The 144,179-nt window shown below is 44.7% G+C and overlaps 3 protein-coding genes and 4 long non-coding RNA genes across 21 annotated transcripts in view; 4 read left to right on the plus strand and 3 right to left on the minus strand.

The window, feature by feature from the left end:
- The window catches only part of slc9a7 (solute carrier family 9 member 7), a 176,962-nt gene extending 169,900 nt beyond the window's left edge, over positions 1 to 7,062 (minus strand). For all 5 annotated transcript variants that reach the window (XM_052475743.1, XM_052475746.1, XM_052475747.1 and 2 more), the window contains exon 1: positions 6,722 to 7,062. In XM_052475743.1, coding sequence (XP_052331703.1) covers positions 6,722 to 7,019 — 298 coding nt within the window. In that variant the 5' untranslated portion in view covers positions 7,020 to 7,062. The remainder of the gene's footprint in view (positions 1 to 6,721) is intronic.
- Positions 7,063 to 21,785: 14,723 nt separating this feature from the next.
- Positions 21,786 to 49,558, plus strand: LOC118383423 (protein XRP2). Its single transcript, XM_052475756.1, is given in 22 exon segments — positions 21,786 to 22,145; positions 38,217 to 38,229; positions 38,262 to 38,593; positions 38,596 to 38,848; positions 38,936 to 39,030; positions 42,965 to 43,079; positions 43,750 to 43,835; positions 44,571 to 44,725; positions 45,086 to 45,142; positions 45,183 to 45,986; positions 46,027 to 46,173; positions 46,377 to 46,433; positions 46,686 to 47,453; positions 47,494 to 47,693; positions 47,806 to 47,957; positions 48,026 to 48,088; positions 48,176 to 48,299; positions 48,437 to 48,463; positions 48,544 to 48,651; positions 48,682 to 48,843; positions 49,041 to 49,283; positions 49,324 to 49,558. Coding segments are annotated over 8 exon segments (1,146 nt in total). The 5' UTR covers positions 21,786 to 21,977; the 3' UTR covers positions 44,655 to 44,725; positions 45,086 to 45,142; positions 45,183 to 45,986; positions 46,027 to 46,173; positions 46,377 to 46,433; positions 46,686 to 47,453; positions 47,494 to 47,693; positions 47,806 to 47,957; positions 48,026 to 48,088; positions 48,176 to 48,299; positions 48,437 to 48,463; positions 48,544 to 48,651; positions 48,682 to 48,843; positions 49,041 to 49,283; positions 49,324 to 49,558.
- Positions 49,559 to 50,369: 811 nt separating this feature from the next.
- On the plus strand, positions 50,370 to 50,902 carry LOC127910789 (uncharacterized). The gene is made up of 2 exons (XR_008076202.1): positions 50,370 to 50,431; positions 50,472 to 50,902. It is a non-coding gene; the product is annotated as an uncharacterized LOC127910789 (long non-coding RNA).
- Positions 50,903 to 55,740: 4,838 nt separating this feature from the next.
- Positions 55,741 to 57,449, minus strand: LOC127910790 (uncharacterized). Of its 10 annotated transcripts, none has more exons than XR_008076206.1 (3): positions 56,636 to 57,449; positions 56,130 to 56,497; positions 55,741 to 56,037 (listed from the first exon to the last, which is right to left on the minus strand). It is a non-coding gene; the product is annotated as an uncharacterized LOC127910790 (long non-coding RNA). The 10 variants fall into 10 exon arrangements; XR_008076211.1 differs by having other exon boundaries at positions 56,314 to 56,497; positions 56,544 to 57,449; XR_008076208.1 differs by having other exon boundaries at positions 55,741 to 55,991; positions 56,268 to 56,497; positions 56,544 to 57,449.
- A 13,729-nt stretch (positions 57,450 to 71,178) lies between these two features.
- Positions 71,179 to 118,512, plus strand: LOC118400708 (protein Jade-3-like). The gene is made up of 12 exons (XM_052475757.1): positions 71,179 to 71,743; positions 92,287 to 92,346; positions 93,016 to 93,098; positions 93,275 to 93,432; positions 93,533 to 93,723; positions 94,558 to 94,769; positions 109,082 to 109,249; positions 111,652 to 111,768; positions 112,652 to 113,188; positions 115,530 to 115,647; positions 117,489 to 117,668; positions 117,734 to 118,512. Exons 2-12 carry the CDS (start codon positions 92,295 to 92,297, stop codon positions 118,510 to 118,512), a joined length of 2,595 nt encoding a protein of 864 aa, XP_052331717.1. The 5' UTR covers positions 71,179 to 71,743; positions 92,287 to 92,294.
- LOC127910792 (uncharacterized) lies at positions 99,404 to 103,424 on the plus strand. The gene is made up of 2 exons (XR_008076215.1): positions 99,404 to 101,500; positions 101,701 to 103,424. It is a non-coding gene; the product is annotated as an uncharacterized LOC127910792 (long non-coding RNA).
- Positions 118,513 to 121,607: 3,095 nt separating the features above from the next.
- LOC127910791 (uncharacterized) lies at positions 121,608 to 122,937 on the minus strand. 2 transcript variants are annotated; one of them, XR_008076213.1, is made up of 3 exons: positions 122,660 to 122,937; positions 122,483 to 122,549; positions 121,608 to 122,427 (listed from the first exon to the last, which is right to left on the minus strand). It is a non-coding gene; the product is annotated as an uncharacterized LOC127910791 (long non-coding RNA). The 2 variants fall into 2 exon arrangements; XR_008076214.1 differs by having other exon boundaries at positions 121,608 to 122,207; positions 122,318 to 122,360; positions 122,483 to 122,937.
- Between the last annotated feature and the right edge of the window lie 21,242 nt (positions 122,938 to 144,179).

The following is a 144,179-nucleotide window of genomic DNA, read 5'->3' on the forward strand; positions in this document are numbered from 1 at the left end:
ATTATTATTATTATTATTACTAGCTACATTATTATTATTATTATAATTGTATTTTTTATTATTACTAGCTACATTATTATTACTGCTTAAGTCAGTATTAGGACATTAGCATAGAGTCAGTCATGTCTCAGCAACACACGGCAGCTGCGTCTGTCTGTCCTCCCGCTAAGACCAGCCGGGACGGTGTGCAGAGCATCTCAAAGAGGGCCAGGCTCACACACAGACTACACAGAGAGATCGACGGACAGATTCTGGTCCTCTAGGCAACGCCAGCAGGCTGTGGCAACCTCCTACTCATGACACCGAAGAGGCATATGCCATGTGAAATGGTTTCTAACTGACAACATGTGTTATTATCCTGCAACATGGTGCTTGACAACGACTGAAATAGAATATTGGCTAAAATTACCACCAGCACCTATCAGGCACTCAAGCAGTAGAAAATTGGATGTCCCGAACTCCGTTAGTTCCTGACTAAATAAAGCACCAATATTGTTCCTATGTCCACATAAGGATGCTATCACAGAACAGACTACAATTCACCTACAAATAGGCTTAGCAATGAGAGATTAGATGGAATTTTAACATTCAAATGAAGGGTATAACAGGTGACTTTCATGAGGTTTGGGTGCCTTGTATTGAACACAGTAAGACAGAAGGTGTAACTCTTAGGATGCTATGGCCTGGCCCTGGGGCTCTACCATCCTGTGGATTGTCACTGGCCCTGGGGCTCTACCATCCTGTGGATTGTCACTGGCCCTGGGGCTCTACCGTCCGTCCTGTGGATTGTCCTGTGGATGGTCACTGGCCCTGAGGCTCTACCATCCTGTGGATGGTCACTGGCCCTGGGGCTCTACCGTCCGTCCTGTGGATTGTCACTGTCCCTGGGGCTCTACCGTCCGTCCTGTGGATTGTCACTGTCCCTGGGGCTCTACCGTCCGTCCTGTGGATTGTCACTGTCCCTGGGGCTCTACCGTCCATCCTGTGGATTGTCACTGTCCCTGGGGCTCTAGCGTCCGTCCTGTGGATCGTCACTGTCCCTGGGGCTCTACCGTCCGTCCTGTGGATCGTCACTGTCCCTGGGGCTCTACCGTCCGTCCTGTGGATCGTCACTGTCCCTGGGGCTCTACCGTCCGTCCTGTGGATCGTCACTGTCCCTGGGGCTCTACCGTCCCTCATGTGGATTGTCACTGTCCCTGGGGCTCTACCGTCCTGTGGATTGTCACTGTCCCTGGGGCTCTACCGTCCATGTGGATTGTCACTGTCCCTGGGGCTCTACCGTCCGTCCTGTGGATCGTCACTGTCCCTGGGGCTCTACCGTCCCTCATGTGGATTGTCACTGTCCCTGGGGCTCTACCGTCCTGTGGATTGTCACTGTCCCTGGGGCTCTACCGTCCATCATGTGGATTGTCACTGTCCCTGGGGCTCTACCATCCTGTGGATTGTCACTGTCACTAGGGCTCTACTGTCCTGTGGAAGAAAAAATATATATACTCTGGGCACACTGCCTGCCCATCAAGACATCTACAGCATCTTATGTCACAGAAAGGCCAGGAAGATCAAGGACCCCAACCACCCGAGCCACGGCGTGTTCACCCCGCTACCATCCATGAGGCGAGGTCAGTACAAGTGCATCAAAGCTGGGACCGAGAGACTGAAAAACAGCTTGTATCTCCTTCTCATCAGACTGTTATACAGCCACTATTAGCCTGCCTCTGCCCTGAACTAGCCGGCTACCACCCGGTACTCTACCCTGCACTTTAGAAACTGTTGCCCTATGTACACAGACATTGAACACTGGTCACTTTAATAATGTTTACATTCTGTTTAACCCACTGTATAATGTATATACTGTATTCGAGTCATGGTTCATCCTACACACAGTACATTCTGAAAGTATTCAGTCCACTTTACTTTTTCAACATTTTGTTACTTATTGTAAATTGATTTTTTAAATTCCCTCATTAATCTACACACAATACCCCATAATGACAAAGAAAAACTGGTTTAGACATTTTTGCACATTTATAAAAACATTAAAACAGAAATATCACATTGACATAAGTATTCAGACCCTTTAGTCAGTACTTTGTTGAAGATCCTTTGGCAGCGATCACAGCCTCCAGTCTTGTTGGGTATGACGCTACAAGCTTGGCACATCTGTATTTGGGGAGTTTCTCCCATTCTTCTCTGCAGATCCTCTCAAGCTCTGTCATTTTGAATGGAAAGCGTCGCTGCACAGCTATTTTCAGGTCTCTCCAGAGATGTTCAAATCGGGTTCAAGTCTGGTCTCTGGCTGGGCCACAAAGACATTCAGAGACTTGTCCCGAAGCCACTCCTGCATTGTCTTGGCTGTGTGCTTAGGGTCGTTGTCCTGTTGGAAGGTGAATCTTGTCCTGAGTGTTCTGGGGCAGGTTTTCATCAAGGACCTCTGTACTTTGCTCTGTTCCACTTTGCCTCGATCCTGACAATGGTATTGAGTATTCCACCACAGTCATCGGCTTCATCAATAAGTGCATTGACGTACATATTCCAACCAGAAGCCATGGATTACAGGCAACATCCGCACCGAGCTAAAGGCTACAGCTGCTGCTTTCAAGGAGCGGGACACTAATCTGGACGCTTAAAAGAAATCCCGCTATGCCCTCAGACGAACCTTCAAATAAGCAAAGCGTCAATACAGGATTAAGATTATTATTGATGAAGCCAGTGACTGTTCCTGTCCGGGGGTGACTGAGGGGTTATACTCCTCGATGCCATTGACATATTCCAGTCTGTGCTAGAAAAACAGCCCTGTAGCGTAGCATTCACATCATCTGACTACTTCCGTATTGAGCGAGTCACTGGTACTTCCTGCTTTAGTATGACAGCTATGAAAAATATCCCCCTCAGCACTGCGCCAAAATGCAAACTCCTTCCGTTTGACTTACGTTATAAAAAATGTTTTTTATAACATCTCTTGGTAGATAGTGTGGTCTACAGCCTATCACGAGGTACTCTACACACAAAATAGCACAATTGGTTAAAAACGGCAGCCATTCTCAAGTGACTGCATGTTCGCCAAAAGAACGGAGGGAAGAGAGTTTATCCGACGTAGTCTCGTCAGGTATCCCGCACACCAACCTCTATAACACCGCCTCTTCGATATTTCAGTGTTGGGGATTTGGGCCTGGTTGAAGTAGAAATCCTCATAATCAACTTCAGTGATCAGCTGTTCTGATTTCCAGATACTATTTTCAGTCCTAGGAAATGATGGTGGAACCGTTAGGTAAAAAAATTATAAATTTTTAAATATTATAAAATAACACAAAACTGCAGGTCAGAAGCTCGTAAAACAGCTGCAACAGGGCTTTGGGAAATTTAAATCCTCTTTTTTATTTTACCTTTATTTAACCAGGTAGGCCAGTTGAGAACACCTTTATTTAACCAGGTAGGCTAGTTGAGAACACCTTTATTTAACCAGGTAGGCTAGTTGAGAACACCTTTATTTAACCAGGTAGGCTAGTTGAGAACACCTTTATTTAACCAGGTAGGCTAGTTGAGAACACCTTTATTTAACCAGGTAGGCTAGTTGAGAACACCTTTATTTAACCAGGTAGGCTAGTTGAGAACACCTTTATTTAACCAGGTAGGCCAGTTGAGAACACCTTTATTTAACCAGGTAGGCCAGTTGAGAACAACAAGTTCTCATTTGCAACTGTAACCTGGCCAAGATAAAGTGTAGCAATTCGACACATACAGAGTTACACATGGAATAAACAAATCACAGTCAATAATACAGTAGAACAAAAGAAAACAAAAAGTCTATATACAGTTAGTGCAAATGAGGTAAGTTAAGGAAATAAATAGGCCATGGTGGCGAAGTAATTACAATATAGCAATTAAACACTGGAATGGTAGATCGGCAGAAGATGAATGTGCAGGTAGAGATACTGGGGTGCAAAGGAGCAAAATAAATAAATAAATACCAGTATGGGGATGAGGTAGGTAGATAGATGGGCTGTTTACAGATGGGCTATGTGCAGGTGCAGTGATCTGTAAGCTGCTCTGACAGCTGGTGCTTAAAGCTAGTGAGGGAGATGTGGGTCTCCAGCTTCAGAGATTTTTGCAATTCGTTCCAGTCATGGGCAGCAAAGAACTGTAAGGAAAGTTGGCCAAAGGAGGAATTGGCTTTGGGGGTGACCAGTGAGATATACCTGCTGGAGCGCATGCTACGAGTGGGTGCTGCTATGGTCACCAGTCAGCTGAGATAAGGCGGGGCTTTACCTAGCAGAGACTTGTAGATAACCTGTAGCCAGTGGGTTTGGCGACGAGTATGAAGCGAGGGCCAACCAACGAGAGCGTACAGGTCGCAATGGTGGGTAGTGTATGGGGCTTTGGTGACAAAACGGATGACACTGTGATAGACTGCATCCAGTTTGCATCCAGTTTGTTGAGTAGAGTGTTTGAAGCTATTTTATAGATGACATCACCGAAGTCGAGGATCGGTAGGATGGTCAGTTTTACGAGGGTATGTTTGGCAGCATGAGTGAAGGATGCTTTGTTGCGATAAAGGAAGCCGATTCTAGATTTAACTTTGGATTGGAGATGTTTGATATGGGTCTGGAAGGAGAGTTTACAGTCTAACCAGACACCTAAGTATTTGTAGTTGTCCACGTATTCTAAGTCAGAGCCGTCCAGAGTAGTGATGTTGGACAGGCGGGTAGGTGCAGGTAGCGATCGGTTGAAGAGCATGCATTTAGTTTTACTTGTATTTAAGAGCAATTGGAGGCCAGGGAAGGAGAGTTGTATGGCATTGAAGCTCATCTGGAGGTTAGTTAACACAGTGTCCAAGGAAGGGCCAGAAGTATACAGAATGGTGTCGTCTGCGTAGAGGGGGATCAGAGAATCACCAGCAGCAAGAGCGACATCATTGATGTATACAGAAAAGCGAGTCGGCCCGAGAATTGAACCCTGTGGCACCCCCATATAGACTGTCAGAGGTCCGGACAACAGGCCCTCCGATTTGACACATTGAATATCTGAGAAGTAGTTGGTGAACCAGGCGAGGCAGTCATTTGAGAAACCAAGGCTGTTGAGTCTGCCGATAAGAATGCAGTGATTGACAGAGTCGAAAGCCTTGGCCAGGTCGATGAATACAGTTGCACTGTAATGTCTCTTACCGATGGCGGTTATGATGTCGTTTAGGACCTTGAGCATGGCTGAGGTGCACCAATGACCAGCCCTGAAACCAGATTGCATAGCGGAGAATGTCTGGTGGGATTCGAAATGGTCAGTAATCTGTTTGTTAACTTGGGTTTCAAAGACCTTAGGAAAACAGGGTAGGATAGATAGATAGGTCTGTAGCAGTTTGGGTCTAGAGTGTCCCCCCCCTTTGAAGAGGGGGATGACCGCGGCAGCTTTCCAATCTTTGGGAATCTCAGACGATACGAAAGAGAGGTTTAACAGGCTAGTAATAGGGGTTGCAACAATTTTGGCAGATACTTTTAGAAAGAGAGGGTCCAGATTGACGAGCCCGGCTGATTTGTAGGGGTCCAGATTTTGCAGCTCTTTCAGAACATCAGCTATCTGGATTTGGGTGAAGGAGAAATGGTGGGGGCTTTGGCGGGTTGCTGTGGAGGGTGCCGGGCAGTTGACAGGGGTAGCCATGTGGAAAGCATGGCCAGCCGAAGAAAAATGCTTACTGAAATGATCGACTATCATAGATTTATCGGTGGAGACAGTGTTTCCTCAGTGCAGTGGGCAGCTGGGAGGAGGTGCTCTTATTCTCTAAGGGGGATATAGGCTCTTGAATCACATTACATTGACATGTTTCGACTCAGCAGAGTGAGAAGCACATTTCACAAACATCAGGCGACATTTGTATTGTAGTTGCGCCACACTGACTGCATCCCATTGCAGATATGCAGATGTAGAGATTGATAGCGAGAGAGAGAGAGAAAGAGAAAGAGAAAGAGAAAGAGAAAGAGAGAAAGAGAGAGAGAAAGAGAGAAAGAGAGAGAGAAAGAGAGAAAAGAGAGAAAAAGAGAGAGAGAAAAAGAGAGAAAGAGAAAGAGAAAGAGAAAGAGAAAGAGAAAGAAAGAGAAAGAGAAAGAGAAAGAGAAAGAGAGAGAAAGAGAGAGAGAGAGAGAAAGAGAGAGAAAGAGAGAGAAAGAGAGAAAGAGAGAAAGAGATTCCATCCATGATATGGAGCAGTTACTACAAGCTGCTATGGGTAATGAATGAGTCAACACAGTGGTTGTAAACCCAGGCCATGACGTTATACAATTTATCTGCTAATATGTAAAGTAAAAATCATGATTAGGCCTACTAGCCAATAGTGCAATGTGATTCAGGCTATACCAATCAAGTCAAAGCTATAATATATTGTTATTTGTTGGTGGCATAGGAACATGGTTCTGTGGGTATCTATGCAGGACTCTGATGCCCAATCTAAATACTGTGTAGCACATTCCAGAGACTGTCACTCCCATCTGAACCAATTAGGACTGGGAATGAGCGCTGAATGGCGCATCATGTACGTAACATTTTAACTGTCTACAATGTATCTACAATATTGATCAATTGTAACTAACTCGTCATGGTTCAATGTAGCAGTGACATAGAGCCGCACTAATAATCACCGACGTGAGTTGGCATCATTCATACGGGGATTAGGGGGTTGGGTTGGCAAAGTTACATGCGTTGCAAACGTCTGACAGATTAATGTGTCGATTCTTACCGTATATCATTGCCAACCCGGTCTCATGGAGAAAACGAACTCTTCTGTGTTTGAAAAGCCAAATGGTAAGAATTGTTAATGTCAGCAGTAAAATGAATGTCAATAAATTCACACTGTCCTGTCGATGACTTTCTTCCGCCTCCTTCTCAGATGCCAGTTCCTCCATAACGCCGTCCTCGGCGTTCATTTTAGAAGCCTGGTTTATCAGCAGAATTAAAATGGGAAATAACATCAATTGCTTTTCCAAAGGAAAGAAGAATCTGCATAGCTTTGGTTTTTTGGCAACAGCAGCATCCATGGTACAGTTTGATGAGCCAAGCCTATGAGACCTGTCAGACTTCTTCTTCTTGATTAAGATTGTGTTGACGGCTCGCATCCAATTGAATGTGCATACACCGCCCCCTACTGTACTGGAGTGTGAGGCCATTCACGGAATACCCACATTAATTAACAAGAAAATGAAAAAATTACCCTGAAAAGTATTAGCCCTCAGTAAAACACCACCCCATTCCACTATTTAACCTTCCCTAATCCTACTCCAGACCAACCGTCTGGGAGGACAGAGCACTACCACTCAACACCCCCTGCAAATGTTCAGCAGTAAACTCACAGGATTCCTCTCAGGATCCCCCACCCCGTACCCATCTTCCTCTACCACCCTCTTCTTCACTGCTTCGGCATACAACATTTTCTGTGCTGGGCCAGAATCATCCTTTACATCCTCGGACAGAGGCCCGATCTCGGCGGTCCTCACTGCAGGAATTTCATCCACACTATCGTCCGGTTCCATCTCTGAGCTACTTGAGAACGTATTCTGCTTTTTGCACTTGACGCCAACCTTCCTCGACAGACTGCTTCCCTCTACACTCATCTTCTTCTCAACAGTCATCACTGCACTCACCACCACATCTAATTCATTCTCACTCTCGTCACTCTCGGTTTCCTCAAGTTCTTCCAAACGGTTTGTGAAATCCCTCATTCCATATTCCCTCGTAAACATTTCCAGTTTATTTTTCTTGTCCATCATCTTGTTCTTCCAGAAGGCCTGTGTAATCACCCACTCCATGTTTATTCATAATATGCTACACTTATTTCCTTTTCCTGCTTCTTCTCCTCCATCGTTTAATGGCGGTTGGTGTAACAGTACAACTTTAGACCGTCCCCTCGCCCATACCCGGGCGCGAACCAGGGACCCTCTGCACACATCAACAACAGTCACCCACGAAGCATCGTTACCCATCGCTCCACAAAAGGCGTGGCCCTTGCAGAGCAAGGGGAACTACTACTTCAAGGTCTCAGAGCAAGTGAGGTCACTGATTGAAACGCTATTTAGCGCGCACCACCGCTAACTAAGCTAGCCGTTTCACATCCGTTACATCAGCACCACCGCTAACTAAGCTAGCCGTTTCACATCCGTTACATTGGCACCACCGCTAACTAAGCTAGCCGTTTCACATCCGTTACATTGGCACCACCGCTAACTAAGGTAGCCGTTTCACATCTGTTACATTGGCACCACCGCTAACTAAACTAGCCGTTTCACATCCGTTACATTGGCACCACCGCTAACTAAACTAGCCGTTTCACATCCGTTACATGGGCACCACCGCTAACTAAGCTAGCCGTTTCACATCCGTTACATTGGCACCACGCTAACTAAACTAGCCGTTTCACATCCGTTACATTGGCACCACCGCTAACTAAACTAGCCGTTTCACATCCGTTACATTGGCACCACCGCTAACTAAACTAGCCGTTTCACATCCGTTACATTGGCACCACCGCTAACTAAACTAGCCGTTTCACATCCGTTACATTGGCACCACCGCTAACTAAACTAGCCGTTTCACATCCGTTACATGGGCACCACCGCTAACTAAACTAGCCGTTTCACATCCGTTACATCGGCACCACCGCTAACTAAACTAGCCGTTTCACATCCGTTACATCAGCACCACCGCTAACTAAGCTAGTCGTTTCACATCGGTTACATCGGCACCACCGCTAACTAAGCTAGCCGTTTCACATCCGTTACATTGGCACCACCGCTAACTAAGCTAGCCGTTTCACATCCGTTACATTGGCACCACCGCTAACTAAGCTAGCCGTTTCACATCTGTTACATTGGCACCACCGCTAACTAAACTAGCCGTTTCACATCTGTTACATTGGCACCACCGCTAACTAAACTAGCCGTTTCACATCCGTTACATTGGCACCACCGCTAACTAAACTAGCCGTTTCACATCCGTTACATTGGCACCACCGCTAACTAAACTAGCCGTTTCACATCCGTTACATTGGCACCACCGCTAACTAAGCTAGCCGTTTCACATCCGTTACATTGGCACCACCGCTAACTAAACTAGCCGTTTCACATCCGTTACATTGGCACCACCGCTAACTAAGCTAGCCGTTTCACATCCGTTACATTGGCACCACCGCTAACTAAACTAGCCGTTTCACATCTGTTACATTGGCACCACCGCTAACTAAACTAGCCGTTTCACATCCGTTACATTGGCACCACCGCTAACTAAACTAGCCGTTTCACATCCGTTACATTGGCACCACCGCTAACTAAGCTAGCCGTTTCACATCCGTTACATTGGCACCACCGCTAACTAAACTAGCCGTTTCACATCCGTTACATTGGCACCACCGCTAACTAAGCTAGCCGTTTCACACCCGTTACATTGGCACCACCGCTAACTAAACTAGCCGTTTCACATCCGTTACATTGGCACCACCGCTAACTAAGCTAGCCGTTTCACATCCGTTACATTGGCACCACCGCTAATATGGGAAGGGGAAAAAACATACACCTAATATTCCATAAGCAACTAAATACATATACTAAAATTCCTTCAGTCAGATTAAAATGTCTATCTTCATCCAGCATTCCCTCCAACGTATCGGACGTGAACTCCTGGAGATACAAAAATATTTTCGGCACCTTCACAATGATATTGAGTTATTCTATTTGTTATAATTTTGTCAAGTGCAATTTATCACTTGCGCAATAAACGCAACTAAGTTCACCTTCTTCACTATTAGTATTTCAAGATCCCTCTGATGCATTACATGAACTACAGGCTGTGGGGAATCCACTACCATCTCATCACCACTCGCTCCTTCAGCATGTGTACTGCCTCCACATAGGAGACCTAATGGATAGCCTTGATCCTAGTTACTGCGACCTCTTTCACCCTTACAGGGCACTCTAGGAAGTCTGGAAAGTGGTTCCTACCACCGTGCTTCCTCAGACTCTTCACCCACGACACCCTTACAGGGCACTCTAGGAAGTCTGGAAAGTGGTTCCTACCACCGTGCTTCCTCAGACTCTTCACCCACGACACCCTTACAGGGCACTCTAGGAAGTCTGGAAAGTGGTTCCTACCACCGTGCTTCCTCAGACTCTTCACCCACGACACCCTTACAGGGCACTCTAGGAAGTCTGGAAAGTGTTTCCTACCAGCGTGCTTCCTCAGACTCTTCACCCACGACACCCTTACAGGGCACTCTAGGAAGTCTGGAAAGTGGTTCCTACCACCGTGCTTCCTCAGACCCTTTCAGCTCCACTCATCTTCATTCTCACAGAATCGAACAATGCTTCCTATTCTGCCATTGGTCCAAAAATCGAAGCTGCACCGTCTCTACTCCGTGGTTACTACGCATGTTTGATGACTAGATGACTAGCAAAACATGGTTGATGACTAGATGACTAGCAAAACATGGTTGATGACTAGATGACTCGTAAAACATGGTTGATGACTAGATGACTAGCAAAACATGGTTGATGACTAGATGACTAGTAAAACATGGTTGATGACTAGTAAAACATGGTTGATGACTAGTAAAACATGGTTGATGACTAGATGACTAGTAAAACATGGTTGATGACTAGATGACTAGTAAAACATGGTTGATGACTAGTAAAACATGGTTGATGACTAGATGACTAGTAAAACATGGTTGATGACTAGATGACTAGTAAAACATGGTTGATGACTAGATGACTAGTAAAACATGGTTGATGACTAGTAAAGCATGGTTGATGACTAGTAAAACATGGTTGATGACTAGATGACTAGTAAAACATGGTTGATGACTAGATGACTAGTAAAACATGGTTGATGACTAGTAAAACATGGTTGATGACAAGATGACTAGTAAAACATGGTTGATGACTAGATGACTAGTAAAACATGGTTGATGACTAGATGACTAGTAAAACATGGTTGATGACTAGATGACTAGTAAAACATGGTTCATGACTAGATGACTAGTAAAACATGGTTGATGACTAGATGACTAGCAAAACATGGTTGATGACTAGATGACTAGTAAAACATGGTTGATGACTAGATGACTAGTAAAACATGGTTGATGACTAGATGACTAGTAAAAAACATGGTTGATGACTAGATGACTAGTAAAACATGGTTGATGACTAGATGACTAGCAAAACATGGTTGATGACTAGTAAAACATGGTTGATGACTAGATAAAAAACATGGTTGATGACTAGATGACTAGTAAAACATGGTTGATGACTAGTAAAAAACATGGTTGATGACTAGATGACTAGTAAAACATGGTTGATGACTAGATGACAAAACATGGTTGATGACTAGATGACTAGTAAAACATGGTTGATGACTAGTAAAACATGGTTGATGACTAGTAAAACATGGTTGATGACTAGATGACTAGTAAAACATGGTTGATGACTAGATGACTAGTAAAACATGGTTGATGACTAGATGACTAGTAAAACATGGTTGATGACTAGATGACTAGTAAAACATGGTTGATGACTAGATGACTAGTAAAACATGGTTGATGACTAGATGACTTGTAAAACATGGTTGATGACTAGATGACTAGCAAAACATGGTTGATGACTAGATGACTAGTAAAACATGGTTGATGACTAGTAAAACATGGTTGATGACTAGATGGTTGATGACTAGATGACTAGTAAAACATGGTTGATGACTAGATGACTAGTAAAACATGGTTGATGACTAGATGACTAGTAAAACATGGTTGATGACTAGATGACTAGTAAAACATGGTTGATGACTAGATGACTAGTAAAACATGGTTGATGACTAGATGACTAGTAAAACATGGTTGATGACTAGATGACTAGTAAAACATGGTTGATGACTAGATGACTAGTAAAACATGGTTGATGACTAGTAAAACATGGTTGATGACTAGTAAAACATGGTTGATGACTAGATGACTTGTAAAACATGGTTGATGACTAGCAAAACATGGTTGATGACTAGATGACTAGTAAAACATGGTTGATGACTAGTAAAACATGGTTGATGACTAGATGACTAGTAAAACATGGTTGATGACTAGATGACTAGTAAAACATGGTTGATGACTAGATGACTAGTAAAACATGGTTGATGACTAGATGACTAGTAAAACATGGTTGATGACTAGATGACTAGTAAAACATGGTTGATGACTAGATGACTAGTAAAACATGGTTGATGACTAGTAAAACATGGTTGATGACTAGTAAAACATGGTTGATGACTAGATGACTTGTAAAAACATGGTTGATGACTAGCAAAACATGTTTGATGACTAGATGACTAGTAAAACATGGTTGATGACTAGATGACTAGTAAACATGGTTGATGACTAGCAAAACATGGTTGTTGACTAGATGACTAGTAAAACATGGTTGATGACTAGATGACTAGTAAAACATGGTTGATGACTAGCAAAACATGGTTGATGACTAGATGACTAGCAAAACATGGTTGATGACTCGTAAAACATGGTTGATGACTAGATGTAAAACATATGACTAGTAAAACATGGTTGATGACTAGATGACTAGTAAAACATGGTTGATGACTAAAACATGATGACTAGTAAAACATGGTTGATGACTAGTAAAACATGGTTGATGACTAGATGACTAGTAAAACATGGTTGATGACTAGTAAAACATGGTTGATGATGACTAGATGACTAGTAAAACATGGTTGATGACTAGTAAAACATGGTTGATGACTAGATGACTAGTAAAACATGGTTGATGACTAGATGACTAGTAAAACATGGTTGATGACTAGATGACTAGTAAAAAACATGGTTGATGACTAGATGACTAGTAAAACATGGTTGATGACTAGATGACTAGTAAAACATGGTTGATGACTAGATGACTAGTAAAACATGGTTGATGACTAGATGACTAGCAAAACATGGTTGATGACTAGATGACTAGTAAAACATGGTTGATGACTAGATGACTAGTAAAACATGGTTGATGACTAGTAAAACATGGTTGATGACTAGTAAAACATGGTTGATGACTAGATGACTAGATGACTAGTAAAACATGGTTGATGACTAGTAAAACATGGTTGATGACTAGATGACTAGTAAAACATGGTTGATGACTAGTAAAACATGGTTGATGACTAGATGACTAGTAAAACATGGTTGATGACTAGATGACTAGTAAAACATGGTTCATGACTAGATGACTAGTAAAACATGGTTGATGACTAGATGACTAGCAAAACATGGTTGATGACTAGATGACTAGTAAAACATGGTTGATGACTAGATGACTAGTAAAACATGGTTGATGACTAGATGACTAGTAAAACATGGTTGATGACTAGATGACTAGTAAAACATGGTTGATGACTAGATGACTAGCAAAACATGGTTGATGACTAGTAAAACATGGTTGATGACTAGTAAAACATGGTTGATGACTAGATGACTAGTAAAACATGGTTGATGACTAGTAAAACATGGTTGATGACTAGATGACTAGTAAAACATGGTTGATGACTAGCAAAACATGGTTGATGACTAGATGACTAGTAAAACATGGTTGATGACTAGTAAAACATGGTTGATGACTAGTAAAACATGGTTGATGACTAGATGACTAGTAAAACATGGTTGATGACTAGATGACTAGTAAAACATGGTTGATGACTAGATGACTAGTAAAACATGGTTGATGACTAGATGACTAGTAAAACATGGTTGATGACTAGTAAAACATGGTTGATGACTAGTAAAACATGGTTGATGACTAGATGACTAGTAAAACATGGTTGATGACTAGATGACTAGTAAAACATGGTTGATGACTAGATGACTAGTAAAACATGGTTGATGACTAGATGACTAGTAAAACATGGTTGATGACTAGATGACTAGTAAAACATGGTTGATGACTAGATGACTAGTAAAACATGGTTGATGACTAGATGACTAGTAAAACATGGTTGATGACTAGATGACTAGTAAAACATGGTTGATGACTAGATGACTAGTAAAACATGGTTGATGACTAGATGACTAGTAAAACATGGTTGATGACTAGTAAAAAACATGGTTGATGACTAGTAAAACATGGTTGATGACTAGATGACTTGTAAAACATGGTTGATGACTAGCAAAACATGGTTGATGACTAGATGACTAGTAAAACATGGTTGATGACTAGTAAAACATGGTTGATGACTAGTAAAAACATGGTTGATGACTAGATGACTAGTAAAACATGGTTGATGACTAGATGACTAGTAAAACATGGTTGATGACTAGATGACTAGTAAAACATGGTTGATGACTAGATGACTAGTAAAACATGGTTGATGACTAGATGACTAGTAAAACATGGTTGATGACTAGATGACTTGTAAAACATGGTTGATGACTAGATGACTAGCAAAACATGGTTGATGACTAGATGACTAGTAAAACATGGTTGATGACTAGTAAAACATGGTTGATGACTAGATGACTAGTAAAACATGGTTGATGACTAGATGACTAGTAAAACATGGTTGATGACTAGATGACTAGTAAAACATAAAACATGGTTGATGACTAGATGACTAGTAAAACATGGTTGATGACTAGATGACTAGTAAAACATGGTTGATGACTAGATGACTAGTAAAACATGGTTGATGACTAGATGACTAGTAAAACATGGTTGATGACTAGATGACTAGTAAAACATGGTTGATGACTAGTAAAACATGGTTGATGACTAGTAAAACATGGTTGATGACTAGATGACTTGTAAAACATGGTTGATGACTAGCAAAACATGGTTGATGACTAGATGACTAGTAAAACATGGTTGATGACTAGTAAAACATGGTTGATGACTAGATGACTAGTAAAACATGGTTGATGACTAGATGACTAGTAAAACATGGTTGATGACTAGATGACTAGTAAAACATGGTTGATGACTAGATGACTAGTAAAACATGGTTGATGACTAGATGACTAGTAAAACATGGTTGATGACTAGATGACTAGTAAAACATGGTTGATGACTAGTAAAACATGGTTGATGACTAGATCAAATCAAATCAAATCAAATCAAATTTATTTATATAGCCCTTCGTACATCAGCTGATATCTCAAAGTGCTGTACAGAAACCCAGCCTAAAACCCCAAACAGCAAACAATGCAGGTGTAAAAACACGGTGGCTAGGAAAAACTCCCTAGAAAGGCCAAAACCTAGGAAGAAACCTCGAGAGGAACCGGGCTATGTGGGGTGGCCAGTCCTCTTCTGGCTGTGCCGGGTAGAGATTCTAACAGAACATGACCAAGATGTTCAAATGTTCATAAATGACCAGCATGGTCGAATAATAATAAGGCAGAACAGTTGAAACTGGAGCAGCAGCACAGTCAGGTGGACTGGGGACAGCAAGGAGCCATCATGTCAGGTAGTCCTGGGGCACGGTCCTAGGGCTCAGGTCCTCCGAGAGAGAGAAAGAAAGAGAGAATTAGAGAGCATATGTGGGGTGGCCAGTCCTCTTCTGGCTGTGCCGGTGGAGATTATAACAGAACGTGGCCAAGATGTTCAAATGTTCATAAATGACCAGCATGGTTGAATAATAGTAAGGCAGAACAGTTGAAACTGGAGCAGGAGCATGGCCAGGTGGACTGGGGACAGCAAGGAGTCCTCATGTCAGGTAGTCCTGGGACATGGTCCTAGGGCCCAGGCCAGTTGAAACAGGAGCAGCAGCATGGCCAGGTGGACTGGGGACAGCAAGGAGTCATCATGTCAGGTAGTCCTGGGGCATGGTCCTAGGGCTCAGGTCCTCCGAGAGAGAGAAAGAGAGAAGGAGAGAATTAGAGAACGCACACTTAGATTCACACAGGACACCGAATAGGACAGGAGAAGTACTCCAGATATAACAAACTGACCCTAGCCCCCGACACATAAACTACTGCAGCATAAATACTGGAGGCTGAGACAGGAGGGGTCAGGAGACACTGTGGCCCCATCCGAGGACACCCCGACAGGGCCAAACAGGAAGGATATAACCCCACCCACTTTGCCAAAGCACAGCCCCCACACCACTAGAGGGATATCTTCAACCACCAACTTACCATCCTGAGACAAGGCCGAGAATAGCCCACAAAGATCTCCGCCACGGTACAACCCAAGGGGGGGCAACCCAGACAGGCCGACCACAACAGTGAATCAACCCACCCAGGTGACGCACCCCCCAGGGACGGCACGAGAGAGCCCCAGCAAGCCAGTGACTCAGCCCCGTAACAGGGTTAGAGGCAGAGAATCCCAGTGGAAAGAGGGGAACCGGCCAGGCAGAGACAGCAAGGGCGGTTCGTTGCTCCAGAGCCTTTCCGTTCACCTTCCCACTCCTGGGCCAGACTACACTCAATCATATGACCCACTGAAGAGATGAGTCTTCAGTAAAGACTTAAAGGTTGAGACCGAGTTTGCGTCTCTGACATGGGTAGGCAGACCGTTCCATAAAAATGGAGCTCTATAGGAGAAAGCCCTGCCTCCAGCTGTTTGCTTAGAAATTCTAGGGACAATTAGGAGGCCTGCGTCTTGTGACCGTAGCGTACGTGTAGGTATGTACGGCAGGACCAAATCAGAGAGGTAGGTAGGAGCAAGCCCATGTAATGCTTTGTAGGTTAGCAGTAAAACCTTGAAATCAGCCCTTGCTTTGACAGGAAGCCAGTGTAGAGAGGCTAGCACTGGAGTAATATGATCAAATTTTTTGGTTCTAGTCAGGATTTTAGCAGCCGTATTTAGCACTAACTGAAGTTTATTTAGTGCTTTATCCGGGTAGCCGGAAAATAGAGCATTGCAGTAGTCTAACCTAGAAGTGACAAAAGCATGGATTAATTTTTCTGCATAGATGACTAGCAAAACATGGTTGATGACTAGCAAAACATGGTTGATGACTAGATGACTAGCAAAACATGGTTGATGACTAGATGACTCGTAAAACATGGTTGATGACTAGATGACTAGCAAAACATGGTTGATGACTAGATGACTAGTAAAACATGGTTGATGACTAGTGGGGAACTCTTGCCTGGCTACCCATCCACATGTTTGCTTCCTCCTCGACAACTTCTCAAATGCGTTCAACCCGTTCTGATTGGTTCCAGAAACTGATGGGTTGGACCAGAGCTGGCCTACACGAATCATGAATCAGGTAATTTTGAAGTCAGCTAAAACTACTTCTAGGATGGTAGGTCCAGACTGGTGTGTGGCGCGATCGATAGAGCAGCATAATTAAATTCAGGATGAGTTGTCAGGAAACCTGTCAGACAAGGGAAGCTCTATTGGTTCTTTCACGACAACTAGGAACTCTGAATAAAACTGAGGTAAAATCATGAATTTACTGATCTTCAAGGCCGGTAAGTTGGAGCTCTAGGATGACACCGCCGAGTTTGCGACTTGGAATTCCTAGTAACTGTTACAGTTCAAAACCATTCTTCCCAGTCGGAGCTAGTTTTTCTTCGAGTTCCCAGTTGTCTCGAACGAGGCATATCATCCTGTGTTTCCTACTTGACTTGCACCTTTCTGACAAAAAACAGCAAGTATGGCGGCATCTTCAGCAGTTGTTGTTTATGGTTAAGAACAAAATACAAATTGATCAAAAATTGATTCTGTTCATCTTCCTTTTGATTTAGAAAGTGAAAGCAGCTCTATATATACTTTTATGGGCAAAAAGAGCAAAACATCCACAAGCCTTCTAATGACCTCCACGTTCGATGGTTTTTCCAAGTTCAAAATGGTAATGTGCTCAACTCATATTTACAACTTCACAACTGGTAATTACCACTTTCCCATTGAGTTATGAACATAGCTTAGAGCAGAGAAACCCTGAACTGTAGTTCAATGTTTTAAAGGAACACTGCACCTTTCTGAGGACACACTACAGCTAAAGAGTCCCCTTGGATGAAAATCAAAATCCCCACGGTTCATTTGGGTTTAATAGGGAGAAGAATAAATAAACTCATACGCATCAATTTAATCCAGACATATTTTCACGAGACTTCACTATTGTTTTATAGCGTATCAAACTTCCTAATCCTAGTGCTGCGGTTTGACAGTTACACCACGTCACAAAACAGGAAATGTAGATTTCCCTTTGTCATTTCTTCTTAAAGGATGTTTTCCTTTAGAAAATGACAACTCATCAGATTTAGGGCTGAATAAGCAGTTGGTAGCTGGAACAAAGGTTCCAGTCCAATGAGTGTATGCCTCAGTTAAGTTTACTGTTGTGTTAAGTTTACTGTAGTTAAGTTTACTGTAGTTCTGTGTGGTGTCATTGCTGTTTTGTATCTTGTTTTTTCACTTTCTGGTCTGGATGTTACCTAATATAATGTACCCATCAGTGGTGTCATCAGTTGTGTACAGTACTTAAGTAAAAGTACTACTTAAGTAGTTTTTGGGTATCTGTACTTTACTTTAATATTTATATTTTTGGCAACTTTTACTTTTACTTCACTTACATTCCTAAAGAAAATAATGTACATTTTACTCCATACATTTTCCCTGACACCCAAAAGTACTCGTTACATTTTGACAGGAAAATGGTCCAATTCACTTATCAAGAGAACTTCCCTGGTCACTAATCTGGTAGCCTCTGCCATGGTAAGGCCTCTGTTTACCACATGGCCAACGACAATGGCCTGGACTTCATTAGATAAAACAGTTCCCTGCAATCTGCCTCCCTCCCTCTGGTGTAGGGCAGCTGCCTCTAAGGTACAGGGTTGATTAACCGGGTAGAAGCCGCCTAGCGATGGCTATTTAACAGTCTGATGGCCTTGAGATAGAAGCTGTTTTTCAGTCTCTCGGTCCCAGCTTTGATGGACCTGTACTGACCTCGCCTTCTGGATGATAGCGGGGTGAACATGCCGTGGCTCGGGTGGTTGTTGTCCTTGATGATCTTTTTGGCCTTCCAGTGACATCGGGTGCTGTAGGTGTCCTGGAGGGAAGGCCCCCGGTGATGCGTTGGACAGTCCGCACCACCCTCTGGAGAGCCCTGCGATTGCAGGCGGTGCAGCCCGACAGGATGCTGTCAATGGTGCATCTGTAAAAGCTTGTCTTTGGGGCCAAGACACATTTCTTCAGCCTATTGAGGTTGAAGAGGCGCCATTGAGCCTTCTTCACCACACTGTGTGGGTGGACCATTTCAGACTGTCAGTGATGTGTACGCTGAGGAACTTCAACTTTCCACCTTCTCCACTGGGGTCCCGTCTGTGGATAAGGGGGGTGCTCCCTCTGCTGTTTCCTGAAGTCCACGATCAGCTCCTTTGTTTTGTTGATGTTGAGGGAGGTTTCTTTCCAGGCACCACTTCGCCAGGGCCATCACCCCCTCCCTGTAGGGTGTCTTGTCATTGTTGGTAGTCATGCCCATTACTGTGTCGTCTGCAAACTTAATGATTGAGTTGGAGGCGTACATGGCCACGCAGTCATGGGTGAACAGGGAGTACAGGAGGGGGCTGAGCACGCACCCTTGTGGGGCCCCAGTGTTGAGGATCAGCGAAGTGGAGGTGTTGTTTCCTTCCTTCACCACCTGGGGGGTGGCCCGTCAGGAAGTCCAGGACCCAGTTGCATAGGGCGGGGTTCAGACCCAGGGACTCAAGCTTAATGATGAGCTTGGAGGGTACTATGGTGTTGAATGCTGAGCTATAGTCAATGAACAGCACTCTTACATAGGTATTCCTCTTGTCCAGATGGGACAGAGCAGTGAGCAGGGTGTTGGCGATTGCATCGCCTGTGGATCTTTTGGGGCGGTAAGCAAATTGGAGTGGGTCTAGGATATCAGGTAAGGTGGAGGTGATATGAACCTTAAATAGCCTCTCTAAGCACTTCATGATGACAGAAGTGAGTCATTTAGTTCAGTTGCCTTCGCTTTTTTGGGAACAGGGACAATGGTGGACATTTTGAAGCAAGCGTGGACAACAGACTGGGAGAGATTGAATATATGGTGACCAATTGTGGTTCCCACCATGTGAAATCAATTATCAATAACGAGTAGTCATTATGTAATGCTATCATGTATCATACAGTACATGTAATTTAAATGTTTATACTTTACAAACACACACTTTATTTCTGTAGTTCTCAAAATCCATATATAGTAGAATGTTTTTCTTTCTTTCTATAGGTTTACCAAATGGTTAAGTGATTAACCATTAAGCACAGTTGGATTAAGTGATGGTCAAATGTATTCAAACAGATGAGAAGAGAATCATATGAAAAGTATTGTGAGCGTTGCACTGTGAAAGGCAATTACTTTATATGGGGTGGCCTAGTGGTTAGAGCGTTGGACTAGTAACCGGAAGGTTGCGAGTTCAAACCCCCGAGCTGACAAGGTACAAATCTGTCGTTCTGCCCCTGAACAGGCAGTTAACCCACTATTCCCAGGCCGTCATTGAAAATAAGAATGTGTTCTTAACTGACTTGCCTGGTTAAGTAAAATTACAAATTTAAAAAATATGAAAGGTATTGCTAGATGAAACACTCATTAGGTTTGGAAAGTGATTTTAGTGTGTTGTACATAGTCAATTGAAAATGTGCTTTCAGTTTTTGATGATCAGGTGAAATTTGACCACATACTTGTGAAGAATAGTGATAAAAGTGATAAAAAATAACTAAATGTGGTCATATTCGAACATGTGGTAGCCTATACAGACACAGTACAGCAGGAGGTGTCGGAAACATGCTGCAAACCTGTGTCAAACAGGCCTCCATACCAAATGATCATGTGAAATGTTCAGATTAGACAGAATAGCCTAGTTGTTTGTGACTGGAGCATGAATTAACGTTGTGTTACAGTGAGTGTGTATACATAGGCCGCAGCCTATAATTAGAATGGACAAGTAGCTTACGTTGTTAGCTAATAAGCGTGTTGTTTTGTTTGACGCATAAATACAATTATATCATAACTGATCCACCCATGGATAGTACGCGAGGAAAGAGTTTAACAGACTGCATTGCATGATGCATCATCACGTGTCAAAATCCGACATTACAACAAACAAACAGAAACGTAAAATTGTATTAAAAATGTTTTACTTTATAGAATGTACGATATCGGGACGAATGTTTATTTTTATTACCAATGATTTTTATACATCTGACGGAGTTCTGAGCCGCGGTGTTCGGGTCTATGGCCCGGTGACGTGAACAGAAAAAAAAACATTCTTCTCATGTCGAACAATAATCTGCGCCACTCAGTCATGTTGTCAACAGGGCAGCATGGTGCATCGTCCAGAAACATACACTTTATATTTTATATAACATATACATTCGAATGTTTTAACTAGTTTTAATTCGAGGCAGATTAAACGTAATTATCCAAAACAATCACTTTTGCATGTGAAAACACCATTTTAGTCATTACTCCACGTGCTTAATCTAGCCTAGACTACGAGACATTTGTTTTGAGATTATTTCGTTGTGGGGTTTGAACCGTCACCTTGCTCGTGCCCGGGAGGCAGCCGGTTCCAAAAGGAATGCAATCACCTTTCACCGATTTAACCGCTCTCACCGGCGGTAAACCGGGCCAGATAATCGAAACCCCTCACTGTTTACCACCCTGCATACTGAGCGCGGCTAAAACAACGCCAAGCTCCCAAAAAGCAGAACACTGATTTGATTGGCTGACATTGTTCACGTTGCCCCCTCCCAGACTGTTGTTGTACTGTGATTCGCTGTTACTAAGTAACGGATTGCAAAGTATTGATTGGCTGTTGAACTGTGTAAGGAAAAGGGAAGCTCAAACGAAAGACATGTTTACGAGTACGTGATAAGAAGCCAGAAACCGAGGAGGCAAGAAGACCGAAATACCTGTACATGTTATACAAAGTAGGCGATAAATCTTCCGGGGACAGACTCTTATCATATTTTCCTTTCCACGTTTGATTGGTTTATTGTTAAAAGGACAAAATGGGTTGCTGGTTCTCCAAAAAATCCAAGAGAAAATCACCCGAAAAGGAACCTACTCCGAAAACGGTGGAAGATAAGGCGAACAGCAGCAACGCCAACAACATTGACCTCTGCAGCAATACAACAGAGGACCCACCTAAACAATACAGCTGGGACAAACGCGAAAAGGTATGGAGATGATGCATGCATGGCCAGGGAGACTAGCGGCGAGGATGCATGTATGACCAGGGGGGATCGCTGAGGATACATGTATGACCAGGGGGGATCGCTGAGGATACATGTATGACCAGGGGGGATCGCTGAGGATACATGTATGACCAGGGGGATCGCTGAGGATGCATGTATATGACCAGGGGGATCGCTGAGGATGCATGTATATGACCAGGGGGGATCGCTGAGGATGTATGCATGACCATGGTTATGGTTAGGGATAGAACGAGTCAAAATTCACCCAAGGCTGAAAAACGGCCAAAAAACGTTGGTTGAGAACGAACACTAGCGCCAGGCAATATCAAATGAATTAAAACGAACCTTCGCTGTGTCTCTTCTGTCTGGAATGATCCTTAGAATTCCATTTCCCTAAATGGCACCAAACAAATTATACCTTTTTTATTTGACCACTACAGTCCGTTCATAGGAAGAAACTGGAAAATAACAACTCGTGTAGAAAGTAAACATCCGCACCTCGATGGTGCCAACTGTGCTTATGTCTGTATAAGAGGAAGTCGGAAACAAATTGTAACTTGACTATTTCTGGTCTAGCGATCGATGAAAGCAGAGTACGCTGTTAACTCAACCTTGTGTCATTAGAAAGAGATGATTTTCCTGATTATAATGGTTACTTAAAAATATATATATACACATTGCGAAATATACCAGCATGCCTCTCTATAAGAAAACAAGGGGGAGCTCAGCGTTCCAAGGGAAACAAGTATTTCGGGGCGAGCGTTTGATGACAACGGAGTACGCTGCCCAGCATTACACAATTAGAAAGAGGAGCTTCATGATTAAAATGGTGTCCGATTTGTAAAATTCAAATATACACACTGCGATATATTATGTAAAAACAAACATACCTATATTTCCCCTATTGGAAACAATGGGACGAACTCAGAGTTCCATAAGTTTTTTTTGTTTTGACGTTTTAGCTACCAGAAATTGGTAAACTCATTAGAAATATGTTTATCCTGATTTAAAATGGTGTAGAACTTAAAACCATTAATGTGCTGTCGTTCAGCAGATGATGATGATGATGATGATGTGCTGTCGTTCAGCAGCAGATGATGTGCTGTCGTTCAGCAGCAGATGATGATGTGCTGTCGTTCAGCAGCAGATGATGATGTGCTGTCGTTCAGCAGCAGATGATGTGCTGTCGTTCAGCAGCAGATGATGTGCTGTCGTTCAGCAGCAGATGATGATGTGCTGTCGTTCAGCAGCAGATGATGTGCTGTCGTTCAGCAGCAGATGATGATGTGCTGTCGTTCAGCAGCAGATGATGATGTGCTGTCGTTCAGCAGCAGATGATGTGCTGTCGTTCAGCTGCAGATGATGATGATGTGCTGTCGTTCAGCAGCAGATGATGATGATGTGCTGTCGTTCAGCTGATGATGATGATGTGCTGTCGTTCAGCAGCAGATGATGTGCTGTCGTTCAGCTGATGATGATGATGTGCTGTCGTTCAGCAGCAGATGATGATGTGCTGTCAGCCACTGACTTATCATTCCCACTCGCCATCACTCACCGCTGTCACCAACTGGACTCATGCTAGCTACAAGTTCTGACTGAGCTCAATTGTCATGAAACACAAATACAGTGATGAGTTTCTCTCTTTTTAATACAAACTTTGAGAAGTAAGAAGGAGCGCCCACAATGTGTTTTGTGTGGGGAAGTGCTTAACGTTAGTAATGAGTCTCTCAAAGCGAACAAATGAATAAAACGCCACGTCCTGACCAAACACCCACAGCATGATGGTAAACCCAGGGAGGTCTTTCAGAACAGGGCAGGATGCTTCCGACCGTGGAAAAGTAGGTCAACTAGCAAGACTTTTACAGATACAGGTATTCTGTGTGTGTTTCTTTTCTCTCCTTCTCCCCTCCTCACAGGTGGCAATCATCATTCGCTAATCAGAAGACACACCTCCTGTTTCCATTACCCTATCACATTCCCTTTCCCTTGGTTTAAAAACCCTGTCTGTTGTTTGCTCTAGAGCTCAATCTCTCTGTCAATGCCATCTGTCTGTAGATCTCTCTGTCAATGCCATCTGTCTGTAGATCTCTCTTGTCAATGCAATCTGTCTGTATATCTCTTGTCAATGCCATCTGTCTGTAGATCTCTCTTGTCAATGCCATCTGTCTGTAGAGCTCTCTGTCAATGCCATCTGTCTGTAGATCTCTTGTCAATGCCATCTGTCTGTAGTTATCTTGTCAATGCCATCTGTCTGTAGATCTCTTGTCAATGCCATCTGTCTGTAGTTATCTTGTCAATGCCATCTGTCTGTAGATCTCTCTGTCAATGCCATCTGTCTGTAGATATCTTGTCAATGCCACCTGTCTGTAGTTATCTTGTCAATGCCATCTGTCTGTAGATCTCTTGTCAATGCCATCTGTCTGTAGATCTCTCTGTCAATGCAATCTGTCTGTAGTTATCTTGTCAATGCCATCTGTCTGTAGATCTCTCTGTCAATGCAATCTGTCTGTAGATCTCTTGTCAATGCCACCTGTCTGTAGATCTCTCTGTCAATGCAATCTGTCTGTAGATCTCTTGTCAATGCCATCTGTCTGTAGTTATCTTGTCAATGCCATCTGTCTGTAGATCTCTCTGTCAATGCCATCTGTCTGTAGATCTCTTGTCAATGCCACCTGTCTGTAGTTATCTTGTCAATGCCATCTGTCTGTAGATCTCTCTGTCAATGCCATCTGTCTGTAGATATCTTGTCAATGCCATCTGTCTGTAGATATCTTGTCAATGCCATCTGTCTGTAGATCTCTCTTGTCAATGCAATCTGTCTGTATATCTCTTGTCAATGCCACCTGTCTGTAGATATCTTGTCAATGCCATCTGTCTGTAGATCTCTCTTGTCAATGCAATCTGTCTGTATATCTCTTGTCAATGCCATCTGTCTGTAGATCTCTCTTGTCAATGCCATCTGTCTGTAGAGCTCTCTGTCAATGCCATCTGTCTGTAGATCTCTTGTCAATGCCATCTGTCTGTAGATCTCTTGTCAATGCCATCTGTCTGTAGTTATCTTGTCAATGCCATCTGTCTGTAGATCTCTTGTCAATGCCATCTGTCTGTAGATATCTTGTCAATGCCATCTGTCTGTAGATCTCTCTGTCAATGCCATCTGTCTGTAGATATCTTGTCAATGCCATCTGTCTGTAGATCTCTTGTCAATGCCACCTGTCTGTAGTTATCTTGTCAATGCCATCTGTCTGCAGTTATCTTGTCAATGCCATCTGTCTGTAGATCTCTCTGTCAATGCCATCTGTCTGTAGATCTCTTGTCAATGCCACCTGTCTGTAGTTATCTTGTCAATGCCATCTGTCTGTAGATCTCTTGTCAATGCCATCTGTCTGTAGATCTCTCTGTCAATGCCATCTGTCTGTAGATCTCTTGTCAATGCCATCTGTCTGTAGATCTCTTGTCAATGCCATCTGTCTGTAGATCTCTTGTCAATGCCATCTGTCTGTAGATCTCTTGTCAATGCCATCTGTCTGTAGATCTCTTGTCAATGCCATCTGTCTGTAGTTATCTTGTCAATGCCATCTGTCTGTAGATCTCTTGTCAATGCCATCTGTCTGTAGATCTCTTGTCAATGCCATCTGTCTGTAGATCTCTCTGTCAATGCCATCTGTCTGTAGATCTCTTGTCAATGCCATCTGTCTGTAGATCTCTTGTCAATGCCATCTGTCTGTAGATCTCTTGTCAATGCCATCTGTCTGTAGATCTCTTGTCAATGCCATCTGTCTGTAGATCTCTTGTCAATGCCATCTGTCTGTAGATCTCTTGTCAATGCCATCTGTCTGTAGATCTCTTGTCAATGCCATCTGTCTGTAGATCTCTTGTCAATGCCATCTGTCTGTAGATCTCTTGTCAATGCCATCTGTCTGTAGATCTCTTGTCAATGCCATCTGTCTGTAGATCTCTTGACAATGCCATCTGTCTGTAGATCTCTCTTGTCAATGCCATCTGTCTGTAGTTATCTTGTCAATGCCATCTGTCTGTAGTTATCTTGTCAATGCCACCTGTCTGTAGTTATCTTGTCAATGCCATCTGTCTGTAGATCTCTCTGTCAATGCCATCTGTCTGTAGATCTCTCTGTCAATGCCATCTGTCTGTAGATCTCTCTGTCAATGCCATCTGTCTGTAGATCTCTTGTCAATGCCATCTGTCTGTAGAGCTCTCTTGTCAATGCCATCTGTCTGTAGAGCTCTCTGTCAATGCCATCTGTCTGTAGATCTCTTGTCAATGCCATCTGTCTGTAGCTCTCTTGACAATGCCATCTGTCTGTAGTTATCTTGTCAATGCCATCTGTCTGTAGATCTCTTGTCAATGCCATCTGTCTGTAGATCTCTCTGTCAATGCCATCTGTCTGTAGATCTCTTGTCAATGCCATCTGTCTGTAGATCTCTTGTCAATGCCATCTGTCTGTAGATCTCTTGTCAATGCCACCTGTCTGTAGATCTCTTGTCAATGTGATCTGTCTGTAGATATCTTGTCAATGCCATCTGTCTGTAGATCTCTTGTCAATGCCATCTGTCTGTAGATCTCTTGTCAATGCCATCTGTCTGTAGATCTCTTGTCAATGCCATCTGTCTGTAGATCTCTTGTCAATGCCATCTGTCTGTAGATATCTTATTTGTTTTTTGGCATCTACATGTCACTTTGTCCCCACCTGTGAGTATTGGTTTTGCTATGGTGTTTGTTTGACGGTGGGAAGAGGGTACCAAGATAAGTCTCCCATGGGCATACATTACCCGTAGGAATACTTCGTATAAAAACACTAGTTGGAACTGGGCGAACCACCCACTGTATTTTTGGTTAGTTAGTTAGCTGTTGTTAAAGTAGGCTAGTCTAATTTAGGGGTGTGTTTGGTTAGTTAGTTAGCTGTTGTTAAAGTAGGCTAGTCTAGCTTAGGGGTGTGTTTGGTTAGTTAGTTATCTGTTGGTGAAGTAGGCTAGTCTAGCTTAGGGGTGTGTTTGGTTAGTTAGTTATCTGTTGGTGAAGTAGGCTAGTCTAGCTTAGGGGTGTGTTTGGTTAGTTAGTTAGCTGTTGGTGAAGTAGGCTAGTCTAGCTTAGGGGTGTGTTTGGTTAGTTAGTTAGCTGTTGGTGAAGTAGGCTAGTCTAGCTTAGGGGTGTTTTGGTTAGTTAGTTAGCTGTTGTTAAAGTAGGCTAGTCTAGCTTAGGGGTATGTTTGGTTAGTTAGTTAGTTATCTGTTGTTAAAGTAGGCTAGTCTAGCTTAGGGGTGTGTTTGGTTAGTTAGTTATCTGTTGGTGAAGTAGGCTAGTCTAGCTTAGGGGTGTGTTTGGTTAGTTAGTTGTTTGTTAAAGTAGGCTAGTCTAGCTTAGGGGTGTGTTTGGTTAGTTAGTTAGCTGTTGTTAAAGTAGGCTAGTCTAGCTTAGGGTTGTGTTTGGTTAGTTAGTTAGCTGTTGGTGAAGTAGGCTAGTCTAGTTTAGGGGTGTGTTTGGTTAGTTAGTTATCTGTTGGTGAAGTAGGCTAGTCTAGCTTAGGGGTGTGTTTGGTTAGTTAGTTATCTGTTGGTGAAGTAGGCTAGTCTAGCTTAGGGGTGTGTTTGGTTAGTTAGTTAGCTGTTGGTGAAGTAGGCTAGTCTAGCTTAGGGGTGTTTTTGGTTAGTTAGTTAGCTGTTGTTAAAGTAGGCTAGTCTAGCTTAGGGGTGTGTTTGGTTAGTTAGTTAGCTGTTGGTGAAGTAGGCTAGTCTAGCTTAGGGGTGTTTTTGGTTAGTTAGTTAGCTGTTGTTAAAGTAGGCTAGTCTAGCTTAGGGGTGTGTTTGGTTAGTTAGTTATCTGTTGGTGAAGTAGGCTAGTCTAGTTTAGGGGTGTTTTTGGTTAGTTAGTTAGCTGTTGGTGAAGTAGGCTAGTCTAGCTTAGGGGTGTGTTTGTTAGTTAGTTATCTGTTGGTGAAGTAGGCTAGTCTAGCTTAGGGTGTGTTTGGTTAGTTAGTTATCTGTTGGTGAAGTAGGCTAGTCTAGCTTAGGGGTGTGTTTGGTTAGTTAGTTATCTGTTGGTGAAGTAGGCTAGTCTAGCTTAGGGGTGTGTTTGGTTAGTTAGTTATCTGTTGGTGAAGTAGGCTAGTCTAGCTTAGGGGTGTGTTTGGTTAGTTAGTTAGCTGTTGGTGAAGTAGGCTAGTCTAGCTTAGGGGTGTGTTTGGTTAGTTAGTTATCTGTTGGTGAAGTAGGCTAGTCTAGCTTAGGGGTGTGTTTGGTTAGTTAGTTAGCTGTTGGTGAAGTAGGCTAGTCTAGCTTAGGGGTGTGTTTGGTTAGTTAGTTAGCTGTTGGTGAAGTAGGCTAGTCTAGCTTAGGGGTGTGTTTGGTTAGTTAGTTATCTGTTGGTGAAGTAGGCTAGTCTAGCTTAGGGGTGTGTTTGGTTAGTTAGTTAGCTGTTGGTGAAGTAGGCTAGTCTAGCTTAGGGGTGTGTTTGGTTAGTTAGTTATCTGTTGGTGAAGTAGGCTAGTCTAGCTTAGGGTGTGTGTTTGGTTAGTTAGTTAGCTGTTGGTGAAGTAGGCTAGTCTAGCTTAGGGGTGTGTTTGGTTAGTTAGTTAGCTGTTGGTGAAGTAGGCTAGTCTAGCTTAGGGTTGTGTTTGGTTAGTTAGTTATCTGTTGGTGAAGTAGGCTAGTCTAGCTTAGGGTTGTGTTTGGTTAGTTAGTTATCTGTTGGTGAAGTAGGCTAGTCTAGCTTAGGGTTGTGTTTGGTTAGTTAGTTATCTGTTGGTGAAGTAGGCTAGTCTAACTTAGGGTTGTGTTTGGTTAGTTAGTTATCTGTTGGTGAAGTAGGCTAGTCTAGCTTAGGGGTGTGTTTGGTTAGTTAGTTAGCTGTTGGTGAAGTAGGCTAGTCTAGCTTAGGGGTGTGTTTGGTTAGTTAGTTATCTGTTGGTGAAGTAGGCTAGTCTAGCTTAGGGGTGTGTTTGGTTAGTTAGTTAGCTGTTGGTGAAGTAGGCTAGTCTAGCTTAGGGGTGTGTTTGGTTAGTTAGTTAGCTGTTGGTGAAGTAGGCTAGTCTAGCTTAGGGGTGTGTTTGGTTAGTTAGTTATCTGTTGGTGAAGTAGGCTAGTCTAGCTTAGGGGTGTGTTTGGTTAGTTAGTTAGCTGTTGGTGAAGTAGGCTAGTCTAGCTTAGGGGTGTGTTTGGTTAGTTAGTTATCTGTTGGTGAAGTAGGCTAGTCTAGCTTAGGGGTGTGTTTGGTTAGTTAGTTAGCTGTTGGTGAAGTAGGCTAGTCTAGCTTAGGGGTGTGTTTGGTTAGTTAGTTAGCTGTTGGTGAAGTAGGCTAGTCTAGCTTAGGGTTGTGTTTGGTTAGTTAGTTATCTGTTGGTGAAGTAGGCTAGTCTAGCTTAGGGTTGTGTTTGGTTAGTTAGTTATCTGTTGGTGAAGTAGGCTAGTCTAGCTTAGGGTTGTGTTTGGTTAGTTAGTTATCTGTTGGTGAAGTAGGCTAGTCTAACTTAGGGTTGTGTTTGGTTAGTTAGTTATCTGTTGGTGAAGTAGGCTAGTCTAGCTTAGGGGTGTGTTTGGTTAGTTAGTTATCTGTTGGTGAAGTAGGCTAGTCTAGCTTAGGGTTGTGTTTGGTTAGTTAGTTATCTGTTGGTGAAGTAGGCTAGTCTAAGTGTGTTTGGTTAGTTAGCTTATCTGTTGGTGAAGTAGGCTAGTCTTTAGGGGTGTGTTTGGTTAGTTAGTTAGCTGTTGGTGAAGTAGGCTAGTCTAGCTTAGGGGTGTGTTTGGTTAGTTAGTTATCTGTTGGTGAAGTAGGCTAGTCTAGCTTAGGGTTGTGTTTGGTTAGTTAGTTATCTGTTGGTGAAGTAGGCTAGTCTAGCTTAGGGGTGTGTTTGGTTAGTTAGTTATCTGTTGGTGAAGTAGGCTAGTCTAGCTTAGGGGTGTTTTTGGATACTTATTATTTCTTTCTTTGGGTCCAGCTCAGCCCCTTTTCCTGCTCCCCCATTACCGGGTGTTTATAAATAAATATAAGAGTATAATAAGAGTATTAATAAGAGTATTATTTTGGTTATGGTATTTGTTTGTTGCTGGTGGGAAAAGGGGAAGCCAAGACAAGTCGCCCATGGGCATACACTACCCGTAGGTGAACTTTGTTAAATACACTAGTTAGAACTGGGCTAGACCACCCACTGTATTTTTGGTTAGTTAGTTAGCTGTTGTTAAAGTAGGCTAGTCTAGCTTAGGGGTGTGTTTGGTTAGTTAGTTATCTGTTGGTGAAGTAGGCTAGTCTAGCTTAGGGGTGTTTTTGGTTAGTTAGTTAGCTGTTGTTAAAGTAGGCTAGTCTAGCTTAGGGGTGTGTTTGGTTAGTTAGTTATCTGTTGTTAAAGTAGGCTAGTCTAGCTTAGGGTGTGTTTGGTTAGTTAGTTAGCTGTTGGTAAAGTAGGCTAGTCTAGCTTAGGGTGTGTTTGGTTAGTTAGTTATCTGTTGGTGAAGTAGGCTAGTCTAGCTTAGGGGTGTGTTTGGTTAGTTAGTTATCTGTTGGTGAAGTAGGCTAGTCTAGCTTAGGGGTGTGTTTGGTTAGTTAGTTAGCTGTTGGTGAAGTAGGCTAGTCTAGCTTAGGGGTGTTTTTGGTTAGTTAGTTAGCTGTTGTTAAAGTAGGCTAGTCTAGCTTAGGGGTGTGTTTGGTTAGTTAGTTAGCTGTTGGTGAAGTAGGCTAGTCTAGCTTAGGGGTGTTTTTGGTTAGTTAGTTAGCTGTTGTTAAAGTAGGCTAGTCTAGCTTAGGGGTGTGTTTGGTTAGTTAGTTATCTGTTGGTGAAGTAGGCTAGTCTAGTTTAGGGGTGTTTTTGGTTAGTTAGTTAGCTGTTGGTGAAGTAGGCTAGTCTAGCTTAGGGGTGTGTTTGGTTAGTTAGTTATCTGTTGGTGAAGTAGGCTAGTCTAGCTTAGGGGTGTGTTTGGTTAAGTTAGTTATCTGTTGGTGAAGTAGGCTAGTCTAGCTTAGGGGTGTGTTTGGTTAGTTAGTTATCTGTTGGTGAAGTAGGCTAGTCTAGCTTAGGGGTGTGTTTGGTTAGTTAGTTATCTGTTGGTGAAGTAGGCTAGTCTAGCTTAGGGGTGTGTTTGGTTAGTTAGTTATCTGTTGGTGAAGTAGGCTAGTCTAGCTTAGGGGTGTGTTTGGTTAGTTAGTTAGCTGTTGGTGAAGTAGGCTAGTCTAGCTTAGGGGTGTGTTTGGTTAGTTAGTTATCTGTTGGTGAAGTAGGCTAGTCTAGCTTAGGGGTGTGTTTGGTTAGTTAGTTAGCTGTTGGTGAAGTAGGCTAGTCTAGCTTAGGGGTGTTTTTGGTTAGTTAGTTAGCTGTTGTTAAAGTAGGCTAGTCTAGCTTAGGGGTATGTTTGGTTAGTTAGCTGTTGTTAAAGTAGGCTAGTCTAGCTTAGGGGTGTGTTTGGTTAGTTAGTTATCTGTTGGTGAAGTAGGCTAGTCTAGCTTAGGGGTGTGTTTGGTTAGTTAGTTAGCTGTTGTTAAAGTAGGCTAGTCTAGCTTAGGGGTGTGTTTGGTTAGTTAGTTAGCTGTTGTTAAAGTAGGCTAGTCTAGCTTAGGGTTGTGTTTGGTTAGTTAGTTATCTGTTGGTGAAGTAGGCTAGTCTAGTTTAGGGGTGTGTTTGGTTAGTTAGTTATCTGTTGGTGAAGTAGGCTAGTCTAGCTTAGGGGTGTGTTTGGTTAGTTAGTTATCTGTTGGTGAAGTAGGCTAGTCTAGCTTAGGGGTGTGTTTGGTTAGTTAGTTAGCTGTTGGTGAAGTAGGCTAGTCTAGCTTAGGGGTGTGTTTGGTTAGTTAGTTAGCTGTTGGTGAAGTAGGCTAGTCTAGCTTAGGGGTGTGTTTGGTTAGTTAGTTAGCTGTTGGTGAAGTAGGCTAGTCTAGCTTAGGGGTGTTTTTGGTTAGTTAGTTAGCTGTTGTTGAAGTAGGCTAGTCTAGCTTAGGGTGTTTGTTTGGTTAGTTAGTTATCTGTTGGTGAAGTAGGCTAGTCTAGTTTAGGGGTGTGTTTTGGTTAGTTAGTTAGCTGTTGGTGAAGTAGGCTAGTCTAGCTTAGGGTGTGTTTGGTTAGTTAGTTATCTGTTGGTGAAGTAGGCTAGTCTAGCTTAGGGGTGTGTTTGGTTAGTTAGTTATCTGTTGGTGAAGTAGGCTAGTCTAGCTTAGGGGTGTGTTTGGTTAGTTAGTTATCTGTTGGTGAAGTAGGCTAGTCTAGCTTAGGGGTGTGTTTGGTTAGTTAGTTATCTGTTGGTGAAGTAGGCTAGTCTAGCTTAGGGGTGTGTTTGGTTAGTTAGTTAGCTGTTGTTAAAGTAGGCTAGTCTAGCTTAGGGTTGTGTTTGGTTAGTTAGTTAGCTGTTGGTGAAGTAGGCTAGTCTAGCTTAGGGGTATGTTTGGTTAGTTAGTTAGCTGTTGTTAAAGTAGGCTAGTCTAGCTTAGGGGTGTGTTTGGTTAGTTAGTTATCTGTTGGTGAAGTAGGCTAGTCTAGCTTAGGGGTATGTTTGGTTAGTTAGTTATCTGTTGTTAAAGTAGGCTAGTCTAGCTTAGGGTTGTGTTTGGTTAGTTAGTTAGCTGTTGGTGAAGTAGGCTAGTCTAGTTTAGGGGTGTGTTTGGTTAGTTAGTTATCTGTTGGTGAAGTAGGCTAGTCTAGCTTAGGGGTGTGTTTGGTTAGTTAGTTATCTGTTGGTGAAGTAGGCTAGTCTAGCTTAGGGGTGTGTTTGGTTAGTTAGTTATCTGTTGGTGAAGTAGGCTAGTCTAGCTTAGGGGTGTTTTTGGTTAGTTTTACTGTTTGAAGTACATTTTAAGTCATTTAGCAGTTAGCTGTTCTTATCCAGAGTTAGTTACTGTTGGTGCATACACCTTATGACAACCAGTGGAACAGCCACTCTGCATCTAGGGGTTGTTGGGTTGTTAGTTAAGGGGGGTTAGCTGTTGGTAGAAGGCTATTATTAGGGGTGTACTTACCCTATCCTAGGTATTCCTTGAAGAGGTGGGGTTTCAGGTGTCTTTGGAAGGTGGTGATTGACTAGCTGTCCTGGGGTGTGTTTGGTTAGTTTGTTACCATTGGGGGCCAGAGCAGCGAACAGTTTTGACTGGGCTGTGTTTGGAACTGTACTTCCTCAGTGGTAGGGAGGCGAGCAGGCCAGAGGTGGATGAACTGTTGGTGTGCCCTTGTTTGGGTGTAGTTATCTGTTCAGAGCCTGGAGGTGTGTTTGGTTAGGTTAGTTATTCTGTTGGCCCGTGGCTAGTCTAGCACCATGGTCTTGTAGTTAGGATGCGAGTTCTGGAAGCCAGTTAGGGGTGTGTTTGAGTTAGTTAAGGTTGGTGAACACCAGACTAGCGGGGTTCTGGTGAGTTGTTAGGGTTTAATGGCACAGGCAGGGGTGTGCCCAGCCAACAGCTGTTGTAATCAAGTTGCCTGGATTAGGACCTGCGCCGCTTCCTGTGTGAGTTTGGGTGTTTAGTTATGGTGTTGTAAGCATGAACCTAGCAGGAACGGGTTAGTTAGTTAGCTGTTGTTTGGTGAAAGTAGGCTAGTCTAGCTTAGGGGTGTGTTTGGTTAGTTAGTTAGCTGTTGGTGAAGTAGGCTAGTCTAGCTTAGGGGTGTTTTGGTTAGTTAGTTAGCTGTTGTTAAAGTAGGCTAGTCTAGCTTAGGGTTGTGTTTGGTTAGTTAGTTAGCTGTTGGTGAAGTAGGCTAGTCTAGTTTAGGGGTGTGTTTGGTTAGTTAGTTATCTGTTGGTGAAGTAGGCTAGTCTAGCTTAGGGGTGTGTTTGGTTAGTTAGTTATCTGTTGGTGAAGTAGGCTAGTCTAGCTTAGGGGTGTGTTTGGTTAGTTAGTTATCTGTTGGTGAAGTAGGCTAGTCTAGCTTAGGGGTGTGTTTGGTTAGTTAGTTATCTGTTGGTGAAGTAGGCTAGTCTAGCTTAGGGGTGTGTTTGGTTAGTTAGTTAGCTGTTGGTGAAGTAGGCTAGTCTAGCTTAGGGGTGTGTTTGGTTAGTTAGTTATCTGTTGGTGAAGTAGGCTAGTCTAGCTTAGGGTGTGTTTGGTTAGTTAGTTATCTGTTGGTGAAGTAGGCTAGTCTAGCTTAGGGGTGTGTTTGGTTAGTTAGTTAGCTGTTGGTGAAGTAGGCTAGTCTAGCTTAGGGGTGTGTTTGGTTAGTTAGTTATCTGTTGGTGAAGTAGGCTAGTCTAGCTTAGGGGTGTGTTTGGTTAGTTAGTTATCTGTTGGTGAAGTAGGCTAGTCTAGCTTAGGGGTGTGTTTGGTTAGTTAGTTATCTGTTGGTGAAGTAGGCTAGTCTAGCTTAGGGGTGTGTTTGGTTAGTTAGTTAGCTGTTGGTGAAGTAGGCTAGTCTAGCTTAGGGGTGTGTTTGGTTAGTTAGTTAGCTGTTGGTGAAGTAGGCTAGTCTAGCTTAGGGTTGTGTTTGGTTAGTTAGTTATCTGTTGGTGAAGTAGGCTAGTCTAGCTTAGGGTTGTGTTTGGTTAGTTAGTTATCTGTTGGTGAAGTAGGCTAGTCTAGCTTAGGGTTGTGTTTGGTTAGTTAGTTATCTGTTGGTGAAGTAGGCTAGTCTAGCTTAGGGGTGTGTTTGGTTAGTTAGTTATCTGTTGGTGAAGTAGGCTAGTCTAGCTTAGGGGTGTGTTTGGTTAGTTAGTTATCTGTTGGTGAAGTAGGCTAGTCTAGCTTAGGGTTGTGTTTGGTTAGTTAGTTATCTGTTGGTGAAGTAGGCTAGTCTAGCTTAGGGGTGTGTTTGGTTAGTTAGTTATCTGTTGGTGAAGTAGGCTAGTCTAGCTTAGGGGTGTGTTTGGTTAGTTAGTTAGCTGTTGGTGAAGTAGGCTAGTCTAGCTTAGGGGTGTGTTTGGTTAGTTAGTTATCTGTTGGTGAAGTAGGCTAGTCTAGCTTAGGGGTGTGTTTGGTTAGTTAGTTAGCTGTTGGTGAAGTAGGCTAGTCTAGCTTAGGGGTGTGTTTGGTTAGTTAGTTAGCTGTTGGTGAAGTAGGCTAGTCTAGCTTAGGGTTGTGTTTGGTTAGTTAGTTATCTGTTGGTGAAGTAGGCTAGTCTAGCTTAGGGTTGTGTTTGGTTAGTTAGTTATCTGTTGGTGAAGTAGGCTAGTCTAGCTTAGGGTTGTGTTTGGTTAGTTAGTTATCTGTTGGTGAAGTAGGCTAGTCTAACTTAGGGTTGTGTTTGGTTAGTTAGTTATCTGTTGGTGAAGTAGGCTAGTCTAGCTTAGGGGTGTGTTTGGTTAGTTAGTTATCTGTTGGTGAAGTAGGCTAGTCTAGCTTAGGGTTGTGTTTGGTTAGTTAGTTATCTGTTGGTGAAGTAGGCTAGTCTAGCTTAGGGGTGTGTTTGGTTAGTTAGTTATCTGTTGGTGAAGTAGGCTAGTCTAGCTTAGGGGTGTGTTTGGTTAGTTAGTTAGCTGTTGGTGAAGTAGGCTAGTCTAGCTTAGGGGTGTGTTTGGTTAGTTAGTTATCTGTTGGTGAAGTAGGCTAGTCTAGCTTAGGGTTGTGTTTGGTTAGTTAGTTATCTGTTGGTGAAGTAGGCTAGTCTAGCTTAGGGGTGTGTTTGGTTAGTTAGTTATCTGTTGGTGAAGTAGGCTAGTCTAGCTTAGGGGTGTTTTTGGATACTTATTATTTCTTTCTTTGGGTCCAGCTCAGCCCCTTTTCCTGCTCCCCCCATTACCGTGTGTTTATAAATAAATATAAGAGTATAATAAGAGTATTAATAAGAGTATTATTTTTGGTTATGGTATTTGTTTGTTGCTGGTGGGAAAAGGGGGAAGCCAAGACAAGTCGCCCATGGGCATACACTACCCGTAGGTGAACTTTGTTAAATACACTAGTTAGAACTGGGCGGACCACCCACTGTATTTTTGGTTAGTTAGTTAGCTGTTGTTAAAGTAGGCTAGTCTAGCTTAGGGGTGTGTTTGGTTAGTTAGTTATCTGTTGGTGAAGTAGGCTAGTCTAGCTTAGGGGTGTTTTTGGTTAGTTAGTTAGCTGTTGTTAAAGTAGGCTAGTCTAGCTTAGGGGTGTGTTTGGTTAGTTAGTTAGCTGTTGTTAAAGTAGGCTAGTCTAGCTTAGGGTTGTGTTTGGTTAGTTAGTTAGCTGTTGGTGAAGTAGGCTAGTCTAGTTTAGGGGTGTGTTTGGTTAGTTAGTTATCTGTTGGTGAAGTAGGCTAGTCTAGCTTAGGGGTGTGTTTGGTTAGTTAGTTATCTGTTGGTGAAGTAGGCTAGTCTAGCTTAGGGGTGTTTTTGGATACTTATTATTTCTTTCTTTGGGTCCAGCTCAGCCCCTTTTCCTGCTCCCCCATTACCGTGTGTTTATAAATAAATATAAGAGTATAATAAGAGTATTAATAAGAGTATTATTTTTGGTTATGGTATTTGTTTGTTGCTGGTGGGAAAATAGGGAAGCCAAGACAAGTCGCCCATGGGCATACACTACCCGTAGGTGAACTTTGTTAAATACACTAGTTAGAACTGGGCGGACCACCCACTGTATTTTTGGTTAGTTAGTTAGCTGTTGTTAAAGTAGGCTAGTCTAGCTTAGGGGTGTGTTTGGTTAGTTAGTTATCTGTTGGTGAAGTAGGCTAGTCTAGCTTAGGGGTGTTTTTGGTTAGTTAGTTAGCTGTTGTTAAAGTAGGCTAGTCTAGCTTAGGGGTGTGTTTGGTTAGTTAGTTAGCTGTTGTTAAAGTAGGCTAGTCTAGCTTAGGGTTGTGTTTGGTTAGTTAGTTAGCTGTTGGTGAAGTAGGCTAGTCTAGTTTAGGGGTGTGTTTGGTTAGTTAGTTATCTGTTGGTGAAGTAGGCTAGTCTAGCTTAGGGGTGTGTTTGGTTAGTTAGTTATCTGTTGGTGAAGTAGGCTAGTCTAGCTTAGGGGTGTGTTTTTGTATACTTATTATTTCTTTCCTTGGGTCCAGCTCAGCCCCTTTTCCTGCTCCCCCCATTACCGTGTGTTTTCAAATAAACCCTGCGTGTTTAACGGTGATTTAGTTGGGATACCCCCCCCCCCTAGACTGCCGGGCCAAAGGGACTCGTAACAACAGGTGATGATCAGCAGGCATAAGGGAGTACTAACTCTCATAGTAGTAGATGTGAGTTTCTCTTTTAAAAAAAAAACCTGGCCTTGTACACATGTAATAGCTAATGATAGCCAAAGCTAGCTAGCTGGCTACTGATAGTGCAACCCTAAGTAACAGTACAGATGAAACATGATCATGCCCACTTTACATCTTACTGTTGAAAACTAGTCTTGGTTGGAACTGTTTGTTAACTTGCAATTAATAATTATTATTCTGAACTAGAATAAACTGTCTCAAAAAGCATCTTGCTTCAAACACACTCGCACAGTTCAGGGTTCTACAGCAGGAAGTGGTCTCCTGCCTGACTGAGAAAGCAGTAGCTGTTCTGGTCCAGTTTTGGCACCACATACAGTCCCCGACGGCAGGATTCTCAAGTACAGAAACGGTGTCATTGCTGAGTATGACCTCAGTGTTAAACTGTCAAACTGAGCCCAGAATAGACCTGCTTGTTGAGAACTTGAACCAGCCACAGACCTCTCATTAGGTGTGTGTGTGTGATGTGATCAATCTGTTCAGTTCAGAATAAAACATATGTATTTTAACAGCAACATTTCAAACCTAGACTTTATTTTAACAATCATTTATACATTAGGGTGTGCAGGAGGCCTGATAATTTTTCATCTGTAATGTTACTTAATGTTGCACCATCATAAAGCCTTTGTTCTGTTATTCATCTGTGTGATGTGATCAATCTGTTTTTGCAGGTTCAGAATGAAACATGATTTATTGTATTTTAACAGCAACATTTCCAACCTAGACAGATATGTAATAGTGTTTTTAATGGGGGGGAAATGAACATGAATATATATTTATACGAATATTTAATGTTTTTGTCTATATTGCATTTGTTTTAGGCATAAGGGTAATGAAATGTACCAATATTTACGTATGGTCTCATCTTTTCCTAAGCTTGGGTCCCAGGAAAACACATTTCTCTTTTGGGTCCCGGGCTGAAAAAGTTTAAGAACCACTGCCCTAAGGAACTAATGTATGTCTCTATGCAGATTGACCCTAAGGAACTAATGTATGTCTCTATCTAGGTTGATCCTACTTCATGCTAACGGGGCTGAAGGATGCCACGGTGGGCCGTCTGCCAGGCAAGCTGAACGGACAGCAGTTTGTCATCCAGGACTGTGACAACTGTAAGATCTTCGTGTTGGACCACTCCGCCACCATCACCATCGACGACTGCACTAACTGCTGCATCGTTATGGGGCCAGTGAAGGGCAGTGTGTTCTTCAGGGACTGTAAGGACATCAAGTGTGTGGTGGCCTGCCAGCAGTTCAGGACCAGGGACTGTAAGAAGATGGAGGTGTTCCTGTGTTGCGCCACTCAGCCCATCATCGAGGCGTCCACGGGGATGAAGTTCGGCTGCTTCCATTGTTTACTAGTCTGTACTACTACCCCGAGCTGGCCTTCCACTTCAAGGACGCAGGCCTCAGCATCTTCAACAACAACTGGAGCAACGTCCATGACTTCACGCCCGTCTCAGGGGAGACCAACTGGAGCCTGCTGCCTGAGGACACTGTGGTGTTGGACCATGTTCCAGCCCCTGACCCGGAGTCAGAGTTTAAATCAGTCCGGATCTCAGCTGAGGCATCCCGCAGCATCGTACCCATGACCAAAGGAGGCAGACGTCTGTTGGGAGAGTGATGAGTCCTGTCTGTTTGTGTTCTTCTCTGGGGACTACACCACTGCTAACGCCCGGAAACTCATTGATGAGGTGAGGAGGAGGTAGAGGAGAGTGATGAGTCCTGTCTGTTTGTGTTCTTCTCTGGGGACTACACCACTGCTAACGCCCGGAAACTCATTGATGAGGTGAGGAGGAGGTAGAGGAGGGTGAGGAGGATAAGAGAGTGTGTTCAATGACTTAAAGTAATACAAAACATGAGGGAAGGTTAGACACTTTGTCATGCAGTTAAAGGTCTCCTTCCCTTGGTTCTATTTTTGGCCTTTCCATTAAGGTCCTTCTGATCTAAACTACTGGTCATCCTCCAGATGAGGAAGTGACTCAAGGTCCTTCTGATCTAAACTACTGGTCATCCTCCAGATGAGGAAGTGACTCAAGGTCCTTCTGATCTAAACTACTGGTCATCCTCCAGATGAGGAAGTGACTCAAGGTCCTTCTGGTGTTGGTGGGTCATTATTGTTTACTAGTCTGTTGGTGGGTCATCATTGTTTACTAGTCTGTTGGGGGGGTCATCATTGTTTACTAGTCTGTTGGTGGGTCATCATTGTTTACTAGTCTGTTGGGGGGCATCATTGTTTACTAGTCTGTTGGGGGGTCATCATTGTTTACTAGTCTGTTGGGGGTCATCATTGTTTACTAGTCTGTTGGGGGGTCATCATATTGTTTACTAGTCTGTTGGGGGTCATCATTGTTTACTAGTCTGTTGGGGGTCATCATTGTTTACTAGTCTGTTGGGGGTCATCATTGTTTACTAGTCTGTTGGGGGTCATCATTGTTTACTAGTCTGTTGGTGGGTCATCATTGTTTACTAGTCTGTTGGGGGGTCATCATTGTTTACTAGTCTGTTGGTGGGTCATCATTGTTTACTAGTCTGTTGGTGGGTCATTATTGTTTACTAGTCTGTTGGTGGGTCATTATTGTTTACTAGTCTGTTGGGGGTCATCATTGTTTACTAGTCTGTTGGGGGTCATCATTGTTTACTAGTCTGTTGGTGGGTCATTATTGTTTACTAGTCTGTTGGGGGGTGGGTCATCATTGTTTACTAGTCTGTTGGGGGTCATCATTGTTTACTAGTCTGTTGGTGGGTCATCATTGTTTACTAGTCTGTTGGTGGGTCATCGTTGTTTACTAGTCTGTTGGTGGGTCATCATTGTTTACTAGTCTGTTGGTGGGTCATCATTGTTTACTAGTCTGTTGGTGGGGTCATCATTGTTTACTAGTCTGTTGGTGTTGGTGGGTCATCATTGTTTACTAGTCTGTTGGGGGGTCATCATTGTTTACTAGTCTGTTGGGGGTCATCATTGTTTACTAGTCTGTTGGGGGTCATCATTGTTTACCAGTCTGTTGGGGGGTCATCATTGTTTACTAGTCTGTTGGTGGGTCATCATTGTTTACTAGTCTGTTGTGGGGTCATCATTGTTTACTAGTCTGTTGGTGGGTCATCATTGTTTACTAGTCTGTTGGTGGGTCATCATTGTTTACTAGTCTGTTGGGGGTCATCATTGTTTACTAGTCTGTTGGGGGTCATCATTGTTTACTAGTCTGTTGGTGGGTCATCATTGTTTACTAGTCTGTTGGTGGGTCATCATTGTTTACTAGTCTGTTGGGGGTCATCATTGTTTACTGGTCTGTTGGTGGGTCATCATTGTTTACTAGTCTGTTGGGGGTCATCATTGTTTACTAGTCTGTTGGGGGGTCATCATTGTTTACTAGTCTGTTGGGGGTCATCATTGTTTACTAGTCTGTTGGTGTGTCATCATTGTTTACTAGTCTGTTGGTGTGTCATCATTGTTTACTAGTCTGTTGGTGGGTCATCATTGTTTACTAGTCTGTTGGTGGGTCATCATTGTTTACTAGTCTGTTGGTGGGTCATCATTGTTTACTAGTCTGTTGGTGGGTCATCATTGTTTACTAGTCTGTTGGGGGTCATCATTGTTTACTAGTCTGTTGGGGGTCATCATTGTTTACTAGTCTGTTGGGGGTCATCATTGTTTACTAGTCTGTTGGGGGTCATCATTGTTTACTAGTCTGTTGGTGGGTCATCATTGTTTACTAGTCTGTTGGGGGTTTACTAGTCTGGGTCATCATTGTTTACTAGTCTGTTGGGGGTCATCATTGTTTACTAGTCTGTTGGGGGTCATCATTGTTTACTAGTCTGTTGGGGGTCATCATTGTTTACTAGTCTGTTGGGGGTCATCATTGTTTACTAGTCTGTTGGGGGTCATCATTGTTTACTAGTCTGTTGGGGGTCATCATTGTTTACTAGTCTGTTGGGGGTCATCATTGTTTACTAGTCTGTTGGTGGGTCATTATTGTTTACTAGTCTGTTGGGGGTCATCATTGTTTACTAGTCTGTTGGTGGGGGTCATCATTGTTTACTAGTCTGTTGGGGGTGTCATCATTGTTTACTAGTCTGTTGGTGGGTCATCATTGTTTACTAGTCTGTTGGGGGTTTACTAGTCTGTTGTCATTGTTTACTAGTCTGTTGGTGGGTCATTATTGTTTACTAGTCTGTTGGTGGGTCATCATTGTTTACTAGTCTGTTGGTGGGTCATTATTGTTTACTAGTCTGTTGGGGGTCATCATTGTTTACTAGTCTGTTGGTGGGTCATCATTGTTTACTAGTCTGTTGGTGGGTCATCATTGTTACTATGCAGCTGTGCTGCACCCAACTGGTTGATCTTATTAAGCTGTGGTAAGCTGTACCCCCTCTAGCACCAGGGTCAGCGCACTCTCAAATGTTGTTTTTGGCATCATTGTAAGCCTGCAGCACCCACACACTATACAACACATTTATTAAACATAAGAATGAGGGTTTTTGTCACTACCCGGCTGAAGGGAAGTGACGAGCTCTTATAGGACCAGGGCACAAATTATAATAATCAACAATTATGCTCTTCATTTAACCATCTTACATAAAACCTTGGTTTTTTTTCATAAAAAAATGTGAATAACTCACCACAGGTTAATGAGAAGGGTGTGCTTGAAAGGATGCACATAACTCTGCAATGTTGAGTTGTATTGGAGAGTCTCAGTCTTAAACCATTTTCAACACACAGTCTGTGTCTGTATTTAGTTTTCATGCTAGTGAGGGCCGAGAATCCACTCTCACATAGGTACGTGGTTGCAAAAGGCATCAATGTCTTAACAGAGCGATTTGCCAAGGCAGGATACTCTGAGCGCAGCCCTATCCAGAAATCTGGCAGTGGCTTCTGATGAGTGTTTCGATGAGGCTCTCTTGTTCAGATATCGGTAAGTGGACTGGAGGCAGGGCATGAAAGGGATAAGGAATCCTGTTGGCATCCGTTTCGGGGAAAGTACCTGCGTAATTGCGCACCCATCTCACTCAGGTGCTTCACTATATCACATTTGACATTGTCCGTTAAGCTTGAGTTCATTTGCACACAAAAAAATCATACAATGATGGACAGACCTGTGTGTTGTCCTTGTTAATGCAGACAAAGAAGAGCTCACACTTCTTAATCATAGCCTCAATTTTGTCCTCCACATTGAATGTAGTTGGCCTCTGGGAAAGGGTTTAACGGTGTCATTGCTTCCTGTCTGTATTAACTCCAGGCCTCTGGGAAAGGGTTTAACGGTGTCATTGCTTCCTGTCTGTATTAACTCCAGGCCTCTGGGAAAGGGTTTAACGGTGTCATTGCTTCCTGTCTGTATTAACTCCAGGCCTCTGGGAAAGGGTTTAACGGTGTCATTGCTTCCTGTCTGTATTAACTCCAGGCCTCTGGGAAAGGGTTTAACGGTGTCATTGCTTCCTGTCTGTATTAACTCCAGGCCTCTGGGAAAGGGTTTAACGGTGTCATTGCTTCCTGTCTGTATTAACTCCAGGCCTCTGGGAAAGGGTTTAACGTTGTCATTGCTTCCTGTCTGTATTAACTCCAGGCCTCTGGGAAAGGGTTTAACGTTGTCATTGCTTCCTGTCTGTATTAACTCCAGGCCTCTGGGAAAGGGTTTAACGGTGTCATTGCTTCCTGTCTGTATTAACTCCAGGCCTCTGGGAAAGGGTTTAACAGTGTCATTGCTTCCTGTCTGTATTAACTCCAGGCCTCTGGGAAAGGGTTTGTGCTGATCCAGACTAAGGAAGTGTCCATGCGCCCCGAGGACGTCAGCAGAGTGTTCCAGAACGATGCAGAGGTACTCCTCGAGTGGATCACCAACGGTAAGGAACACAGACTGTCCCTCCTTATTCTCTATACAGGGCACTACTTTTGACCAGGGCCTGCAGACAATCTGCATATCATCTGGGTTAATCATTCAATAGTTGGTTTGAGGCCAGGGCTGACATCGGTTTGAGGCCAGGGCTGACATCGGTTTGAGGCCAGGGCTGACATCGGTTTGAGTCTAGGGCTGACATCGGTTTGAGGCTAGGGCTGACATCGGTTTGAGGCTAGGGCTGACATCGGTTTGAGGCTAGGGCTGACATCGGTTTGAGGCTAGGGCTGACATCGGTTTGAGGCTAGGGCAGACATCGGTTTGAGGCTAGGGCTGACATCGGTTTGAGGCTAGGGCTGACATCGGTTTGAGGCTAGGGCTGACATCGGTTTGAGGCTAGGGCAGACATCGGTTTGAGGCTAGGGCAGACATCGGTTTGAGGCTAGGGCAGACATCGGTTTGAGGCTAGGGCAGACATCGGTTTGAGGCTAGGGCAGACATCGGTTTGAGGCTAGGGCAGACATCGGTTTGCTGTTTCTGGTTCTCTGATGCATGATGACCTTTGAACCAAGAGAAAGGGGGGATAAGATTCTCATAGTTGAAGGAAAGAATTGTGTTGGTTTAGTGCTTATGATGATTAGGCAAGCATTTCTGAACTGCATCTCTTTTTGCCACAGGCCCAGTGACAGCTCTGGAGTTGAATGGGGACGGGGTAGTGGAGGCCTGCAAGAGCATGGCCAGTGACATGTTCAGTGGAACCAAGGTAACAGCATTCCTGACATCTCTAGACAAAACATTTATTGTTGGGCCTACTGAGTGGCACAGTGGTCTAAGGCACTGCATCTCAGTGCTAGCTGTGTTACTGGTTCTAGTCCAGGCTCTGCCGCAGCCTGCCGCAACCGGGAGACGCATGGGGCGGCGCACAATTGACCCAGCGCCGTCCGGGTTAGGGGAGGGTTTGGTCCAGCGTCGTCCGGGTTAGGGGAGGGTTTGGCCCAGCGTCGCCCGGGTTAGGGGAGGGTTTGGTCGGCAGGGATGTCCTTGTCCCATCGTGCACTAGCGACTCCTGTGGCGGACCGGGCGCAGTGCACGCTAACATGGTCGCCAGGTGCACGGCGTTTCCTCCGACACATTGGTGCGGCTGGCTTCTAGGTTAAGCTGGCATTGTGTCAAGAAGCAGTGCGACTTGGTCGGGTCGTGTTTCGGAGGACGCACGGCTCTCGACCTTCGTCCTCTCCCGATTCCGTACGGGAGTTGCAGCGATGAGACAAGACTGTAACTACCAGTTGGATAATACGAAATTGGGGAGAAAAAAGGGGTTATCATTTATATATATTTTTTACATTTATTGTTTTAATGTCAGTGAAACTAACCTGGTAAAATACCATTTTAAAAAGATCTCAGGATTTTATCAATAGTACTGAAAGTGTTAGTCAGAACTGTACGAAGTAATAATATAGTACCTGTATGTGAAGTAACTCTGTCCTATTCCCTGCAGATGTTTGTTTCAGACAACAGAAATACTTCCTCTCGAGATGTGGACAACTTCTTCAACTTCGCTGACATGCAGATGGGCTTGTGATTGAGTCACTGTATGACAATCAACTTATTACACAACCAAGGATTTTTTTGTTATATTTTTTATACTAGTAGGTAGCGGAGAAGGACAGGTTAATCAACAGAATGATGGTAGGTAGCGGAGAAGGACAGGTTAATCATCAGAATGATGGTAGGTAGCGGAGAAGGACAGGTTAATCAACACAGTGATGGTAGGTAGCGGAGAAGGACAGGTTAATCATCAGAATGATGGTAGGTAGCGGAGAAGGACAGGTTAATCATCAGAATGATGGTAGGTAGCGGAGAAGGACAGGTTAATCATCAGAATGATGGTAGGTAGCGGAGAAGGACAGGTTAATCATCAGAATGATGGTAGGTAGCGGAGAAGGACAGGTTAATCATCAGAATGATGGTAGGTAGCGGAGAAGGACAGGTTAATCATCAGAATGATGGTAGGTAGTGGAGAAGGACAGGTTAATCATCAGAATGATGGTAGGTAGTGGAGAAGGACAGGTTAATCAACATAGTGATGGTAGGTAGCGAAGAAGGACAGGGTAATCAACATAGTGATGGGGAGAAGGACAGGGTAATCAACATAGTGATGGTAGGTAGCGGAGAAGGACAGGTTAATCATCAGAATGATGGTAGGTAGTGGAGAAGGACAGGTTAATCATCAGAATGATGGTAGGTAGTGGAGAAGGACAGGTTAATCAATATAGTGATGGTAGGTAGTGGAGAAGGACAGGTTACTCAACACAGTGATGGTAGGTAGCGGAGAAGGACAGGTTAATCATCAGAATGATGGTAGGTAGCAGAGAAGGACAGGTTACTCAACATAGTGATGGTAGGTAGTGGAGAAGGACAGGTTAATCAACATAGTGATGGTAGGTAGTGGAGAAGGACAGGTTACTCAACATAGTGATGGTAGGTAGTGGAGAAGGACAGGTTATTCAACATAGTGATGGTAGGTAGTGGAGAAGGACAGGTTATTCAACATAGTGGAGAAGGACAGGTTATTCAACATAGTGATGATAGGTAGCGTAGAGAAGGACAGGTTATTCAACATAGTGATGGTAGGTAGCGGAGAAGGACAGGTTAATCATCAGAATGATGGTAGGTGGCGGAGAAGGACAGGTTAATCAACATAGTGATGGTAGGTAGTGGAGAAGGACAGGTTAATCATCAGAATGATGGTAGGTAGTGGAGAAGGACAGGTTAATCATCAGAATGATGGTAGGTAGTGGAGAAGGACAGGTTAATCAACATAGTGATGGTAGGTAGTGGAGAAGGACAGGTTAATCATCAGAATGATGGTAGGTAGCGGAGAAGGACAGGTTAAACATCAGAATGATGGTAGGTAGTGGAGAAGGACAGGTTAATCAATATAGTGATGGTAGGTAGTGGAGAAGGACAGGTTAATCAACATAGTGATGGTAGGTAGTGGAGAAGGACAGGTTAATCAACATAGTGATGGTAGGTAGCGGAGAAGGACAGGTTAATCAACATAGTGGAGAAGGACAGGTTAATCAACATAGTGATGGTAGGTAGGGTCCTTCTGTAGCTCAGTGATGGTAGAGCATGGCGCTTGTTAATCAGGGTAGTGATGGTAGGTAGCGGGACCACCCACGTAGGTATGCACACATGACTGTAGGTAGCTTTGGAGAAACAGGTTAATCATCAAATGATGGTATATTTATTATATTTAGGTGAGGGGAGAAGGACAGGTTAATCATCATAGTGATGGTAGGTAGTGGAGAAGGACAGGTTAATCATCAGAATGATGGTAGGTAGCGGAGAAGGACAGGTTAATCATCAACATAGTGATGGTAGGTAGTGGAGAAGGACAGGTTAATCAACATAGTGATGGTAGGTAGTGGAGAAGGACAGGTTAATCAACATAGTGATGGTAGGTAGTGGAGAAGGACAGGTTAATCAACATAGATGATGGGGAGAAGGACAGGTTAATCATCAGAATGATGGTAGGTAGTGGAGAAGGACGGAGAAGGACAGGTTAATCATCAGAATGATTAATCAGGTAGGTAGTGGAGAAGGACAGGTTAATCATCAGAATGATGGTAGGTAGTGGAGAAGGACAGGTTAATCATCAGAATGATGGTAGGTAGTGGAGAATGACAGGTTAATCAACATAGTGATGGGGAGAAGGACAGGTTATTCAACATAGTGATGGTAGGTAGTGGAGAAGGACAGGTTAATCAACATAGTGATGGTAGGTAGCGAAGAAGGACAGGGTAATCAACATAGTGATGGGGAGAAGGACAGGTTATTCAACATAGTGATGGTAGGTAGTGGAGAAGGACAGGTTAATCATCAGAATGATGGTAGGTAGCGGAGAAGGACAGGTTAATCATCAGAATGATGGTAGGTAGCGGAGAAGGACAGGTTAATCATCAGAATGATGGTAGGTAGTGGAGAAGGACAGGTTAATCATCAGAATGATGGTAGGTAGTGGAGAAGGACAGGTTAATCAACATAGTGATGGGGAGAAGGACATGTTATTCAACATAGTGATGGTAGGTAGTGGAGAAGGACAGGTTAATCATCAGAATGATGGTAGGTAGTGGAGAAGGACAGGTTAATCATCAGAATGATGGTAGGTAGTGGAGAAGGACAGGTTAATCATCAGAATGATGGTAGGTAGTGGAGAAGGACAGGTTAATCATCAGAATGATGGTAGGTAGTGGAGAAGGACAGGTTAATCAACATAGTGATGGGGAGAAGGACAGGTTAATCATCAGAATGATGGTAGGTAGCGGAGAAGGACAGGTTAATCATCAGAATGATGGTAGGTAGTGGAGAAGGACAGGTTAATCAACATAGTGATGGTAGGTAGCGGAGAAGGATAGGTTAATCAACATAGTGATGGTAGGTAGTGGAGAAGGACAGGTTAATCATCATAGTTATGGTAGGTAGCGGAGAAGGACAGGTTAATCATCAGAATGATGGTAGGTAGCGGAGAAGGACAGGTTAATCAACATAGTGATGGTAGGTAATGGAGAAGGACAGGTTAATCATCAGAATGATGGTAGGTAGTGGAGAAGGACAGGTTATTCAACATAGTGATGGTAGGTAGCAGAGAAGGACAGGTTAATCAACATAGTGATGGTAGGTAGTGGAGAAGGACAGGTTATTCAACATAGTGATGGGGAGAAGGACAGGTTATTCAACATAGTGATGGTAGGTAGTGGAGAAGGACAGGTTAATCATCAGAATGATGGTAGGTAGTGGAGAAGGACAGGTTATTCAACATAGTGATGGGGAGAAGGACATGTTATTCAACATAGTGATGGTAGGTAGCAGAGAAGGACAGGTTAATCAACATAGTGGAGAAAGGACAGGTTATTCAACATAGTGATGGTAGGTAGCAGATAAGGACAGGTTAATCAACATAGTGATGGTAGGTAGCGAAGAAGGACAGGTTACTCAACATAGTGATGGTAGGTAGCAGAGAAGGACAGGTTCATCAACATAGTGATGGTAGGTAGTGAAGAAGGACAGGTTACATCAGAATCAACATAGTGATGGTAGGTAGTAGAGAAGGACAGGTTAATCAACATAGTGATGGTAGGTAGCGGAGAAGGACAGGTTAATCAACATAGTGATGATAGGTAGTGGAGAAGGACAGGTTAATCAACATAGTGGAGAAGGACAGGTTAATCAACATATGGTGGAGAAGGACAGGTTATTCAACATAGTGATGGTAGGTAGTGGAGAAGGACAGGTTAATCAACATAGTGGTGGTAGGTAGCAGAGAATGACAGGTTACTCAACATAGTGGAGAAAGGACAGGTTAATCAACATAGTGGAGAAGGACAGGTTATTCAACATAGTGATGGTAGGTAGTGGAGAAGGACAGGTTACTCAACATAGTGGTGGTAGGTAGCGGAGAATGACAGGTTACTCAACATAGTGGAGAAGGACAGGTTAATCAACATAGTGGAGAAGGACAGGTTAATCAACATAGTGGAGAAGGACAGGTTAATCAACATAGTGGAGAAGGACAGGTTAATCATCAACATAGTGGAGAAGGACAGGTTAATCAACATAGTGGAGAAGGACAGGTTAATCAACATAGTGGAGAAGGACAGGTTAATCAACATAGTGGAGAAGGACAGGTTAATCAACATAGTGGAGAAGGACAGGTTAATCAACATAGTGGAGAAGGACAGGTTAATCAACATAGTGGAGAAGGACAGGTTACTCAACATAGTGGGTAGAAGGACAGGTTAATCAACATAGTGGAGAAGGACAGGTTAATCAACATAGTGGAGAAGGACAGGTTAATCAACATAGTGATGGTAGAAGGACAGGTTAATCAACATAGTGGAGAAGGACAGGTTAATCAACATAGTGGAGAAGGACAGGTTAATCAACATAGTGGGTAGAAGGACAGGTTAATCAACATAGTGGAGAAGGACAGGTTAATCAACATAGTGGAGAAGGACAGGTTAATCAACATAGTGGAGAAGGACAGGTTAATCAACATAGTGGAGAAGGACAGGTTAATCAACATAGTGGAGAAGGACAGGTTAATCAACATAGTGGAGAAGGACAGGTTAATCAACATAGTGGAGAAGGACAGGTTAATCAACATAGTGGAGAAGGACAGGTTAATCAACATAGTGGAGAAGGACAGGTTACTCAACATAGTGATGGTAGGTAGCGGAGAAGGACAGGTTCAGTAGTTATAACGAGCAGTCAGGGGGGAAAACGCTGTATTAGTTATTTGGCTATTTTAATTTCTTGAATTTCAAGAAAGTATTCTCTTGTTTATATTGTGTATATTTTGGCTCTTCGCTGTTCTGTTAGGTAATTAGTGTGTTTGTGTGTGTGTGTGTGTGTGTGTGTGTGTGTGTGTGTGTGTGTGTGTGTGTGTGTGTGTGTGTGTGTGTGTGTGTGTGTGTGTGTGTGTGTGTGTGTGACACACATTGAAACCATTGTGGTGAATGATCGGTGTAGAGTGAAGTTGCCCCTAGATTCTGATCTGGAATCAGTTTTGCATTTCCCCCACTGTTTTATGTTAGGATTTGTGGAGGTGAAGAGCTGATCCAAAATCAGTTCCTAGGGGAAACTTTACCCTGTACATCATGTGTTTTCTCTTCGGTATTTGTTTGGGTCCTTGCTATTTGGGATGCTTGGGACGTCCAAAACAATGTCATCCCATTCAAGTTGAAATTTAAACTAGTCTCGGTAATGGTTAAGGTTCGGTTCGAACGTAATTTGTGAACCGAGTGCGCACAGATTTTACATGTAGAATCAGGTGAAATGTGTCTGTGGTCAGACGTCTCTAAAGGGTGGTCCCTAAAACACAGTGCGCTGAACGATCGACAGACGAACGCTAAATCCCCATTCGGTGCCATATGTCCCAACCATTCCCAATAGCACTAACCCATTAGTTTGTGTCTTTGGTTGAGCAGCAAGACGCCGGGACTTCCTTAGTGGTTACCTGAGTTACCTGTGTTGTTTCCAGACACGTTGCCAGGGTGATACTGGTGTAAATAGCTGATTAAACAATGCTGTGATTGAGTACAGGGGTGTATTCACTAGGAAGTAAACAGAGGCAAGCGGGACAAAATGGGGAGGAGACCTACCTAAAAAATGTTATGCTACAGTTGGTGTGCACAAATAGACACCTCAACACTTTGGTTACCAAATGGAGACTACACATATTATGTAAATAATTATTTCACATATTTTAGTTTGTGTTTTTTTTTTTTTTTTTGGGGGTGAATTAAATAAATGTTCTGAGAAAGCATTTAGAATGTATTGAAGACAGGAAGAGATGTGGTAATGTTGTTTTCTATGGGACCAGACAGGAAGAGAGGTGGTAATGTTGTTTTCTATGGGACCAGACAGGAAGAGAGGTGGTAATGTTGTTTTCTATGGGACCAGAAAGCAAGAGAGGTGGTAATGTTGTTTTCTATGGGACCAGAAAGCAAGAGAGGTGGTAATGTTGTTTTCTATGGGACCAGAAAGCAAGAGAGATGGTAATGTTGTTTTCTTTGGGACAGAACCTCATCCCTGTGATGAAATGCCTGCTTCTCAAATGGTGCCCTAGTCCTCTACTATTGACCAGGGTAGTGCACTATAAAAGGACTAGGGTACCGTTTGGGAAGCACGGTATACTTTAACATTTTGTATTTGTTGAAGGAATGATCTGATCTGGGACTTTGTATTGCTAAATATTTCCTATTCCTATCTCTGTAGAATCAAATGAACATGTCATTACTAATATATATTAAAGATCCATTTGTATGTGTTGCGTCTGAGATTTTACTGTGGGAGATGTTTCTGACTTACACTACCTTCTCAGTAGCTTGATTTCCATCCAATTGGCGATGTGATTTCTATGGGAATATTCTAGAATCCGCGTAATGAAAATGTCCACATTTTCCCACCAGTGGAACGTTTTCACCTGATGGACTTGTTGCAGATCAAGAACTGTTCATGACATCATCTGTTCATGACATCATCTGTTCATGTCCTGTTCATGACATCATCTGTTCATGTCCTGTTCATGACATCATCTGTTCATGTCCTGTTCATGACATCATCTGTTCATGTCCTGGTCATGACATCATCTGTTCATGACATCATCTGTTCATGTCCTGTTCATGACATCATCTGTTCATGTCCTGTTCATGACATCATCTGTTCATGTCCTGTTCATGACATCATCTGTTCATGACATCATCTGTTCATGTCCTGTTCATGACATCATCTGTTCATGTCCTGTTCATGACATCATCTGTTCATGACATCATCTGTTCATGACATCTGTTCATGACATCATCTGTTCATGACATCATCTGTTCATGTCCTGTTCATGACATCATCTGTTCATGACATCATCTGTTCATGTCCTGTTCATGACATCATCTGTTCATGACATCATCTGTTCATGACCTGTTCATGACATCATCTGTTCATGACATCATCTGTTCATGTCCTGTTCATGACATCATCTGTTCATGTCCTGTTCATGACATCATCTGTTCATGTCCTGTTCATGACATCATCTGTTCATGACATCATCTGTTCATGTCCTGTTCATGACATCATCTGTTCATGACATCATCTGTTCATGTCCTGTTCATGACATCATCTGTTCATGACATCATCTGTTCATGTCCTGTTCATGACATCATCTGTTCATGACATCATCTGTTCAAGTCCTGTTCATGACATCATCTGTTCATGACATCATCTGTTCATGTCCTGTTCATGACATCATCTGTTCATGTCCTGTTCATGACATCATCTGTTCATGACATCATCTGTTCATGTCCTGTTCATGACATCATCTGTTCATGACATCATCTGTTCATGTCCTGTTCATGACATCATCTGTTCATGACATCATCTGTTCATGTCCTGTTCATGACATCATCTGTTCATGACATCATCTGTTCATGTCCTGTTCATGACATCATCTGTTCATGTCCTGTTCATGACATCATCTGTTCATGTCCTGTTCATGACATCATCTGTTCATGTCCTGTTCATGACATCATCTGTTCATGACATCATCTGTTCATGTCCTGTTCATGACATCATCTGTTCATGACATCATCTGTTCATGTCCTGTTCATGACATCATCTGTTCATGACATCATCTGTTCATGTCCTGTTCATGACATCATCTGTTCATGACATCATCTGTTCAAGTCCTGTTCATGACATCATCTGTTCATGACATCATCTGTTCATGACATCATCTGTTCAAGTCCTGTTCATGACATCATCTGTTCATGACATCATCTGTTCACGTCCTGTTCAAGACATCATCTGTTCACGTCCTGTTCAAGACATATGTTCACACAGTTTTAAAGTTTATTACCTGCAATTCTACACATCTTGTCATTGTGATATAAAGAATAATTTGCTGTTTTAAAGCACATTTTCTTTGAATTCTATACATTTTTGCCCTGTCTCGTGTATTCATGGGATATTTGAGTGACAAGAAAAATACAACAATATCTATGTGCTAAAAAAACCCTAACTGATCTGTAGGCGGGTTGATCTGGACATTTCTGACAAGTTATAAATATCTCTCTAAGAGGAACTGGTGATTCTCAAGAGGAAGTTTACAGCCGGACTGAGTTCCTCGCGGTTTGGGAACCACTGGGCTAATCTGCATGATGAGATTATTATCGATTTTAATATTTTTATTTGTCAAACGGCAGTAAAGCATCGCTCATCATGTCACCACAATAAGACCCTCAATTTATTGGAGAAGAGTATCACTGTGCACTTCGTACCACCCTCTGAAGTTGATCATTGATTTCATCTGTAATAAACTGCATGGTTTCCTGAGTCGTGGTAGAACCCCATGTCATCGTGTGACTCCAACTTGACCTTGATATGCTGGTGATTATATCAATATTTCCCCATAAAGGCGTTTCCACCGCTATTTCTTGGGTAATACATTTTACCGACACTAAAAGGTCTCACCATGTCAAATGGACAAATTATCTGTCTGCATTTATAAAATTGTACCGAAACTTCCTGTTTCCAATATAGCTTATACGGTATGACTACACTCCTCAAATCTGTGGATGGAAATGTGGTTTATGTTAAAAACTCTTGGTGAATGTTTTTTGTGGTAATTTATCACATCTTATCCAGATCAATTAGGGCTAAGTGCCTTGCTCATGGGCACATTTACAGTTTTTATTTTATTTTACCTAGTTGGCTTAAGGATTCAAACCAGCAACCTTTTGGTTTCTGGCCCAATGATCTTAACCTCTAGGCTACCTGCTGCCCACAGGATGTGAGGACTTGGTGGACTGTAGGGTGCTTTATTTTACCAGGTAGGTTGACTGAGAACACATTCTCATTTACAGCAACCACCCGGGGAATAGTTACAGGGGAGAGGAAGGAGCCAATTGTAAGCTGGGGTTTATTAGGTGTCCATGATGGTATGAGGGCCAGATTGGGAATTGAACCAGGACACCCCCTACAATAAGTGCCGTGATATCTTTAGTGACCACAGAGAGTCAGGACACACAAAAGATGGCACCCTACACAGGGCAATGTCCCCAATCACTGCCCTGGGGCATTGTGATATTTTATTTAGACCAAAGGAAAGAGTGCCTTCTACTGGCCCTCCAGCAGCATCTGGTCTTCCATCCAGGAACTGACCAGTACAAACACGGTTTAGCTTCAGAAGCGAGCCAGCAGTGGGATGCAGGTGGTATGCTGCTGGCTAGTGCTCTGAGAGGTTGCTAGGGGGCCGGACATCTGGCCACTCTCTTGACTATACAGGCCACACTAAACTGTCAGTCTCCCTCAAGCAGTGGCAGAGAGCAACATCAAATCAAATGTATTTATATAGCCCTTCATACATCAGCTGATATCTCAAAGTGCTGTACAGAAACCCAGCCTAAAACCCCAAACAGCAAGCAATGCAGGTGTAGAAGCACGGTGGCTAGGAAAACTCCCTAGAAAGGCCAAAACCTAGGAAGAAACCTAGAGAGGAACCAGGCTATGTGGGGTGGCCAGTCCTCTTCTGGCTGTGCCGGGTGGAGATTATAACAGAACATGGCCAAGATGTTCAAATGTTCATAAATGACCAGCATGGTCGAATAATAATAAGGCAGAACAGTTGAAACTGGAGCAGCAGCACGGCCAGGTGGACTGGGGACAGCAAGGAGTCATCATGTCAGGTAGTCCTGGGGCATGGTCCTAGGGCTCAGGTCCTCCAAGAGAGAGAAAGAAAGAGAGAAGGAGAGAATTAGAGAACGCACACTTAGATTCACACAGGACACCGAATAGGACAGGAGAAGTACTCCAGATATAACAAACTGACCCTAGCCCCCCGACACATAAACTACTGCAGTATAAATACTGGAGGCTGAGACAGGAGGGGTCAGGAGACACTGTGGCCCCATCCGAGGACACCCCCGGACAGGGCCAAACAGGAAGGATATAACTCCACCCACTTTGCCAAAGCACAGCCCCCACACCACTAGAGGGATATCGTCAACCACCAACTTACCATCCTGAGACAAGGCTGAGTATAGCCCACAAAGATCTCCGCCATGGCACAACCCAAGGTGGGGCGCCAACCCAGACAGGATGACCACAACAGTGAATCAACCCACTCAGGTGACGCACCCCTTCCAGGGACGGCATGAGAGTGCCCCAGTAAGCCATTGACTCAGCCCCTGTAATAGGGTTAGAGGCAGAGAATCCCAGTGGAAAGAGGGGAACCGGCCAGGCAGAGACAGCAAGGGCGGTTCGTTGCTCCAGAGCCTTTCCGTTCACCTTCCCACTCCTGGGCCAGACTACACTCAATCATATGACCCACTGAAGAGATGAGTCTTCAGTAAAGACTTAAAGGTTGAGACCGAGTTTGCGTCTCAGACATGGGTAGGCAGACCGTTCCATAAAAATGGAGCTCTATAGGAGAAAGCCCTGCCTCCAGCTGTTTGCTTAGAAATTCTAGGGACAATTAGGAGGCCTGCGTCTTGTGACCATAGCGTACGTGTAGGTATGTACGGCAGGACCAAATCAGAGAGATAGGTAGGAGCAAGCCCATGTAATGCTTTGTAGGTTAGCAGTAAAACCTTGAAATGAGCCCTCGCTTTGACAGGAAGCCAGTGTAGAGAGGCTAGCACTGGAGTAATATGATCACATTTTTTGGTTCTAGTCAGGATTCTAGCAGCCGTATTTAGCACAAACTGAAGTTTATTTAGTGCTTTATCCGGGTAGCCGGAAAGTAGAGCATTGCAGTAGTCTAACCTAGAAGTGACAAAAGCATGGATTAATTTTTCTGCATCATTTTTGGACAGAAAGTTTCTGATTTTTGCAATGTTACCTAGATGGAAAAAAGCTGTCCTTGAAATGGTCTTGATATGTTCTTCAAAAGAGAGATCAGGGTCCAGAGTAACGCCGAGGTCCTTCACAGTTTTATTTGAGACGACTGTACAACCATTAAGATTCACATGTCTCTGCCCATCAACAACTGGACTCACTCATATCTCTGGACTTGTGGGATGGTGTGCATATTGTTCTCAATACTGAGTTATTGCTTTATTTATGCTTCCTCTGTATAGCTTGTAACCTGTAAACATGTTCAGGGATGATATGTCCTCTGTATAGCTTGTAACCTATAAACATGTTCAGGGATGATATGTCCTCTGTATAGCTTGTAACCTATAAACATGTTCAGGGATGATATGTCCTCTGTATAGCTTGTAACCTATAAACATGTTCAGGGATGATATGTCCTCTGTATAGCTTGTAACCTATAAACATGTTCAGGGATGATATGTCCTCTGTATAGCTTGTAACCTATAAACATGTTCAGGGATGATATGTCCTCTGTATAGCTTGTAACCTATAAACATGTTCAGGGATGATATGTCCTCTGTATAGCTTGTAACCTATAAACATGTTCAGGGATGATATGTCCTCTGTATAGCTTGTAACCCATAAACATGTTCAGGGATGATATGTCCTCTGTATAGCTTGTAACCCATAAACATGTTCAGGGATGATATGTCCTCTGTATAGCTTGTAACCTGTAAACATGTTCAGGGATGATATGTCCTCTGTATAGCTTGTAACCTGTAAACATGTTCAGGGATGATATGTCCTCTGTATAGCTTGTAACCTGTAAACATGTTCAGGGATGATATGTCCTCTGTATAGCTTGTAACCTATAAACATGTTCAGGGATGATATGTCCTCTGTATAGCTTGTAACCTATAAACATGTTCAGGGATGATATGTCCTCTGTATAGCTTGTAACCTATAAACATGTTCAGGGATGATATGTCCTCTGTATAGCTTGTAACCTATAAACATGTTCAGGGATGATATGTCCTCTGTATAGCTTGTAACCTGTAAACATGTTCAGGGATGATATGTCCTCTGTATAGCTTGTAACCTATAAACATGTTCAGGGATGATATGTCCTCTGTATAGCTTGTAACCTGTAAACATGTTCAGGGATGATATGTCCTCTGTATAGCTTGTAACCTATAAACATGTTCAGGGATGATATGTCCTCTGTATAGCTTGTAACCCATAAACATGTTCAGGGATGATATGTCCTCTGTATAGCTTGTAACCCGTAAACATGTTCAGGGATGATATGTCCTTTATACAGTCCTTTATTACTGTTGGTACAGCTCTTGTCATATCGTATGTACAGTATATTCATATACAGTATGGTTCCTGTGTGTTAATTCTTGGGCTGCTTTATTCCCCTCTAACCGGGGGTGGAGTCAGTGGGTCAAAACAAGTTTAATATATTTAGAGCCGGGTCTCTCTTTCACTCATAATGCCCAAGGTAACTTCTGGATTATAAACTGGGGTTCACCTGGTTGGAAGATATTGTAATGAAACAGGCGGGCACACAAACCCTTAACCTTTCATCCTTGACATCTTGATTAAACCTAGTCTGTTGACATTTCTCTACAATTATATTTTTTTTGTGTCAGAAGCAAATGTTTACTTGTTGACTGAAACAGATACTTTGCAGTTTCCATAACATGCAGTACATATTTCCACAGTGTTGTATGATGTGCCATATCCAGTGGTGTAAAGTACTGAAGTAGAATTACTTTAAAGTACTACAAAAATCGTTTTTGGGGTATCTGTACTTTACTATTAATATTTCTGTCAATTTTTACTTCACTACATTCCTAAAGAAAATAATGTACTTTCTTACTTACATGTTCCCTGACACCCAAAGGTACTCGTTACATTTTGAATGCTTAGCAGGACAGAAAATGGTCCAATTCACACACTTATCAACAGCGGCAGCGTAGCCTAGTGGTTAGAGCGTTGGACCAGTAACCGGAAGGTTGCGAGTTCAAACCCCGAGCTGACAAGGTACAAATCTGTCTTTCTGCCCCTGAACAGGCAGTTAACCCACTGTTCCCAGGCCGTCATTGAAAATAAGATTTTTTTTCTTAACTGACTTGCCTGGTTAAATAAAGGTAAAAAAAAAAAAAAAACTCTCTGGTCAGTGTGATGCCCTTCCCACTCTGTCTGCCGAATTCTTTGCTCTTGTTTTCCTTAATAGGCTGTCAGTGGGCGGAGCCGGGAGGGTCGTCAGCGAAATGGGACACACCTGGGCCCAGGTGTGTCCCGGGTAACTTTAACTCTGTAGGGGCTTTGTTTGCATCTTTTGTTTGAGTTGTACTGGTTGCCTTTGTTAGTTTGGTAAACGTGCCACTGCTGTGGATAGTTGGTTGTGTGCTGGAGAGAGTACATTGGTTTGTTTCCAGGCCCCGGCCCCGGCTGGAGACTCTTGCTCTACTCATTGTTGGGACATCGGTCCAAGTACAGTCGGCTGTGTACCTCAGTGGGAGATTTAGGTAGGGTAGTGCGTCGGTGCTACCCAGAGCTATAGCCTTTTATCCCCTGTTAGGCTTAGTGATGTTTCATTTTGGGCATGGTTATTTCGTTTTGTTATTTGTGTGGTGTCTGGACTGAGCAGTTGTTTCGGGGGCACATCTGGGGCTTGGGGGAATCTGCTAGTGTGCTGGGTGGTTATTTCCTTGGGTTGAGTTACTGTAGGTTTTGGGGAAGCGCCCTAGATATATCAGCTGTCTTTTGTGGTGCCCAGTGTCATTGTCATTTCTCTGGTTGTGGTCCAGTCTGATATGTTCAGCAGAGAAGAGCGAGAATTCTTTTGGTATTTACTTCTGACTATGGTGTCTAATGTAGACGAGTTCATTCACTTTCCATCAGAGGAACTGTTAGTTATGTACTAAAGAACAACTGTTGAAGGTTGCTGAACACTACCAGTTTGAAATAGTTGAGTTTATTGTTGAGTTTATTTTATTTTTACAGGGACAGTGCACATTAATCAACGTTTCAGTAAAAGTGCCAGTTTTAGCCAGCCGGCTCATTTTCAACTGCAGTCCCTGGGCAGGTTATTAAAAACAATTACAATATAGACAATAGCAACATAACAAGGAAGACGTAGCAACATAGGACAAGCAAGACATAGCATACAGACAGAGCAACATAGGACAAGCAAGACGTAGCATACAGACAGAGCAACATATAACAAGCAAGACGTAGCATACAGACAGAGCAACATAGAACAAGCAAGACGTAGCATACAGACAGAGCAACATAGAACAAGCAAGACGTAGCAACATAGGACAAGCAAGACATAGCATACAGACAGAGCAACATAGAACAAGCAAGACGTAGCATACAGACAGAGCAACATAGAACAAGCAAGACGTAGCATACAGACAGAGCATCATAGGACACGCAAGACGTAGCAATATAGAACAAGCAAGACGTAGCAACATAGGACAAGCAAGACATAGCATACAGACAGAGCAACATAGAACAAGCAAGACGTAGCATACAGACAGAGCAACATAGAACAAGCAAGACGTAGCATACAGACATAGCAACATAGGACAAGCAAGACATCGCATACAGACATAGCAACATAGAACAAGCAAGATATAGCATACAGACAGAGCAACATAGGACAAGCAAGACGTAGCATACATACAGACAGCAACATAGGACAGAGCAAGACATACATACAGAGCAACATAGGACAAGCAAGACATAGCATACAGACAGAGCAACATAGGACAAGCAAGACATAGCATACAGACAGAGCAACATAGGACAAGCAAGACATAGCATACAGACAGAGCAACATAGACAAGCAAGACAAGCATACAGACAGAGCAACATAGCAAGCAAGACATAGCATACATACAGAGCAACATAGGACAAGCAAGACATAGCATACATACAGAGCAACATAGGACAAGCAAGACATAGCATACATACAGAGCAACATAGGACAAGCAAGACATACATACAGAGCAACATACAAGCAAGACATAGCAGCAACATAGGACAAGCAAGACATAGCATACAGACAGAGCAACATAGGACAAGGACAAGCAACAGACAGAGCAACATAGGACATACAGACAGAGCAACATAGGACAAGCAAGACATAGCATACAGACAGAGCAACATAGGACAAGCAAGACATAGCATACATACAGAGCAACATAGGACAAGCAAGACATAGCATACATACAGAGCAACATAGGACAAGCAAGACATAGCATACATACAGAGCAACATAGGACAAGCAAGACATAGCATACAGACAGAGCAACATAGGACAAGCAAGACGTAGCATACAGACAGAGCAACATAGGACAAGCAAGACGTAGCATACAGACAGAGCAACATAGGACAAGCAAGACATAGCATACAGACAGAGCAACATAGAACAAAAAGCAGCAAGACAAAATTCATAAAAGCAACAAAGTGTTTCCACACCTCACAAGCTACAGACAACATGGAAAGCGGCAACACACAGCTAGGGACCATGTTCACAAATCTGATTGACCTTTAGCCATGTCTTCAAGTATTTTGTGAAAGTGTGATATGTGGTGCAGTTATGTGTGTCTGATGGCAGTGTATTCCAGACATGGGAAGCTCTCACAGAGAATGCAGATTTACTAAAGGTGCTTTTCCTTAAGGGAACTATACAGTCATGGCAGACCTTGTGAATCTGCTGCCATATGTTTGAGTTTTCTGTTAAACAAAAATATTGAGTGGAGAGGGAGCCAGGCCATTTAGGATCTTGAATGCAAGACATGCGTCGGTGTATTGCACAAGATTTTCCCAACTCAGGAGATCATGCTTTCTAAGGATGTAACAGTGATTATGGCTATTGGGCTTCCTATCAAGCACTTTGAGAGCCTGTTTGTAGACAGACTGAATAGGTTTTAATGTTGTACAGCAAGCTTGGGCCCAACTAGTCAAGCAGTATGTTAAGTGGGGGAGTATCATAGATTTGAAGTACAGTTTTGCTACTTCAAGTCAAGCAATTTCGTATAAATCAGAAATTAGCTAGGTTGAATTTGGTTATTTGAATGACCTTTTTTTTACATGCTTTTTAAGAGAGAGGTTGGAATCAAGTATAATGCCAAGGTACTTAAAATCCATTTGAACTTCAGACCCAGTACAGACAGAAGGTAGATCATTAATGCACAGGCTGAACAGGAGGGGCCCCAGTATTGACCCTTGGGGCACGCCCACATCATAGCTAAGAGTGGGCGACAGCTCATTGCTCACTGACACACTGAGTTCTGCCTTCAAGGTATGATTTCATCCATCTAAAGGCATCAGGGGAAAAGTTGAACTTGGACAATTTTGTGATGAAAATCTCATGGTTAACAGTATCAAAAGCCTTCCTTAGGTCCAGAAACACAGCCCCAACAGCACCCCCTTTGTCCATCTTGGACTTCACATTTTCCAGAAGAAAGCAGTTGGCCGTTTCTGTGGAGTGTTTCGCTCTGAAGCCAAACTGCATGGAGTGTAATGTGAAGGGGCTGTTGTTGAGGTGGTTAATCAGTTGTTCTGCTACACACTTTTCAACAACCTTTGACACCACAGGTAGTATACTAATGGGCCTGTAGTTACTCACCTGATTTAAAGATGGCCGTTATTATGGCCGACTTCCAAACCCTTGGAAACACCCCCAGACCAATAGATGTGTTGGTGTCCTTAGTAATGAGGCCAATGAGTGACTCTTTGTAGTTTTTAAGAAAGGTAGAGTCCATCCCAAACACATCTTTGGCTTTAGAGTTCTTTAGTGAGCTAATCACCTTGTTCACCTTTGACTCAGAAACCTCCCTTATGATGAAGACAGGTTGAGTGTCATTCACTAGCACTGAGCCCAAGAAATCAGTGGAGGGGTTCTGTGTCAGTAACCTGACAGAGTCAATAAAGTAGGAATTGAAGGCTGTTGCTATTTCAACTGCATCCTGTGTTAGGTTGTTATTCACCATGATTTCATGTCTTTTTGCAGTGTTTCTATGGTCTTTCCCTGTTAACTTTTTTAGATTCTCCCATATCAATTTAGAATTTCCCTTTGCTTCACCAATTATGTTAATAAAAAAGTTTGCCTTGGCCTGTCTGATTTCTTTCATCACCTTATTTCTCAACATGGTAAACCTACGTCTGTCATGCTCTAATTTAGATTTTAGGGCTATTTTTAGAGCATAATCTCGTTCTTTCATCAATTTCCAGATTTCTCCATTTAGCCAAGGAAGAGTGCTCTTTTGGTTTGGATTTGATTTTCTTTAGGAAGCCATTTATTGTGGTCTGGATTGTGGATAGAAAAACCTGACTATCAGCTTCCATGTCTGTATAGGACAAGAGATCATTCCAGTGTTTTCAAAATAGTTTAATTCCCCTAGGTAATTGATCCAGCTTTTCAAAATAAACCTGTTTAATTCAACAGTAGAGAGGTTAAACCTAGGTTTCTATTCTGAGTTTCTAACAGAGAGAGGTTAAACCTGCTCTTAGACAGGTTTCTAACAGTAGAGAGGTTAAACCTGACTTTCTAACAGTAGAGAGGTTAAACCTGCTCTTAGACAGGTTTCTAACAGTAGAGAGGTTAAACCTGCACATAGACAGCTTTCTGGCTATAAGTGTCAGATTATGATCAGACAGCCCAGTAACCATATTGAATGATTTAGTCACTCTCTCTGGTTTATTACTGAACACCAAATCAATCTGTGTTTTAGAGCAACAAGTCACCCTGGTTGGCCCTTTAACTAGCTGTGTAAGGTCAAAGGTATTAGTGATCCTTTTGAGGGTTTTCCTACAAGACTTGTCTTCATAATTAATATTAAAATGACTTCTTTCCCAAAGTCCCTAAGCATATTATATTATATTATATTATTAAACTGATCAAAAAACACACTTTAGTAACACAAACGAGTGATAAACGTCTAAAACATTCTATTAGGTTAATATTGACTTTAGTAACACAAACGAGTGATAAACGTCTAAAACATTCTATTAGGTTAATATTGAAGGCGAATCTGATGGAGTGGTATTCTTTACCACTGGGGCAGCCTCTGCTGAGGACTCGCCATCTCCCCATAACGTTACAATGGCCCGCTCCATCGGTTAGTCCGAGTAGTCCTCTTTTTGAACAGCAGAAAGAACTGCTTCTGTTGATCGTGGGACGCTAGAGCATGATCGTGGGACGCTAGAGCATGATTGTGGGACGCTAGAGCATGATCGTGGGACGCTAGAGCATGATCGGGGGACGCTAGAGCACGATCGTGGGATGCTAGAGCACGATCGTGGGACGCTAGAGCACGATCGTGGGACGCTAGAGCACGATCGTGGGACGCTAGAGCATGATCGTGGGACGCTAGAGCATGATCGTGGGACGCTAGAGCATGATCGTGGGACGCTAGAGCATGATCGTGGGACGCTAGAGCATGATCGTGGGACGCTAGAGCATGATCGTGGGACGCTAGAGCATGATCGTGGGACGCTAGAGCATGATCGTGGGACGATCGTGGGGACGCTAGAGCATGATCGGGGGACGCTAGAGCATGATCGATCATGATGGGACGCTAGAGCACGATGATCGTGGGCTACATGATCGGGGACGCTAGAGCACGAGCGTGGGACGCTAGAGCACGATCGTGGGACGCTAGAGCACGATCGTGGGACGCTAGAGCACGATCGTGGGACGCTAGAGCATGATCGTGGGAAGCTAGAGCATGATCGTGGGACGCTAGAGCATGATCGTGGGACGCTAGAGCATGATCGTGGGACGCTAGAGCATGATTGTGGGACGCTAGAGCATGATCGTGGGATGCTAGAGCATGATCGTGGGACGCTAGAACATGATTGTGGGAAGTATGAAAAGGAATTGGTGTTTAAACAGGATTTGGAGCGTGCTAAAATCAAGCTGCAACAAGAACGGCTCGAGCTGGTTAGGGAAGGAAAGCTCTCAGGAGAGAGTTTGCTCTGGGAAGGTGACCCAGATTTACCTAGGGTTCGTTCCTCTTTTGGTCGTGCCCCGGACACTTTTGATATTGTTGGGAACTTGAGGCAATGATTGTTACCTCAATTGAATGAAAAGGACCCTGATACATTATTTTCGTTGTTTGAGCGTGTTGCTGACGCTAGGAGTTGGCCTGATTCTGACTGCACTTTAATATAGCAGTGTGCTGCTGACGCTAGGAGTTGGCCTGATTCTGACCACACTTTAATGTTGCAGTGTGTGCTGACTGGTAAAGCGCAGGAAGCATATTCAGCTCTTTGTGTAGCCGACAGTGTCAGTTATGATAAGGTTAAAATGGCTGTTACAGATTTACCAACTGGTCCCTGAGGCTTACTGTCAACGATATGAACTGGTCCTTGAGGTTACCTCCAACAATATGAACTGGTCCCTGAGGTTACCTCCAACAATATGAACTGGTCCCTGAGGTTACCTCCAACGATATGGACTGGTCCCTGAGGCTTACTGCGAACGATATGGACTGGTCCCTAAGGTTACCTCCAACAATATGAACTGGTTCCTGAGGCTTACTGCCAACAATATGAACTGGTCCCTGAGGTTACCTCCAACAATATGAACTGGTTCCTGAGGTTACCTCCAACAATATGAACTGGTTCCTGAGGTTACCTCCAACAATATGAACTGGTTCCTGAGGTTACCTCCAACAATATGAACTGGTTCCTGAGGTTACCTCCAACAATATGAACTGGTTCCTGAGGCTTACCGCCAACGATATGAACTGGTTCCTGAGGTTACCTCCAACAATATGAACTGGTTCCTGAGGCTTACCGCCAACAATATGAACTGGTTCCTGAGGTTACCTCCAACAATATGAACTGGTCCCTGAGACTTACCTCCAATGATATGAACTGGTCCCTGAGACTTACTGCCAACGATATGAACTGGTTCCTGAGGTTACCTCCAACGATATGAACTGGTCCCTGAGGCTACCTCCAACAATATGAACTGGTTCCTGAGGTTACCTCCAACGATATGAACTGGTCCCTGAGACTTACCTCCAACGATATGGACTGGTTCTTGAGGTTACCTGCAACGATATGAACTGGTTCCTGAGGCTTACTGCCAACGATATGAACTGGTTCCTGAAGCTTACTGCCAACGATATGAACTGGTTCCTGAGACTTACCTCCAACGATATGAACTTTTAAAAAGACTCATGTTGAGTTTGAGTGAGAATTATCTTCAGTTTAATCGCTGGTGTTCTGTCTCTGCAGTTGACTTTCCAAGGGCTGTGTGATCTGATTATGTTAGAGCAATTTAAGGACACAATCCCTGATCGTATAGCCACGCACATTAACGAACGAAAACTGAAGACTGTCACTGAAACGAGCCCTGTATTCGGCGTGAGTGGGGGCGTTCGGTGAGATTTGGGCCTCGCTCACCGAGATACTTTAGTTCACAGGCAAAGTTTCATTCAACTGGGGTTGAGCCTGACTCCTGTGGTAAAGCTGACTTTGGTCAAGAGTGTCACTACTGTCAAGGTTCAGGTCATTGGAAAAACTAATGTCCGGTTCCCCGGGCTGGGGGTAAATTCAGTACGTGTGCTTACGTTAAATCTAAGCCTACGGCTTTAGCTGCACCTTTTCCACATCAGTTCACTCCTGACACATTGTCTCATGCCCAGGGGCATATGAAAGTCCATATTGACCCAGACTATTTACCTTTCATTACGGAGGGTTTTGTGTCTATGTTAGGAAGTAAGAACCTAGTGCTAGTGAAGATCCTGAGAGACACAGGTGCCTCTGAATCGTTTATGTTGGAGTCTGTTACCCTTCTCTGCTGAGACTGATTCGGGGAATAGTGTTCTAATTAGGGGAATAGGTTTGAACAGTCTGTCAGTTCCATTGTGTAAACTGATGTTGGATTCTGAACTGGTGAAAGGTGAGGTTGTTGTGCGGGTGCATTCTTCGTTGCCTATTGAGGGTATCGACGTTATCCTTGGGAATAACTTGGCAGGTGAGCGTGTATGGTCTGTCGTGTTTCCATCTCTAGTGGTTTCCACTAAGCTGTCATTTGTAGGGATTTCTGATGAGAGTTTCCCAGAGGTTTTCTCTGCGTGTGCAGTAACGCATTTTATGAGCTGTGGCAACCTGGTCACTGCGCCAGCTAACGAGAATACCACAAAAAAAAGTCTCTCACTGTTTTCACTGTTCTCGTTATCTGTATCCCGCGCCGATCTAATCAATGCGCAACGGACTGACCCCACATTAGAAAAGCTGCGGGACCAAATTGTGCCTGTGGAACAGTTGGGAGATGTTGCCCATGGCTATTTTCTCCAAGAGGATGTCCTGATGAGAAAGTGGGTGTCTCATGGTAGTTGTTTTCTTGGGGAGGTGATTAGTCAGGTTGTTGTACCAGTTAAGCTTCGTGAGTTGGTGTTGACAACTTCCCACAATGACGTTGCTGGACATATGGGTGTGAGGAAACCCTACAATTGCATATTAAGATTTCTTTTGGACTAGGTTAAAGAGGGATGTTTCTGAGTTCATCAACTTGTCACACCTGTCAATTAACTGGTAAATCTAATCAAGCTATTAAGCTGGTACCACTGTTCCCTATTCCTATACCCAGCCAACCTTTTGAGTATCTGATTTGACTGTTGGTCCTCCTCCTCGTTCTAAAAAGGGTAGTAGTTACCCGTTCACTGTGATGTGTCAGACCACTAGGTTTCCTGCTGTCTATCTTCTCCGGTCTATCACGACTATGTCTGTGCTAAAATCTTTGACTCAGTTTCTCTCACTGTTTGGAATCCTTAAGGTCATTCAGAGTGATCAAGGATGTCATTTTACCTCTAATCTGTTTGGTCAAGTTCTCCAATAGCTCTATATTAAACACAATTTGTCTAGCACCTATCACGCTCAAAGTCAAGGAGCACTGGAACGTTTCCATCAAACACTTAAGTATTTGAGAGCTTATTGTACTGAGATGGATAAGGATTGGAAGGAGTGGTTGCCTTGGTTACTGTTAGCCGCTAGGGAGGTTTGACAGGAGAGCACGGGTTTCAGTCCAAATGACATTGAGTTTGGACATAGGGTGCATGGACTTCTATCTGTAGGTCCTTCTGTAGCTCAGTTGGTAGAGCATGGCGCTTGCATGGCGCTTGTAACGCCAGGGTAGTGGGTTCGATTCCCGGGACCACCCATACGTAGAATGTATGCACACATGACTGTAAGTCGCTTTGGATAAAAGCGTCTGCTAAATGGCATATATTATATTATATTATTCTCCAGGATGACTGGAAGTCTCCTGAGCCCCCTCAGTCCCTGCTATCTTATGTGTGATGCCTGTACACCGCTGGTGAAGTGGCTAAAGAGAAGCTATCATCTTCACAGGAGAGGATGAAGGGCATATCTGATCGGCGAACTGAGCCTCGTCACTTTAGTCCAGGTGACCAGGTTCTTGCTCTGCTGCCAATTGTTGGTTCTCCTTTTCAAGCCAAGTTTCAAGGTCCATATACAGTGGTGCGCCAGTACACTGAGCAAAACAATCTAGTTGCCACTCCAGAACGGAGAAAAGCACACCAGCTGTGCCATGTAAATGTGTTAACACTACTATGCACGTTCCTCTGAGGCCGAACAGTGGGAGTCTACAGAGGACAATAAACCTGTTCTTTTGGCCGACACCCATATTCCGCTGGGTTCTTGCCATGCTAGTTCCGTGCATGGGGAGAAAGATGTTCCTGGTCCCGACGATTGCATACTGCAGGGTAGATTGAAAAATTCAGAGACACTGGATATTTTAGACAGTCTTCTCACTCACCGACCTGTTGATGGGCGGAAAGAGATGGTTGGTGTGATTCAGAGATTTCCAGGTTTGTTTTCTGGTACACGTACAAACTTAATAGAACATGATTTTGACCTTGGAAATGCTGACCCCATTCGTCAGCGGTTCTATAGAGTTTCTTCAGAGAAACTGCATTGTCTGGATGCAGAGGTCAGGTACATGCTGGAGAGTAAGATAGCAGAGCCTTCTTTATCCAGTTGGGCTTCTCCCTGAATCTTGGTCAGTAAACCAAACAGATTCACTAAACCAGATTAATTTCCTCTTCCTCGGATGGAGGACTGCGTTGATCAGGTCGGAGCAGCTAAGTTTGTGACCTGTTAAAGGGCTGCAGGCAGGTGCCACTGACAGGTGCCACTGACGAGTAGGGCATGTGGCATCTCTGCCTTTATTACACCCTCTGGTCTGTATTTGGTTATGAGTTTCGGCCTGCGTAATGCACCTGACACTTTTCAGCGACTTATGAACAGGGTTGTCTCCTGTCTGGCCGGGTGCGCTGTTTATCTGGACGATGTAGTGAAATATGGAGATGCATGGGAGGAACATCTGTCCTGTATTCAAGCCTTGTTCGACCACCTAGCTGCGGGTCGCCTCACGATCAATCTGGCTAAATGTGAGTTTGCTCAGGTGACCGTTACATACCTTGGAAAGGTGGTTGGGCAGGGTGAAATGCGTCCTGTTTGGGCTAAAGTGGTGGCTATTGATGCTTTTCCACCACCAACTAATAAAAAAGAACAGATACGCTTATTGGGAATGATTGGTTAGTTTTTGTAGTAACTTCTCTACTGTGGTCGCTCCCTTGACAGATTTGCTGAAAGCTAAGGCTGTTTACGTCTGGTCTTCTCATTGTCAACAGGCTTTTAAATGATGCACACATGACTGTAAGTCGCTTTGGATAAAAGCGTCTGCTAAATGGCATATATTTTATTATTATATTAACTTCTCTACTGTGGTCGCTCCCTTGACAGATTTGCTGAAAGCTAAGGCTGTTTACGTCTGGTCTTCTCATTGTCAACAGGCTTTTAAAGATGCAAAGAGGTTTCTTACCTCAACTCCGGTACTGGCTGCTCCTCGCGTGGATTTGTCATTTACCTTGCAAGCGGATGCTAGTCATGTGGGGACCTTGCAGGCGGATGCTAGTCATGTGGGGGCCTTGCAGGCGGATGCTAGTCATGTGGGGGCCTTGCAGGCGGATGCTAGTCATGTGGGGGCAGGTGCCGTTTTGCTGCAAGCAGATGTGTCTGGGTGTTGAGAGGCCTGTTAGTTTCTTTTCCAAAAAGTTTAACCATTATCAGTTGAACTACTCGGTCACTGAAAGAGAAACACTAGCACTCATATGGGCGCTACAACACTTTGAGGTCTATGTCGGGTCAGGAGTAGTACCTCTTGTGGTCTACACCGACCATAACCCTCTCACCTTTTTGAGGTACATGTGTCCTAATCAGAGGATAATGAGATGGAATGCTTGTAAAAAATACTATCTTCTTTGCGGCACTTCCGGGGGACTGATAACGTCATTGCTAACGCGCTCTCTCGTGGGCCCAGTTCCTGAATGTCCACGTGACTGACCACTGTTATATTGTCTAAACACATGCATCATTTGTAAATTGTCTGACTGTGGATTGTGCCCCTGGCTATCCATGAAATAAAAAAAGACAAATGTGCTGTCGTCTGGTTTGTTTGAATATGAGGAATGTTAAATGATTCATATTTTGTTTTTTCTTGAGTGGTCAGGGGGCCGGAACATAATTGTTTGACTGCAAACTGACAGACAGATATATAATTTGACTGAAACATAATTATTTCAAACCTTGCTTATGAGTGGTAATACTTTGGAACATATTTCCAAAATTAAAATCACTTGGAGCTGATTTGATGTTGTTATAGTCGTGTCCAATGGTGAACTCACCACCGGGGGCCAGTTGGGAAACCCAGATCAGCCCTAAACTGGGCGAAGTCTAGGACCCAACGGCTCGTTAGAAGGGGCAGTTGCATCCCAATTGGCCGACCTGAGTTGGGTGAGACAAAAGGAAAGGAGTGGGTGTGGAAAGGAGTGTGTGTTCAAAGCGCTCTGCTATAAAGTTTCGATGGTTTTGATTGAGTGGTGTGTTTCTCTCTTCAGTTTATTACCATGCAACTATCGTACAATGAGCTACTATACCACGAGAGATTGAACCTCTGTTTTTCTGCCAGAGGATTAGTCTGTGACATTTTTCACTGTTAGTTCTACACAAATAATTATATACTGCAACAATTTAATTGATTTAACGTAGTTGCAGTTCATTTAAAACTCAAGTCAGTTGAAATAAATAAATTAGGCCCTAATCTATGTAATTTTACACGGCTGGGAATACAGATATGCATCTGTTGGTCACAGGTACCTTAAAAAATGGGCCTCACAATGCACCTCAGGATGTCACTATTTTTGTGCATTCAAATTGCCATTGATAAAATGCAAATGTGTTTGTAGCTTATACCTGCCCATTCCATAACCCCACCACTCTGTTCACAACATTGACATCGGGAAAAAACGCTCTCCTAAACAACGCCATACACGTGGCCTGCGGTTGTGAGGCCGGTTGGACCAACTGCCAAATTCTCTAAAACTACATTGGAGACGGCATATGGTAGAGAAATTAACATAAAATGATCTGGCAACAGCTCTGGTGGACATTCCTGCAGTCAGCATGCCAATTGCACCCTCCCTCAAAACTTGAGACATCTGTGGCATTGTGTTGTGGGACTAAACTGCACATTTAGAGTGGCCTTTTATTGTCCCCAGCACAAGTTGCACCTGTGTAATGATCATTCTGTTTAATCAGCTTCTTGATATGCCACACCTGTCAGGTGGATGGATTATTTTGGCAGAGGAGGAATGATCATAAACTTTTTGTACTTATAAAACATGTCTGGGATCTTTTATTTCAGCTCATGAAACATGGGACCAACACTTCACATGTTGCATTTATATATCTGACGATTGTTATTTACTGTTGCTTCATGCGTTGTATGCCTGTGTTTACTGTGACTGCCACCCGGATATTGGCTACATGGTTGCTACTTCCCCCGCCGTTGCCGGACAGTAGTTGCTTGTCAAACAGTAGAGAGAGAAAGTGTTGCCGTTCATGCCCTCCCCATTGAGTAGTAGATTGTATGTTTCAAGCTAACATCTAGATGGTTATCAATATTAGTTATTTCTTGTGTAGGCTTGAAATAAAATCGCGTGAGAGAAAAAAATTGCCAAGTTAGCTACCTCTAGCGACACGTTAGTGATACCACAGACAGAACAATTCGATATTTTACCGGATGTAGAAATGTGAAGCATCCGCTTGGAGTTTTCCACTCACTACCAAATATGGGACAAGATCAATTTGGGCCGATATTCTGCTAATATTCTCATCGATTAAACATTTGATCTCAATAGAGTTTTCTGATCACAAAACTATAATCTGTTACGAACAGAGTGGACAAATTTTTCTGTTGAAAATTGGTCAAAGCTTTTAAAAAAAAATGCGTTGTTTAGAAGATGCGCAAAGGCGAATTGAATGCACATCAGAGTAGGCGTTCCCTAACTGAAATATGTAAATATTGGCTTAGAACGCACCAATGGGATCTTGCTACATCGTGCTTGGCTCTGCCCAGTATGACTCATTTTTAGTTCCCATTTGAAACGACGGCCTGTGGTCTATCTTGGTTCTCTTCTACAGATCCTTGATGGTATAAGAGGAGCTTCATGTCGGCAGGCGGATACAACGCAGCCACAACTTTCGACAAACCCACTCTCCATTCTCTGGTCGCCATATTTGGATAGGGTGGTACCACAGATAGAACAATGAGACATATTTCACTGGATGGATAAACGTGAAGCGAGGAAGCCTCTAGTGGCCGACAGTGGGAGAAGATGGAACGAGATGGATTTTGGCCGATATTCTGCAAATTTTCTCACCGATTACACATTTGATCTCAATATAGTTTTCTGTTTCCAAAACTAAAATATGTCACGAACAAAGTGGACTACTTTATGTAGACTTTAGTCTTTGTCAAAGTTACGGGGGGAAAAATGCATTGTTTAGGAGTGCAAAGGCGAATTATTACACACGCGCACTCCACACAGTAGGCGTTCCCTAATGGAAATATGCAAATGTTGGTTAGAACGCGCCAATAGGATCTCGCTAGCTCGGGCTTGGCTCTGTCCACTATGACTCATTCGTTCCCGTTTGAAACGACGGCCTGTGGTCTATCTTGGTTCTCGTCTACAGATCTTTGTTCGTATTCAATAGGGCTGTTGTGTGTTGGTGAGGAGAGATTGCAGCTGGCCCTGGGAAATATTCAGTGTGGAAAGAAGAAATAATACAGGAACAAAACAAATAGTTTTACTAAGAGTGCCGTGTTTATATGTGAGGAATTTGGTGAGAGCATTCAACGTATCGCAATAAGCTGCATAATTTACCGCGGATCCCAAGGTAAGGTCGCTGAACAATCTGCTTGTGTTGTGTCTCGGTGTGGCAAGGCAATGCCCAGTATGTAGTCTACAAGCCGGACTGGGGCCTGCTGCCTTCCTCTCACACAAGGACTTCAGCCTCGTATGTCGCTAAAATGACGAATGTGGTGCTCGGTCACATCCATACTGAAACCCGTTCACGTCTCAATTAATTGTAGTCCTTGGAAAAAATGTCTTCGACCACTAAATGAAGTGATATTTTTTTTATCATAGCAAACAGACCGAATGGTGGAGTTGTTTGATTTCAGACGCCACAGCGCTGTAATTCCCCAGCATGCAGCGAGGCTGGAGTTTGGCGCCAAGGCCGTCAGGATCTTGTCCCAGTCTACATGTGTGTTTTGTAATGGTGGACTATTGTTGCACATATGACCCACAGAGGAAACGCCACCACGAGGCAATATGCATGGTTTTATTATCATTACTATGTTATTGAGTGACAGAGGTTGGAGGTAATTATATCTAATTCAACGATTTAGGACGCAGTTGAGCAGCGACTAGAGTGAGCGGACTGGGAGTTCCAATAGTACATATAATTTCACGTTTTTAGATATAAAAATACAAATTAAGCTATAAGATTTAGCACCCACATAATAACCCCACAATTACACACGATAATGTGTGTAATTGTGGGCTATCCTTCGGGTGATGAAGAAACCAGTAGTTTTTAATAAATAAAAAAACACATGACGTTGGAACTGCAGGTCGCCCACACTGTTCAACATTGGAAATGTAGAGTAAAAATAATATTGTTACTACATGTAATAGTAGCTAATAATGTAAACTTTCACATGTATAATGTAATAATTTTCCAATACTGTAGCCTAATAAGTATACTGAATGTGTAACATAACGTTTATGCTCTTAATGTAATAATGAATCTCTGTTTGCCGAACTTACACTGAACACCTCCCTCTACATCTGTGGAGCTGTTGGAGCAAGATACCAACTGGAGTGGGTCTGCCATCTGTGTGTCTTATCTTACAACAGCATCAGACGTTTTTACTGTGGAATTATCAAATCTAAGTTTATTTGTCACGTGCGCCGAATACAACAGGTGTAGTAGACCTCACAGTGAAATGCTGAATACAACAGGTGTAGTAGACCTTACAGTGAAATGCTGACTATAACAGGTGTAGTAGACCTCACAGTGAAATGCTGAATACAACAGGTGTAGTAGACCTCACAGTGAAATGCTGAATACAACAGGTGTAGTAGACCTTACAGTGAAATGCTGAATACAACAGGTGTAGTAGACCTTACAGTGAAATGCTGAATACAACAGGTGTAGTAGACCTCACAGTGAAATGCTGAATACAACAGGTGTAGTAGACCTCACAGTGAAATGCTGAATACAACAGGTGTAGTAGACCTCACAGTGAAATGCTGAATACAACAGGTGTAGTAGACCTCACAGTGAAATGCTGAATACAACAGGTGTAGTAGACCTTACAGTGAAATGCTGAATACAACAGGTGTAGTAGACATTACAGTGAAATGCTGAATACAACAGGTGTAGTAGACCTTACAGTGAAATGCTGAATACAACAGGTGTAGTAGACCTCACAGTGAAATGCTGAATACAACAGGTGTAGTAGACCTTACAGTGAAATGCTGAATACAACAGGTGTGGTAGACCTCACAGTGAAATGCTTACTTACAGGCTCTAACCAATAGTGTGGATAAAGTGTGTGTAAAGAAATAAAACAACAGTAAAAAGCATTTTTGAAAAAAAGAGAGGCAAGGCTATATACAGACACCGGTTAGTCAGGCTGATTGAGGTAGTATGTACATGTAGATATGGTTAAAGTGACTATGCATATATGATGAACAGAGAGTAGCAGTAGCGTAAAAAGAGGGGTAGGCGGGTGGTGGGACACAATGCAGATAGCCCGGTTAGCCAATGTGCGGGAACGCTGGTTGGTCGGGACAATTCAGGAAGTATGTACATGAATGTATAGTTAGTGACTGTGCATATATGATAAACAGAGAATAACAGCAGCGTAAAGAGGGGGGTAGGGGGGGGGGCACACAATGCAAATAGTCCAGGTAACCATTTGATTACCTGTTCAGGAGTCTTATGGCTTGAGGGTAAAAACTGTTGAGAAGCCTTTTTGTCCTAGACTTGGCACTTGGTACCACTTGCCATGTGGTAGTAGAGAGAACAGTCTATAACTGGGGTGGCTTGGGTCTTTGACCATTTTTACGTCCTTCCTCTGGTGTAGAGGTCCTGGATGGCAGGAAGGTTGGCCCCAGTGATGTACTGGGCCGTACGCACTACCCCCTGTAGTGCCTTGCGGTCGGAGGCCGAGCAGTTGCCATACCAGGCAGTGATGCAATCGGTCAGGATGCTCTCGATGGTGCAGCTGTAGAACTTTTTGAGGATCTGAGGACCCATGCCAAATCTTTTCAGTCTCCTGAGGGGGAAAAGGTGTTGTCGTGCCCTCTTCACGACTGTCATGGTGTGTTTGGACCATGTTAGTTTGTTGTTGATGTGGACACCAAGGAACTTGAAGCTCTTAACCTGCTCCACTACAGCCCTGTCAATGAGAATGGGGGCGTGCTCGGTGCTCCTTTTCCTGTAGTCCACAATCATCTCCTCAGTCTTGGTTACGTTGAGGGATAGGTTGTTATTCTGGCACCACCCGGCCAGGTCTCTGACCTCCTCCCTATAGGCTGTCTCGTCGTTGTCAGTGATCAGGCCTACCACTGTTGTGTCGTTGGCAAACTTAATGATGGTTTGGAGTCATGCCTAGCCATGCAGTTGTGGGCGAACATGGAGTACAGGAGGGGACTGAGCACGCACCGCTGAGGGGCCCCCGTGTTGAGGATCAGCGTGGCGGATGTGTTGTTACCTACCCTTGCCATCTGGGGTCGGCCCGTCAGGAAGTCCAGGATCCAGTTGCAGAGGGAGGTGTTTAGTCCCAGGGTCCTAAGCTTAGTAATGAGCTTTGAGGGTACTATGGTGTTGAACGCTGAGCTGTAGTCAATGAACAGCATTCTCACATAGGTGTTCCTTTTGTTCAGGTGGGAAAGGGTAGTGTGGCGTGCAATAGAGATTGCATCATCTGTGGATCTGTTTGGGCGGTATACAAATTGAAGTGGGTCTAGGGTTTCTGGGATAATGGTGTTGATGTGAGCCATTACCAACCTTTCAAAGCCCTTCATGGCTACGGACCTGAGTGCCACGGGTCTGTAGTCATTTAGGCAGGTTGCCTTTGTGTTTTTGGGCACAGGGACTATGGTGGTCTGCTTGAAACATGTTGGTATGACTGATTCAATCAGGGACATGTTGAAAATGTCAGTGAAGACACCTGCCAGTTGGTCAGCACACATCCTGGTAATCCACCTGGTCCCGCAGCCTTGTGAATGTTGACCTGTTTTTGGTCTTGCTCACGTCGGCTGCGGAGAGCGTGATCACACAGTCGTCCTGAACAGCTGATGCTCTCATGCATGTTGCAGTGTTGCTTGCCTCGAAGCGAGCATAGAAGTGATTTTGCTCATCTGGTAGGCTCGTGTCACTGGGCAGCTCGCGGCTGTGCTTCCCTTTTATAGTCTGTAATAGTTTGCAAGCCACATCTGACGTCGGACCCGGTGTAATACGATTCAATCTTAGCCCTGTATTGATGCTTTGCCTGTTTGATGGTTCGTCACAGTGCATCGCAGGATTTCTTATAAGCTTCCGGGTTAAGAGTCCCGCACCTTGAAAGCAGCAGCTCTACCCTTTAGCTCAGTGCGAATGTTGCCTGTAATCCATGGCTTCTGGTTGTGGTATGTACGTACAGGGGACAACGTACTCAATGCACTTATTGATAAAGCCATTAACTGATGTGGTGAACTCCTCAATGCCATCGGAAGAATCCTGGAACATGTTCCAGTCTGTGATAGCAAAGCAGTTCTGTAGTTTAGCATCTGCTTCATCTGACCATTTTTTTTGTAGACCGAGTCACTGTTGCTTCCTGCTTTCATTTTTGCTTTATAAGCAGGAATCAGGAGGATAGAGTTGTGGTCGGATTTACCAAATGGAGGGCGAGGGAGAGCTTTGTACACGTCTCTGTGTGTGGAGTAAAGGTGATCTAGAATTGTTTTCCCTCTGGTTGCACATTTAACATGTTGATAGAGATTTGGTAGAACTGATTTAAGTTTCCCTGCATTAAAGTCTCTGGCCACTAGGAGCGCCGCCTCTGGGTGAGTGGTTTCCTGTTTGCTTATTTCTTTATACAGCTGACTGAGTGTGGTCTTAGTGCCGGCATCTGTTTGTGGTGGTAAATAAACAGCCACGAACGGTATAGCTGAGAACTCTCTAGGCAAGTAGTGTGGCCTGCAGTTTATCACAATATACTCTACTTCAGGCGAGCAAAATCTAGAGACTTCCTTAGATTTCGTGCACCAGCTGTTGTTTACAAATACGCACAGACCGCCCCCCCCCCCTTCCGCCCTCGTTTTACCAGAGTGTGCTGTCCTACCGGTGCATTGTGTATCCCGCTAGATGAATATCCATGTCGTCATTCAGCCACGATTCCGTGAAGCATAGGATATTACAGTTTTTGATGTCCCGTTGGTAGGATATTCGTGATCGTACGTTGTCTAGTTTATTGTCCAGTGATTGCACGTTGGCGAGTAATATTGACGGTAACGGCAGCTTTCCTAGTAGTCTTCTGCAGGTCCTGATGAGGCATCCGGCTCTTTGTCCTCTGCATCGCTTCCTTTTGCAAATAATTGTGATGTCTGACCTGTGGGGTGTTTGGAGAATATCGTGTGAGTCCTGCTTGCTGCTGCTGCTGTTGTTGTTGTTGAAATAATCTCTGTCTAATCCGAGGTGATCGCTGTCCTGATATCTAGAAGCTCTTTTCTTCCATAAAATACGGTTGCAGAAATATTATGTACAAAATAAGTTACAAATATCGCAAAATAAAAACGCATAATAGCACAATTGGTTAGGAGACCGTAAAACGGCGGCCATCTCCTCCGGCGCCATTTTCAAGCTAGTGCTTGAGGATATTGATATGGCAAATGGCCCTTAAATGTTCAATTGATCCTTATGGAACGACGCCTGACTTCTGTAAAATATGAAGAGTGCGAGTAGTAGTAGTAGTAGTAGTAGTAGTAGCAGCACTGGTGGTAGTAGGAGTAGTAGCAGCACTGGTGGTGGTAGTAGCAGCATTGGTGGTGGTAGTAGTAGCACTGGTGGTGGTAGTAGTAGCAGCACTGGTAGTAGTAGTAGCAGCACTGGTAGTAGTAGTAGTAGCAGCACTGGTGGTAGTAGTAGTAGTAGCAGCACTGGTGGTAGTAGTAGTAGTAGTAGCACTGGTGGTAGTAGGTAGTAGTAGTAGTAGTAGTAGCACTGGTGGTAGTAGTAGTAGTAGCAGCACTGGTGGTAGTAGTAGTAGTAGCAGCACTGGTGGTAGTAGTAGTAGCAGCACTGGTGGTAGTAGTAGTAGTAGCAGCACTGGTGGTAGTAGTAGTAGTAGTAGCAGCACTGGTGGTAGTAGTAGCAGCAGCACTGGTGGTAGTAGTAGTAGCAGCAGCACTGGTGGTAGTAGTAGTAGCAGCACTGGTGGTAGCAGTAGCAGCAGCACTGGTAGTAGTAGTAGTAGTAGTAGCACTGGTGGTGGTGGTAGTAGTAGTAGTAGCAGCAGCAGGTGCAGTAGTAGTAGTAGTAGTAGCAGCACTGGTGGTAGTAGTAGTAGTAGCACTGGTGGTAGTAGTAGCAGCAGCACTGGTGGTAGTAGTAGCAGCAGCACTGGTGGTAGTAGTAGTAGTAGCAGCACTGGTGGTAGTAGTAGTAGTAGCAGCACTGGTGGTAGTAGTAGTAGCACTGGTGGTAGTAGTAGTAGTAGTAGCACTGGTGGTAGTAGTAGTAGTAGTAGCACTGGTAGTGGTAGTAGTAGTAGCAGCACTGGTAGTGGTGGTAGTAGTAGTAGTAGCAGCACTGGTAGTGGTGGTAGTAGTAGTAGCAGCACTGGTGGTGGTAGTAGTAGTAGCAGCACTGGTAGTGGTAGTAGTAGCAGCACTGGTAGTGGTAGTAGTAGCACTGGTAGTGGTAGTAGTAGTAGCACTGGTAGTGGTAGTAGTAGCAGCACTGGTAGTGGTAGTAGTAGCAGCACTGGTGGTGGTAGTAGTAGTAGCAGCACTGGTGGTAGTAGTAGTAGTAGCAGCACTGGTGGTGGTAGTAGCAGCACTGGTGGTGGTAGTAGCAGCAGCGCTGGTGGTAGTAGTAGCAGCACTGGTGGTAGTAGTAGTAGCAGCACTGGTGGTAGTAGCAGCAGCACTGGTGGTGGTAGTAGTAACAGCACTGGTAGTGGTAGTAGTAACAGCACTGGTAGTGGTAGTAGTAGCAGCACTGGTAGTGGTAGTAGTAGTAGCACTGGTGGTAGTAGTAGTAGCACTGGTGGTAGTAGTAGCAGCACTGGTAGTAGTAGCAGCACTGGTAGTAGTAGTAGCACTGGTAGTAGTAGTAGTAGCAGCACTGGTAGTGGTAGTAGTAGCACTGGTAGTGGTGGTAGTAGTAGCAGCACTGGTGGTAGTAGTAGTAGCACTGGTAGTAGTAGTAGCAGCACTGGTGGTGGTAGTAGTAACAGCATTAGTAGTAGCACTGGTGATAGTAGTAGCACTGGTCGTAGTAGTAGCACTGGTCGTAGTAGTAGCAGCAGCACTGGTCGTAGTAGTAGTAGCAGCAGCACTGGTGGTAGTAGTAGTAGCAGCACTGGTGGTAGTAGTAGCAGCAGCACTGGTGGTGGTAGTAGTAGTAATAGCACTGGTGGTAGTAGTAGTAGTAATAGCACTGGTAGTAGTAGTAGTAGTAGTAATAGCACTGGTGGCAGTAGCAGTAGTAGCAGTAGCAGCACTGGTGGTGGTAGTAGTAGTAGCACTGGTGGTAGTAGTAGCACTGGTAGTAGTAGTAGCAGCACTGGTGGTAGTAGTAGTAGCAGCACTGGTGGTGGTAGTAGTAGTAGTAGCAGCACTGGTGGTGGTAGTAGTAGTAGTAGCAGCACTGGTGGTGGTAGTAGTAGTAGTAGCAGCAGCACTGGTGGCAGTAGGTAGTAGTAGTAGCAGTAGCAGCACTGGTGGTGGTGGTAGTAGTAGTAGCAGCACTGGTGGTGGTGGTAGTAGTAGTAGTAGCACTGGTGGTGGTAGTAGTAGCAGCACTGGTGGTGGTAGTAGCAGCAGCACTGGTGGTAGTAGTAGCAGCACTGGTGGTAGTAGTAGTAGCACTGGTAGTAGTAGTAGTAGTAGTAGCACTGGTGGTAGTAGTAGCAGCACTGGTAGTAGTAGCAGCACTGGTGGTAGTAGTAGCACTGGTGGCAGTAGTAGCAGCACTGGTGGCAGTAGTAGTGGCACTGGTGGCAGTAGTAGCACAACTGGTAGTAGTAGTAGTAGCACTGGTAGTAGTAGTAGTAGTAGTAGCAGCACTGGTGGTAGTAGTAGTAGCAGCACTGGTGGCAGTAGTGGTGGTAGTAGTAGTAGTAGCAGCAGCACTGGTGGTGGTAGTAGTAGTAGCAGCAGCACTGGTGGTGGTGGTAGTAGTAGTAGCAGCAGCACTGGTGGTAGTAGTAGTAGTAGTAGTAGCAGCACTGGTGGTGGTAGTAGTAGCAGTGGTGGCAGTAGCAGCAGCACTGGTGGTGGTAGTAGTAGCAGCAGCAGCACTGGTGGTGGTAGTAGTAGTAGTAGTAGCACTGGTGGTAGTAGTAGTAGTAGTAGTAGTAGTAGCACTGGTGGTAGTAGTAGTAGTAGTAGCACTGGCACAGCAGGTGGTAGTAGCAGTAGCAGCACTGGTGGTAGTAGTAGTAGCAGCACTGGTGGTAGTAGTAGTAGTAGCAGCACTGGTGGTAGTAGTAGTAGCAGCACTGGTGGTAGTAGTAGCAGCACTGGTAGGTAGCAGTAGCAGCAGTAGGTAGTAGTAGCACTAGTAGTAGTAGTAGTAGCACTGGTGGTGGTAGTAGTAGTAGTAGCAGCACTGGTGGTAGTAGTAGTAGCAGTAGTGCAGTAGTAGCAGCACTGGTGGTAGTAGTAGCAGCAGGCACTGGTAGTAGTAACACTGGTAGTAGTAGTAGTAGCAGCAGCACTGGTGGTAGTAGTAGCAGCACTGGTGGTAGTAGTAGTAGCAGCAACTGGTGGTAGTAGTAGCAGCACTGGTGGTAGCAGCAACTGGTGGCAGTAGTAGTAGTAGCAGCACTGGTGGTAGTAGTAGCACTGGTGGTAGTAGTAGTAGCACTGGTAGTAGTAGTAGTAGCACTGGTGGTAGTAGTAGTAGTAGTAGCACTGGTGGTGGCAGTAGTAGTAGTAGTAGCACTGGTGGTGGTGGTAGTAGTAGTAGTAGCAACTGGTGGTGGTGGTAGTAGTAGTAGTAGCAGCACTGGTGGTGGTAGTAGGTGGTGTAGTAGCAGCACACGGCAGCACTGGTGGTGGTAGTAGTAGTAGTAGCAGCACTGGTGGTAGTGGTAGTAGTAGCGCACTGGCAGCAGTAGGTAGTGGTAGTAGTAGCAGCACTGGTAACCGGCGGCAGTAGTAGCAGCACTGGTGGTAGTAGTAGCAGCAACTGGTGGTAGTAGTAGCAGTAGCAGCACTGGTGGTAGTAGTAGTAGCAGCACTGGTGGTAGTAGTAGTAGCAGCAACTGGTGGTAGTAGTAGCAGCACTGGTGGTAGTAGTAGTAGCAGCACTGGTAGTAGTAGTAGCAGTAGTAGCAGCACTGGTGGTGGTAGTAGTAGCAGCAGCACTGGTGGTGCAGTAGTAGTAGTAGCACTGGCGGTGGTAGTAGTAGTAGCAGCACTGGTGGTAGTAGTAGTAGGCAGTGGTAGTAGTAGCAGCACTGGTGGTAGTAGTAGTAGCAGCACTGGTGGTAGTAGTAGTAGCAGCACTGGTGGTAGTAGTAGTAGTAGCAGCACTGGTGGTGGTAGTAGTAGTAGTAGCACTGGTGGTAGTAGTAGCACTGGTAGTAGCAGTAGCAGCAGCACTGGTGGTAGTAGTAGTAGTAGTAGCACTGGTGGTGGTAGTAGTAGTAGCAGCACTGGTGGTAGTAGCAGGCACTGGTAGTAGTAGTAGTGGCACTGGTGGTAGTAGTAGTGGCACTGGTGGTGGTAGTAGTAGTAGTAGCACTGGTGGTAGTAGTAGCACTGGTAGTAGTAGTAGCAGCACTGGTGGTAGTAGTAGTAGTAGTAGTAGCAGCACTGGTGGTGGTGGTAGTAGTAGTAGCACACTGGTGGTAGTAGTAGTAGTAGTAGCACTGGTGGTGTAGTAGTAGTAGCAGCACTGGTGGTAGTAGTAGTAGCAGCAGCAGCACTGGTGGCAGTAGTAGTAGTAGCACTGGTGGTGGTGGTAGCAGTAGTAGCACTGGTGGTGGTAGTAGTAGTAGCACTGGTGGTGGTAGTAGTAGTAGTAGCAGCACTGGTGGTGGTAGTAGTAGTAGCAGCACTGGTGGTGGTAGTAGTAGTAGCACTGGTGGTAGTAGTAGCACTGCGGCACTGGTGGTGGTGGTAGGTAGTAGCAGCAGCACTGGTGGTGGTAGTAGTAGTACTGGTGGTAGTAGTAGTAGTAGTAGCACTGGTGGTAGTAGTAGTAGTAGCACTGGTGGTAGTAGTAGTAGTAGCACTGGTGGTGGTAGTAGTAGTAGCAGCACTGGTGGTGTAGCAGTGGTAGCAGTAGTAGCACTGGTGGTAGTAGTAGCAGTAGTAGGCAGTAGTAGCAGCAGCAGGTGGTGGTGCAGTAGTAGTAGCACTGGTGGTAGTAGTAGTAGCACTGTAGTAGCAGTGGTGGTGGCAGTAGTAGTAGCAGTAGCAGCAGCACTGGTGGTAGTAGTAGTAGCAGCACTGGTGGTGGTAGTAGTAGTAGCAGTAGTAGTAGTAGTAGCAGCACTGGTGGTGGTAGTAGTAGTAGTAGCACTGGTGGTGGTAGTAGTAGTAGTAGTAGTGGTAGCAGCACTGGTGGGTAGTAGTAGTAGTAGCACTGGTGGTGGTGGTAGTAGTAGTAGTAGCAGCACTGGTAGTAGTAGTAGTAGTAGTAGCACTGGCAGTAGTAGTAGCAGTAGTAGTAGCAGTACTGGTGGCAGTAGCAGTAGCAGCACTGGTGGTAGCAGTAGCAGCAGCACTGGTGGTAGTAGTAGCAGCAGTGGTAGTAGTAGTAGCAGGTAGCAGCACTGGTGGTGGTGGTAGCAGCAGGTGGTAGTAGCACTGGTGGTGGTAGTAGTAGCAGCACTGGTGGTGGTAGTAGTAGTAGTAGCACTGGTGGTAGTAGTAGTAGTAGCACTGGTGGTAGTAGTAGTAGTAGTAGTAGTAGCACTGGTGGTAGTAGTAGTAGGTGGTAGTAGTTAGCAGCACTGGTGGTGGTAGTAGCAGTAGTAGCGGCACTGGTGGCAGGAGCAGCAGCAGCACTGGTGGCAGTAGTAGGTGGTAGTAGTAGCAGTAGCACTGGTGGTGGTAGGAGTAGCAGCAGCACTGGTGATAGTAGTAGCAGTAGTAGTAGTAGTAGTAGTAGTAGTAGCACTGGTGGTAGTAGTAGCAGCACTGGTGGTGGTAGTAGTAGTAGTAGCAGCACTGGTGGTGGTAGTAGTAGTAGTAGTAGTAGCACTACTGGTGGTGGTAGTAGTAGTAGCACTGGTGGTGGTGGTAGTAGTAGTAGTAGCACTGGTGGTGGTAGGAGTAGTAGTAGCACTGGTAGTGGTAGTAGTAGTAGCAGCACTGGTGGTGGTAGTAGTAGTAGCACTGGTGGTAGTAGTAGTAGTAGCAGTAGTAGTGGTGGTGGTAGTAGTAGTAGTAGCACTGGTAGTGGTAGTAGTAGTAGTAGCACTGGTGGTGGTAGTAGTAGTAGTAGTAGCAGCACTGGTAGTGGTAGTAGTAGCAGCACTGGTGGTGGTAGTAGTAGCAGCTGGTGGTGGTAGTAGTAGTAGTAGCACTGGTGGTAGTAGTAGTAGTAGCACACTGGTGGTAGTAGTAGTAGTAGCAGCACTGGTGGTGGCAGGTAGTAGTAGTAGCAGCACTGGTGGTGGTAGTAGTAGTAGTAGCGGCACTGGTGGTGGTAGTAGTAGCGGTAGCACTGGTGGTGGTAGTAGTAGTAGTGCACTGGTGGTGGTAGGAGTAGTAGTAGCACTGGTGGTAGTAGTAGTAGTAGTAGCACTGGTGGTGGTAGTAGTAGCACTGGTGGTGGTGGTAGTAGTAGCAGCACTGGTGGTAGTAGTAGTAGTAGCAGCACTGGTGGCAGTAGTAGTAGTAGCAGCACTGGTGGTAGTAGTAGCAGTAGCAGCAGCAGGTGGTAGTAGTAGTAGCAGCACTGGTGGTAGTAGCAGCACTGGTGGTAGTAGTAGTAGCAGCACTGGTGGTGGTAGTAGTAGCACTGGTGGTAGTAGTAGCAGCACTGGTGGTAGTAGTAGCAGCACTGGTGGTAGTAGCAGCACTGGTGGTAGTAGTAGCAGCAGCACTGGTGGCAGTAGTAGCAGCACTGGTGGTAGTAGTAGCACTGGTGGTAGTAGTAGTAGTAGCACTGGTGGCAGTAGCAGTAGCAGCACTGGTGGCAGTAGCAGCGTTAACAGCGGTGGTAGTAGCAGCACTGGTGGTAGTAGTAGTAGTAGCACTGGTGGTAGTAGTAGCAGCAGCACTGGTGGTGGTAGTAGCAGCACTGGTGGTAGTAGCAGCAGCAACTGGTGGTAGTAGTAGTAGCAGCACTGGTGGTAGTAGTAGCAGCACTGGTGGTAGTAGCAGTAGCACTGGTGGTAGTAGTAGTAGCACTGGTGGTAGTAGTAGTAGCAGCACTGGTGGTAGTAGTAGCAGCACTGGTGGTAGTAGTAGTAGCAGCACTGGTGGTAGTAGTAGCAGTAACTGGTGGTAGTAGCAGCACTGGTGGTGGTAGTAGTAGTAGCAGCACTGGTGGTGGTAGTAGCACTGGTGGTAGTAGTAGCAGCACTGGTGGTAGTAGTAGCAGTTACTGGTGGTAGTAGTAGCAGCACTGGTGGTAGTAGTAGCAGCAGCACTGGTGGCAGTAGCAGCAGCACTAACTGGTGGTAGTAGTAGCAGCACTGGTGGTAGTAGTAGTAGCACTGGTGGTAGTAGTAGTAGGTGTAGTAGTAGTGTAGCACTGGTGGTAGTAGTAGCAGCACTGGTGGTGGTAGTAGTAGTAGTAGCGGCACTGGTGGTGGTAGTAGTAGTAGGTAGTAGTAGGCACCTGTGGTGGTAGGAGTAGTAGTAGCACTGGTGGTGGTAGGAGTAGTAGTAGCACTGGTGGTAGTAGTAGTAGTAGTAGTAGCAGCACTGGTGGTGGTAGTAGTAGTAGCAGCACTGGTGGTGGTGGTAGTAGTAGTAGTAGTAGCACTGGTGGTGGTAGTAGTAGTAGTGGCACTGGTGGTGGTAGTAGTAGCAGTAGTAGTAGTAGCACTGGTGGTGGTAGTAGTAGTAGTAGCACTGGTGGTGGTAGGAGTAGTAGTAGCACTGGTGGTAGTAGTAGTAGTAGTAGTAGCACTGGTGGTGGTAGTAGTAGTAGCACTGGTGGTGGTAGTAGTAGCAGCAGCTGGTGGTGGTAGTAGTAGTAGTAGCACACTGGTGGTGGTAGTAGTAGTAGTAGCACTGGTGGTGGTAGTAGTAGTAGCGGCACTGGTGGTGGTAGTAGTAGTAGTAGCGGCACTGGTGGTGGTAGTAGTAGTAGTAGCACTGGTGGTGGTAGGAGTAGTAGTAGCACTGGTGGTAGTAGTAGCAGCACTGGTGGTAGTAGTAGTAGCAGCAGTGGTGGTGGTGGTGGTAGTAGTAGTAGCACTGGTGGTAGTAGTAGTAGTAGCACTGGTGGTAGTAGTAGTAGTAGCACTGGTGGTGGTAGTAGTAGTAGCAGCACTGGTGGCAGTAGTAGCACTGGTGGTAGTAGTAGTAGCAGCACTGGTGGTGGTAGTAGTAGCACTGGTGGTGGTAGTAGCAGCACTGGTGGTAGTAGTAGCAGCACTGGTGGTAGTAGTAGCAGCACTGGTGGTAGTAGTAGTAGCAGCACTGGTGGTAGTAGTAGCAGTAGCACTGGTGGTAGTAGTAGTAGCAGCACTGGCAACTGGTGGCAGTAGAGTAGCAGTGGTGGTAGTAGTAGTAGTAGCACTGGTGGTAGTAGTAGCACTGGTGGTAGTAGTAGTAGTAGCACTGGTGGTAGTAGTAGCACTGGTGGTAGTAGCAGCACTGGTGGTAGTAGTAGTAGCACTGGTGGTAGTAGTAGCAGGACTGGTGGTAGTAGTAGCAGTACTGGTGGTAGTAGTAGCAGCACTGGTGGTAGTAGTAGTAGTAGTAGCACTGGTGGTAGTAGTATTAGTAGTAGTAGCAGCACTGGTGGTAGTAGTAGTAGTAGCAGCACTGGTGGTAGTAGTAGTAGTAGCAGCACTGGTGGTAGTAGTAGTCGCACTGGTAGTGGTAGTAGTAGCACTGGTGGTAGTAGTAGCAGCACTGGTGGTAGTAGTAGCAGCACTGGTGGTGGTAGTAGTAGCAGCACTGGTGGTAGTAGTAGCACTGGTGGTGGTAGTAACAGCATTAGTAGTAGTAGTAGCACTGGTGGTGGTAGTACTAGTAGTGGTAGTAGCACTAGTAGTAGCACTAGTAGTAGTAGCGTAGCACTGGTGGTGGTAGTAGTAGCAGCACTGGTGGTGGTAGTATTAGCACTGGTGGTGGTAGTAGTAGCGGCAGTATTAGTAGTAGTAGTAGTAGCAGCAGTGGTGGTAGTAGTAGTAGCGGTACTAGTAGTAGGTGGCAGTAGTAGCAGTAGTGGTGGTAGTAGTAGTAGTGGTAGCAGTAGTGGCGTAGTAGTAGCACTGGTAGCAGTAGTAGTAGCAGCACTGGTGGTAGTGGTAGTAGTAGTAGCGGTGGTAGTAGTAGTAGTAGCACTGGTGGTAGTAGTAGTAGCAGCACTGGTAGTAGTAGTAGCAGCTGGTGGTAGTAGTAGTAGCAGCAGTGGTGGTGGTAGTAGTAGCAGCGGTGGTAGTAGTAGCAGCAGTAGCGGTGTGGTGGTAGCGGTAGTGGTGGTAGCAGTAGTAGCGGTGGTATTAGTAGCGGTAGTAGTAGTATCGGTAGCAGTGGTAGCACTGGTGGTAGCGGTAGTAGCACTGTGGCGGTAGCAGTGGTGGGTAGTAGTAGTAGAGTGAGTATTAGGTGGCGGTAGTAGTAGCGGTAGCAGTGGCAGGACTGGTGGTAGTAGTAGCAGCATTAACTGGCGGTAGTAGTAGCGGCAGCACTGGTGGTGGTAGTAGTAGTAGCGGTAGCAGTAGTAGCACTGGTGGTAGCGTAGCACTGGTTAGGTAGCGTAGTAGTACTGGTGGTGGTAGTAGCACTGGTGCGTAGTAGTAGTAGTAGCACTGGTGGTAGTAGTAGTAGCACTGGTAGCGGTAGTAGCACTGGTAGTAGCAGCACTGGTATTAGTAGCAGCACTGGTAGTAGCTGCAGGACTGGTAGCGGTAGTATTAGGACTGGTGGTAGTAGTAGCAGCGGTAGTAGTAGTAGCGGTGGTAGTAGCGTAGTAGCGGTAGTAGCACTGGTGGTAGTAGTAGGGTAGCAGCAGGTAGTAGTAGTAGTGGTAGTATTAGTAGCACTGGTAGCAGTAGTAGCACTGGTAGTATAGTAGCGGTAGTAGTAGTAGCGGCAGTAGCTAGTAGTAGTAGCACTTGGGTAGTATTAGTAGTAGCACTAGTAGCATTAGTAGCGGTAGCAGTAGTAGCAGTAGTAGCGGTAGCGGCAGTAGCGGTAGTATTGGTAGCGGTAGTATTGGTAGCGGTAGCAGTAGTTGGAGTAAACATTTGCTTAATAATTTGCTTGGACTCACTCTGTGTTTAATAAGTGATTTAACATGGTTTTTGAAAGACTCCCTCATCTCTCTACCCCACACATACAATTATCTGTAAGGTCCCTCATCTCTCTACCCCACACATACAATTATCTGTAAGGTCCCTCATCTCTCTACCCCACACATACAATTATCTGTAAGGTCCCTCATCTCTCTACCCCACACATACAATTATCTGTAAGGTCCCTCATCTCTCTACCCCACACATACAATTATCTGTAAGGTCCCTCATCTCTCTACCCCACACATACAATTATCTGTAAGGTCCCTCATCTCTGTACCCCACACATACAATTATCTGTAAGGTCCCTCATCTCTCTACCCCACACATACAATTATCTGTAAGGTCCCTCATCTCTCTACCCCACACATACAATTATCTGTAAGGTCCCTCATCTCTCTACCCCACACATACAATTATCTGTAAGGTCCCTCATCTCTACCCCACACATACAATTATCTGTAAGGTCCCTCATCTCTGTACCCCACACATACAATTATCTGTAAGGTCCTCATCTCTTTACCCCACACATACAATTATCTGTAAGGTCCCTCATCTCTCTACCCCACACATACAATTATCTGTAAGGTCCCTCATCTCTACCCCACACATACAATTATCTGTAAGGTCCCTCATCTCTACCCCACACATACAATTATCTGTAAGGTCCCTCATCTCTCTACCCCACACATACAATTATCTGTAAGGTCCCTCATCTCTCTACCCCACACATACAATTATCTGTAAGGTCCCTCATCTCTCTACCCCACACATACAATTATCTGTAAGGTCCCTCATCTCTCTACCCCACACATACAATTATCTGTAAGGTCCCTCATCTCTCTACCAGTGGTCCTTCTGTGGCTCAGTTGGTAGAGCAGGGCGCTTGTAACGCCAGGGTAGTGGGTTCGATTCCCGGGACCACCCATACGTAGAATGTATGCACACATGACTGTAAGTCGCTTTGGATAAAAGCGTCAGCTAAATGGCATTTATTATTATTATTATTATTATTATATATTATACCCCACACATACAATTATCTGTAAGGTCCCTCAGTCTAGCAGTGAATTTCAAATCCATTTTTATTTGTCACATTCACGTGTTTAGTAGATATTATTGTGGGTGTAGTGAAATGCTTGTGCTTCAAGCTCCGAAACGGCAGTAATATCTCAACAGTTTCACAACATATATCCCCCAAAACATGTAGATCTAACATTAAAAATATATATACATACACTACCGTTCAAAAGTTTAGGGTCACTTAGAAATGTCCTTGTTTTTGAAAGAGAAACATGTATTTAAAAAAAAAAAGTCAATTTTAAAATAACATCAAATTGATCAGAAATACAGTGTAGACATTGTTTATGTTGTAAATGACTGGAAACGGCTGATTTTTATTGAATATCTACATAGGTGTACAGAGGCCCATTATCAGAAACCATCACTCCTTTGTTTCAATGGCACGTTGTGTTAGCTAATCCAAGTTTATCATTTTAAAAGGCTAATTGATCATTAGAAAACACTTTTGAAATTATGTTAACACAGCTGAAAACTGTTGTCCTAATTAAAGAAGCAATAAAACTGTCCTTCTTTAGACTAGTTGAGTATCTGGAGCATCAGCATTTGTGGGTTCGATTACAGGCTCAAAATGGCCAGAAACTAAGACCTTTCTTCTTCCTTGCTGAGCGACCTTTCAGGTTATGTCGATATAGGACTCGTTTTACTGTGGATATAGATGTTTTTGTACCCGTTTCCTCCAGCATCTTCACAAGGTCCTTTGCTGTTGTTCTGGGATTGATTTGTACTTTTCGCACCAAAGTACGTTCATCTCTAGGAGACAGAACGCGTCTCCTTCCTGAGTGGTATGACGGCTGCGTGGTTCCATGGTGTTTATACTTGTGTACTATTGTTTGTACAGATGAACATGGTACCTTCAGGTGTTTGGAAATTGCTCCTGAGGATGAACCAGACTTGTGGAGGTCTACAATTTATTTTTTTCCTGATGACTTGGCTGATTTCTTATGATTTTCCCATGATGTCAAGCAAAGAAGCACTGAGTTTGAAGATAGGCCTTGAAATACATCCACAGGTACACCTCCAATTGACTCAAATGTTGTCAATTAGCCTATCAGAAGCATCTAGAGCCATGACATAATTTTCTGGAATGTTCCAAGCTGTTTAAAGGCACAGTCACCTTGGTGCATGTAAACTTCTGACCCACTGGAATTGTGATACAGGGAGTAATAAGTGAAATAATCTGTCTGTAAACAGTTGTTGGAAAAACTTACTTGTGTCAAGCACACAGTTGATGTCCTAACCGACTTGCCAAAACTATAGTTTGTTTACAAGAGATTTGTGGAGTGGTTGAAACACTTAGGTTGGAGTCATTAAAACTAGTTTATGTACACTTCCGACTTCAACTGTATATGAGTTGGGAGATGCACTATTTACAAACAATTTGTGATTTAAGATACTCTAGTATAGAGTACAGTTTAAACACATGAGCTGAGTAATGCAAGATATGGAGACATTATTAAAGTGGCCAGTGATTCCTAATCTATGTCTGTAGGCAGCTGCCTCTGATGTGCTAGTGATGGCTGTTTAACAGTCAGTGGTGTAGTATAGAATGCAATACAGTATATACATATGAGATGGGTGATGCGATGTGTTAACACAATTTAAAAGTGACTAAGATACTGTAGAATAGTGTGGAGTGCCGTTTATACATATTCGATCAGAAATGCAGGATACGGAAACATTATTAAAGTGGCCAGTGATCCATTTATAAATGTGGCCAGTGATTCCTAATCTGGGGCGGCAGCGTAGCCTAGTGGTTAGAGCGTTGGACTAGTAACCGGAAAAAAAAAAAATCTATGTCTGTAGGCAGCCGCCTCTGATGTGTTAGTGGTGGCTATTTAACAGTCTGATGGCCTTGAGATAGAAGCTGTTTATCAGTCTCTCGGTCCCTGCTTTGATGCACCTGTACTGACCTCGCCTTCTGGATGATAGTGGTGTGAACAGGCAGTGGTTCGGGTGGTTGATGTCATTGATATTTTGGCCTTCCTATGGCATCGGGTGCTGTAGGTGTCCAGGAGGGCGGGAAGTTTGCCCCTGGTAATGTGTTGGCAGAACGCACCACCCTCTGGAGAGCCTTGCGGTTGCGGGCGGAGCAGTTGCCGTACCAGGCTGTGATCCAGCCCGACAGGATGCTCTCGATTGTGCATCTGTGAAAGTTAGCGTTTTAGGTTTTAAGCCAAATTTCTTCTGAGGTTGAACAGGCGGTGTTGTGCCTTCTTCACGATGCTGTCTGTGTGGTTGGACCATTTCAGTTTGTTCGTGATGTGTACGCCGAGGAACTTGAAGCTTTCCACCTTCTCCACTACTGTCCCATCGATGTTTATAGGGGGGTGCTCCCTCTGCTGTTTCCTGAATTCCACAATCATCTCATTTGTTTTGTTGACGTTGAGTGAGAGGTTCATTTCCTGCCCTCACCTCCTCCCTGTAGGCTGTCTCATCGTTGTTGGTAATTAAGTCTACCACTGTTGTCATATACAAACTTGATGATTGAGTTGGAGGCGTACTTGGCCACGCAGTCATGGGTGAACAGGGGGTACAGGAGGGGGCTGAGCACGCACCCTTGTGGGGCCCCAGTGTTGAGGATCAGCAAAGTGGAGGTGTTGTTTCCTACCTTCACCACCTGGGGGCGACCCGTCAGGAAGTCCAGGACCCAATTGCACAGGGCTGGTTCAGACCCAGGGACTCAAGCTTAATGATGAGCTTGGAGGGTACTATGGTGTTGAATGCTGAGCTATAGTCAACGAAAAGCATTGTTACATAGATGTGCCTCATGTCGAATGGGACAGAGCACTGTGCAGTGTGATGGCAATTGCGTCGTCTGTGGACCTATTGGGGTGGTAAGCACATTGAAGTGGGTGTCAGGTAAGGTGGAGGTGATATGGTCCTTGACTAGTCTCTCAAAGCACTTCATGATGACAGAGTTATTAATTGCACTTTGGACATCGAATGTTCCTGAGTGGCCTAGTTAGTTGGCTTGACAATCTATGGCTTGAGGAATGTAACAAATAATGTGCAAATATTGTACAATCCAGGTGTGCAAAGCTCTTAAACTTACCCAGAAACACTCTGATGTATCACTGCCAAAGGTGATTCCAACATGGTGACTCAGGGTTGAATACTTCCCTAATCAAGACATGTTTTTTTTATTTTTAATATTTTAGAATTTTTCTTCCACTTTGACATTATAGTGTTTTGTGTAGATCGTTGACGAAAAATTACAAATTTAAATCCATTTTAATTCCACCTTGTAACAACAGAATGTGTTCAAAGTCGAGGGGCGTGACAACTTTCTGAAGGGAATCTAATGCAGACATACGTTATGTAGACAAACGCCTCGATGACACCGACAGAGTCACTTACCGGAAGTAAATACATTTACAATGGAATGTTGTGTGTCCTGCAGAGTGTGTCCTGCAGAGTGTGTCCTGCAGAGTGTGTCCTGCAGAGTGTGTCCTGCAGAGAGTGTGTCCTGCAGAGAGTGTGTCCTGCAGAGAGTGTGTCCTGCAGAGAGTGTGTGCAGAGAGTGTGTCCTGCAGAGAGTGTGTCCTGCAGAGAGTGTGTCCTGCAGAGAGTGTGTCCTGCAGAGAGTGTGTCCTGCAGAGAGTGTGTCCTGCAGAGAGTGTGTCCTGCAGAGAGTGTGTCCTGCAGAGAGTGTGTCCTGCAGAGAGTGTGTCCTGCAGAGAGTGTGTCCTGCAGAGAGTGTGTCCTGCAGAGAGTGTGTCCTGCAGAGAGTGTGTCCTGCAGAGTGTGTCCTGCAGAGTGTGTCCTGCAGAGTGTGTCCTGCAGCGTGTGTCCTGCAGCGTGTGTCCTGCAGCGTGTGTCCTGCAGCGTGTGTCCTGCAGCGTGTGTCCTGCAGCGTGTGCCCTGCAGCGTGTGCCCTGTAGCGTGTGCCCTGTAGCGTGTGCCCTGTAGCGTGTGCCCTGTAGCGTGTGCCCTGTAGCGTGTGCCCTGTAGCGTGTGTCCTGTAGCGTGTGCCCTGTAGCGTGTGCCCTGTAGCGTGTGCCCTGTAGCGTGTGCCCTGTAGCGTGTGCCCTGTAGCGTGTGCCCAGGGTGTGCCCTGTAGCGTGTGTCCTGTAGCGTGTGCCCAGGGTGTGCCCTGTAGCGTGTGCCCTGTAGCGTGTGCCCTGTAGCGTGTGCCCTGTAGCGTGTGCCCTGTAGCGTGTGCCCTGTAGCGTGTGCCCTGTAGCGTGTGCCCTGTAGCGTGTGCCCTGTAGCGTGTGCCCTGCAGCGTGTGCCCTGCAGCGCGTGCCCTGCAGCGCGTGCCCTGCAGCGTGTGCCCTGCAGCGTGTGCCCTGTAGCGTGTGCCCTGTAGCGTGTGCCCTGTAGCGTGTGCCTTGCAGAGCAGTTGCAGTATGTTCTGTGTGGTGCCCACGTTGCATAAATCCAACCTATGCATCAAACTGTATGTGTAGACTTGACAGAAATAGAATCAGAAGGTGAATGTTGAACTGTTGTTGCACATATCCATTATGTTGGAATACAAGTTTGACTGCAGAATTTTACGCTGCGGATCTGATGGAGGCCTAATGCTCCCCTGAATGTTTCTAAGTTGACGCTAGTACAGAGGCCCCATTTTGCAAGCTATTCTGGCTCTTAGCTCTGTCATGTCTTCTACCTCTGATGTCTCCTCTTCTCCCTGTAGGATCCATCATGATGAAACGGCTCAGGTCTACAAGCAGCAGTGACAGTTCTGACAATGAGAGTGAGTTCCAACTGTCTTTACGTCATGACATGATGAAACCCACGACAGTCATTGAGAATAACATGCTGTCTGTAAACAGAGAAAGGCTTTAAATGAACCGCTCTACCCCCTCTTCCTCTCGCTAAAGCCTTCCGAGTACTTTATGTCGCCGAGTTCGGAGTGAACTGAACCAGTCACATACTCCCTTAAAAGACCTTCGCTTTAAAAATTTATTTTAAACTGCAATAGTACTATTTGTCCATCTGGGGACGCCGTATCCAGTATACAAATTCTCAAAATAATCTGAATTAATCTAAGTTATCTCAAGAAATCTGTCATTCATTTTGAAGTTGTTGCCGAGGAGCTCTTAGTCATCAGATGTTTGGTTCGGTATTTCTCAAGTGGAAACGATTAGTGTCTCGTTGAATGACCACACACTTCATTGGAGAGTCCCTCCTGTTAACCAATCACGAAGTGGTGTAGACTTTGGATACAGGCTGGGGGGAAAAGACCAAATCGAATAAAAACATCACAATGTCATAATATTTGTACGAACTGTTCCAGATGGGAAGAAATGCCTTAAACCTCTCTCTACCCCCATCCCTCTATCTCTCTCTGCCCCTCCTCCCTCCCTCCCTCTACCTCTCTAACCCTCCTACACCCCCCCCCACTCTACCTTGTACTCCCCAGGTCCTTCCACCTCCTTCTGCTCCTCTAACAAGTATGGAAGTAAACCTGGAACCCCTGCCTCCGTGCCCAAGAAACCAGCAGAGGTACGCCATGCTGCCGTTCCTGTCCTGCACACCTCACGTCAGCTTCCTGAGTGTCTTGTCCCAAATGGCACCCTATTCCCCACAGGGCTCTGGTCAAAAGTAGTGGACTATGTAGGGAATAGGTTATCAATTTGGACACAGACAATGTAATGTGTGTATTTGTGACTCCTCTCTAGGTGTTCAGGAAAGACCTGATCAGTGCCATGAAGCTGCCAGACTCTCACCATGTCTCCCCTGAAGACTATTACCTGCTGGGGGACACCTGGAGACAGGAGTGGGAGAAGGGGGTGCAGGTGCCGGCCTTCCCTGAAACCATCCCACACGCCTCTATCAGGTAATCCTCCCACTAGTCCCTGTACCTCAGGATACTGATTTCTCTTCTGAGTAATAGCCACTGCTAGCCTCTCATTGTGTCTGCGTGCGTCTGTCTGTAGGAACATAGAGGAGAAGCCCAAGGAGGTGTTGTTCACCCTACAGAAGAGGTATATCCAGTGTTGGAGCCAGGCCTCTACAGAGACGGGTTACGTTAACATCAAGGAGCTGGCTGAGGCCATGTGCTCTTATGACCTGGATAACATGGACCTCTACTGGCTGCAGGCACTCAACGCTGAGCTGGAACACATGGGTAAGGACTCAACGCTGAGCTGGAACACATGGGTAAGGACTCAACGCTGAGCTGGAATAACATCGAGGAGAGTAGCCTTTTCTGGGCGTTTGGAGTCAGACCTTGTGGGATTGGTGATAATCTGAGAGAGATTTAGGGAGTCCCATTGGTTTAGGACTTGGTCATATGGTTTAAGCATGTCCCAATTTAGGTCACCAATCATGTCCAATCAATTGCATTTACCACAGGTGGACTCCCAAGTTGTAGAAACATCTCAAGGATGATCAATGGAAACAGGATGCACCTGAGCTCAGTTTTGAGTCTCATATCAAATGGTCTAAATACTTATGTAAATAAGTCATTTGTTTATTTTATTTTTAATACATTTGTAAAACTTTCTAATAACCTGTTTTGACTATGTCATTATGGGCTATTGTGATGTCATTATGGGCTATTGTGACGTCATTATGGGCTATTGTGATGTCATTATGGGCTATTGTGATGTCATTATGGGCTATTGTGACGTCATTATGGGCTATTGTGGCGTCATTATGGGCTATTGTGACGTCATTATGGGCTATTGTGATGTCATTATGGGCTGTTGTGATGTCATTATGGGCTATTGTGTGTAGATTGATGGAAAACATTTAATACATTTAGAATAAGGCCTGTCTATATGAGGCTGTAATGTAACAACATGTGGAAAAGGTCAAGTGGTCTGAATACTTTCCAGATGCACTGTATGGCCTTAGAGAAAAGAGGGAGGTTTGGAGCTCTCGCAACAATGTTCTGACTGGGCCTATTCCCAACTGTAGAGGAGCTATGTTTTGATTGGTGTATTATTCTGTCTCCCAGGGGAGGGGCCTGTGGACGAGTTGACGCTGGAGCGCACCATGGAGGCGTTGGAGCGTCAGTGCCATGACAACATGAACCACGCCATCGACACGGTAGAAGGGCTGGGCATCGAGTACGACGAGGATGTCATCTGTGACGTGTGTCGCTCCCCCGACAGCGAGGAGGGCAACGACATGGTCTTCTGTGACAAATGTAACATCTGTGTTCATCAGGTAGGAACCTGATCACCTGATGACTATAGAAATGTAATACTAATGATAAACCAGGTAGGAACCTGACCACCTGATGACTATAGAAATGTAATACTAATGATAAACCAGGTAGGAACCTGATGACTATAGAAATGTAATGCTAATGATAAACCAGGTAGGAACCTGATGACTATAGAAATGTAATGCTAATGATAAACCAGGTAGGAACCTGATGACTATAGAAATGTAATGCTAATGATAAACCAGGTAGGAACCTGATGACTATAGAAATGTATTGCTAATGATAAACCAGGTAGGAACCTGATGACTATAGAAATGTAATGCTAATGATAAACCAGGTAGGAACCTGATGACTATAGAAATGTAATACTAATGATAAACCAGGTAGGAACCTGATGACTATAGAAATGTAATGCTAATGATAAACCAGGTAGGAACCTGACCACCTGATGACTATAGAAATGTAATACTAATGATAAACCAGGTAGGAACCTGACCACCTGATGACTATAGAAATGTAATACTAATGATAAACCAGGTAGGAACCTGATGACTATAGAAATGTAATACTAATGATAAACCAGGTAGGAACCTGATGACTATAGAAATGTAATGCTAATGATAAACCAGGTAGGAACCTGACCACCTGATGACTATAGAAATGTAATACTAATGATAAACCAGGTAGGAACCTGACCACCTGATGACTATAGAAATGTAATACTAATGATAAACCAGGTAGGAACCTGATGACTATAGAAATGTAATACTAATGATAAACCAGGTAGGAACCTGATGACTATAGAAATGTAATGCTAATGATAAACCAGGTAGGAACCTGATGACGATAGAAATGTAATGCTAATGATAAACCAGGTAGGAACCTGATGACTATAGAAATGTAATGCTAATGATAAACAAGGTAGGAACCTGACCACCTGATGACTATAGAAATGTAATACTAATGATAAACCAGGTAGGAACCTGATGACTATAGAAATGTAATGCTAATGATAAACCAGGTAGGAACCTGACCACCTGATGACTATAGAAATGTAATGCTAATGATAAACCAGGTAGGAACCTGACCACCTGATGACTATAGAAATGTAATACTAATGATAAACCAGGTAGGAACCTGATGACTATAGAAATGTAATACTAATGATAAACCAGGTAGGAACCTGATCACCTGATGACTATAGAAATGTAATACTAATGATAAACCAGGTAGGAACCTGACCACCTGATGACTATAGAAATGTAATACTAAGGATAAACCAGGTAGGAACCTGATGACTATAGAAATGTAATACTAATGATAAACCAGGTAGGAACCTGATGACTATAGAAATGTAATGCTAATGATAAACCAGGTAGGAACCTGACCACCTGATGACTATAGAAATGTAATACTAATGATAAACCAGGTAGGAACCTGATGACTATAGAAATGTAATACTAATGATAAACCAGGTAGGAACCTGATGACTATAGAAATGTAATGCTAACGATAAACCAGGTAGGAACCTGATGACTATAGAAATGTAATGCTAATGATAAACCAGGTAGGAACCTGATGACTATAGAAATGTAATGCTAATGATAAACCAGGTAGGAACCTGATGACTATAGAAATGTAATGCTAATGATAAACCAGGTAGGAACCTGATGACTATAGAAATGTAATACTAATGATAAACCAGGTAGGAACCTGATGACTATAGAAATGTAATGCTAATGATAAACCAGGTAGGAACCTGACTATAGAAATGTAATGCTAATGATAAACACCTGATGACTATAGAAATGTAATACTAATGATAAACCAGGTAGGAACCTGATGACTATAGAAATGTAATACTAATGATAAACCAGGTAGGAACCTGATGACTATAGAAATGTAATACTAATGATAAACCAGGTAGGAACCTGATGACTATAGAAATGTAATGCTAATGATAAACCAGGTAGGAACCTGATGACTATAGAAATGTAATACTAATGATAAACCAGGTAGGAACCTGATGACTATAGAAATGTAATACTAATGATAAACCAGGTAGGAACCTGATGACTATAGAAATGTAATACTAATGATAAACCAGGTAGGACCTGACCACCTGATGACTATAGAAATGTAATACTAATGATAAACCAGGTAGGAACCTGATGACTATAGAAATGTAATACTAATGATAAACCAGGTAGGAACCTGATGACTATAGAAATGTAATACTAATGATAAACCAGGTAGGAACCTGACCACCTGATGACTATAGAAATGTAATACTAATGATAAACCAGGTAGGAACCTGATGACTATAGAAATGTAATACTAATGATAAACCAGGTAGGAACCTGACCACCTGATGACTATAGAAATGTAATACTAATGATAAACCAGGTAGGAACCTGATGACTATAGAAATGTAATACTAATGATAAACCAGGTAGGAACCTGATGACTATAGAAATGTAATGCTAATGATAAACCAGGTAGGAACCTGATGACTATAGAAATGTAATACTAATGATAAACCAGGTAGGAACCTGATGACTATAGAAATGTAATACTAATGATAAACCAGGTAGGAACCTGATGACTATAGAAATGTAATGCTAATGATAAACCAGGTAGGAACCTGATGACTATAGAAATGTAATACTAATGATAAACCAGGTAGGAACCTGATGACTATAGAAATGTAATACTAATGATAAACCAGGTAGGAACCTGATGACTATAGAAATGTAATACTAATGATAAACCAGGTAGGAACCTGATGACTATAGAAATGTAATGCTAATGATAAACCAGGTAGGAACCTGATGACTATAGAAATGTAATACTAATGATAAACCAGGTAGGAACCTGATGACTATAGAAATGTAATGCTAATGATAAACCAGGTAGGAACCTGATGACTATAGAAATGTAATGCTAATGATAAACCAGGTAGGAACCTGACCACCTGATGACTATAGAAATGTAATGCTAATGATAAACCAGGTAGGAACCTGATGACTATAGAAATGTAATACTAATGATAAACCAGGTAGGAACCTGATGACTATAGAAATGTAATACTAATGATAAACCAGGTAGGAACCTGATGACTATAGAAATGTAATGCTAATGATAAACCAGGTAGGAACCTGATGACTATAGAAATGTAATGCTAATGATAAACCAGGTAGGAACCTGACCACCTGATGACTATAGAAATGTAATACTAATGATAAACCAGGTAGGAACCTGACCACCTGATGACTATAGAAATGTAATACTAATGATAAACCAGGTAGGAACCTGACCACCTGATGACTATAGAAATGTAATGCTAATGATAAACCAGGTAGGAACCTGATGACTATAGAAATGTAATACTAATGATAAACCAGGTAGGAACCTGATGACTATAGAAATGTAATACTAATGATAAACCAGGTAGGAACCTGATGACTATAGAAATGTAATGCTAATGATAAACCAGGTAGGAACCTGATGACTATAGAAATGTAATGCTAATGATAAACCAGGTAGGAACCTGATGACTATAGAAATGTAATACTAATGATAAACCAGGTAGGAACCTGACCACCTGATGACTATAGAAATGTAATACTAATGATAAACCAGGTAGGAACCTGATGACTATAGAAATGTAATGCTAATGATAAACCAGGTAGGAACCTGACCACCTGATGACTATAGAAATGTAATACTAATGATAAACCAGATAGGAACCTGATGACTATAGAAATGTAATACTAATGATAAACCAGGTAGGAACCTGATGACTATAGAAATGTAATACTAATGATAAACCAGGTAGGAACCTGACCACCTGATGACTATAGAAATGTAATACTAATGATAAACCAGGTAGGAACCTGATGACTATAGAAATGTAATACTAATGATAAATCAGGTAGGAACCTGATGACTATAGAAATGTAATGCTAATGATAAACCAGGTAGGAACCTGATGACTATAGAAATGTAATGCTAATGATAAACCAGGTAGGAACCTGATGACTATAGAAATGTAATACTAATGATAAACCAGGTAGGAACCTGACCACCTGATGACTATAGAAATGTAATACTAATGATAAACCAGGTAGGAACCTGATGACTATAGAAATGTAATACTAATGATAAACCAGGTAGGAACCTGATGACGATAGAAATGTAATGCTAATGATAAACCAGGTAGGAACCTGACCACCTGATGACTATAGAAATGTAATGCTAATGATAAACCAGGTAGGAACCTGACCACCTGATGACTATAGAAATGTAATGCTAATGATAAACCAGGTAGGAACCTGATGACTATAGAAATGTAATGCTAATGATAAACCAGGTAGGAACCTGACCACCTGATGACTATAGAAATGTAATACTAATGATAAACCAGGTAGGAACCTGACCACCTGATGACTATAGAAATGTAATACTAATGATAAACCAGGTAGGAACCTGATGACTATAGAAATGTAATGCTAATGATAAACCAGGTAGGAACCTGATGACTATAGACATGTAATACTAATGATAAACCAGGTAGGAACCTGATGACTATAGAAATGTAATACTAATGATAAACCAGGTAGGAACCTGATGACTATAGAAATGTAATGCTAATGATAAACCAGGTAGGAACCTGATGACTATAGAAATGTAATGCTAATGATAAACCAGGTAGGAACCTGATGACTATAGAAATGTATTGCTAATGATAAACCAGGTAGGAACCTGATGACTATAGAAATGTAATACTAATGATAAACCAGGTAGGATGATGATGACTATAGAAATGTAATGCTAATGATAAACCAGGTAGGAACCTGACCACCTGATGACTATAGAAATGTAATACTAATGATAAACCAGGTAGGAACCTGATGACTATAGAAATGTAATACTAATGATAAACCAGGTAGGAACCTGACCACCTGATGACTATAGAAATGTAATACTAATGATAAACCAGGTAGGAACCTGATGACTATAGAAATGTAATACTAATGATAAACCAGGTAGGAACCTGATGACTATAGAAATGTAATGCTAATGATAAACCAGGTAGGAACCTGATGACTATAGAAATGTAATACTAATGATAAACCAGGTAGGAACCTGATGACTATAGAAATGTAATACTAATGATAAACCAGGTAGGAACCTGATGACTATAGAAATGTAATGCTAATGATAAACCAGGTAGGAACCTGACCACCTGATGACTATAGAAATGTAATACTAATGATAAACCAGGTAGGAACCTGACCACCTGATGACTATAGAAATGTAATACTAATGATAAACCAGGTAGGAACCTGATGACTATAGAAATGTAATACTAATGATAAACCAGGTAGGAACCTGATGACTATAGAAATGTAATGCTAATGATAAACCAGGTAGGAACCTGATGACTATAGAAATGTAATACTAATGATAAACCAGGTAGGAACCTGATGACTATAGAAATGTAATACTAATGATAAACCAGGTAGGAACCTGATGACTATAGAAATGTAATGCTAATGATAAACCAGGTAGGAACCTGATGACTATAGAAATGTAATACTAATGATAAACCAGGTAGGAACCTGACCACCTGATGACTATAGAAATGTAATACTAATGATAAACCAGGTAGGAACCTGATGACTATAGAAATGTAATGCTAATGATAAACCAGGTAGGAACCTGATGACTATAGAAATGTAATACTAATGATAAACCAGGTAGGAACCTGATGACTATAGAAATGTAATGCTAATGATAAACCAGGTAGGAACCTGATGACTATAGAAATGTAATGCTAATGATAAACCAGGTAGGAACCTGATGACTATAGAAATGTAATGCTAATGATAAACCAGGTAGGAACCTGACCACCTGATGACTATAGAAATGTAATGCTAATGATAAACCAGGTAGGAACCTGACCACCTGATGACTATAGAAATGTAATACTAATGATAAACCAGGTAGGAACCTGACCACCTGATGACTATAGAAATGTAATACTAATGATAAACCAGGTAGGAACCTGATGACTATAGAAATGTAATACTAATGATAAACCAGGTAGGAACCTGACCACCTGATGACTATAGAAATGTAATACTAATGATAAACCAGGTAGGAACCTGATGACTATAGAAATGTAATACTAATGATAAACCAGGTAGGAACCTGATGACTATAGAAATGTAATGCTAATGATAAACCAGGTAGGAACCTGATGACTATAGAAATGTAATACTAATGATAAACCAGGTAGGAACCTGATGACTATAGAAATGTAATGCTAATGATAAACCAGGTAGGAACCTGACCACCTGATGACTATAGAAATGTAATACTAAGGATAAACCAGGTAGGAACCTGATGACTATAGAAATGTAATACTAATGATAAACCAGGTAGGAACCTGACCACCTGATGACTATAGAAATGTAATGCTAATGATAAACCAGGTAGGAACCTGATGACTATAGAAATGTAATACTAATGATAAACCAGGTAGGAACCTGATGACTATAGAAATGTAATACTAATGATAAACCAGGTAGGAACCTGATGACTATAGAAATGTAATACTAATGATAAACCAGGTAGGAACCTGATGACTATAGAAATGTAATGCTAATGATAAACCAGGTAGGAACCTGATGACTATAGAAATGTAATACTAATGATAAACCAGGTAGGAACCTGACCACCTGATGACTATAGAAATGTAATGCTAATGATAAACCAGGTAGGAACCTGATGACTATAGAAATGTAATGCTAATGATAAACCAGGTAGGAACCTGATGACTATAGAAATGTAATGCTAATGATAAACCAGGTAGGAACCTGACCACCTGATGACTATAGAAATGTAATGCTAATGATAAACCAGGTAGGAACCTGACCACCTGATGACTATAGAAATGTAATACTAATGATAAACCAGGTAGGAACCTGATGACTATAGAAATGTAATACTAATGATAAACCAGGTAGGAACCTGACCACCTGATGACTATAGAAATGTAATACTAATGATAAACCAGGTAGGAACCTGATGACTATAGAAATGTAATACTAATGATAAACCAGGTAGGAACCTGATGACTATAGAAATGTAATACTAATGATAAACCAGGTAGGAACCTGATGACTATAGAAATGTAATACTAATGATAAACCAGGTAGGAACCTGATGACTATAGAAATGTAATACTAATGATAAACCAGGTAGGAACCTGATGACTATAGAAATGTAATGCTAATGATAAACCAGGTAGGAACCTGACCACCTGATGACTATAGAAATGTAATACTAATGATAAACCAGGTAGGAACCTGATGACTATAGAAATGTAATACTAATGATAAACCAGGTAGGAACCTGATGACTATAGAAATGTAATGCTAATGATAAACCAGGTAGGAACCTGACCACCTGATGACTATAGAAATGTAATACTAATGATAAACCAGGTAGGAACCTGATGACTATAGAAATGTAATACTAATGATAAACCAGGTAGGAACCTGATGACTATAGAAATGTAATACTAATGATAAACCAGGTAGGAACCTGATGACTATAGAAATGTAATACTAATGATAAACCAGGTAGGAACCTGATGACTATAGAAATGTAATACTAATGATAAACCAGGTAGGAACCTGACCACCTGATGACTATAGAAATGTAATACTAATGATAAACCAGGTAGGAACCTGATGACTATAGAAATGTAATACTAATGATAAACCAGGTAGGAACCTGACCACCTGATGACTATAGAAATGTGATACTAATGATAAACCAGGTAGGAACCTGATGACTATAGAAATGTAATACTAATGATAAACCAGGTAGGAACCTGACCACCTGATGACTATAGAAATGTAATACTAATGATAAACCAGGTAGGAACCTGACCACCTGATGACTATAGAAATGTAATACTAATGATAAACCAGGTAGGAACCTGATGACTATAGAAATGTAATACTAATGGAACCTACAAGCACTGATTTTTGCGCATAGCGGCTATTTTGAAGAAGGCTTTTACTTGCAATGAGAGGAATGTGGTTGTTTTTATATACATTACTTAAATGCACTGGTTATAAGTCGCTCTTGATTAAGTGCTAATTAACTCTTAATTAATACTTTTTTTCTACACGTACCCAGTTCTCTGACAATCTCTCATCCCTCAGTTTTTTTATTTTTTATTTTTTACCTTTATTTAACCAGGCAAGTCAGTTAAGAACATATTCTTATTTTCAATGACGGCCTGGGAACAGTGGGTTAACTGCCTGTTCAGGGGCAGAACGACAGATTTGTACCTTGTCAGCTCGTTGAACCCTTCTTCATCATAAATGCATCTAACCCACTGTGTTAACCCACTGTCAATTCAAGTTAAGGGCTTTATTGGCATGGGAAACTTATGTTTACATTGCCACAGCAAGTGAAATAGATAAACTATAAAACATTAACAGTAAACATTACACTCACACAAGATCCAAAAGAATAGAGACATTACAAATGTCATATTTATACATAGTGTTGTAACGATGTGCAAATAGTTAAAGTACAAAAGGGAAAATAAATATGGGTTGTATTTACAATGGTGTTTGTTCTTCACTGGTTGACCTTTTCTCGTGGCAACAGGTCACACATCTTGCTGCTGTGATGCAACACTGTGGTATTTCACCCAGTAGATATGGGAGTTTATCAACATTTGGTTTGTTTTCAAATTCTTTGTGGGTCTGTGTAATCTGAGGGAAATATGTGTCTCTAATATGGTCATACATTGGACAGGAGGTTAGGAAGTGCAGCTCAGTTTCCACCTCCTTTTGTGGGCAGTGGGTACATAGGCAGACCTGGCTCTCAAGAGAAGACAGGCTATGGTGACCTTTCTTAATAGCAAGGCTATGCTCACTGAGTCTGTACATAGTCAAAGCTTTCCTTAATTTTGTGTCCGTCACAGTGGTCAGGTATTCTGCCGCTGTGTACTCTCTGTTTAGGGCCAAATAGCATTCTAGTTTGCTCTGTTTTTTTGTTAATTATTTCCAATATGTCAAGTAATTATCGTTTTGTTTTGTCATGATTTGGTTGGGTCTAATTGTGCTGCTGTCCTGGGGCTCTGTAGGGTCTGTTTGTGTTCAGAGCCTCAGGACCAGCTTGCTTAGGGGACTCTTCTCCAGGTTCATCTCTCTGTAGGTGATGGCTTTGTTATGGAAGGTTTGGGAATCGCTTCCTTTTAGGTGGTTGTAGAATTTAACAGCTCTAGTAGTATCGGCATAGTTCTGCTCTGCATGCATTATTTTGTGTTTTCCGTTGTACACAGAGGATATTTTGTATGGTGAATTCTTGATTGGTGAGTGGTCCCCAGACTTCACAACCATAAAAGATAATGGGTTCTGATTCAAGTATTTTTAGCCACATTCCTAATTAGTATGTCGAAATGTTGTTCCTTTTGATGGCATAGGAGGCCCTTCTTGCCTTGTCTCTCAGATGGTTCACAGCTTTGTGGAAGTTACCTGTGGCGCTGATGTTTAGGCCAAGGTATGTATAGTTTGTTGTGTGCTCTCGGGCAACGGTGTCCAGGTGGAATTTGTATTTGTTGTCTTGGCAGCTACCCTTTTATGGAACACCATTATTTTTGTCTTAGAGATTTACTGTCAGGGCCCAGGTCTGTCAGGGCCCAGGTCTGTCAGGGCCCAGGTCTGTCAGGGCCCAGGTTTGTCAGGGCCCAGGTTTGTCAGGGCCCAGGTTTGTCAGGGCCCAGGTCTGTCAGGGCCCAGGTCTGTCAGAATCTGTACAGAAGATCTAGGTGCTGCTGTAGGTCCTCCTTGGTTGGAGACAGAAGCACCAGATCATCAACAAATGTTTGACTTCAGATTCTAGTAGGGTGAGGCCGGGGGCTGCAGTTCTAGTCGGGTGAGGCCGGGGGCTGCAGTTCTAGTAGGGTGAGGCCGGGGGCTGCAGTTCTAGTAGGGTGAGGCCGGGGCTGCAGTTCTAGTAGGGTGAGGCCGGGGCTGCAGTTCTAGTAGGGTGAGGCCGGGGCTGCAGTTCGAGTCGGGTGAGGCCGGGGCTGCAGTTCTAGTAGGGTGAGGCCGGGGGCTGCAGTTCTAGTAGGGTGAGGCCGGGGGCTGCAGTTCTAGTAGGGTGAGGCCGGGGCTGCAGTTCTAGTAGGGTGAGCCCGGGGGCTGCAGTTCTAGTAGGGTGAGGCCGGGGGCTGCAGTTCTAGTAGGGTGAGGCCGGGGGCTGCAGTTCTAGTAGGGTGAGGCCGGGGGCTGCAGTTCTAGTAGGGTGAGGCCGGGGGCTGCAGTTCTTGTAGGGTGAGGCCTGGGGCTGCAGTTCGAGTCGGGTGAGGCCGGGGCTGAAGTTCTAGTAGGGTGAGGCCGGGGGTGCATGTCTAGTAGGGTGAGGCCGGGGTGCATGTCTAGTAGGGTGAGGCCGGGGCTGCAGTTCTAGTAGGGTGAGGCCGGGGGGCTGCAGTTCTAGTAGGGTGAGGCCGGGGGCTGCATTTCTAGTAGGGTGAGGCCGGGGTGCATGTCTAGTAGGGTGAGGCCGGGGGCTGCAGTTCTAGTAGGGTGAGGCCGGGGGCTGCAGTTCTAGTAGGGTGAGGCCGGGGGCTGCAGTTCTAGTAGGGTGAGGCCGGGGGCTGCAGTTCGAGTCGGGTGAGGCCGGGGGCTGCAGTTCGAGTAGGGTGAGGCCGGGGCTGCAGTTCGAGTCGGGTGAGGCCGGGGGCTGCAGTTCTAGTAGGGTGAGGCCGGGGGCTGCAGTTCTAGTAGGGTGAGGCCGGGGGCTGCAGTTCTAGTAGGGTGAGGCCGGGGGCTGCAGTTCTAGTAGGGTGAGGCCGGGGGCTGCAGTTCTAGTAGGGTGAGGCCTGGGGCTGCAGTTCTAGTAGGGTGAGGCCGGGGCTGCAGTTCTAGTAGGGTGAGGCCTGGGGCTGCAGTTCGAGTCGGGTGAGGCCGGGGGCTGAAGTTCTAGTAGGATGAGGCCGGGGCTGAAGTTCTAGTAGGATGAGGCCGGGGGTGCATGTCTAGTAGGGTGAGGCCGGGGGTGCATGTCTAGTAGGGTGAGGCCGGGGCTGCAGTTCGAGTCGGGTGAGGCCGGGGGCTGCAGTTCTAGTAGGGTGAGGCCGGGGGCTGCAGTTCTAGTAGGGTGAGGCCGGGGGCTGCATTTCTAGTAGGGTGAGGCCGGGGTGCATGTCTAGTAGGGTGAGGCCGGGGCTGCAGTTCTAGTAGGGTGAGGCCGGGGGCTGCAGTTCTAGTAGGGTGAGGCCGGGGCTGCAGTTCGAGTCGGGTGAGGCCGGGGCTGCAGTTCTAGTCGGGTGAGGCCGGGGGCTGCAGTTCTAGTCGGGTGAGGCCGGGGGCTGCAGTTCTAGTAGGGTGAGGCCGGGGGCTGCAGTTCTAGTAGGGTGAGGCCGGGGGCTGCAGTTCTAGTAGGGTGCAGTTCTAGTAGGGTGAGGCCGGGGCTGCAGTTCTAGTAGGGTGAGGCCGGGGGATGCAGTTCGAGTCGGGTGAGGCCGGGGCTGCAGTTCTAGTAGGGTGAGGCCGGGGGCTGCAGTTCTAGTAGGGTGAGGCCGGGGCTGCAGTTCTAGTAGGGTGAGGCCGGGGGCTGCAGTTCGAGTCGGGTGAGGCCGGGGCTGCAGTTCGAGTCGGGTGAGGCCGGGGCTGCAGTTCGAGTCGGGTGAGGCCGGGGCTGCAGTTCGAGTAGGGTAAGGCCGGGGCTGCAGTTCTTGTAGGGTGAGGCCGGGGGCTGCAGTTCTTGTAGGGTGAGGCCGGGGCTGCAGTTCTAGTAGGGTGAGGCCGGGGGCTGCAGTTCTAGTAGGGTGAGGCCGGGGGATGCAGTTCGAGTCGGGTGAGGCCGGGGGATGCAGTTCGAGTCGGGTGAGGCCGGGGCTGCAGTTCTAGTAGGGTGAGGCCGGGGCTGCAGTTCTAGTAGGGTGAGGCCGGGGCTGCAGTTCGAGTCGGGTGAGGCCGGGGGCTGCAGTTCGAGTCGGGTGAGGCCGGGGCTGCAGTTCGAGTAGGGTGAGGCCGGGGGCTGCAGTTCTTGTAGGGTGAGGCCGGGGGCTGCAGTTCTTGTAGGGTGAGGCCGGGGCTGCAGTTCTAGTAGGGTGAGGCCGGGGGCTGCAGTTCTAGTAGGGTGAGGCCGGGGGCTGCAGTTCGAGTCGGGTGAGGCCGGGGGCTGCAGTTCGAGTCGGGTGAGGCCGGGGGCTGCAGCTCTAGTCGGGTGAGGCCGGGGGCTGCAGCTCTAGTCGGGTGAGGCCGGGGGCTGCAGCTCTAGTCGGGTGAGGCCGGGGGCTGCAGTTCGAGTCGGGTGAGGCCGGGGGCTGCAGTTCGAGTCGGGTGAGGCCGGGGGCTGCAGTTCGAGTCGGGTGAGGCCGGGGGCTGCAGTTCGAGTGCCCTTGCCAAAACCGTTGATATATGTTGAAGCGGGTGGGGCTTAAGCTTCATCTCTTTCACCCCACGGCCCTGTGGAAAGAAATGTTTGTTTTTCCCCAACACCACTTTCCTCCACTTTGTATAGCAGACCCTCCAAATTGAGTCAAAAGCTTTTTTGAGATCAGCAATGTATGAGAATACTTTGTTTTGGTTTGTTTCTTTGATTTGACATTTGCTCAGTACATTGTTTTCACTGAGGAAATGTACGAACACCCCCCTATCCACATCGATGGAACAGTAGTGGAGAGGGTAGCAAGTTTTAAGTTCCTCGGCATGCACATCACAGACAAACTGAATTGGTCCACTCACACTGACAGCGTCGTGAAGAAGGCGCAGCAGCGCCTCTTCAACCTCAGGAGGCTGAAGAAATTCGGCTTGTCACCAAAAGCACTCACAAACTTCTACAGATGCACAATCGAGAGCATCCTGGCGGGCTGTATCACCGCCTGGTACGGCAACTGCTCCGCCCTCAACCGTAAGGCTCTCCAGAGGGTAGTGAGGTCTGCACAACGCATCACCGGGGGCAAACTACCTGCCCTCCAGGACACCTACAGCACCCGATGTCCCAGGAAGGCCATAAAGATCATCAAGGACAACAACCACCCGAACCACTGCCTGTTCACCCCGCTATCATCCAGAAGGCGAGGTCAGTACAGGTGCATCAAAGCTGGGACCGAGAGACTGAAAAACAGCTTCTATCTCAAGGCCATCAGACTGTTAAACAGCCACCACTAACATTGAGTGGCTGCTGCCAACACACTGTCATTGACACTGACCCAACTCCAGCCACTTTAATAATGGGAATTGATGGGAAATGATGTAAATATATCACTAGCCACTTTAAACAATGCTACCTTATATAATGTTACTTACCCTACATTATTCATCTCATATGCATACGTATATACTGTACTCTATATCATCGACTGCATCCTTATGTAATACATGTATCACTAGCCACTTTAACTATGCCACTTTGTTTACTTTGTCTACACACTCATCTCATATGTATATACTGTACTCGATACCATCTACTGTATGCTGCTCTGTACCATCACTCATTCATATATCCTTATGTACATATTCTTTATCCCCTTACACTGTGTATAAGACAGTAGTTTTAGAATTGTTAGTTAGATTACTTGTTGGTTATCACTGCATTGTCAGAACTAGAAGCACAAGCATTTCGCTACACTCGCATTAACATCTGCTAACCATGTGTATGTGACAAATAAAATTTGATTTGAGTTTGCTGTTAATAATAATGCAGAGGATTTTCCCAAGGTTGCTGTTGACACACATCCCACGCTAGTTATTGGGGTCAAATTTGTCTCCACTTTTGTGGATTGGGGTGATCAGTCCTTGGTTCCAAATATTGGAGAAGAAGCCAGAGCTGAGGATGATGTTAAGGAGTTTAAGTTTCGCCAATTGGAATGTGTTGTCTGTATATTTGATCATTTCATTGAGGAGACCATCAACACCACTAGACCTTTCTGGGTTGGAGGGTTTGTATTTTGTCCTGTAGTTCATTTCAATGTAATTAGAGAATCCAGTCTATAATAGTTGATTCTTCTAAGATTTGCATTTGATCATGTCTATGTTTTAGCTGTTTGTTCTTTGTTATAGGGCCAAAAAAATGGAGAAGTGGTTTACCCATACGTAATAACTCTTCGTGTTTTAGTGTTTTCCATCCAATTTTCCCAGAAGTGGTAGTCTATGGATTCTTCAATTACATTGAGCTGTGTAATCCTAACTCTCTCTCGCCCTGCCCAGGCGTGTTATGATATCGTGAAGGTACCATGTGTAATCCTAACTCTCCCCCTGCCCAGGCGTGTTATGGTATAGTGAAGGTGCCAGATGGTAACTGGCTGTGCAGGACGTGTGTCCTGGGCATCGACCCCCAGTGTCAGCTGTGCCCCATCAAGGGAGGGGCGATGAAGGCTACGAGGGCGGGCACCAAGTGGGCACACGTCAGCTGTGCTCTGTGGATCCCTGAGGTAAAAATTAACACATTTTTTATGCATTCATCTGTCTGTCAGAATGTGGTGTTAAAACAGTAAAGCTGACTAACGGTCCCGTGTATCTCTAGCTGACTGACGGTCCCGTGTGTCTCTAGCTGACTGACGGTCCCGTGTGTCTCTAGCTGACTGACGGTCCCGTGTGTCTCTAGCTGACTAACGGTCCCGTGTGTCTCTAGCTGACTAACGGTCCCGTGTGTCTCTAGCTGACTAACGGTCCCGTGTGTCTCTAGCTGACTAACGGTCCCGTGTGTCTCTAGCTGACTGACGGTCCCGTGTGTCTCTAGCTGACTGACAGTCCCGTGTCTCTAGTCTCTAGGTGACTGACGGTCCCGTGTGTCTCTAGCTGACTAACGGTCCCGTGTGTCTCTAGCTGACTAACGGTCCCGTCCCGTGTCTCTAGCTGACTAACGGTCCCGTGTGTCTCTAGCTGACTCGGTCCCGTGTGTCTCTGACTGACGGTCCCGTGTGTCTCTAGCTGACTGATGGTCCCTGACTGATGGTCCCGTCTCTAGCTGACTAACGGTCCCGTGTGTCTCTAGCTGACTGACGGTCCCGTGTGTCTCTAGCTGACTGACGGTCCCGTGTGTCTCTAGCTGACTGACGGTCCCGTGTGTCTCTAGCTGACTGACGGTCCCGTGTGTCTCTAGCTGACTAACGGTCCCTAGCTGTGTCTCTAGCTGACTGACGGTCCCGTGTGTCTCTAGCTGACTGACGGTCCCGTGTGTCCCGTCTCTAGCTGACTAACGGTCCTGTGTGTCTCTAGGTGACTGACGGTCCTGTGTGTCTCTAGGTGACTGACGGTCCCGTGTGTCTCTAGCTGACTGACGGTCCCGTGTGTCTCTAGCTGACTGACGGTCCCGTGTGTCTCTAGCTGACTAACGGTCCCGTGTGTCTCTAGCTGACTGACGGTCCCGTGTGTCTCTAGCTGACTGACGGTCCCGTGTGTCTCTAGCTGACTGACGGTCCCGTGTGTCTCTAGCTGACTGACGGTCCCGTGTGTCTCTAGCTGACTGACGGTCCCGTGTGTCTCTAGCTGACTGACGGTCCCGTGTGTCTCTAGCTGACTGACGGTCCCGTGTGTCTCTAGCTGACTAACGGTCCCGTGTGTCTCTAGCTGACTGACGGTCCCGTGTGTCTCTAGCTGACTAACGGTCCCGTGTGTCTCTAGCTGACTGACGGTCCCGTGTGTCTCTAGCTGACTGACGGTCCCGTGTGTCTCTAGCTGACTAACGGTCCCGTGTGTCTCTAGCTGACTGACGGTCCCGTGTGTCTCTAGCTGACTGACGGTCCTGTGTGTCTCTAGCTGACTGACGGTCCCGTGTGTCTCTAGCTGACTGACGGTCCCGTGTGTCTCTAGCTGACTGACGGTCCCGTGTGTCTCTAGCTGACTGACGGTCCCGTGTGTCTCTAGCTGACTGACGGTCCCGTGTGTCTCTAGCTGACTGACGGTCCTGTGTTTCTCTAGCTGACTGACGGTCCCGTGTGTCTCTAGCTGACTGACGGTCCCGTGTGTCTCTAGCTGACTAACGGTCCTGTGTTTCTCTAGCTGACTGACGGTCCCGTGTGTCTCTAGCTGACTAACGGTCCCGTGTGTCTCTAGCTGACTAACGGTCCCGTGTGTCTCTAGCTGACTGACGGTCCCGTGTGTCTCTAGCTGACTAACGGTCCCGTGTGTCTCTAGCTGACTGACGGTCCCGTGTGTCTCTAGCTGACTGACGGTCCCGTGTGTCTCTAGCTGACTAACGGTCCCGTGTGTCTCTAGCTGACTGACGGTCCTGTGTGTCTCTAGCTGACTGACGGTCCCGTGTGTCTCTAGCTGACTGACGGTCCCGTGTGTCTCTAGCTGACTGGTCGGTCCTGTCCTGTGTCTCTAGCTGACTAACGGTCTCTAGCTGACTGACGGTCCCGTGTGTCTCTAGCTGACTGACGGTCCTGTGTGTCTCTAGCTGACTAACGGTCCTGTGTGTCTCTAGCTGACTGACGGTCCTGTGTGTCTCTAGCTGACTAACGGTCCTGTGTGTCTCTAGCTGACTGACGGTCCCGTGTGTCTCTAGCTGACTGACGGTCCCGTGTGTCTCTAGCTGACTGACGGTCCCGTGTGTCTCTAGCTGACTGACGGTCCCGTGTGTCTCTAGCTGACTGACGGTCCCGTGTGTCTCTAGCTGACTAACGGTCCCGTGTGTCTCTAGCTGACTAACGGTCCCGTGTGTCTCTAGCTGACTGACGGTCCCGTGTGTCTCTAGCTGACTAACGGTCCCGTGTGTCTCTAGCTGACTGACGGTCCTGTGTGTCTCTAGCTGACTAACGGTCCCGTGTGTCTCTAGCTGACTAACGGTCCTGTGTGTCTCTAGCTGACTAACGGTCCTGTGTGTCTCTAGGTGAGCATCGCGTGTCCAGAGAGGATGGAGCCCATCACCAAGGTGTCTCACATCCCCCCCTCCCGCTGGTCTCTCATCTGCAGCCTCTGTAAACTGAAGACTGGAGCCTGTATACAGGTGAGTATGGGGGTTGGACTGTGTATTCCTGAACATATGTAGGTGACTAGATATCACACGTCTCTTGGTTTGTTCACACTCGTCGTGTCTTAGTTTGTAGTGTAGTGTGGTTTAACTTTTGTATTGGCTCGTGAAGTGTGTATTAATTAACACAGGGGTTCTCAAACTTTTAGAGACCTCTTCTGTGATAGTTAATTAATCAGGGACCCCCCCTCATAATGAGAACACAACTGCAGTGAGATAGAAATAAGATAAGGAGTGTCACTGGCAGTGCATGGCGAGAACTATTGTGTGTGGATATCAATATCTGTGTGAGCCCCCAAGGCCCATGTTGTTCTGAGGTAAGAACAGACATTATAGTTGAATAATATGCCGTTGTATCACGACCTCTGACCTCGGCCAAAATGAGTTTCATTTTTTAGTAATATTCATAAAAAATTACATGACCCCACTTTGACAACCCCTGAGTTAATGAACCTTGTCCTCCTGCAGGAGTTCACTTTGACAACCCCTGAGTTAATGAACCGTGTCCTCCTGCAGGACCCCACTTTGACAACCCCTGAGTTAATGAACCTTGTCCTCCTGCAGGACCCCACTTTGACAACCCCTGAGTTAATGAACCTTGTCCTCCTGCAGGACCCCACTTTGACAACCCCTGAGTTAATGAACCGTGTCCTCCTGCAGGACCCCACTTTGACAACCCCTGAGTTAATGAACCGTGTCCTCCTGCAGGCCCCCACTTTGACAACCCCTGAGTTAATGAACCTTGTCCTCCTGCAGGACCCCACTTTGACAACCCCTGAGTTAATGAACCGTGTCCTCCTGCAGGACCCCACTTTGACAACCCCTGAGTTAATGAACCTTGTCCTCCTGCATTCCTCAGTGCTCAGTGAAGAACTGCACCATCCCGTTCCATGTGACGTGTGCCTTCGAGCACAGCCTGGAGATGAAGACTGTCCTGGATGAAGGAGATGAGGTGAAGTTCAGGTCCTACTGCCTGAAGCACAGTAAGCCCAAGAACCAGGCCTCCTCCGACCCACCAGCCCCCGGCCTCAGCCCCGGTCAACCAGCCCACAGCAAGCAGTCCAAGGCAGGGGAGCCAGGCTCCGGTCTCAGTCCGGCCCGGCCCAAACCCCCCGTAGACCCAGAGAGGGGGGGCCTGAGGGCCCAGAGGTTGCTAGAACTAGAGGAGGAGTTTTCTACTCTGATTCACCCTGAGGAGCTGGCCCTGAACCTGGGCCTTCCTCCCAGCCTGCTGGACTTCATCTACCAATACTGGAAACTGAAGAGGAAGAGCAACTTCAACCGTGCTCTGCTGCCCCCTAGTGAGGAGGAGGGTAACCTGCTGCTGTTGCCTCATGAAGACAGCATCCACACACGGATGAGGATGTTCATGCACCTCCGACAGGACTTAGAGAGGGTTAGTATGACTTATATTGTATTTAATATAGATATACACTGAGTATACAAGCATAAAGAACACCTGCTCTTTCCATGACAGACCGACCAGGTGAATCCAGGTGGAAGCTATGATCCCTTATTGATGTCACTTGTTAATTCCACTTCAGTGTAGATGAAGGGGAGGAGACGGGTTAAAGAAGGATGGTTAAGCTTTGAGACAGTTGAAACATGGTTTGTGTGCACTACCGTTCTAAAGTTTGGTCACTTATAAATGGAATTGTTTTTGAAAGAAAAGCAAATTGTCCATTAAAATGTCATCAAATTGATCAGAAATACAGTGTAGACATTGTTTATGTTGTAAATGGCTATTGTAGCTGGAAACGGCTGATTTTTAATGAATATCTACAGAGGCCCATTATCAGCAACCATCACTCCTGTGTTCCAATGGCACGTTGTGTTAGCTAATCCAAGTTTACCATTTTAAAAGGCTAATTGATCATTAGAAAACACTTTTGAAATGATGTTTAAACAGCTGAAAACTGTTGTTCTGATTAAAGAAGCAATAAAACTGTCCTTCTTTAGACTAGTTGAGTATCTGGAGCATCAGCATTTGTGGGTTCGATTACAGGCTCAAAATGGCCAGAAACAAAAACCTTTCTTCTGAAACTCGTCAGTCTCTTCTTGTTCTGAGAAATGAAGGCTATTTCATGTGATGTGGATTAGCACTACGTGCCATTGGAACACAGGAGTTATGGTTGCGGACATGCATGTATATCTATCTACATCTATGTAGATATTCCATTAAAAATCAGCCGTTTCCAACAACAATAGTTATTTTAATGGACCAAAAATATGCTTTTCTTTCAAAAGGACATTTGTAAGTGACCCCAAACTTTTGAACGGTAGAGTATGTGTGCTATATGGGTGAATGGACAAGACAAAATATTTAAGTGCCTTTGAACGGGGAATGGGCTGGGCCTGGCTCCCCAGTGGCTGGGCCTGGCTCCCCAGTGGCTGGGCCTGGCTCCCCAGTGGGTGGGCCTATGCCCTCCCAGGCCCACCCATGGCTGCACCCCTACCCAGTCATGTGAAACCCATAGATTAGAGCCTTATTTATTTCAATTGACTGATATCCATATACAGTACGTTCTAAATTATTCCGACCCCTTCCCCTTTTTCCACATTTTGTTGCGTTACAGACTTTATTCACATTTTTATTTATCCTCATCAATCTACACTCATAGTGCAAAAACAGGTTTTTAGAAATTTGTGTAAATTTATCTTAAACAGAAACGGTATTTACATAAGTATTCAGACCCTTTGCTATGAGACTCTAAATGGAGCTCAGGTGCATCCTGTTTCCATTGATCATCCTTGAGATGTTTCTACAACTTGATTGGAGTTCACCTGTGGTAAATTCAATTGATTGGACATGATTTGGAAAGGCACACGCCTGTCTATGTAATGACCCACAGTTGACAGTGCATTTCAGCATTGAAGGTCCCCAAGAACACAGTGGCCTCCATTCTTAAATAGAAGAAGTTTAAAAACCACCAAGTCACCAAATCAGGGGAGAAGGGCCTTGGTCAGGGAGGTGAGCAAGAACCCCAATGGTCTCTCGGACAGCTCCAGAGTTTATCTGTGGAAATGGGAGAACCTTCCAGAAGGACAACCATCTCTGCAGTAGTCCACCAATCATGCTTTTATGGTAGACTGGTCAGATGGAAGCCACTCGGTAAAAGGCACATGACAGCCCACTTGGAGTTTGCCAAAAGGCACCTAAAGGACTCTCAGATTATGAGAAACGAGATTCTGGTTAGGGGTCAGGCCTGGGGGCCAAAGAGGTTAGGGGTCAGGCCTGGGGGCCAAAGAGGTTAGGGGTCAGGCCTGGGGGCCAAAGTGGTTAGGGGTCAGGCCTGGGGGCCAAAGAGGTTAGGGGTCAGGCCTGGGGGCCAAAGAGGTTAGGGGTCAGGCCTGGGGGCCAAAGAGGTTAGGGGTCAGGCCTGGGGGCCAAAGAGGTTAGGGGTCAGGCCTGGGGGCCAAAGTGGTTAGGGTGTATAAAAGTGCTTCAAAAAGCGGGAATATTGGGGGAATGAGTGCAAATCTATTGAGGGAAGAAAACAAATTCAGTTCCTGTAGATATTCCCTCAAATTTAAGCTAAAAAAGGCATATGAAGAATTGTTTCCATCACACAACTTGTCATGATTATTATTCTATCTGTAGCTTGACCTCTAAATCAATTATTTTATCCCAGGGGAGATGGAAACTATAAAACAGCCACCAGATGGAGACAGATTGCTGGGTGGCTTAGGGTGAGTGTTTGTTAGCTCACCTGACGGCCATGTTGTGTCCCCTACAGGTGAGGAACCTGTGTTACATGGTGAGTCGGAGGGAGAAGCTGAAACTGTCTCAGAGCAAGGCCCAGGAGCAGATCTTCAACCTCCACGTCAAACTGCTCAGCCAGGAGATCTCCGCTGGTAAGATTTGTGTGGGGTCGTATCCGAATAACCTAAACTTGCATTCTAAATAATAGGTATTTCGGATATGTGAAAAAATAACGTTTTATAGTATGTGAAATTAGTATGCTTTAATGGCCAGGATGTCATACTCATTTATGCATTTAAAAATTATATATATTTTTTAACTGGGCAAGTCATTTTAAGAACAAATTCTTATTTACAATGACGGGCCTACCCCGGCCAAACCTGGACGACGCTGGGCCAATTGAGAGCCACCCTATGGGGCACCCAATCACGGCCGGATGTGATACAGCCTGGATTCGAACCAGGGACTGTATTTACGCCTCTTGCACTGAGATGCAGTGCCTTAGACCTCTGCGCTACTCGGGAGCGATATCCCGATGGGGCTAGTTAGTGACCATCAGTAAATTAAAGTACATGGGACATTATTATAAAATGTCAATAGCTCCAAATTTCAATGACTTAACCTCAAACCAACTATAAATAGTAAAAAATCGTATTAACAAGACAACTGAAAGATGTGCAACGTGAAAATATCTTCCCATTGTGTAATGTATTGACGGCCCCTAACTAGCCCCAGAGCTAGGCTACTCTAATTGACTCATTTGTAGTCAGTCATGGCCACTGCATTTCTTTCTGATTGGCTCTCATGGTGTGGGAGGAGATGGGGACTAACCCATCATTCTGATTGGCCCTCATGGTCTTTTCTCTCCAGGTTAATGTTCTATCCTAGGGTGTGGGAGGAGTTGGGGACTAACCCATCATTCTGATTGGCCCTCATGGTGTGGGAGGAGTTGGGGACTCCCACCCCCTCATCATTCTGAGGAGTTGGCCCCATCATGGTCTTTTTTCTCTCCAGGTTAATGTTCTATCCTAGGGTGTGGGAGGAGTTGGGGACTAACCCATCATTCTGATTGGCCCTCATGGTGTGGGAGGAGTTGGGGACTCACCCATCATTCTGATTGGCCCTCATGGTCTTTTCTCTCCAGGTTAATGTTCTATCCTAGGGTGTGGGAGGAGTTGGGGACTAACCCATCATTCTGATTGGCCCTCATGGTGTGGGAGGAGTTGGGGACTCACCCATCATTCTGATTGGCCCTCATGGTCTTTTCTCTCCAGGTTAATGTTCTATCCTAGGGTGTGGGAGGAGTTGGGGACTAACCCATCATTCTGATTGGCCCTCATGGTGTGGGAGGAGTTGGGGACTCACCCATCATTCTGATTGGCCCTCATGGTCTTTTCTCTCCAGGTTAATGTTCTATCCTAGGGTGTGGGAGGAGTTGGGGACTAACCCATCATTCTGATTGGCCCTCATGGTCTTTTCTCTCCAGGTTAATGTTCTATCCTAGGGTGTGGGAGGAGTTGGGGACTAACCCATCATTCTGATTGGCCCTCATGGTGTGGGAGGAGTTGGGGACTCACCCATCATTCTGATTGGCCCTCATGGTCTTTTCTCTCCAGGTTAATGTTCTATCCTAGGGTGTGGGAGGAGTTGGGGACTAACCCATCATTCTGATTGGCCCTCATGGTCTTTTCTCTCCAGGTTAATGTTCTATCCTAGGGTGTGGGAGGAGTTGGGGACTAACCCATCATTCTGATTGGCTCTCATGGTGTGGGAGGAGTTGGGGACTAACCCATCATTCTGATTGGCCCTCATGGTCTTTTCTCTCCAGGTTAATGTTCTATCCTAGGGTGTGGGAGGAGTTGGGGACTAACCCATCATTCTGATTGGCCCTCATGGTCTTTTCTCTCCAGGTTAATGTTCTATCCTAGGGTGTGGGAGGAGTTGGGGACTAACCCATCATTCTGATTGGCCCTCATGGTGTTTGTCTCTCCAGGTCTGCCGGTGGACAGCATGTTGTTCCGGCCTCCTCCCAGAATCACCCTGACGCTGAAGATGCCCAAAGTGTCGCTGGGTAACGGGAAGACCGGCTCCAAGTCAGTCAACGGCCCCCTGTGTCCAGATAACAGTGGAAACGTTCACCGACGGAGTGGGGGAGGGAAGGGGCTGGGGAAGGGTGGGGGGCTCGGGAAGGGTGGGGGGCTCGGGAAGGGTAAGGGGGAGGGTTAGGTAAAGGAGGAGGGAAGCCTCAGCTCCATGGGCGAGGCAAGAGAGAGGAGTGCTCCAATGGCAGCCTGCTGTCTGCTTCAGGTCAGTCACGTAGGGAGGGGAGTAATGCCACTGGACCAACACTGACTAACCGTTCTGCCAGGGGCTCAGCCCTGACCATTAAACAGACTGGCAAGCCTCTAATGGGTAAACCGTTGACGCTCCACCCTGCCTTACATGGCCACCCTTCCAATGGAAACGGCAAACTGGACCAAGAGCGGACAGGCCCCGTCCCTAGACCCAACGGCGTAATGGAGAAGACGGTGGGCGTGGCCCAGAAGGACAGCTCTTGTCAGACCCCCAGCGAACAGGAAACCAGCGAGGGTTCAGGGGTCAAGGCCAGCCAATCAGTCAGCTTCAGTGATTCCACCATGGAGCACTTCAGCCGGTCGTTCAAGGAGGCGACGGTCAGCTTGGTGCGGACCACTGAGGACCTGCGGGGGGACAAGGTGTCCCAGGGGGGTAAAGGCTCCAGATCAGCCCAGGACCGACCCTGGGCCAAACCAGTTCCCGGAGTCCCGCAGGGACTCGGTGGTACCAGATCAGCCAAGGACCGACCCTGGGCCAAACCAGTTCCCGGAGTCCCGCAGGGATTCGGTGGTACCAGATCACCACCCTACAAGGAGACGGATGGATACTGCCCTGACCTGGAACTCAGTGACTCAGAGCCAGAGGCTAAAGGTCAGAGGTTGAGGCAGGGTAGGGTAAAGCAGAGCCTGGGGGGGTCCAGTAGGACCTCAGTACAGAGGTGACAGCCATGACATGACCTTTGCCCCGGCTCTGTCTGAGCGAGCAGCTCTCTGGTCATGGGGCAGAGCCAGAGCCCCTACAATGGCTGGGCCATCTATCTATTGTACACAGGGACAGGAGCACAGGACTGCTGCATGACAGGCGTCCTGACCCAGATCATCACCTCAGTGGGCCTCTAAAGCCACATGTCTTCTTTCATGTATTTTTGTTCTCTGTGCTCGGTGTGAACGGAAGGACCTTGGACTGTCTCCTGGTTAAACGACTTGTCTGTTTATTTCTGTCTTCTTTGCTCTGGCTAGAAATGATTAGAGCCTGAATGATGGGGGTTTCTTTTTGGGGGGGACACAACGGAGAAATTAAGATGTCATTTTTCCACACTGAAGTCTCGTAAATTGCCATCCAAAATTAGCAATTGTCCAATAAAATATGTTTCAAATGTTGATTTTCATCCTATCGGTCGTGCTCCTAAAAATGATTTTCTGTTCTGTACTCAACCTCCCTATCTAGGTTAACATCTACATAATAGGTGAATCTACTCAACCTCCCTGTTCTTTTCTCTAGCTCTTTTGCGATCTCTTGAACTGCTAGCATTAGCATCTCTTGAACTGCTAGCATTAGCATCTCTTGAACTGCTAGCATTAGCATCTCTTGAACTGCTAGCATTAGCATCTCTTGAACTGCTAGCATTAGCATCTCTTGAACTGCTAGCATTAGCATCTCTTGAACTGCTAGCATTAGCATCTCTTGAACTGCTAGCATTAGCATCTCTTGAACTGCTAGCATTAGCGTCTCTTGAACTGCCAGCATTAGCATCTCTTGAACTGCTAGCATTAGCATCTCTTGAACTGCTAGCATTAGCGTCTCTTGAACTGCCAGCATTAGCATCTCTTGAACTGCTAGCATTAGCGTCTCTTGAACTGCCAGCATTAGCATCTCTTGAACTGCCAGCATTAGCATCTCTTGAACTGCTAGCATTAGCATCTCTTGAACTGCTAGCATTAGCGTCTCTTGAACTGCCAGCATTAGCATCTCTTGAACTGCCAGCATTAGCGTCTCTTGAACTGCCAGCATTAGCATCTCTTGAACTGCCAGCATTAGCATCTCTTGAACTGCTAGCATTAGCATCTCTTGAACTGCTAGCATTAGCATCTCTTGAACTGCTAGCATTAGCATCTCTTGAACTGCTAGCATTAGCATCTCTTGAACTGCCAGCATTAGCATCTCTTGAACTGCTAGCATTAGCGTCTCTTGAACTGCCAGCATTAGCGTCTCTTGAACTGCCAGCATTAGCATCTCTTGAACTGCCAGCATTAGCATCTCTTGAACTGCTAGCATTAGCATCTCTTGAACTGCTAGCATTAGCGTCTCTTGAACTGCTAGCATTAGCATCTCTTGAACTGCCAGCATTAGCATCTCTTGAACTGCTAGCATTAGCATCTCTTGAACTGCCAGCATTAGCGTCTCTTGAACTGCTAGCATTAGCATCTCTTGAACTGCCAGCATTAGCGTCTCTTGAACTGCTAGCATTAGCGTCTCTTGAACTGCTAGCATTAGCATCTCTTGAACTGCTAGCATTAGCATCTCTTGAACTGCTACCTATCATTTCAGATGAGGAGACTATCGTTCAACAGCCAGTTCTTCCGTTAGTCTCCATTTCCAGAGTTGGACAGAGGCAGTCTCTTTAAGTGAATCGTTGTGTTCAATAGCGCACATGTTTTTGATATGTATGAATATGAAATTCACTGACTGTGTATTGGTATGATTTTGTATCCTTTTTACTAGGGAATAAATAGTATATTTAATCACATTTGATATTTGGTGACATTTTTGACCCCTGGAACAGAAGAGCTGCAGGGTTATGGAACCTGATGCTATGGTGTATGACTGGTGGGGGTGTATGTTCTGACTGGTGGGGGTGTATGTTCTGACTGGTGGGGGTGGAGGGTCTGACTGGTGGGGGTGGAGGGTCTGACTGGTGGGGGTGGAGGTTCTGACTGGTGGGGGTGGAGGGTCTGACTGGGGGGGGTGTATGTTCTGACTGGAGGGGGTTCTGACTGGTGGGGTGGAGGGTCTGACTGGTGGGGGTGGAGGGTCTGACTGGTGGGGGTGTATGTTCTGACTGGTGGGGTGGTTCTGGGGGGTGGAGGTTCTGACTGGTGGGGATGGAGGGTCTGACTGGTGGGGGTGTATGTTCTGACTGGTGGGGATGGAGGGTCTGACTGGTGGGGGTGTATGTTCTGACTGGTGGGGGTGTATGTTCTGACTGGAGGGGGTGTATGTTCTGACTGGAGGGGGTGTATGTTCTGACTGGAGGGGTGTATGTTCTGACTGGAGGGGTGTATGTTCTGACTGGAGGGGGTGTATGTTCTGACTGGTGGGGGTGGAGGGTCTGACTGGTGGGGGTGGAGGGTCTGACTGTGGGGGTGGAGGGTCTGACTGGTGGGGTGTATGGACTGGTGGTGTTGGTTCTGACTGGTGGGGGTGGAGGGTCTGACTGGTGGGGGTGGTCTGGTGGTGGTGGAGGGTCTGGGTGGTGGTGGTGGTGGTGGAGGGTCTGACTGGTAGTGGTGGTGGTGGAGGGTCTGACTGGTAGTGGGGGTGGAGGGTCTGACTGGTGGAGGGTCTGACTGGTGGTGGTGGTGGGGGTGGAGGGTCTGACTGGTAGTGGTGGTGGTGGAGGGTCTGACTGGTAGTGGGGGTGGAGGGTCTGACTGGTAGTGGTGGTGGGGGTGGAGGGTCTGACTGGTAGTGGGGGTGGAGGGTCTGACTGGTGGTGGTGGTGGTGGGGGTGGAGGGTCTGACTGGTAGTGGGGGTGGAGAGTCTGACTGGTGGTGGGGGTGGAGGGTCTGACTGGTAGTGGTGGTGGTGGAGGGTCTGACTGGTGGTGGTGGTGGTGGGGGTGGAGGGTCTGACTGGTAGTGGTGGTGGTGGAGGGTCTGACTGGTAGTGGTGGTGGTGGAGGGTCTGACTAACCAGTCACAGCCCAGTCCTCCTTCCTACTGGCCTCCACTATAACTAGTCACAGCCCAGTCCTCTTTCCTACTGGCCTCCACTATAACTAGTCACAGCCCAGTCCTCTTTCCTACTGGCCTCCACTATAACCAGTCACAGCCCAGTCCTCTTTCCTACTGGCCTCCACTATAACCAGTCACAGCCCAGTCCTCCTCCTTCCTACTGGCCTCCACTATAACCAGTCACATCCCAGTCCTCTTTCCTACTGGCCTCCACTATAACCAGTCACAGCCCAGTCCTCCTCCTTCCTACTGGCCTCCACTATAACCAGTCACATCCCAGTCCTCTTTCCTACTGGCCTCCACTATAACCAGTCACAGCCCAGTCCTCCTTCCTACTGGCCTCCACTATAACCTCCACTATAACCAGTCACAGCCCAGTCCTCTTTCCTACTGGCCTCCACTATAACCTCCACTATAACTAGTCACAGCCCAGTCCTCTTTCCTACTGGCCTCCACTATAACCTCCACTATAACTAGTCACAGCCCAGTCCTCTTTCCTACTGGCCTCCACTATAACCTCCACTATAACTAGTCACAGCCCAGTCCTCTTTCCTACTGGCCTCCACTATAACCTCCACTATAACTAGTCACAGCCCAGTCCTCTTTCCTACTGGCCTCCACTATAACCTCCACTATAACTAGTCACAGCCCAGTCCTCTTTCCTACTGGCCTCCACTATAACCTCCACTATAACCAGTCACAGCCCAGTCCTCCTTCCTACTGGCCTCCACTATAACCTCCACTATAACCAGTCACAGCCCAGTCCTCCTTCCTACTGGCCTCCACTATAACCTCCACTATAACCAGTCACAGCCCAGTCCTCTTTCCTACTGGCCTCCACTATAACCTGCACTATAACCTCCACTATAACCAGTCACAGCCCAGTCCTCTTTCCTACTGGCCTCCACTATAACCAGTCACAGCCCAGTCCTCCTTCCTACTGGCCTCTACTATAACCTCCACTATAACCTCCACTATAACCAGTCACAGCCCAGTCCTCTTTCCTACTGGCCTCCACTATAACCTCCACTATAACTAGTCACAGCCCAGTCCTCTTTCCTACTGGCCTCCACTATAACCTCCACTATAACTAGTCACAGCCCAGTCCTCTTTCCTACTGGCCTCCACTATAACCTCCACTATAACTAGTCACAGCCCAGTCCTCTTTCCTACTGGCCTCCACTATAACCTCCACTATAACCTCCACTATAACTAGTCACAGCCCAGTGTGAAGTACATATGATGGGCTAATGGTTTCCATGCAACAGCTTGTTTGGGCAACGTTGTCATTACGTGGCCCTCTTTGCCTATAACAAGCACCAACTTTCTCTCTCTTTCCCTTACACCCAGGCTCTGAAATCTCAGGTCGTAAATTCCTGGAGGAAATGCTCTTCCCGGCCATGCAGTATAGAGAGAGGGTTCACAGTAGAACAAAGGAACTTCTTCTACCTCACAGAACTTGATAACTGAACTCCATGTTTTGGAGAATGTGTTAAACGGTCGGTGGCGAATCCAGCTACGACCCGGGCCATTTTGTTTTATGATTGTGACATTTCCATAACTCTGTTTATACAGGAGCCTCTGTTCTGAGGCTTGCATCTAATTATTGTATAAAATGAATGAGTAAAGATTAAACTATTTGTGAAATTATGTAATGTGATTTTAGACTGTTTAATGAAAGAGAATCCAATTCCCTTTAAAGTTTCACTAAGTCATTGGCCCACCCCCATGAGCACAGGCATCGATCTGGCGTCATGGGTCAGCCTTTTCTGCTGTTCGAAATATAACCCCGACCTGGAGAATCCCACTTCAGACCAAGCGTACCTCGATTACCAAGAGGGCTAAGGTTTGAGTAGAGCCCATGCGTACCTTCAGTATAAGCTGAGGTTGTAATGGTTGTTAAACTCTGAGACTATCGATACCGACAGAATAAGAATAAATCTTCAATACTAATTACTAGTCTGCAGCTAGGAATTATGTACCCGTGAACGCGTGGACCAACAACCGCCAAAACATCTATTCTATAAGAATATTTCTGACCAATTCCATTTAAACTAGACCAGGTCGGTGTAAACTAGACAAGTTCGGTGTAAACTAGACCAAGTTCGGTGTAAACTAGACCAAGTTCGGTGTAAACTAGACCAGGTCGGTGTAAACTAGACCAAGTTCGGTGTAAACTAGACCAGGCCGGTGTAAACTAGACCAGGTCGGTGTAAACTAGACCAGGTCGGTGTAAACTAGACCAAGTTCGGTGTAAACTAGACCAAGTTCGGTGTAAACTAGACCAGGTCGGTGTAAACTAGACCAAGTTCGGTGTAAACTAGACCAAGTTCGGTGTAAACTAGACCAAGTTCGGTGTAAACTAGACCAAGTTCGGTGTAAACTAGACCAGGTCGGTGTAAACTAGACCAGGTCGGTGTAAACTAGACCAAGTCGGTGTAAACTAGACCAGGTCGGTGTAAACTAGACCAGGTCGGTGTAAACTAGACCAGGTCGCTGTAAACTAGACCAAGTTCGGTGTAAACTAGACCAGGTCGCTGTAAACTAGACCAAGTTCGGTGTAAACTAGACCAAGTTCGGTGTAAACTAGACCAAGTTCGGTGTAAACTAGACCAAGTTCGGTGTAAACTAGACCAGGTCGGTGTAAACTAGACCAAGTTCGGTGTAAACTAGACCAAGTTCGGTGTAAACTAGACCAGGTCGGTGTAAACTAGACCAGGTCGGTGTAAACTAGACCAAGTTCGGTGTAAACTAGACCAAGTTCGGTGTAAACTAGACCAAGTTCGGTGTAAACTAGACCAGGTCGGTGTAAACTAGACCAGGTCGGTGTAAACTAGACCAAGTTCGGTGTAAACTAGACCAAGTTCGGTGTAAACTAGACCAGGTCGGTGTAAACTAGACCAGGTCGGTGTAAACTAGACCAAGTTAATTATACCAAGTCTGTGTAAACTATAACACGTGTGGTGGTAATGAAATATTAATTACATACTGTAGTGTTTAATTAGACCTACTATGCAGTTTTACTGAGAGAATTGTCTTTTGTTATTATTTTTACTGATACAGGATGGTCTTGTGTGACAGCCATCAGTCGTACAGATGTGAGCTGTTTGGGTGCGACCGCAGTATGTGAAGTCCTGTTTTCACAATCTACAGGAACTTAGATATGTGGAAACATGCAGAAAGGAGCAGACAATGGTGGCAACGTCTGCCATCTTAATTAATCTGAACAAATCCATATCAACTGGGCCATGTTCATATCAACTGGGCCATGTTCATATCAACTGGGCCATGTCCATATCAACTGGGCCATCTTAATTAATCTGAACTGGGCCAACTGGGCCATGTTCATATCAACTGGGCCATGTTCATATCAACTGGGCCATGTTCATATCAACTGGGCCATGTTCATATCAACTGGGCCATGTTCATATCAACTGGGCCATGTCCATATCAACTGGGCCATGTCCATATCAACTGGGCCATGTCCATATCAACTGGGCCATGTCCATATCAACTGGGCCATGTTCATATCAACTGGGCCATGTCCATATCAACTGGGCCATGTCAATATCAACTGGGCCATGTTCATATCAACTGGGCCATGTCCATATCAACTGGGCCATGTTCATATCAACTGGGCCATGTTCATATCAACTGGGCCATGTCCATATCAACTGGGCCATGTCCATATCAACTGGGCCATGTCCATATCAACTGGGCCATGTCCATATCAACTGGGCCATGTTCATATCAACTGGGCCATGTTCATATCAACTGGGCCATGTTCATATCAACTGGGCCATGTCCATATCAACTGGGCCATGTCCATATCAACTGGGCCATGTCCATATCAACAACCATGTCCATATCAACTGGGCCATGTTCATATCAACTGGGCCATGTTCATATCAACTGGGCCATGTTCATATCAACTGGGCCATGTTCATATCAACTGGGCCATGTCCATATCAACTGGGCCATGTTCATATCAACTGGGCCATGTTCATATCAACTGGGCCATGTTCATATCAACTGGGCCATGTTCATATCAACTGGGCCATGTCCATATCAACTGGGCCATGTTCATATCAACTGGGCCATGTTCATATCAACTGGGCCATGTCCATATCAACTGGGCCATGTTCATATCAACTGGGCCATGTTCATATCAACTGGGCCATGTTCATATCAACTGGGCCATGTTCATATCAACTGGGCCATGTTCATATCAACTGGGCCATGTCCATATCAACTGGGCCATGTTCATATCAACTGGGCCATGTTCATATCAACTGGGCCATGTTCATATCAACTGGGCCATGTTCATATCAACTGGGCCATGTTCATATCAACTGGGCCATGTTCATATCAACTGGGCCATGTTCATATCAACTGGGCCATGTTCATATCAACTGGGCCATGTCCATATCAACTGGGCCATGTTCATATCAACTGGGCCATGTCCATATCAACTGGGCCATGTTCATATCAACTGGGCCATGTTCATATCAACTGGGCCATGTTCATATCAACTGGGCCATGTCCATATCAACTGGGCCATGTTCATATCAACTGGGCCATGTCCATATCAACTGGGCCATGTCCATATCAACTGGGCCATGTCCATATCAACTGGGCCATGTCCATATCAACTGGGCCATGTTCATATCAACTGGACCATGTCCATATCAACTGGGCCATGTTCATATCAACTGGGCCATGTCCATATCAACTGGGCCATGTCCATATCAACTGGGCCATGTTCATATCAACTGGGCCATGTTCATATCAACTGGGCCATGTCCATATCAACTGGGCCATGTTCATATCAACTGGGCCATGTTCATATCAACTGGGCCATGTCCATATCAACTGGGCCATGTTCATATCAACTGGGCCATGTCCGGTCAACAGGTCAGGGTTCAATAGCCACAGGCAGAACAGCAGAAACTGTATCAGCAGCACGACCAGGTGGACTGGGGACGGGGACAGCCAGGAGTCATCAGGCCAGGTAGTCCTGAGGCATGATCCTAGGGCTGAGAGAGAAGTTCACACAGGACACCAGATAAGACTTTCACAACATAGGACAGACTGACCATGGCACATGGACTGTTGCAGCATAGTTTGGAATGAGCTGTTCTAGGGTAGGTGTCCATACTTTTGGTCATGGAGTGTAGGTAGGAGCAAGTGTAATGCTTTATAGGTTAGCAGTAGAACCTTGAAATCAGCACTAGCCTCAACAGGAAGCATTTTGGGGAGTTTTCGTCAAGATTGTAGCAGCCGCCGAGTTCGAGTCCAGGCTTTGTCGCAGCCGGCCGCGACCGGGAGACTCATGGGGTGGGGTGCAATTGGCCCAGCTTCGTCCGGGTTAGGGGAGGGTTTGGCCGGCAGGGATGTCCCTTGGTCTCAACCCCGCCCTGTGCAACTGGGTACTGGACTTCCTGACGGGCCGCCCCCAGGTGGTAAGGGTAGGTAACATCTCCACCCCGCTGATCCTCAACACTGTGGCCCCACAAGGGTGCGTTCTGAGCCCTCTCCTGTACTCCCTGTTCACCCACGACGGCGTGGCCATGCACGCTTCCAACTCAATCATCAAGTTTGCGGACGACACAACAGTAGTGGGCTTGATTACCAACAACGACGAGACGGCCTACAGGGAGGAGGTGAGAGCCTCACACTCAACGTCAACAAAACAAAGGAGATTATTGTGGACTTCAGGAAACAGCAGAGGGAGCACCCCCCTATCCACATCGACGGGACAGTAGTGGAGAGAGTAGTACGTTTTTTGAGTTCCTCGGCGTACACATCACAGACAAACTGAATTGGTCCACCCACACAGACAGCGTTGTGAAGAAGGCACAGCAGCACCTCGTCTACCTCAGGAGGCTGAAGAAATTCGGCTGGTCACCAAAAGCACTCACAAACTTCTACAGATGCACAATCGAGAGCATCCTGGCGGGCTGTATCACCGCCTGGTACGGAAACTGCTCCGCCCACAACCGTAAGGCTCTCCAGAGGGTAGTGAGGTCTGCACAACGCAACACCGGGGGCAAACTACCTGCCCTCCAGGACACCTACACCACCCGATGTTACAGGAAGGCTATAAAGATCATCAAGGACAACAACCACCCGAGCCACTGCCTGTTCACCCCGCTATCATCCAGAAGGCGAGGTCAGTACAGGTGCATCAAAGCTGGGACCGAGAGTCTGAAAAACAGCTTCTATCTCAAGGACATCACTGTTATAAACAGCCATCACTGACATTGAGTGGCTGCTGCCAACACACTAACGCAACTCCAGCCACTTTAATAATGGAAAATTGATGGAAATTGATGTAAAATATATCACTAGCCACTTTAAACAATGCCACTTAATATAATGTTTACATACCCTACATTACTCATCTTATATGTATATACTGTACTCTATACCATCTACTGCATCTTGCCTATGCCGTTCTGTACCATCACTCATTCATATATCTTTATGTACATATTCTTTATCCCTTTACACTTGTGTGTATGAGGTAGTAGTTGTGGAATTGTTAGGTTAGATTACTCGTTGGTTATTACTGCATTGTCGGAACTAGAAGCACAAGCATTTCGCTACACTCGCATTAACATCTGCTAACCATGTGTATGTGACTAACATTTGATTTGATTTGATTTTTGATTTGAGTGTAGGGAGATGTTTATTAGGTTCAACATACAGTGCATTTGAAACATATTCAGACCTTGACTTTTTCCACATTTTGTTGTTACAGCCTTATTCTAAAATTGATTAGATTGATCAGGAACAAAACAATCTACACGCAATACCCCATAAGGACATCACAATACCCCATAATGACATCACAATACCCCATAATGACATCACAATACCCCATAATGACATCACAATACCCCATAATGACATCACAATACCCCATAATGACGAAGCAAAAACAAGTTTTGTGTACAAATCCTTGTGACATGGAGCCGTGCACACTCACCAGACATGTCACCCATTGAGCATGTTTGGTATGCTCTGGATCAACATGTACGACAGCGTGTTCCAGTTCCCGCCAATATCCAGGAACTTCACACAGCCATTGAAGAGGAGTGGGACAACATTCCACAGGACACAATCAGCAGCCTGATCAACTCTATGTGAAGGAGACGTGTCACACTGCATGAGGTCACACCACATACGGACTGGTTGTCTGATCCAATACTTATTTTCCACCATAATTTGCAAATAAATTCATTAAAAATCCTACAAAATGATTTTCTGGATTTTTTTTCTCATTTTGTCTGTAATAGTTGAAGTGTACCTATGATGAAAATTACAGGCCTCTCTCATCTTTTTAAGTGGGAGAACTTGCACAATTGGTGGCTGACTAAATACTTTTTTGCCCCACTGTATATTCTGCACTACTACCAGGCCCTGGTCAAATGTAGTGCCCTATATAAAGGACTATGGCACAATGTGGGAGGTTATTCCATATATTATGCACTACTACCAGGCCCTGGTCAAATGTAGTGCCCTATATAAAGGACTATGGCACCATGTGGGAGATTATTCCATATATTCTGCACTACTACAAGGCCCTGGTCAAATGTAGTGCCCTATATAAAGGACTATGGCACCATGTGGGAGGTTATTCCATATATTCTGCACTACTACCAGGCCCTGGTCAAATGTAGTGCCCTATATAAAGGACTATGGCACCATGTGGGACGTTATTCCATATATACTGCACTACTACATTTACATTACATTTAAGTCATTTAGCAGAAGCTCTTATCCAGAGCGACTTACAAATTGGTGCATTCACCTTATGACATCCAGTGGAACAGTCACTTTACAATAGTGCATCTAAATCTTAAAAGGGGGGTGAGAAGGATTACTTATCCTATTCTAGGTATTCCTTAAAGAGGTGGGGTTTCAGGTGTCTCCGGAAGGTGGTGATTGACTCCGCTGTCCTGGCGTCGTGAGGGAGTTTGTTCCACCATTGGGGGGCCAGAGCAGCGAACAGTTTTGACTGGGCTGAGCGGGAACTGTACTTCCTCAGTGGTAGGGAGGCGAGCAGGCCAGAGGTGGATGAACGCAGTGCCCTTGTTTGGGTGTAGGGCCTGATCAGAGCCTGGAGGTACTGAGGTGCCGTTCCCGAGACTGGTATACTGACAGGGCAGAGACTGGTATACTGACAGAGCAGAGACTGGTATACTGACAGAGCAGAGACTGGTATACTGACAGGGCAGAGACTGGTATACTGACAGGGCAGAGACTGGTATACTGACAGAGCAGAGACTGGTATACTGACAGAGCAGAGACTGGTATACTGACAGAGCAGAGACTGGTATACTGACAGAGCAGAGACTGGTATACTGACAGGCCCTGGTCAAATGTAGTGCCCTATATAAAGGACTATGGCACTATGTGGGAGGTTATTCCAGTGGTATGGCTACTGCTGGCTCAGCCAGGGTGTATTGATCCACAGTATGAAAGCAGCTGATTCAAACCTAACTGACTTGCGTTTAGTCACCAGTTTTATCCCGAAACAGCAACCTCGCCCGGCTCCAGTAAGAAAACCCATTACGCATGCGAATAGTCAAACTGAGATTTACGATCCCTCCCTCATTTATCATGGAGACTTCGTCCAAATGGCATCCAATCCCCACAGAGCTTTGGTCAATTTACTGCACTATTTAGGAAGCAATTTGGGACAATAGAGGACTCCGTCATGTTGTTGATCACATTTGCAAGGCAAACAGTTGTGCAACATGGATCCTAGTAGAAATGTGAATGGGCAAAGGCTGTGTTTTAGTTTGATGTAAAATGTCGACAGAATAGTAACCTCTCATATCTGGGGACAGCAGCCTATTCCCACACTACTTTAGACCAGGACCCATGAGACGCTATTCTGAAGTAGTGCACTATATAGGGAATAGGGCTCTGGTCTAAAGTAGTGCACTATATAGGGAATAGGGCTCTGGTCTATAGTAGTGCACTACATAGGGAATAGGGCTCTGGTCTAAAGTAGTGCACTATATAGGGAATATGGCTTTGGTCTAAAGTAGTGCACTATATAGGGAATAGGGCTCTGGTCTAAAGTAGTGCACTATATAGGGAATAGGGCTCTGGTCTAAAGTAGTGCACAATATAGGGAATAGGGCTCTGGTCTAACGTAGTGCACTATTAGGGAATAGGGCTCTGGTCTAACGTGGTCTAGTGCACTATTTAGGAATAGGGCTCTGGTCTAACGTAGTGCACTATTAGGGAATAGGGCTCTGGTCTAAAGTAGTGCACTATATAAAGGAATAGGGCTCTGGTCTAAAGTAGTGCACTATATAGGGAATAGGGCTCTGGTCTAAAGTAGTGCACTATATAGGGAATAGGGCTCTAGTCTAATGTAGTGCACTATATAGGGAATAGGGCTCTGGTCTAAAGTAGTGCACTATATAGGGAATAGGGCTCTGGTCTAAAGTAGTCCACTATATAGGGAATAGGGCTCTGGTCTAAAGTAGTCCACTATATAGGGAATAGGGCTCTGGTCTAAAGTAGTCCACTATATAGGAATAGGGCCCTGGTCTAAAGTAGTGCACTATATAGGAATAGGGCTCTGGTCTAAAGTAGTGCACTATATAGGAATAGGGCTCTAGTCTAATGTAGTGCACTATATAGGGAATAGGGCTCTAGTCTAATGTAGTGCACTATATAGGGAATAGGGCTCTGGTCTATAGTAGTGCACTATGTAGGGAATAGGGCTCTGGTCTAACGTAGTGCACTATATAGGAATAGGGCTCTGGTCTAAAGTAGTGCACTATATAGGGAATATGGCTCTGGTCTAAAGTAGTGCACTATGTAGGGAATAGGGCTCTGGTCTAAAGTAGTGCACAATATAGGGAATAGGGCTCTGGTCTAACGTAGTGCACTATTAGGGAATAGGGCTCTGGTCTAACGTAGTGCACTATTAGGGAATAGGGCTCTAGTCTAATGTAGTGCACTATATAGGGAATAGGGCTCTGGTCTAAAGTAGTGCACTATATAGGGAATAGGGCTCTGGTCTAAAGTAGTCCACTATATAGGGAATAGGGCTCTGGTCTAAAGTAGTCCACTATATAGGAATAGGGCCCTGGTCTAAAGTAGTGCACTATATAGGGAATAGGGCTCTGGTCTAAAGTAGTGCACTATATAGGGAATAGGGCTCTAGTCTAATGTAGTGCACTATATAGGGAATAGGGCTCTAGTCTAATGTAGTGCACTATATAGGAATAGGGCTCTGGTCTATAGTAGTGCACTATATAGGAATAGGGCTCTGGTCTAAAATAGTGCACTATATAGGGAATAGGGCTCTGGTCTAAAGTAGTGCACTATATAGGGAATAGGGCCCTGGTCTAAAGTAGTGCACTATATAGGGAATAGGGCTCTGGTCTAAAGTAGTGCACTATATAGGGAATAGGGCTCTAGTCTAATGTAGTGCACTATATAGGGAATAGGGCTCTAGTCTAATGTAGTGCACTATATAGGGAATAGGGCTCTGGTCTATAGTAGTGCACTATATAGGGAATAGGGTTCTGGTCTAAAATAGTGCACTATATAGGGAATAGGGCTCTGGTCTAAAGTAGTGCACTATATAGGGAATAGGGCCCTGGTCTAAAGTAGTGCACTATATAGGGAATAGGGCTCTGGTCTAAAGTAGTGCACTATATAGGGAATAGGGCTCTGGTCTATAGTAGTGCACTATATAGGGAATAGGGCTCTGGTCTAAAGTAGTCCACTATATAGGGAATAGGGCTCTGGTCTAAAGTAGTGCACTATATAGGGAATAGGGCTCTGGTCTAAAGTAGTGCACTATATAGGGAATAGGGCTCTGGTCTAAAGTAGTGCACTATATAGGGAATAGGGCTCTGGTCTAAAGTAGTGCACTATATAGGGAATAGGGCCCTGGTCTAAAGTAGTGCACTATATAGGGAATAGGGCCCTGGTCTAAAGTAGTGCACTATATAGGGAATAGGGCTCTGGTCTAAAGTAGTGCACTATATAGGGAATAGGGCTCTGGTCTAAAGTAGTGCACTATATAGGGAATAGGGCCCTGGTCTAAAGTAGTGCACTACATAGGGAATAGGGCTCTGGTCTAAAGTAGTGCACTATGTAGGGAATAGGGCTCTGGTCGTTGATGGCCAACAGTGAAAACACTGAACTACTTTCTGGTGGCCAACCAGGGGAAGGCAACTAGATTCACCCAGTGTGTATAGACAGTATGGACAGTATATAATGGTGTGTATGGACAGTATGGACAGTATATAATGGTGTGTATAGACAGTATGGACAGCATATAATGGTGTGTATAGACAGTATATCATGGTGTGTATAGACCATATATAATGGTGTGTATAGACAGTATATAATGGTGTGTATAGACAGTATATCATGGTGTGTATAGACAGTATATCATGGTGTGTATAGACAGTATATTATGGTGAGTATAGACAGTATATAATGGTGTGTGTAGACAGTATATCATGGTGTGTATAGACAGTATGGACAGTATATAATGGTGTGTGTAGACAGTATATAATGGTGTGTATAGACAGTATATAATGGTGTGTATAGACAGTATATAATGGTGTGTATAGACAGTATATAATGGTGTGTGTAGACAGTATATCATGGTGTGTATAGACAGTATATAATGGTGTGTGTAGACAGTATATAATGGTGTGTGTAGACAGTATATCATGGTGTGTATAGACAGTATAGACAGTATATAATGGTGTGTATAGACAGTATATAATGGTGTGTATAGACCATATATCATGGTGTGTATAGACAGTATAGACAGTATATCATGGTGTGTATAGACAGTATATAATGGTGTGTATAGACAATATATCATGGTGTGTATAGACAGTATATAATGGTGTGTATAGACAGTATATAATGGTGTGTATAGACAGTATATAATGGTGTGTATAGACAGTATATAATGGTGTGTATAGACAGTATATAATGGTGTGTATAGACCATATATAATGGTGTGTATAGACAGTATATAATGGTGTGTATAGACAGTATATAATGGTGTGTATAGACAGTATATAATGGTGTGTATAGACAGTATATAATGGTGTGTATAGACAGTATATAATGGTGTGTATAGACCATATATAATGGTGTGTATAGACAGTATATAATGGTGTGTATAGACAGTATATAATGGTGTGTATAGACAGTATATAATGGTGTGTATAGACAGTATATAATGGTGTGTATAGACAGTATATAATGGTGTGTATAGACAGTATATAATGGTGTGTATAGACAGTATATCATGGTGTGTATAGACAGTATATCATGGTGTGTATAGACAGTATATAATGGTGTGTGTAGACAGTATATCATGGTGTGTATAGACAGTATATCATGGTGTGTATAGACAGTATATCATGGTGTGTATAGACAGTATATCATGGTGTGTATAGACAATATATCATGGTGTGTATAGACAGTATATAATGGTGTGTATAGACCATATATAATGGTGTGTATAGACAGTATATAATGGTGTGTATAGACAGTATATCATGGTGTGTATAGACAGTATATCATGGTGTGTATAGACAGTATATCATGGTGTGTATAGACAGTATATAATGGTGTGTATAGACAGTATATAATGGTGTGTATCGACAGTATATCATGGTGTGTATAGACAGTATATAATGGTGTGTATAGACAGTATATCATGGTGTGTATAGACAGTATATAATGGTGTGTATAGACAGTATATCATGGTGTGTATAGACAGTATAGACAGTATATCATGGTGTGTATAGACAGTATATCATGGTGTGTATAGACAGTATATAATGGTGTGTATAGACAGTATATCATGGTGTGTATAGACAGTATATCATGGTGTGTATAGACAGTATATCATGGTGTGTATAGACAGTATATCATGGTGTGTATAGACAGTATATAATGGTGTGTATAGACAGTATATCATGGTGTGTATAGACAGTATATCATGGTGTGTATAGACAGTATATCATGGTGTGTATAGACAGTATATCATGGTGTGTATAGACAGTATATCATGGTGTGTATAGACAGTATATCATGGTGTGTATAGACAGTATATCATGGTGTGTATAGACAGTATATCATGGTGTGTATAGACAGTATATCATGGTGTGTATAGACAGTATATCATGGTGTGTATAGACAGTATATCATGGTGTGTATAGACAGTATATCATGGTGTGTATAGACAGTATATAATGGTGTGTATAGACAGTATATCATGGTGTGTATAGACAGTATATAATGGTGTGTATAGACAGTATATCATGGTGTGTATAGACAGTATATCATGGTGTGTATAGACAGTATATCATGGTGTGTATAGACAGTATATCATGGTGTGTATAGACAGTATATCATGGTGTGTATAGACAGTATAGACAGTATATCATGGTGTGTATAGACAGTATATCATGGTGTGTATAGACAGTATATCATGGTGTGTATAGACAGTATAGACAGTATATCATGGTGTGTATAGACAGTATATCATGGTGTGTATAGACAGTATATGTGTTTCAGACATAAGGAAGTGGATGGCTGCAAACTTTCTACTATTAAACTCGGACAAAACAGAGATGCTTGTTCTAGGTCCCAAGAAACAAAGAGATCTTCTGTTGAATCTGACAATTAATCTTAATGGTTGTACAGTCGTCTCAAATAAAACTGTGAAGGACCTCGGCGTTACTCTGGACCCTGATCTCTCTTTTGAAGAACATATCAAGACCATTTCGAGGACAGCTTTTTCCATCTATGTAACATTGCAAAAATCAGAAACTTTCTGTCCAAAAATGATGCAGAAAAATTAATCCATGCTTTTGTCACTTCTAGGTTAGACTACTGCAATGCTCTATTTTCCGGATACCCGGATAAAGCACTAAATAAACTTCAGTTAGTGCTAAATACGGCTGCTAGAATCCTGACTAGAACCAAAAAATTTGATCATATTACTCCAGTGCTAGCCTCTCTACACTGGCTTCCTGTCAAAGCAAGGGCTGATTTCAAGGTTTTACTGCTAACCTACAAAGCATTACATGGGCTTGCTCCTACCTACCTCTCTGATTTGGTCCTGCCGTACATACCTACACGTACGCTACGGTCACAAGACGCAGGCCTCCTAATTGTCCCTAGAATTTCTAAGCAAACAGCTGGAGGCAGGGCTTTCTCCTATAGAGCTCCATTTTTATGGAACGGTCTGCCTACCCATGTCAGAGACGCAAACTCGGTCTCAACCTTTAAGTCTTTACTGAAGACTCATCTCTTCAGTGGGTCATATGATTGAGTGTAGTCTGGCCCAGGAGTGGGAAGGTGAACGGAAAGGCTCTGGAGCAACGAACCGCCCTTGCTGTCTCTGCCTGGCCGGTTCCCCTCTTTCCACTGGGATTCTCTGCCTCTAACCCTGTTACGGGGCTGAGTCACTGGCTTTCTGGGGCTCTCTCATGCCGTCCCTGGGGGTGCGTCACCTGGGTGGGTTGATTCACTGTTGTGGTCGGCCTGTCTGGGTTGGCCCCCCTTGGGTTGTACCGTGGCGGAGATCTTTGTGGGCTATACTCGGCCTTGTCTCAGGATGGTAAGTTGGTGGTTGAAGATATCCCTCTAGTGGTGTGGGGGCTGTGCTTTGGCAAAGTGGGTGGGGTTATATCCTTCCTGTTTGGCCCTGTCCGGGGTGTCCTCGGATGGGGCCACAGTGTCTCCTGACCCCTCCTGTCTCAGCCTCCAGTATCTATGCTGCAGTAGTTTATGTGTCGGGGGCTAGGGTCAGTTTGTTATATCTGGAGTACTTCTCCTGTCCTATTCGGTGTCCTGTGTGAATCTAAGTGTGCGTTCTCTAATTCTCTCCTTCTCTCTTTCTTTCTCTCTCTCGGAGGACCTGAGCCCTAGGACCATGCCCCAGGACTACCTGACATGATGACTCCTTGCTGTCCCCAGTCCACCTGGCCATGCTGCTGCTCCAGTTTCAACTGGCCTGGGCCCTAGGACCATGTCCCAGGACTACCTGACATGATGACTCCTTGCTGTCCCCAGTCCACCTGGCCATGCTGCTGCTCCAGTTTCAACTGGCCTGGGCCCTAGGACCATGTCCCAGGACTACCTGACATGATGACTCCTTGCTGTCCCCAGTCCACCTGGCCATGCTGCTGCTCCAGTTTCAACTGTTCTGCCTTACTATTATTCAACCATGCTGGTCATTTATGAACATTTGAACATCTTGGCCACGTTCTGTTATAATCTCCACCCGGCACAGCCAGAAGAGGACTGGCCACCCCACATATGCTCTCTCTAATTCTCTGTCTTTCTCTCTCTCGGAGGACCTGAGCCCTAGGACCGTGCCCCAGGACTACCTGACATGATGGCTCCTTGCTGTCCCCAGTCCACCTGACTGTGCTGCTGCTCCAGTTTCAACTGTTCTGCCTTATTATTATTCGACCATGCTGGTCATTTATGAACATTTGAACATCTTGGTCATGTTCTGTTATAATCTCTACCCGGCACAGCCAGAAGAGGACTGGCCACCCCACATAGCCCGGTTCCTCTCTAGGTTTCTTCCTAGGTTTTGGCCTTTCTCGGGAGTTTTTCCTAGCCACCGTGCTTTTACACCTGCATTGTTTGCTGTTTGGGGTTTTAGGCTGGGTTTCTGTACAGCACTTTGAGATATCAGCTGATGTACGAAGGGCTATATAAATAAATTTGATTTGATTTGTATAGACAGTATATAATGGTGTGTATGGACAGTATATCATGGTGTGTATAGATAGTATATAATGGTGTGTATAGACAGTATATAATGGTGTGTATATACACTATGGTCAGTATATAATGGTGTGTATAGACACTATCGACAGTATATAATGGTGTGTATAGACAGTATATAATGGTGTGTATAGACAGTATATCATGGTGTGTATAGACAGTATATAATGGTGTGTATAGACAGTATATAATGGTGTGTATAGACAGTATATAATGGTGTGTATAGACAGTATATAATGGTGTGTATATACACTATGGTCAGTATATAATGGTGTGTATATACACTATGGTCAGTATATAATGGTGTGGAAAGACAGTATATAATGGTGTGTATAGACAGTATATAATGGTGTGTATATACACTATGGTCAGTATATACTGGTGTGTGTAGACAGTATATAATGGTGTGTATAGACAGTAAATCATGGTGTGTATAGACAGTATATCATGGTGTGTATAGACAGTATATCATGGTGTGTATAGACAGTAAATCATGGTGTGTATAGACAGTATATCATGGTGTGTATAGACAGTATATCATGGTGTGTATAGACAGTATATAATGGTGTGTATAGACAGTATATCATGGTGTGTATAGACAGTATATCATGGTGTGTATAGACAGTGTGTATAGACAGTATATCATGGTGTGTATAGACAGTATATAATGGTGGGTGTGTATTGACAGTAAATCATGGTGTGTATAGACAGTATATCATGGTGTGTATAGACAGTATATCATGGTGTGTATAGACAGTATATCATGGTGTGTATAGACAGTATATAATGGTGTGTATAGACAGTATATAATGGTGTGTATAGACAGTATATAATGGTGTGTATAGACCATATATAATGGTGTGTGTGGACAGTATATAATGGTGTGTATAGACAGTATATAATGGTGTGTATAGACAGTATATCATGGTGTGTATAGACAGTATATCATGGTGTGTATAGACAGTATATCATGGTGTGTATAGACAGTATATCATGGTGTGTATAGACAGTATATCATGGTGTGTATGGACAGTATATAATGGTGTGTATAGACAGTATATAATGGTGTGTATAGACAGTGTGTATAGACAGTATATCATGGTGTGTATAGACAGTATATAATGGTGTGTATAGACAGTATATCATGGTGTGTATAGACAGTATAGACAGTATATCATGGTGTGTATGGACAGTATATCATGGTGTGTATAGACAGTATATCATGGTGTGTATAGACAGTATATAATGGTGTGTATGGACAGTATATAATGGTGTGTATAGACAGTATGGACAGTATATAATGGTGTGTATAGACAGTATATAATGGTGTGTATAGACAGTATATCATGGTGTGTATAGACAGTATATCATGGTGTGTATAGACAGTATATCATGGTGTGTATAGACAGTATATCATGGTGTGTATAGACAGTATATCATGGTGTGTATAGACAGTATATCATGGTGTGTATAGACAGTATATAATGGTGTGTATAGACAGTATATCATGGTGTGTATAGACAGTATATAATGGTGTGTATAGACAGTATATCATGGTGTGTATAGACAGTATATCATGGTGTGTATAGACAGTATATAATGGTGTGTATAGACAGTATATCATGGTGTGTATAGACAGTATATAATGGTGTGTATAGACAGTATATCATGGTGTGTATAGACAGTATATCATGGTGTGTATAGACAGTATATCATGGTGTGTATAGACAGTATAGACAGTATATCATGGTGTGTATAGACAATATATCATGGTGTGTATAGACAGTATATAATGGTGTGTATAGACAGTGTGTATAGACAGTATATCATGGTGTATAGACAGTATATAATGGTGTGTATAGACAGTATATCATGGTGTGTATAGACAGTGTGTATAGACAGTATATAATGGTGTGTATATACACTATGGTCAGTATATAATGGTGTGTACAGACAGGATGTAATGGTGTGTATAGACAGTATATCATGGTGTGTATAGACAGTATATCATGGTGTGTATAGACAGTATATCATGGTGTGTATAGACAGTATATCATGGTGTGTATAGACAGTATATAATGGTGTGTATATACACTATGGTCAGTATAGACAGTATATAATGGTGTGTATAGACAGTATATCATGGTGTGTATAGACAGTATATAATGGTGTGTATAGACAGTTTATAATGCTGTGTATAGACAGTATATAATGGTGTGTATAGACAGTATATAATGGTGTGTATAGACAGTATATAATGGTGTGTATATACATTATGGTCAGTATATAATGGTGTGTATATACACTATGGTCAGTATATAATGGTGTGTATAGACAGTATATAATGGTGTGTATAGACAGTATATAATGGTGTGTATATACACTATGGTCAGTATATAATGGTGTGTGTAGACATTTACATTACATTTACATTTAAGTCATTTAGCAGACGCTCTTATCCAGAGCGACTTACAAATTGGTGCATTCACCTTATGACATCCAGTGGAACAGCCACTTTACAATAGTGCATTTAAATCTTTTAAGGGGGAGAAGGATTACTTTATCCTATCCTAGGTATTCCTTAAAGAGGTGGGGTTTCAGGTGTCTCCGGAAGGTGGTGATTGACTCCGCTGTCCTGGCGTCGTGAGGGAGTTTGTTCCACCATTGGGGGCCAGAGCAGCGAACAGTTTTGACTGGGCTGAGCGGGAACTGTACTTCCTCAGTGGTAGGGAGGCGAGCAGGCCAGAGGTGGATGAACGCAGTGCCCTTGTTTGGGTGTAGGGCCTGATCAGAGCCTGGAGGTACTGAGGTGCCGTTCCCCTCACAGCTCCGTAGGCAAGCACCATGGTCTTGTAGCGGATGCGAGCTTCAACTGGAAGCCAGTGGAGAGAGCGGAGGAGCGGGGTGATGTGAGAGAACTTGGGAAGGTTGAACACCAGACGGGCTGCGGCGTTCTGGATGAGTTGTAGGGGTTTAATGGCACAGGCAGGGAGCCCAGCCAACAGCGAGTTGCAGTAATCCAGACGGGAGATGACAAGTGCCTGGATTAGGACCTGCGCCGCTTCCTGTGTGAGGCAGGGTCGTACTCTGCGGATGTTGTAGAGCATGAACCTACAGGAACGGGCCACCGCCTTGATGTTAGTTGAGAACGACAGGGTGTTGTCCAGGATCACGCCAAGGTTCTTAGCGCTCTGGGAGGAGGACACAATGGAGTTTACATTTACATTTAAGTCATTTAGCAGACGCTCTTATCCAGAGCGACTTACAAATTGGTGCATACACCTTATGACAACCAGTGGAACAGCCACTTGCATCTAAATCTTGTTGGGGGAGAAGGGGGGTGAGAAGGATTACTTACCCTTACTTACCCTATCACGGTTGTCAACCGTGATGGCGAGATCATGGAACGGGCAGTCCTTCCCCGGGAGGAAGAGCAGCTCCGTCTTGCCGAGGTTCAGCTTGAGGTGGTGATCCGTCATCCACACTGATATGTCTGCCAGACATGCAGAGATGCGATTCGCCACCTGGTCATCAGAAGGGGAAAGGAGAAGATTAATTGTGTGTCGTCTGCATAGCAATGATAGGAGAGACCATGTGAGGTTATGACAGAGCCAAGTGACTTGGTGTATAGCGAGAATAGGAGAGGGCCTAGAACAGAGCCCTGGGGACACCAGTGGTGAGAGCGCGTGGTGAGGAGACAGATTCTCGCCACGCCACCTGGTAGGAGCGACCTGTCAGGTAGGACGCAATCCACGAGTGGGCCGCGCCGGAGATGCCCAACTCGGAGAGGGTGGAGAGGAGGATCTGATGGTTCACAGTATCGAAGGCAGGCGATAGGTCTAGAAGGATGAGAGCAGAGGAGAGAGAGTTAGCTTTAGCAGTGCGGAGCGCCTCCATGATACAGAGAAGAGCAGTCTCAGTTGAATGACTAGTCTTGAAACCTGACTGATTTGGATCAAGAAGGTCATTCAGAGAGAGATAGCGGGAGAGCTGGCCAAGGACGGCACGTTCAAGAGTTTTGGAGAGAAAAGAGAGAAGGGATACTGGTCTGTAGTTGTTGACATCGGAGGGATCGAGGGTAGGTTTTTTCAGAAGGGTGCAACTCTCGCTCTCTTGAGGACGGAAGGGACGTAGCCAGCGGTCAGGGATGAGTTGATGAGCGAGGTGAGGTAAGGGAGAAGGTCTCCGGAAATGGTCTGGAGAAGAGAGGAGGGATAGGGTCAAGCGTGCAGGTTGTTGGGCGGCCGGCCGTCACAAGACGCGAGATTTCATCTGGAGAGAGAGGGGAGAAAGAGGTCAGAGCACAGGGTAGGGCAGTGTGAGCAGAACCAGCGGTGTCGTTTGACTTAGCAAACGAGGATCGGATGTCGTCGACCTTCTTTTCAAAATGGTTGACGAAGTCATCTGCAGAGAGGAGGAGGAGGGGAGGGGGAGGAGGATTCAGGAGGGAGGAGAAGGTGGCAAATAGCTTCCTAGGGTTAGAGGCAGATGCTTGGAATTTAGAGTGGTAGAAATTGGCTTTAGCAGCAGAGACAGAGGAGGAAAATGTAGAGAGGAGGGAGTGAAAGGATGCCAGGTCCGCAGGGAGGCGATTTTCCTCCATTTCCGCTCGGCTGCCCGGAGCCCTGTTCTGTGAGCTCGCAATGAGTCGTCGAGCCACGGAGCGGGTGGGAAGGACCGAGCCGGCATGGAGGATAGGGCACATAGAGAGTCAAAGGATGCAGAAAGGGAGGAGAGGAGGGTTGAGGAGGCAGAATCAGGAGATAGGTTGGAGAAGGTTTGAGCAGAGGGAAGAGATGATAGGATGGAAGAGGAGAGAGTAGCGGGGGAGAGAGAGCGAAGGTTGGGACGGCGCGATACCATCAGTAGGGGCAGTGTGGGAAGTGTTGGATGAGAGCGAGAGGGAAAAGGATACAAGGTAGTGGTCGGAGACTTGGAGGGGAGTTGCAATGGGGTTAGTGGAAGAACAGCATCTAGTAAAGATGAGGTTGAGCGTATTGCCTGCCTTGTGAGTAGGGGGAAGGTGAGAGGGTGAGGTCAAAGAGGAGAGGAGTGGAAAGAAGGAGGCAGAGAGGAATGAGTCAAAGGTAGACGTGGGGAGGTTAAAGTCGCCCAGAACTGTGAGAGGTGAGCCGTCCTCAGGAAAGGAGCTTATCAAGGCATCAAGCTCATTGATGAACTCTCCGAGGAACCTGGAGGCGATAAATGATAAGGATGTTAAGCTTGAAAGGGCTGGTAACTGTGACAGCATGGAATTCAAAGGACGCGATAGACAGATGGGTAAGGGGAGAAAGAGAGAATGACCACTTGGGAGAGATGAGGATCCCGGTGCCACCACCCCGCTGACCAGAAGCTCTCGGGGTGTGGGCGAGAACACGTGGGCGGACGAGGAGAGAGCAGTAGGAGTAGCAGTGTTATCTGTGGTGATCCATGTTTCCGTCAGTGCCAAGAAGTCGAGGACTGGAGGGAGGCATAGGCTGAGATGAACTCTGCCTTGTTGGCCGCAGATCGGCAGTTCCAGAGGCTACCGGAGACCTGGAACTCCACGTGGGTCGTGCGCGCTGGGACCACCAGATTAGGGTTGCCGCGGCCACGCGGTGTGGAGCGTTTGTATGGTCTGTGCAGAGAGGAGAGAACAGGGATAGACAGACACATAGTTGACAGGCTACAGAAGAGGCTTCGCTAATGCAAGGAGATTGGAATGACAAGTGGACTACACGTCTCGAATGTTCAGAAAGTTAAGCTTACGTAGCAAGAATCTTATTGACTAAAATGATTAAAATGATACAGTACTGCTGAAGTAGGCTAGCTGGCAGTGGCTGCGTTGTTGACACTACACTAATCAAGTCGTTCCGTTGAGTGTAATAGTTTCTACAGTGCTACTATTCGGGGCTAGCTGGCTAGCTAGCAGTGTTGATTACGTTACGTTGCGTTAAAAGAACGACAATAGCTGGCTAGCTAACCTAGAAAATCGCTCTAGACTACACAATTATCTTTGATACAAGGACGGCTATGTAGCTAGCTATGTAGCTAGCTACGATCAAGCAAATCAAACCGTTGTGCTGTAATGAAATGAAATGAAAAATGTGATACTACCCCCTTACTACTGCCCCTTATTGTTCCTCTTCTCCTGAGTCTGACTAGGGCCCTCTTATTGTCCCCCTTCTCCTGAGTCTGACTAGGGCCCCCTTATTGTCCCTCTTCTCCTGAGTCTGACTAGGGCCCCCTTATTATTCCTCTTCTCATGAGTCTGACTAGGGCCCCCTTATTATTCCTCTTCTCCTGAGTCTGACTAGGGCCCCCTTATTATTCCTCTTCTCCTGAGTCTGACTAGGGCCCCCTTATTGTTCCTCTTCTCCTGAGTCTGACTAAGGCCCCCTTATTGTTCCTCTTCTCCTGAGTCTGACTAGGGCCCCCTTATTGTTCCTCTTCTCCTGAGTCTGACTAGGGCCCCCTTATTGTCCCCCTTCTCCTGAGTCTGACTAGGGCCCCCTTATTGTCCCTCTTCTCCTGAGTCTGACTAGGGCCCCCTTATTATTCCTCTTCTCATGAGTCTGACTAGGGCCCCCTTATTATTCCTCTTCTCCTGAGTCTGACTAGGGCCCCCTTATTATTCCTCTTCTCCTGAGTCTGACTAGGGCCCCCTTATTGTTCCTCTTCTCCTGAGTCTGACTAAGGCCCCCTTATTGTTCCTCTTCTCCTGAGTCTGACTAGGGCCCCCTTATTGTTCCTCTTCTCCTGAGTCTGACTAGGGCCCCCTTATTGTTCCTCTTCTCCTGAGTCTGATTCGGGCCCCCTTTATTGTTCCTCTTCTCCTGAGTCTGACTAGGGC

This window comes from Oncorhynchus keta, chromosome 22 (assembly GCF_023373465.1).
Source record: "Oncorhynchus keta strain PuntledgeMale-10-30-2019 chromosome 22, Oket_V2, whole genome shotgun sequence".
In the NCBI taxonomy this organism is placed as follows: Eukaryota; Metazoa; Chordata; class Actinopteri; order Salmoniformes; family Salmonidae; genus Oncorhynchus; species Oncorhynchus keta.

Coding starts and splice junctions, on each gene's coding strand:
- LOC118400708 (XM_052475757.1), top strand. CDS start 92,295: ATGATGAAACGGCTCAGGTCTACAAGCAGCAGTGACAGTTCTGACAAT. Junction 93,433..93,532: donor ATCCCACACGCCTCTATCAG/GTAATCCTCCCA, acceptor GTCTGTCTGTAG/GAACATAGAGGAGAAGCCCA. Junction 111,769..112,651: donor AGACTGGAGCCTGTATACAG/GTGAGTATGGGG, acceptor TGCATTCCTCAG/TGCTCAGTGAAGAACTGCAC.